Source organism: Eleginops maclovinus, chromosome 6 (assembly GCF_036324505.1).
Source record: "Eleginops maclovinus isolate JMC-PN-2008 ecotype Puerto Natales chromosome 6, JC_Emac_rtc_rv5, whole genome shotgun sequence".
NCBI lineage: Eukaryota > Metazoa > Chordata > Actinopteri > Perciformes > Eleginopidae > Eleginops > Eleginops maclovinus.
The window spans coordinates 7,393,854-7,538,032 of record NC_086354.1 but is presented as its reverse complement, the minus strand read 5'-3'; the positions used below and the strand labels follow the sequence as shown (position 1 = coordinate 7,538,032).

General features: G+C 41.8%; 1 protein-coding gene across 1 annotated transcript; it reads left to right on the top strand.

The window, feature by feature from the left end:
- The first annotated feature begins 57,558 nt into the window (after positions 1-57,558).
- LOC134866123 (cadherin-24) lies at positions 57,559-143,558 on the top strand. The gene is made up of 14 exons (XM_063886107.1): positions 57,559-57,976; positions 77,075-77,369; positions 85,418-85,537; positions 89,963-90,130; positions 112,833-113,014; positions 125,182-125,438; positions 126,448-126,584; positions 129,813-129,934; positions 132,503-132,620; positions 135,519-135,688; positions 135,746-135,839; positions 138,743-138,950; positions 140,212-140,701; positions 142,570-143,558. The coding sequence occupies exons 1-14, from the start codon at positions 57,788-57,790 to the stop codon at positions 143,533-143,535; spliced, it is 3,516 nt and encodes a 1,171-aa protein (XP_063742177.1). The 5' UTR covers positions 57,559-57,787; the 3' UTR covers positions 143,536-143,558.
- The last annotated feature ends 621 nt before the right edge of the window (positions 143,559-144,179 follow it).

The following is a 144,179-nucleotide window of genomic DNA, read 5'->3' as shown; positions in this document are numbered from 1 at the left end:
ATTTTATTGCATGGCATAAGTATTTGACACATCAGAAAAACAGAACTTTATTTGGTACAGAAACCTTTGTTTGCAATTACAGAGATCAGACGTTTCCTGTAGTTCTTGACCAGGTTTGCACACACTGCAGCAGGGATTTTGGCCAACTCCTCCATACAGATCTTCTCCAGATCCTTCAGGTTTCGGGGCTGTCACTGGGCAATACAGACTTTCAGCTCCCTCCAAAGATTTTCTATTGGGTTCAGGTCTGGAGACTGGCTAGGCCACTCCAGGACCTTGAGAAGCTTCTTACGGAGCCACTCCTTAGCTGCCCTGGCTGTGTGTTTCGGGTCGTTGTCATGCTGGAAGACCCAGCCACGACCCATCTTCAATGCTCTTACTGAGGGAAGGAGGTTGTTGGCCAAGATCTCGCGATACATGGCCCCATCCATCCTCCCCTCAATACGGTGCAGTCGTCCTGTCCCCTTTGCAGAAAAGCATCCCCAAAGAATGATGTTTCCACCCTCCATGCTTCACGGTTGGGATGATGTTCTTAGGGTTGTACTCATCCTTTGTCTTCCTCCAAACACGGCGAGTGGAGTTTAGACCAAAAAGCTCTATTTTTGTCTCATCAAACCACATGACCTTCTCCCATTCCTCCTCTGGATCAACCAGATAGTCATTGGCAAACTTCAGACGAGCCAGGACATGCGCTGGCTTGAGCAGGGGGACCTTGCGTGCGCTGCAGGATTTTAATCCATGATGGCGTAGTGTGTTACTTGTTTTCTTTGAGACTGTGGTCCCAGCTCTCTTCAGGTCATTGACCAGGTCCTGCCGTGTAGTTCTGGGCTGATCCCTCACCTTCCTCATGATCATTGATGCCCCACGAGGTGAGATCTTGCATGGAGCCCCAGACCGAGGGAGATTGACCGTCATCTTGAACTTCTTCCATTTTCTAATGATTGCGCCAGCACTTGTTGCCTTCTCACCAAGCTGCTTGCCTATTGTCCTGTAGCCCATCCCAGCCTTGTGCAGGTCTACAATTTTATCCCTGATGTCCTTACACAGCTCTCTGGTCTTGGCCATTGTAGGTGATCAAATACTTATGTCATGCAATAAAATGCAAATTAATTACTTAAAAATCATACAATGTGATCTTCTGGATTTTTGTTTTAGATTCCATCTCTCACATTTGAAGTGTACCTATGATAAACATTACAGACCTCTACATGCTTTGCAAGTGGGAAAACCTGCAAAATCGACAGTGTATCAAATACTTGTTCTCCCTACTGAATACATGGCTTGGCATGCGTGGCTTTTAAAAATTGTCCAATGTGACCTGTTGATTATCTAGAGCATAATGTGCTCTAGTACTGTTTCTGAAAATAATGGTTGGGTCACATAAGTGCCTAAAACTAAATTCCATTCACGTCCATTGTCTTGTGGTGGTAGAAACAAACTTGAGTATCTCAAAACCAGAGCAAAAAAAAACAACCACTACTAGATACCACAAAGGGTCAGTGAGGAAAAAAAGTGTGTTTGTGCTTTAGGATAACTCACCCTTTTAGTTAGACGAACACATTGTTTACAAGATCATAAATAGGAAAGCAAAGAAAGAACTGGCCTGCAAAGCTGAATTTAGGTTCTATGATGTTAAGAGGACACAATACACCCTCTAGCTTGTTGTGGCACCAGATGTCTCTGTACACACTGCCTAAAACTGTATTTTCTGGTGTTGTGTACTGTACATCCATCCGGATTCTGCTGCTTAGCCAACTGACTTCTCCTGCCAAACACATGTATGGCAGAATCAAGTCCCGGGGCTGCAGCAAAGAGTGGCACATCCAGGCAGAAGTGATCCCTGGCCCTGGGAAGAAATGAGGAAGAAGCATTTTTAGCTCACATACAAATGTATACGTTCAGTTTAATAATGCACACAGTATCAATAATAAAGAGAGCAAAATCTCTTTCTTTCTCCCTCTCTTCCTTACTCATGCACATACACAGAGTCTCTCCCTGGTGGATAAATCAGCCCTTTCATGCTCTGTCATCTAGCTGGCCCTGTTCTACTGTGTTTCTGTAATAGAGAAGGAGCAGTCCCTCTTTTTTTTTACTATTCACACATACATCTTCCTCTCCCCTCCCTTTCTCTAAACTTCAAAGGGCTCCTAGTAGTGGAGTCAATCTACAAGTACAGCATAGACCAATGATAAGGGACTTGCAGCTTGTGCAATGACTGAGCTGGATATATCAACGGTAATGAAATGTGTCTGTGTGTGTGTGTGCGTGTGTGGGTTGGGGGAGGTACGTGTGGGAAGATGGGAAGGTATAATTTGCTCTTAAGTGGTAAGGATGGAGGTAATGGCTTTTTGAAATAGGTCCTGGACGATGATAAAGGTGGCCTGATTAACACGAGTATAATAATGTTATCGTTGGCCTGTAATCACGAGATAGCTTAGTGATGATAATGATGTTAATGAAGATGATGGTATCCCCATTGAAATAGATCTGCAATTATTCTAAAGGCACACTTTTTAAAAAAGATTAGTATGCAGCAACTGAACTGCAAAAAAAAAAGAAGAATATTAGAGGAATGTGCACACAAGGTGCCCTGTGGAGTTTTGTTACAAAACAAACAAAGTTCATTAAATGTGATGTGTATTCTAGAGGCATAATGATGTTTCATCAATCTTCCTCCTACATCAAGCCAATTTAAAACATTCGTCTTTAGATCGCACAGCTTTACTATTCATGTAAATACTCATGTTGGACAGAGATAAGTCTATAAACATAAATATACAATTGGCACCAACTTGTAGTCAACCCCCTTTAGAATATGATTTATAATTTGTAAACTATGCCTCAAGTAATGGGAATGAATCATTTACTATTTTAGTCATTGGCCATTGATACTTGTATTTATTAATATTTATTATATAAGTAATAACTTTCTCCTCATCATACTGCTAGATTTTTAAAAACCATTCACTATTAGTAAATTATTAATGATAAAACCTTAGTTTTTGCCCTTATTTTGTTAAATATTTGTACCCAAACTTTTTTTTGCAACTTCTAATAGCAGCTGAAAGTACACTGCATGGTCCCAGTGCTTAGTATTAATCAGAGGTGTGAGGTATATCTTGTAGCGATGTTTGTGAAGATGATGAAGAAGTCCCCGGAGACACCAGCTTGTATATAATAAGGTTTATTACAACAGCATATCATACACCAACACGGGCGATACGGGGTTCCCAGTGCCAATTGTGGAAGTCCCCCCAAAATCTCATTTTTCATGCAATTTATAGGAGAAATGTGGGTGTGTGACAAAATGCGATGTTCTATAAGAATGTGTACCCAAAAAAGGTGATCTATACGTTCGTACACCATGTCTTGCGCGTACCCAAATAAGGTGAGATATACGTTGGTCTTTTTCTTACTCATACCTGGAGGCCTTCTGACATATTCCAGAGGTTTGTTATACAACATCCTGTTGTACCACATCACTCTCTGCACTCTCTATGACCTCAGAGAGTAACTAACTGTATATGAACAGATTTAATACACCACAGGTGTAAAGTAACTAAGTTCATTTACTCAAGTAGTGTAATTAAGTACAATTTTGAGGTACTTGTACTTGCTTGTGTATTTCCATTTTATGCTACTTTGAACCTACAATTCAGAGGTAAATCATGTACTTTTAATCCATTACATGTATTTAAAATACCTTTAGTTACTTTGCAGATTTGGATTAATGATGGGAAATATAATCAACCCTTTAATAGCTATCTGCACCTTTACCAGCTTTGATTACACTTTAATGCATCAATAATTATAATCAAAACATGTCATATAGAATTCTGAAATGAGCCAATCTGCATAATGAATACTTTTACTGACAAAACAGAGTTTTCCTACACTCTGGTACTTCTACTTTTACTCAAGAACAAGATCTGAGTAGTTTTTCCATCTCTGGTATTAATACCTTAATCATATGTCTCTTAATTTATAAATAGCTTGGAATCACAAAGCTGTCAATTTTTGTAATCTTAGTTATGTCCATAAAGTCAATCTGAAAAGCATCCTATTATTCATTATCAGTTGTTTACGTTGCTAGATACAACATATAAACCTTTTTTTAATAAATACAAAGTGGTACTAAACTTTGACCATTTAAGTCGAGCAAGAGAGGGAAGCTATTGGGAAATGACAGAGATACCTACAGCATACTTAATATTATGTAAGCGCGTATGCTGTATTGATTTTTGGATGTCTTGATGCTTATGATGCTTATGATGATGGTGGTGGTGTTGGTGGAGGACGTGGTGACTCTGAGTGATGATGGACATCATAGCAGTAATAATCACTTACGAGTGAGAGCAGTGATGAATACATCGAGAGGAAAAAAAGAGACGATATTAAAAACGTGCCGAGAGATTTTTCAAGAGTCACGTTTTAATAGAAGAGAGAGACGGGGGAGAGAGAGAGAGTAGGGGGGGAGAGAGAGAGGGAGAGAGGGAGGGAGAGAGGCGCGATAACTGCGTGTGTCCTTCTTGGACTCAGTTGTGTGACCGGCTGACGGGCTGAACGGGCAACGGACGAAGAAACTTGAGACAATCACAGCGAGATCCGACATTTAGAGGTAAATTCACCACCAATATGTCTGTGACCGTAACCCTGTGATTGTGAGCTTGTATTATTTGTTTAACGGCGGTCGGTCTGACTGGAGATCAGACCTAGTTTCCTCTCGCTTGGTATTTGGGGACTGCGTTTCCCTCTGCTCTTTGGCACCTCTGCTTGACATTTACCAGGGCTAACATTTTCAATTACGGTACGTGGCAGTTCAAATACTTGGATGTCGATGTGTGTCTTTCTTTAGTAGTGTCAGTGAAATGCATTGGTTTGATGCTACCGGTGGACCGACTCTGTGCGTATTTTTGCGAGACCCCGCAGGATTTTGCCGTCATAAAAGTATATCCCTCATGTGAAATAAGATGGTTGGAAAGATATTACAGCGGGACTTTTTAAAACAGTGGACGACATTGATCACAGACTATAGTCCTAATAGGGAGCTGTTGGTCAAAGAGATTGAGGACCTGTCCGCTGGCATTCACTCGTGTGCTTGTGGGGGAATTTCCTCGCCATAATAACTGTTGTATACACTGATTGATTCTCTTATTGATCTCTTTATCGACCCTACAAGATTTGTAGTGAATGTTTTATTCCGACTACAAGGTGAGGAGAAAGGGCTGACACTTTAGGTGCAAACTGGACCAGCGCAATATTTTTACGCGTCCGAGCTGATTCCTAACAGACGGCATGCGTGTGCGCTCTACCCCCTGTCCGTCTGTCTCTCTGGGCGCATCCGTTAACGAAGAACGGTTTGGGGAACCGACAGCCAGACTGTCACACACTGAGCACACACTCCCCGGGGCAAATATTTTACCTGTTCGCGGTCCGTATGCGCAATTTCTCCCTGGTTCAGCGCGTCTCTAATGAGGTTTATCCGCTCCGAGTCGCTCCAAAAAGCCGGCTTAATTGCGTCCATTTATTACGCGACCCTATAAGTCGGTGATAATAAGTATTTGGCATTATACGCAGGGGTGTTGGTGATGCGATTTATCAATTTGTATTCCCTTATCTCTGTGCACATATTGTCATAATGTTTGTGTGAAACCCTTTGCATCCATTCCCTTCTGGAAATACATTTGCTTAGATTTACGACCTGCATTCCCAGGTTATATCGATTACTGCAGCCAGCTGTGTACTATATCTTTGTAAAAAGAAAAGAAAAAAAGAAAAGTGGGTCTGCCATATCTATATATATAATTTACTGGGGTTGTAGAGAGCACTGCAAGCTTTTGATATGTGATCTGTGCAGCTGGGTCAATCCTTAAGTGGAAAATCTGTGCTCTTATAGCCCCCCCCCCCCCCCACACACACACACACAAACACACACAAACACACACACGATGGGCCTTAAGCAGCAGTAATGGCTGTGATCACTGTGAGACATGTTTATGTATGTATGTTGAAAGCTCATGTATTATACATAACTGTCCTACCAGTGTAAACGGGTACAATCAGTTGGATGTGTGAACGCCTTGACTATGTTTATTTATGTGTGTGTTTTGTGCACATGTTCATCTCTGAATATCATTGACTATGTGTTTGTTTGATTGCATGAGCACTTTTCTGCAATGTTTTCTGGACCATCCGTGCAATTGCAAGGTTCTGTTTTTTGTCAGAGAAAACAGGAGACTGACACTGCATTCTCCTCTTTATAATGTTGTTACGAGAAAGAGCACACCCCAATCTGTGTTTCAGCATTCAGTTAGCAATTGTTTACAGCGGATAACTCTTGCATTTTCCCAGATAGAGACCAAAGAGCTAAGGAGGGCCAAGAGAGGGGAGGTTAGGAGACATCAAGGGAGGAGAGGAGTGGTAGTTAGATGGAGAAAGGGGAAATAGATGAAAGGTGGACAAAGTAAGGGGTGGGTAGAACATGAGCAGTGATTAGAAAATGGGAAAATGAGTGGAGAGTATAGGTGGAAGAGGGAGAGATAGGTGGTGGTTGCGGTAGTGATGTTGGAACTGGACAGCCTGTACCGAGTACGTGACTAATCCTGGCGATAAAACTGCCTGAAGAATAGAAGCTGGACAGAAAGGTGCTGTAGTTGTGACAATCGAGGGACACACCGAATCCCATTAGCAGACATTACTCTGTGTTATGGCCGACGATAAGGAAGTGATTCCGGATAGATGGTGGGATACTCTGGGAGGATGAAACGGCGCTGGCAGACTAAGAAAAAGCCTCACCAAGGACAAATGATAAAGGGTGTATGTGTGTTCGAGGAAGAAACGAGAGGCGAGGATGTACTGGGGAATGGAATTTATATTCAAGTCTTGATTTTCTTCAACCCTTTTCCTTCACCAATCTTACATAACCTTGTTGCCTCTCCTGCCTGGAGTGCCTTGTAAAGTTTTGTTGGAAGACAGATTACTTACTAATTATGTTCCAGAGACTCCGCTGGCTGCCTTTTTTAAAGACTCAATCAAATTCCATCAATGATGTGCCTCTGAAGATGTTGGAGACGCTCCTAAACATGCTGATCAGCCTTCTAGGGTGAGAACTAATGGCTTCATGTAGAACCCCCCCTATGGGAAATACACACAGAGAACATGGTAAACGATCAACGAGCCTCTATGTCTTTCTGATTCTGTCCTAATGAGAATGGAAGAATCCCCCAGACGACCACCCATGGGGGCCTTTCTTTTTCCGACAGAGTGTGTGGCAATCAACGGACGCGTACCATTCATTAGCTGACAATTCAGTGAAATGAATCAGACAACAAGACCTCATAGGGATCCACATGAAGAACAAGGAAATAAATGGTTAGTGCTCAAGACATGAACATTCCCTAGGGCCCTGCACACAGAGATAATGTAATGGCAGAATTCCCTTTCCTATTGTTTAAGACAGGAAAGGAAACAAGGAGCTTCCAGGATCTAACATCGCCTAAGATCCCACTTGTACTTCAATATTCTAACTTTCCAGACATGGGACAATGGAATGAGCTATATAAAACCTTCGGCAGAGTACTTATCCTCCAGTGTCAGTCTTTTGAAGGGGAACAAAAAAAAAGCCTGTGACTGAGTCTGCAGTGACGTTATGCAGAACTGAATCTCAACTATATCATCTCCAATTACCTACTCAAGGCGAGTGACTGACGAGCAATATTTCATCCATACGTGATGCTCCCTTTAAACTCCGGATAGATGTGAGGGATGATGTACTATACTTTCCTTCAGTGCCCTTTGATGAGGATCATGCATCAAAGGCAGTAGAGACACATGATTGCTGATGCTAACTTTTTAAGACGAGATAGCCGCCAAGGGTTTTCACAGCATACATCTATCAGGAAAAGTGTGGGAATTAGCTCGCACATCCTTCACGCTTTTCCCCATTGTTGCCCCCATCATCCCCAGATGTACTGCTGTGTTCTCATATCCCCAGATAGGTGTTTTAATTGTCCCCAGACTAAGGTTAGAGCAGGACACGCTGACCTGAGTCTGAGCAGTTCTATGCCTAGACATGGAGCTCTTCTCTCCCTGGTGGTGATGGAAGGAAGAGAGGAGTGGAGGGCGGTCATTTAGAGGAAATGGCTATGTCTGGCAGTGCAGTGTTTTTCCTCGATGGAGGCCTGTGGGATGGTGCTGCAGAGTCTGTCACGGTCTGATTGCTCTCAGACCAACACTGCTGTTTACCCGCGTGTACGTGGTAATGCAGGCGGGTTGAGATGCATATATTCAAGCACCTATTCGAGAGAAGACACACACTTGTCTGCAACTTAAAAAACTCATACATAATCATTTTTTTCTCCCTTAGAGAAGAACTGAAAGTATGGAGGCGCCTTCTATTTCTGCTGTCAGCAGGGGGTCCGTATAACTGCTGGAGTGGACTGAATTTCAGAGCGAGGTGTTAGATTTGTGGTGGGAGGCAACTCCCAGCTCATGGTTGATGGCTGTTTGGATGGGTGGGTTAAAGGAGGACTCTAGTGAAAAAAGTGCAGCAGCTCGCTTCACCGGAGACAACATTATACAGAAAGACGGGAGGCTGCCCCGGGCTGGATGTGTGTTTTTTTTGTGTATTTACATTTATACCATGCTGTGTAAAAATGACGGAGGGAGAGGGCAAGAGAGTCAGACATTGATTGAACGAGAAAGCTTTAACTGACTTGGTTGGGTATGTGTAAGTGCCATCAGCTGAAGTATTGGAGTTGTGAGCGAATAAGGTAATCTTTTCTCTTGTTATTTCTGAGAAAAAGTTGAATTTTAGCCAAGAATCGACTGCTGTATAATGATACTGAACATTTCTGTCATATATTTCTGTCAAATCCTTTTGGAAGATTTCATCGTTGGCAAGCGACAAGTGTAAGCATACTGTTGGTTATGCAAGTATAGGATAACCTGTGTAAATCCTTAGATTCCGAGGATGTGTTTTCTTTTTTGAGTACTGTAAGTTGTTCCAATTATAAATTCAGTAATGATCCTCAAAATACATAGCATTTTTAACGGGGAGTTTGATGGAAGGATGATCAATATCTTGTTAGGAAAAGCTGCTGTCGGACACATTAGTTAGCCTCTAAAATAAGAGGAGAAATGTTACTTCTTGGTAGTGAATCTGTACTGACATGTTGTGTCTTTGCTTTGTGCGCATTTGGCTGGTTAACCTCCAGTAAGCATGTTTTAGCTTAGCCCCAGTGCTGCATGTATTCAGTCCTCAGGGCTGCTGCTAACGTTAGCTGTTGATGTAGCATAATAAGCTAATATCTCGTAAACTGGCTGCTTGATAAACCCCAACATCATGTTTCATTATTCTACATGTGATATTTATTGAATATGTAATTTAAATATTATAAATCACTTTTCCAATAGTTATATGTAAGAAACAAAATGTCACTATCTTTCTTCAGCAATTGCTTGAATACCCATGCATGTTAGCATCATTTTTTGCTCCATCAAAGCTGTTAACTTCTCAATACCTCTACCAAGGCAGAGGCAACATTTGCATATAGCTCAATTCAAGCTTAGAGATATTTTTTTGATATTTAAATTTAATATTTGTGGATTTTTGCCTTAATATCTACCAGGGGGATTTTTTTTCGCTCATAACGTTAAAACATGAGTCATGGTGGTGGGAGGACTAAGGTGTAAGATTGAAGAACATATCAATGGACCCACTGATCAGTCACACAGCCAGGCTTGAATTATTTACATCTACAAGGATAATGACGGTAGCATCCATAAAAGGGGGTCAAATCTCACTTGGCTACACTGACATGGAAGGATGCTCCAATAAGTGTTTCAGCACATGGGAAATAAAATCATAGTTTTCTTGTTAATTTAGATGCATGCAACACATTGTATTGGTTAGCATCAGCGCAAATCTTTATATCAAGTGGCACACAGCAATTTTCAATTTGATCACTATCATTGACTTTCCATTTGCTTGTTACTATTTCTCTATTTAGGAAGTTAACATGAAATTGAAAGCAGAAACTGTAGCAATGTAAATTATTTCACCATGGTGTAACGCAATTTAGGAAGAGATTAATAAACTTTGCGACAAAAGGTGCCAATGAGTGTAACCATTGGTTTGAGTTCAATTTATCATGCCCTGGAAATGAACAATTTTTCCAAAGAAAAAAAAAAACAGTCTTGGATTAAATGTGCTGGTGCAGAAGGTAGCAAATATTTTAGTGTTATTATGTACTCCTTCTGTATTTCGACTGATCTTTATTAAGGCTGACAATAATTCTTGGAAAGGTAGGAGTGGATGTGTAGGTGTTTGCTTGGGCTGGTGGTAATGTGCATCTGCCCGGCTGCATGAATCACTTTCACTGCAGGTGTGTGTGTGTGTGTGTGTGTGGCCATGGCCATTACAGAAAGAAACCTACAGTATAAGCTGCCACCCCTGACATAGGAGTCCTGTAGGAATTGTGTAAATCCTATTGTAAATTTGCCTTCTCTATGAAGATAATTGGCTTATTCCTGTGTTAAATAGCCGGTCCTACAGGACACTGACTGGGCTAAGCATGCTCCATGTAGACACTGTGTCTGCTTCTCTGCTTCTTAGGGATTTAGAGGCACATTACATACAGAATTACTGTATGACAATGATGAACTGATAGCCGTAGTGCGTAGCCCGCAGCTTCTGTACGGGGACTGGCATGCACAGGAGTCTGCAAGGGCATGAGTTCGATACCCATAGGGTTTCCCCTCTAATAGTGCAGGGTTCCTACTGTTTGATGTATGCAAAGCAGTTACACAGACAGGAACCATCTGTGCATCCAAGACCTCAGATCTACATTTCCCGCGCCTGATAAATCCCTCAATTTCTGGTTTTCAGTCAGAAGTCTACACAACCGTTCCAGGCTTCTATTGAGCTCGGAAATGAAGAAAGTGTTGCTTTGCCTCACCTTAATCATTATCCACACATCAAACGCCATCTGGGTTTCACTCCGTTACTTTGAAGATTCCTTCCTCATCAGTCCTGCGCCTAAAGGAAACACCGCAGATAAAGGCTGTGTGAGTGAGCACATGCAAACGAGCTTACATGTGGCATTTTTTTAAGCCTGTTTTAACCTCCGAGTGTCTCAGTAACCACACTAACAGCGGTTACCTCTCTGTTTCTTGGCCTCCAGGCGACTGCTTAGTAATGAACCCGGCCCCAGCTGATCCGGCAGCTCAGAAGGAGGGGGGGAAGCACCAAAATGCTCAAACCAGAAAATGAGAGATTCTGAGATGGATGAATTGTCAGCAGATGTGCAGCTGTTGGTGTGTGTGTGTGTGTGTGTGTGTGTGTGTGTGTGTGTGTGTGTGTGTGTGTGTGTGTGTGTGTGTGTGTGTGTGTGTGTGTTTGTGTGTGTGTGTGTGTGTGTGTGTGTGTGTGTGTGTGTGTGTGTGTGTGTGTGTGTGTGTGTGTGTGTGTGTGTGTGTGTGTGTGTGTGTGTGTGTGTGTGTGTGTGTGTGGGAATCTAGAGAGCTAGCACGAACAATTCTGGGACATGACCGAAAACTGTCTAGTTAGAGTGCATCAGGAAATGGATGAAAGGGAGAATTCCCCGCACGTGGCGAGAAGAGAGAAATGGAGCTTAAAATGATTCTTCTGTGTGTCCTGATGAGTGCTTAGTTGAACAAAGACAACCGAAAGACAGTGACTAGTACAATTCCTTTTCAAAAGCAGTGCTCCGTCACCGTCAGAACATGCCGGACCTGCTGTGTACACAAATGGAGGGAAGCATGATTTTAAAGGTTTGACTGATGATATTGAGCAGATGAAAAGGCTGCACCTCTGGGATAGTTTTTTGAAGCAAAAAATACAAAAAGAAAGAGAAATGTTTGTTTGTGCTTACCCAAGTGTCAAGTTATATTGTTAGGTACCATGATTTTTAGTTTGCGGTCATGCACTCTATCCTGTTAGAGAAAAATACCTTATCGGACAGCAATTTTCTGAGTGTGTCCAATTGTGTGTGCATCTGTGTGTTTATCCAGCGTCTCCAATGCCACAAGGGGGCGAGCTATGGAGCACGAAGTTCATCAGTAGTGTAATTAATGTAGTGCGGTTCAGTTATCATGTGTGATATTTCAGCGCTGTGATCTACTCAAGAAGGCTTTTTGATGAATGGCCAATTAGAAGCACACTCCTCAAGCCTGGTGGCTGACTGATCTCTTTTTAATGGCACTCCTGTTTCTTTGATAAAACGCAAAATGAATCATCGATACCCTGGCCCCGAGGAGCGCCCGGCACAGAATTACAGAATTGTAATTGGGTGTGAAGCAGCACTTTGGGTTGGAGGCTGTCCCTGTGTGTACATGTAAGAGTGTGTGAGAGCACTTTTGTGGTAATGGTGGTCAGGCCGAGTCATACTCTGATGCGCATGGTTGCTTTTCCGAAACATTATATATAATTCCCTGGTTATGTTCGTTCATTTTTATTCCTATCTTGATCTGCTAAGTGTTCATTTCATTGTCTGTGTCATCGGCCCAGCTGTGCCCAGACTCGTTGTCACTGATTTTTTTGTGTGTTTGATTGCTATTAAAGCACACTTCAATTAGCAAAGTTTTCCTTCTGAAAATCCATGTTTAAACTGCTCTGGTGTGTTTTGATGCCTTAATCAAAAAGTTTCATTTCATATGCATAATTAAGGCCACAGAAATGAAAAAGACTTGAGTGGAAAAACAGCCTTAAACTTTCAAAGAAAATACAAAGTCTCTTTTTAATTTGCCAACTCCTGAGAGAAATGGCCAAGATGTATTTGCCTTTTCTCTCTGGGGGTGTGTCATGGCAGGGGAGGGTGTTGTTTGAACTGAAGCTTTGAAAACTCACCATGCAACAATTTGAGCAAACAGCTAGCATCTTGAACTAAACATCCCATCAGGGTCTTTTGGACCACCCAATGGGCAGAGAAAATCGCTGCTTCCCCTTTTTATTTTTGGCAGCAATGTTTCCCTGGGGCTCAGCCACTGGAGACTTCTTCCCTTCCCTAAGCAAACGGAACAGGTTCAGAATGAGGTGATTAGTGTTGTCAAAATGCCACTGCGTCCCCTGTTGATGCTAGAGGCTTGGGACAATAATCTCATAATTCACAACATGAAACTGTAGCAATGTGACTCTTGTACCTGCCCGCCTGAAAATGGCACATACACTGCAAGCCCTCGGATTTTCCGGTTTATGTGTGCTTTCCTCAGCCGCCGTCTTCAGCTCCACCACACAATGTGATGCAGCTTCCAGCAGAAATTGCAAGCAGACCTTTCACACTTCTTCACAATGGAGGCGTGCTCGCAGGTAGGCACTTGGGAAGATACAGAGAGAATCTTATTTGTGGATTTAGACTTTATAAACATCATTATCATCTCCCCGACCTTGAGTTGCTGCGCCGTTCAGCGACAACCCCAATTTTGTCGGAAAAAACCTTGAATGGTTGATGCGTGCGGCCTCTCGGGCACATGGGTAGTCCTGTCAACAAAAAGGATGTTCCTTCAGTGAGTGGAGCGTACGGCATGTTTGTTATGTGTGTCTGAAGGCGGGTGCGCACATCTACGTACATGCGCTGACTCAGTAATATTTCAAGCTTGCTGCCTGGAACCGTCAGCATCTTTCCTCCGAGCAAAGTTTTCTGACTGTGCCTCTGCCAGATTTAAACTATGTCGAACATTAGTGTAACAGCCCACGCTCCTAGAATACAGATTTGTTCTTGAGTGCAGGCCAAATGGCCTCTATATTTTATGAGCCTTCTCTCTACCAACATACCGTCTTGAGACTAATTATCACGGTCGCACTCAAACACAAAGCTCGTTTATTACAGCATTGACATCACATTCGTTTGGCACGGCCTACAAGGCAGGGACTTCAATGCCCGGAATCATGTTTAGCACTCGACAGAGAGAGAATCTGTTCATTGTTGGTGTTGTTAGGCTGAAAAGGTTGTTTGTTCTTTTGCAGTCTTGTCACTCGTCTCTCTTCAAGTGGACTGTCATTTTTTTCTTTCTGTACGCAGAGGGCTGCTACACACAGTGAGCTGCTCACTGGGGAGTCATGCTCGATTCTTCGGAAGCAGTTTTCCTCCCTTGGCCTAGAAATGCCTTCATACTTATTTTATTATCATAATACTTTTCCCCCCAGCATATTGTTCCAGCTATTTTTATGCACACCGCAAGACTATTAATAAAAGTTTGAGTAATGTTGCTGTAAAAAATGGGTATAATACATGAAAGAGGGGGGAGCTTCTAGTAAATGATGCATAATTGATTTTTTTTCATGATCCTTTAGTATATTTCCATAATATGTGGAAATAAATCATATCACCTTATACTGTATTGTTAAGTCATACATAACAGATCCCATTTTCAAACAGCAGCAAATATTTGTACCGATCTATAAAAAAAGATGTGTTTAACATGCCAACTTATTCCTGTCTAGGGTCATAAATTTGCCAAAGCCTATCCCAGCATGCACTGGGCAGAAAGCAGGGAATAACCTGGGCTGGTTGCCAGGTGTATTGCACGGTGAGAACAGACAGACATCCTCAGATAGACACACTACAAACACTTGAATCCTCTAATAACGGAGTCAGAGTTTGAGCCATGGTGCTTTCAATGGACTCCCTAAAAAATGCAATTATTGTTTTATGACTACGAGTCAATCATTTTCACACGCAGGGCATAAAACAGATACAGTACATAGCATTGTAGTGAACACAATAACTAAATAGAGGATTGAATAGAGGCAAAAAGGCCTTGAATAAAAAATCACTGTGCACCTACATTATAGTCCCTATTCATGCACAGTTAACTTGCACAGGTGTTTCCACTTAATTAGCTGATTAGACCGGGTTCCCCTCAGGTTTCACACAGAATGACTGCAGTCATCTGCATAGCCTGTTTTCCAGAGCTTGGTGTTGTCTCCATCAACGTTTGTTCCTGTAGCAACATTAGACCTGAAGAAACACACAACCATCATTTTGATAAGGAAGGGGATTTCCTCCTTTTAAGATAGCTAAGTACCGAGCTACATTCATAAATCAGGGAAAAACTTGCTCCTAAATCTACACAGCTCTCATATTTGGTGGGAAAGATGACGGCTGCTGGCAATTTCAGCTTGGTACATTCACTGACCTGTTTTACGATTCGTTCTGTTACAAAAGCGGCTGTTTTACCGGCAGTAAATCTGTTAGCATGTCGCTAAGTTTTAACCTTTATACTAACCGACTAACCTTATGCCTCAGCTAACTTAATAAAAAAAGTAAAATGGAGGTTTAAAACAAAACAAAACAAATGTTCTTCATTTCCTTTTTATCGAAAAATAAATATATCTATATGTAAACATGATGGTAATTCGGGCCAAATATCCCTATCTACTTTTGAGCAAAACCATCCTTGCATATACTTGTGAAATACGTATATGTGTTATGCGGAAGGAAGTGGCTATAAAATGAATATGCCATTTGTCGTGTAGCTTCACACATTTTTTATTGACATTTCTGTACTGTTATTCTTGATGACGCCTGTTATAAACCTTTAAGATCCTTAGTTAGTGGAGTTGAGATCCCCTGACTCCAATCTAATTGGTCATTGTAAGTGAAAACACCTGAGTGGGTGTGTAGGGCAGAGTCTTATGTCGCTGTGCAATAAAGCTAAATATCAATGTTATTACTCAGTGCCACTATGAGTTGAATTAATACTTAATACACAATGACTGATCTATTTCTGGTAGAAGTAGGTTTGATTACCAAACACTAGTTCCCACTATTTAATCATTCTGTAAAAGTCATACAATGCAACTTACATTTGGGAATATTTAAAGGGTATGTACACCATTGATTTCTCCCTGTCCCAGACAGAATATTGGAAAAATTTACCGGGGACAATAATGGGCCAGAACATAATGGAGTTCCATCGTAATTAGAAATGGATAAAAGTCAATTTACACTTCTTAAGCTATTTTAGTATGAGGCACCTGGACTACAATCATGATATGGAATAAATCAGTTTGTTTTCCCGTTTTTTATTCATTGGCATTGAAACTGTTCAAACAAATTAGATATATACCTTCAGCAAGGACCAGTGTCAAATGTATGAGGATTTATTGGCAGAAATGGTATACAATAATTGTATAATTTAGTTGTATTAGTGTCTGATCAAATTAACTAACGATCATGTTTTCTTTATCTTTCTAAATGAGCCCTTCATATCTACTCCCGAGGCAGCTTATGGACTACCTTCATGTCTGTATGGTAGCTCAGAACAGACAAACTAATTACTAGATCTAGGAAGCTTATTTACATTAGGTGGGTTTAAAAATGCCATTTCAGATTTGTCCCCACGTCCTATTTCATGTGCAGAATTTACCGCCTCCTGTTTGAGAACTTTCTTTGTAAAAGTACACAATTGTTTTCCCACCAGCTAATAAGAACCAACTGGGTTTCTTTTTGGGTAGTTTCAGAGAGATGATAAATACTGGTTATTCAGAAAGTGTAAATATTCAAACTAAAGCTTGTTAAAATGTTCTACTATAAACCCAAAAATACAATTATGAACCTAAAAATATTCACAATACATCCCCTTTAACAGACATGAGGTTTCAAGCTAGTTTTTATCAGCAGAATTGGCAATATAGCATGTGACAAAACACTGCAAATTATGTGTTTGGTTGTAGCTCAATCTTCTGAAATAAATACATTTCTTAGTTTTATTGAAAAAGACCTTCATGGTAGTGCAGGTCCTTTTTCTTGCCTGTGGCTCTCCTTTGTTTAAACCACAAATGACACATCATTTGAAAGCCTGCAGCAAGCATAAATTCCAGTACAGCACAGCAGGAACAGATTGTTCTTATAGCTGCTTGACATTTTCTCCACCAGTGAATAAATAGTTGTACTCAAACACAGTAATTGCGTGTTATTGTGTACTTGATGACTGAGGTGTTTCTCACCTGTAGCCGTTGGTTACATTTGAGATGCTTTTCATTTTGCCAGCGTTGGCTCTATGTTTGTCATCTATGATCACAGGCTGTGATGGTGACTATTCTGCTGACATTCAACTGACTCACACAAATTGGCATATATATTTTATAGCTATTTAAAGTATGTCTGAAAACTTGCCAAATGTAATTTATTTTTTCTCAATCAGGCAGTTGAAATGCGTCTGAATGCTTTATAACCCAGAAATATATATTATAGGGAAAATGACTACCCTGATGCTCCCTGGATATTGGGTTCAACATTGCATGTATCAGCTGCTCCTTCTTTTCTTGTCTATGTTTGATGTGTTTTCCATGCGTCAAACTGACATGTTTACAGTTGTTGATTCGTTCCTGTGTCATCCCCGCACCACACACATTACCATATTCCACTGTTCTACTTTTGTCGCCTTCTCGTTGCATGCATCAATGCAGATATGCTGTGACGTATCCAATATAGCAAATGTCAACATGAACAGAAACTCAGCCGATCTGTAGGTGCGGGCATGTGCACAATCGCAAGCCTGAAGTGCAAACCCCTGCCCTCTACATATGCAATGGGAACAGCTGGAGAAAAAAGCACATGTGTAGTGTGTGTGTGTGTGTGTGTGTGTGTGTGTGTGTGTGTGTGTGTGTGTGTGTGTGTGTGTGTGTGTGTGTGTGTGTGTGTGTGTGTGTGTGTGTGTGTGTGTGTGTGTGTGTTCTGGTGTGACACATCTGGGTAAAACGACAGGAGGGGGTCCTGACAGATAGGGGCTGAATGAAAGCCTGTTTCTGTTGTGCTCTGTCACAGAGGCTTCTTCCACATGCCTGCCTTCCACCGTCTCCCTGACGTTCCCGCTAGCTATTAGGTAACCTGATTCTAGTGTGTGTGTGTGTGTGTGTGTGTGTGTGTGTGTGTGTGTGTGTGTGTGTGTGTGTGTGTGTGTGTGTGTGTGTGTGTGCGTGTTTTGATACGATGGTTAAAAGCGCCAGCGATAGTGCACGGTGGCCTTGAAAAAAAAAAAGCATTTGTGTCACATGACATTAGGTCCCATGAAGGATGGAGGTTTATAAGGACAGAACACAAGGGCGTGAGAAAAGAAGCTGTGATGCGAGCTGCTTTTTATCTGTGTGTGTGTGTAATGGACAGAAAGTTCCAATGATGAATGAGAGCATCAGCACCATCAGTGCATCAGTGTGTGACCATGAAGACGACAACGAAGGCCTCGGCGAGCACAAACCATTTCCATGTTGTGTTAAATCCCATTTCTCTGTTTCGTTTTCCACCATGAGCTTCAAGGTTAGCTCATAAGTTATGTTTTTTGTAGAATGTGTTGAAATCTGAATGTTGTTTTGAACACATGAGCTTGCGCATGTGTACGTGCGTCTGTAGTTGTGTGTGTGGGCTCCCAGTGGGGATTGTATTTCGGTCAGTCAAGCCTGACAGACAACAGCCCACTGCGCTCGTCACATCTATTATTGAGGGGACTGGAAATTGATCGGCTCTAACGGTGAATGTTACCCAACCTTCCTCAGCTCCTAAGTTCCTCTGTCGTCTCTATACCGCTGTGCTCATCGTGTTATTTGTCCTCCATCAATCCCTTCTCTCTGTCGGGGTTCCAACTGCCCTTGTTTCCAGTCACTCGGTTACTTTTTGTCTTCACTTTCATCTCTCCACCTCCATCTTTGTCCCACTCCCTTCCACTGTGTTCTCCTCTTGAATTTCTTTGTGTTGTATTTTTAAATTGAACCTCAAGATGTAGGCAGACACACTGTCTCATATTCTCAATTAGCAGCATGATTTGACTTCTGGTTTTCTGGCAAGCTCTTCTTCTGTTGAAGTTGTTGTTCCATAGTGTATCAACACAACTCTTCCCTCTTAAGCTTGCACATGTGAGTTTGAGCTCCCCCCTCCCTCCCTCTCTGTGCTCTAACCTCATCTCCCCTCTTCGTCGTCAGCTAGAAAATCACGACTCCGGCTCACCTTTGATCACACACCCTGGGAACTCTTCATCACGAAAAACGTCAAGTGTTTTATCTTTGTTGTGTGACAATTCAGCGCGGCTGTATGCACCCCGAATGTGTGGAGCAGAAGAAGAAAGCCCAATTTGAGCTCAATTCATCGTGGCAAAATTGCCCTGCATTTATTGATAATTGCTTTTTTCCGTTTAAAGGGACGGCGTATAAACTGTCAGTCGTGTAAACATGAGAGATGCAGCTGTTGCCGCAATTAACTTCTCACTTTCCCTAATGAAAGGATTAATCCGCCAGCAAATCTCTCAGCTTCCTTTTCAAATGCCAAACCTTCATTCAGCTCGCTGCCAGTGGAAGAAAGGCGGGCCGTGTCGAACTAAATGGGACTATCTATAACCAGAGCCAAACGTTGCATTCATTTGCTCAGCCTGGTGTCCCATCATCAGGGTCCCTTTACTGCTGTGGAACAAGAGAGACCCTTAACCAACTGCTGTTTGATGATTTCCTGGGCGGAGCCTCTGCGGGTGCCTGTTTCCCAAGTACTCATCTCCACAGCGCCCCCCTGCCTTTCCTTCCCTCCCTATCACATGCTCCAATCTCTTCGCTCAGTCCTTCTGAAAACACACCATCGCTTCCTGTCAGAAGCCGTCAGAATGGGCGACAGGGAAAGCTTTACTTTCCACAGACAGGTGAAAGCCAGAAAGTGAATAGCTGTCTCCTGTTGGAATAAGATGTGTTTGGGCAGCCAGGGGTAAATGACAGCCCGTTGACGACAGAGCAGAAGCTTAGGCTAAATCTTTGAAGAACATCGATCTGACGCATTGATCAGTAGTTTTTTTCTTTTGCAAGACGGAGACAGGGGACAGATGTGGAAAAGACCAGATAGATCAAATCCATAACTAATGCCAATCATCCTTGCCTTTTCTGAACATCTGGACAACGATTAATTGTCAATGTCAACATGTACTCAATGTCTGCTTTTAGATGCTAGTTTAGATTATGTGTTTTTTAGACCGTTTCGCGTTCACACCGACTTTTTACAAACAAACCAAAAGCCTTAAACATAAAGTGAAATGGACTGGCACTTGGCATAGTCAGAGCACTTAAATATTGCTTGTTTTAGATGATTGGAAGCAGCTGTTACATACAAACTTCACAATCACTCGCTTATTCATCAGCTGTTTGGCTCGCAGCTGAGAATTATATTCATCCAGGTGTACCACAGGGCATTTGTTATAACTTGGAGTAACTAAGAGATGTTGCTTAACCATTTGCTACAAATAGTCAACTCCTTGACATAAGTGTGTCAAATTAAATTGCTTCTCATGTCTGTATATAATGGTGTGACAAAGAGCATAAAGAAATAAGTCTTATGAGCACCGTTAATCGAGACTTATGTGTTATAAATATTTGAGGGAAACTGTAGGAATTCCACGTCTTATGTGTAAAGGTAATTTGGACCGAGTTCATGTTTGAATTCATATATCTGCTATGATTATAACTTTTGGTTGGTCGATTTATTTCTTTAACTACACAAAAACAGAGTGAGATTGGAAGCTGACTGAAAATGAAATGCTTTAATACTATGAAATACTTGTCCTGTGAGCTGTTAACTTCCTGTCTAGTCACTATACAAGATTATTTTTTACAGTAAGGCAAGGCAAGGTTATTTATGTAGCACCTTTCAACACAAGGCATGAAAAGTCTTCAGCCAGTACCAGGATTTTAGCTGATCAGTCAGACAGTGGGAAGGAGATGTGTGTTCAGCTTGTGTCCTCCATAATCAGCAGCTCCCTATTAAATTGATCGACCACATAGTCACTGTCACTGTTTGTATTTATGACGGTGTTCAGGCTGCAGTCAAGACCAATAATGCTTTTAATCCATTATTCCTAGGTGAGCTTATTCCAGAGTAATAACAAACACATTCTGACAAAACAACAGCATAGATTCACAATGCATAGAAGTCACAGCATGCGTGCAGCATTGACTGTTACTCACCTCACTATTAGGTTCAGGAAAATATGTCTTTGGTTCAAATAAGTATTTACGTGCATGTTGTATAACTTGATGTGGCTACGTTCATAACCCCAAAATAACGAATAACTTTTGGTTTCACATTGGACATGAACTCTAGTCTCGTGGATGAAAGAGAATGTTTGTTTCTTTTTTTATCCTTGTCCTGACCAAACGAATTGGACTGCAGGTGTTAAAGTAATCTGTTATTTAGCCCCAAGCAGAGTGTGATTGACAGCTTTCACATCAGCCTAAATTCACCCAGTCACATGGGCCAATGTTCGTTTGGTTAGGTGTGAAAATACCCCTTAAAGATCATGTTTGAAAGTTTGCCTCAAGCCTGATTTAATAGGTGGCTAAGATCTCTCCTGCTAATATACTTAAGTGAAGTAATTTATCAGGCTCTACCCAGCTCCATATCCCTGGTTATTAGTCCATCGATTGATAGTGAGAGCTCTGTCTTAAACTTCTGGCCGTTATGGGTTAGAAGAAGAGAGCTTGGTGTTAAGTGGCCGCCCTCTTGCTGCTATAATCGTCTCTGCGCCGGTTGGACCCATAACAATTTGAATTCATTATTCTGTCTTATTTGTTTTGCTATTTTAGGATCTGTAGCCTATTTTGCTCATTTCTATTCAATTTGCATACATCATTGGCACCGTCTGTGTAGTGTGTGTCGTTTACCGAGGTAAGTATTAGAGGTTACAACTTGGAGAGATTTTTATGCAGAAAGGCAGCTACAGAGAGAAGGAACATTTTCTCAGGCAAACACTGGGATTCTTATTTATGTATTTCTGTGAGTTTGTGTACACTGTGTACCGCCTGAGTTAAATGAAGTGATATTTGAAAGGGGATTAAGTATCAGCCGGCTTGCAGATTCGTAAACAGCTATTGTCTTGATCCTCGGCTTGCAGTGTCCTTTATCTTTGTCATTATTAGTATCTCCGTATCTTTGCCTATTTCTTCAGCAATCCCTCCATTATAATCTCAATTTAGAGCTCCTCCTTTGACCACAGCAGTAGCCAACTCATTTAAAACCCGAGATTACACAACTGCCCTTCTCCGTATCTCAACCTCTTCATCTCTCACTCAATCTCTCCTCACTAATCCAAGTATTTTATCTCTAAGCTTCGACTGTCTCCCAACTGTCCACCTAATTCTTCCCTCTCTCTGTCTGCCTCCTCCCTCCTCCCCTCGTCTTCCTTGACTTTGCCTCAGTGCTCTAAACCACCCGTCTCCCTCCCTCTTTTTACGTTTCGGGCCTCAGATTGAGTTTATTGGTATGACAGGCGATCATCAACAGAAGCAACACAGCGTAATGGCTGCTTGCACGCACTCACACACTAGCATCCGTGGCTCAACATATAGGCATGCACACACATACAGTCTCTTTCACAGCTGAATGAGCATTCACTCCCTGTGTGCCTGCTTCTCTGTGTCTGCGAAGGAAGAGAGAAGGAAAAAAAAAAAAAAAGTGGCCGTCTCGGACTTCAACAGATAGAAACTAATGACCGTCTGATTAATTCATTAGCCTGACACTTCATTGCAGGGCTGCTGGAGTCATTTCTGTTTACTTTTTCATTACAGACTGACCCCATGTACACACTGCCTTATCTCTTGCTCCTTCTTTTTCACTTCATCTCAACAGCCTTAGAACCTTAATATAAAAGATGATGATTTTAGCCGGCCAAAGCGAGATGATACTTATACTGTCTTATCTTGGAGTGCTCTTTTGCTGGGTCTGAGAGTCTTTATTTTTTTCATCTCCATCAAATCCTTTGACTTACGTACAATCTCTGTCTCAGCTCGCCAACCGCTATGGACTTTTAAAAGTCTTATTTGGCGTAGGACAAGATAAACCAGAAACCAACTCCCTTTGCAGCCCCTCGGTGAGATTCAGATCAATCCACGAGGCTGATTGGTGATTAGCCGGCAGCTCAATCCTATCTTTAGTCAAACCTGGAAAACAGAGTACTTTTTCGGAGCACTCCAGTTGGCCCAGGAGTTTGAAGAGGGCGAGATGAAAAAAAAAAAAGGCTTTCCGACGTGAGGTTAGCTAACTTATCACGCGGCAAAGAGAAGAGCAAATGGATTTGAAGAGCCGGAAAGCAGAGCAGAGAGAGCCTTCCTAAATGAGAACAGTCACCTGTGGGGAGCGATAAGAGCTGGCAGATGGGGTGAGCGATACATAGACAGATGGGTAGTTAGATAGATGGAGAGGGCTGATTCGCAGAGATGGAGAGGTTGAGCGAGATGATGGGCAGATGGGGTAAAGAGATACGAAAGAAGACAGGCGAAAACTTTCTCCCAGTGCAAGCGCTTTAAAGCCCACGGTTGTCTTTGGGTTTTGTTTCGCCAGTCAGTCAGCCGTCTCCCCCCCCCCCCTCCTCCCCTGTTTGGCCTCTGTCTCCCACCGTCACTCACACTCCTCCTCCTCTTCCTCCTCCTCTCATCTCTCCCCTTTCTCTTTCTCGCTGTCTTCGTCTCTGCACTCACAGGATATTTTTAATAGAATTAGGCTGCTTGTTATCAGTGGAGCGGGTAGCCACGCAGAGTGAGGCGAGATTGAAACACCGATTTCCAATTTGAGATTGTGTCACACGCATCTCCCCGCGCCCAGATACCATCAACGCATCACCGCAACCATCTCTCTCGCGCTCACTTTGTCCCTCTTTGCCTCCCTTTCAGACGTCTCTCGCCGGGTATTTTAGCCTCACATGCAAGCTAACATCTAAATGCATACATGCTCCCTTCTCTCTGTCGCCCCGGATCCACTGGCTTCTCCTGACAGTTTATCTCCTTGTCTCATTCGCTCTCATCCGGGACGCATAGAGAACACATCTCTCTTTCTCCCCCATGTCCTCAGAGTCACTTAGTACCTCCAAAAGTGGCTCCACTTTCACTCCTTTCCTCTCCTTTTTTTCAAAATTTGTGTTTCCCACTCCTCCCACACTCTTCATACCTCCACCTCTACGTCTCGCTGTTTCTCTCCTCTCGCTGTTTCTCTCCTCCCACACCACCTCTCCCTTCACCGGTTTCCGCCTCCCCTTCTCTTTTCATCTCGTCCGATGTCACTCTCTCTATCCCCCATGAATTTTTCTCGTCCCTTCATCCTTCATCCTTGGTCCCCCCCCCCTTGTCCTCCCCTCTCCGCTGCCTCGAGGTGTTGGATCCCTTTGACTTGTCTTGTCAGGTCTTTGCGTTTCTGCCTTACCTCTAGAGATATATTGTGTGTGTTCATGCAGTACAGTCTTCATTGCTTGTGGCCGTGTGTGTACTAGCCTGTGTTTGAGAGGCGAAAGTGATGCTGCTGCTACTCTGCTGTGTGTGTGTGTGTGTGTGTGTGTGTGTGTGTGTGTGTGTGTGTGTGTGTGTGTGTGTGTGTGTGTGTGTGTGTGTGTGTGTGTGTGTGTGTGTTTGCGAGGACCTTTATTGGTTCCCATGACCAGAGGGTCTTTTCTCTTCGGCACAATGCCACTATTCCTCCTTTTGAAACAGCTCAACAGAAGTGCTGCCTCAACACGCAGGCCTTCTTTAATATCCTCTTCCGTTAGCCAAGCCAGCTGGGTAAACTTGATTCTCGCACTCCATTTGAAAAGTTGATGCCAACGTCTCTCTCAACACAATAACGGCCATGTGTGATGTGAAAACGTTTTCTATTACACACCGTGTCAACTTCTTGCAGACATTTACCAGGACTTGCTGATATTTGAACCCTACAATACTGAAGTGTTTTTTTCCGATAGACTCCCACCTAATCCTTTCTTCCTTACTGTATGAATTGAATAAACTTAAAAAATGTGTTGACTTTTGTAGTGCTGCCTTATAGTAAGAAGGACGAAAATGTAACAGGACAGGTCTTAGGTCTGCGCTGTGGAGCGATTTTGTGGATAACTCGAGCGGCATATTGGAAAAAAACTTTAGGTTTTTAAAATATTCATGTTTCCGGGGTTAAAAGTTGAGGCACAGCTGAACATTTCCAAACTAACTTCGATAATGTATGCATTTGCATGCTTTGGACGCCCACGTGTAGGCATGGATGTACATGAGCACATGCATCTGTATACTAAGTGCTTTTGCTTTCTTTCATTTGTTACAGCTATACTTTAATGGTGTGTGCTGAAGGTCTCAGATAATCTCGTGTCTATACCAGTCCCCTAAAGCTTATCAGCGGAGAGTAAGCAGTGGAAAAAGTATTTCAATGTCAGCTGTCAAACGCCCACATGCACCTGCACAAGGGTCTTCCTTCAGCTAAATCCGTAATACTGTAATATGTTGGTCTTTTCTGGTAGGTTTAACTTTTGAGTTGTTTCACATTTCAGAGAATCAAGCTCCCCTTTGAGATAAAGAATATTTTTCAGTTAATTGCATCTGGATATCACTAGCTAAAGTAACTTTTCTCCCTAAAGATAGATGTAGGCGTTTCATCCTGTGGAGGGAGATACATGAAAGGGGGAGATGGGGATCTGGGCGGATAAAAAACAAATGCTTCAATCTCTGCTTCCTTTAAAGCGACTGTACTTTTATGTTTCTGATGTAGCTTGTGCATTGCTGTAATACAAAGTGATCCCTCTGACAGAACTTTTCAGTCGGACGGTACATATCCCAATTATTCATTTTGCTGTAGTTCTGAGGTTTAGGCTTAAGCTGAATGGCAAAAGAAAAAAAAAAGATTGCTTTGTGTTAAGAAATGTCCATGTGCAGTCTTAAAAATGTATGGTCCATGAACAAATCTGTAGCAACTTACCAATGGGACACTCATTTTTCCTGCATCCGTTTGTATTCCTTATTTGTTTAAGCAGGCTTTGATTGAATGTGAAAGAAAAAGCCAAAAACCTTTGTAATTTGTGGAAATACAATCTAGGATCCCATCTACTGGCTACTTGGGAAACAATCCAGCCTAGCCGTTGTCGCCTTGCCAATCCAAACTCCATTCTAGGGTCCCAAGTTGACAATTGAACTATAAACATTGAGCAGTTTTGGCTAATAGGATGATATTGGAGATATTGCCGGTTCCCCCTAGAGGATTACCATTGCGGATGTCTCCTGAAATAAAGGAATGAATCAACATTTTTAACAACAAGTCTAAAGTAATGTTGAAAATCTGAGTGATGCTCGTTATAAAAAAAATAAAAAAATTGCAAACAGAATGTCTGAAACAAATGGACCCCTTGGATGTGATGACAGATGGATTTTTCGCCCCTTCCTTCAGTCTTCAAAGTAAACAAGTCCTGGCTCCAACTCTGTAACATTACTTAACCCATTGACATTATATTGGTTTAATTCACATATTCCAACATTTTTACATGTAAATAGGAATGATTTTATCTCAATTCTAGAATTAATTTAAAGCTTTAGATCTGCAGCCTCTTGGCAGGTCACAATTAAAACATACAACAATAACTTACCACAGTACACAAACAGGATAGGACACTTGAAGTGATCACTCACAGTAGAATACCTCATACACACTAATATAGTGAAGTGGGCTTTAAAGTCATGAATGATGAGCTTGTGAGTGATTTGATTATGCTGTTGTTTTTCCTAGGATATCTTACCCTCTCCCTCCTCCTCTCCCTCCCACCACAGCAATCCATTCCCCTCTGAAAGTGACACTTTAAAAGGTTGATAGCTCTTTGGCCAAGACTCTGAGCCTCAGATCAATGTCTGGCGGAGAGCGGCTTGTGTCTTGCGTCGCCAGACACGGGAGTTGAAGTCCACACACCAGGTGAAGATGCTTTTTTCGATTTGTTGCCATCACATGATCGCCAAGGTCCCTGTGGATGGGGAAATAGATGGCTAGTGACATTGTTTGGCTTTTTTTCTGCCGCTGTCCTGAAACCAGCTGGAGGCACGCTGGTTTAGTTGAAGAGAAAGGGGTTGGAGTGGAGAAACATTGACAGAAAAAAGAATGAAAAACACGTGAAGATTTATAGTTCCTGAAACGTATGTATTGAATCATAGCACAGGATTTATGGGTAAAAAGAACACTTTTACTTTAATGCTTTTTTTGGCTAAGAAAGTTTCCTCTCCACCTTTTCTTTTTAATTGTTATCAAACTTTTCCCTGAAACATTATTTTGCAATCAGAGTGCTCATTCTGACTCCTATAATTACTCTACCTCTTGTGTTCAGCTCGCTGCTCCCTGCAAAGTTTCAAATGGAACCCATTTTTATTTCGACAATGGCTGCTGTGGTGTGATGAGGACTCCATGCAGGGGAACCAGCCAACTCCGTGGGTCTATACACACACACTCTACCTTGCTCCAGTTGAGCTCCCGCTGAGCCCACCCGAGGACGACCCCCAGCCCGGCTTTTCTGCTTCCCTCCCCCTAGAGCGGCCTGGTCTTGGCCCCTTTGTATGCAGCCAGCCCGGCCTTGAGGGAGCCAACAACTGTGCAGCACGGATGGATAACTATCCAGGGGGTAAAGCCCACCTTGAGGTGCAATGAGCAGCATGGGAGCTGGGTAGCACAAGCCCCCTGGAGGCGTGGAAAAGGGAAGCGTGGCCAGAACAGTCATCCAAGCCTGTTTCCACACCGGGTCTGTACACCTCGGGGCCTGACACACGATCAAACCACGGAATTAGGGACAAGAAGTAGAGGGGAAGAGAATGAATGACACATGCTTGTGTTTCCCCATTAGAGACACACATCTCCCACAGCTTTATGCTCACGTTCACATGTCGAGCATCACCAGCAGAGTAAAATGGCAGAGCTGAGATCAGGCTGTGTTGGAGTGTGAAATATAAATATTCATCAGTCAGTGAGCACTAGTGCAGAGGAGAGGCAGGGAAGGATCTCAGAGGGAAAACGGAGATCTTTTTTATATCCCTGCTGCTGCGACATGGGGTATTATTGTGTCAGAACATTTGCTCCACTCCGGTTAGAAATGTCATCCGTGTTACTATAGGTTAAATCTATAATCGTGTCATGTGGGGACTTTCCCTTGGACTCTTGGAAACCAGACTTTGTGAAGCTCCCTTTGTGCACTCAGGCTTTTAGTTCACTTTCATACAGCTGGCGGATGCTCAGCCTCCTGCTGGTGACCCCCCCATCGGCGCTGGATTGCGACCCAGCATGGCCGCCCTGGGGCATCTCCTCTCTTCTCCTTCCTCTGAGCGCTGCTTTCCTCGTATCGCTCCATCTCCCTGAGTCTTTATCGCAAAAACACAGCACACCACATTTTAATCATGCCCCCCGAATAGAAGACACTTTTCCAATTAGTGGAACTGCCGTCGTGATGCACTGTGACTCTTCGAAGCCGCACTGCGCAATCGGCCCAATAAGCCACCGCCGCCACTGCTTGATGTATGACCACCTCACAAGTTTTGAATGTGAACTAGATGCTTTTTTTGGAAATAAAGAAATCCGTAGTGAATGAAAGGCTATTGGAGAGGAAGAAGGGGTGGAAGTGAATGAGTAATGCTCCGGTGAAGGTGCTGAGTGGCCAACAGTGGATGACTGTGGTTGTACTGGGCAACTCTCATGCTTGAATGCGATCGTCTGAATGCAAAGCAGGATATTACTTAAAAAACAGCATGCACGCTCAGCAGAAAGCTACCCGGGATAAATAATAAAGGGTCAGAAATTGTTGTCATCAATCCTGATTGTGTCATCGAAAATCTGAATCTATTGATAGGTCATTCAGCCCCTGTTACCCTTCACAGGCAGGCAGTGAGTTCCCAACAAGTGAAATGATTTAAAGAGGGTTATAAGTCCCTACGCCTTGCACTATAAACCGTGAAAGGAAGTAACACAATAAAATGGAAGCATTGCAGAGAGCCACTTGCTCTTGAATTGGAGCTTTATTTCGGGGATATATTTCAGTGTATTTATAACTTTGGGTTCTCTCCAGCTTAGACAAGGGCCTATCACTTTTCCCAGAGGTACAGCACACAAACACATGGCCGTGGCTGGGGAGACATAGCGGTGTGTTCTCATGATTATATTTGGGTGAAAAGACCTCGCATACGAGTCATTTGTACTAAAGTTCCGGATGTATGTGTCGTAAAGAGAGGCATTCAATTTAATCTGCTGGTGTATGCCTTCGCACACCCACAAGAGCATGACATTTGAACGGCTTCAGCTCTTTATGCAACTTCGAAAACGTGCTTTTGGTATATTAACTCCCACTCCATCAATCAGCCTGACACCAATCAGCGTGAATCCGCCGCGCGTAATGTGTTTATGAAACGAAATAATTTCCTAATGCCTCACTAGTCTCGGAAATATGTTGAGCATTTTATACCTGGCTCTACTTGAGGACACACTCCTTCGAACAGAATTAAGAGGAAAATGGCTCCTCTGCCGCGCTGACAGGGAAGGTTGAACAGGCGTATTAAGCAGAGGTAATTGAATGTAGAAGTAACAGTGCACAGTTTAGTGCGAGGATTAACCCTCGCACCTCTGCTCTTTCAACCAAAGCTCCAGTAAAGAGGCTGGTGAAGTTCGGCCTCCCCCCACTTGCTAGGAGGAAGTTGTTGTGCCGGTCTGGAAATATTTAGAGTCTGGGGCTTGTGAGACCGCCATAGTTCAACCTAGCTCATAGCTATTTATCATGAGTGGCAGGTGGGGAGTGAAAAAACTCAACACCTTTCTGTGTGAGAAATGGAGCTGTCTTATTACCCACACTGGGTGCTTACTAGAGTTCCTTTCTGAAACAGTCAGAAACAAACGCTGGCAATTCCTTCCTCACTCCTCCAGAGAGATTTTATATTTTGAAGAAATCAGACGACAGAAAATGTGAAAAAAAAAGAAGTGTTTTATTGAATCTTTACGCATCCGTGATGATACATAGAGCTTGTTGAAATTTGGTGCAGCAGTATTGGAACCCATTTTACAACCGCTTTTTATTGTAACATTGAACCTGACAGCAAAGCAGAAACAACCTTTCATGCTAAGGTCAGGATCTATTCAGTATTCTGCACGCATTTTAAATCTTGATTTGTTTGAAACATTTCCTTTTATGTAGTTCCAAAACTTTGTGAACCTTAATGGCACCATGTGGCTCTGAGAAGGTCGTGCGTGTATACATGGGCGAATTGGCGACCCAATGGAGATGTCAGGGGAGGCCATACATTTTTACCAGTAATTGATTTTAGAGCATAATAAAAAGGAAGGTCACGATCCCATGAGTGGAGGTCAGCCAGTAAAAGGAGCTATACATAACCCGCCGAAGTCAGAGGATAGATACGAGGGTTCACATTTACACACTGCGAGGCTACGCACATCTGTGGGACTGAAATACAATAGAATAGAATAGAATAGAAGAGTTGGCAAAAGCAATGGTTGTGAATGAAGTACTCTAATTGCACCAAAGGGCTTACATCTTACACATGAGTAGGTACGACAATATATAAAGCAAGATGAGCAAATGGGAGGAGGGGCGAGTATATAGACAGAGGCGGAGACAAAGTAAGAGAGACGGAGAGTAAGAGGACAACTATGTCTCCATTTCCACGGAAGCTCAAACCGAAGTAGTTTCCACCAATTACATTCATGTCAGTGTGCGTCCTGGATTCAAAATGCAACAACAGCCTAGAGGGGCCTTCACTCTCCTGGTGCACACTCAACAACTCTCCCTGCCTGCCAATCCGGCTATCTTTTCCACACACACATACACTCACACACATCCACCCACACACGCAGACGCTGTGCATGCACATATCACCCTCGCTCACATAATAATCTCATCACTCCTTCTAGCTTTGTCTCTTTTTGTCACCCACACACACACACACACACACACACACACACACACACACACACACACACACACACACACACACACACACACACACACACACACACACACACACACACACACACACACACTCACACAACCACCTACAAACCGGCCAAACACATTCCTTACCAGCAACCACTAACACACACACACATACACACACACACACACACACACACACACACACACACACACACACACACACACACACACACACACACACACACACACACACACACACACACACTCACACAACCACCTACAAACCGGCCAAACACATTCCTTACCAGCAACCACTAACACACACACACACACACACACACACACACACACACACACACACACACACACACACACACACACACACACACACACACACACACACATACACACACACACACACACACACACACACACACACACACACACACACACTGTCACTTCCCTCCACTGTCTTCCAATTCTATTTCTCTCACTCTCTTTTCCTGAGGCTCTCCATCCATCCATCCACCCCCTACTTGTGTCATTCTGTCCACACACACACACACACACACACACACACACACACACACACACACACACACACACACACACACACACACACACACACACACACACACACACACACACACACACACACACACACATACACAGTGAGTCTCAGTGCATGTGTGCCCTCCTCCCATCCTCAGATGATAGTAATGAGGCCGGTGATTGCCGGAGATGGAGATGAGGTATGGTGCCTATTGATGATCATGCCTCTGACAGCCTGGCAGCAAGCTAGACGTAGGGCCTTCATTATTAGTGGTAACAATAACAGCAACACTCGGGACTTAATTGAATGAAAAAGGGCGCTGGCTGCCAGCCTTCACGATCTGGAGGGAGGCAGGGGAGTTGGAGGGAAATAAAAAAGGATGGACAGAGGATGGGAGTGATGGCGAGGTAGAAGGGAAGAAGAGGATCACAGAGTGCAGTAGAAAGTGCCTTTGAGGGAGACAGGGAGTGTAAATGCATAGAGAGGGAGATGGAGAAAGGGGAGGAAAAAAAAAAGGTGAAGTGGAAAGTGTGAAATGCAGTGGCCCAGTGAGTGCTCTGGAAGGAGCGTGACCAGGCAGGCAAGAGAAGCGTGGACAATTAGGACATTATTATTGAGTGGAGAGATTAATAAATAATTGAACACATTCTGTTTGAGTGGTGAAGAAAGGAGAAATGAGGGTTATAAAACCGGGACTGCCAAGAGAGAAAGGGAAAAATAGATTCATTTTCTCACTTACCATATAGATGGTTTCATTTTAAACACAGGTTTTGAAATGTTTCCATATTTCTGCTTTAATGCAAACACAATGGAGTTTAATGGCTTGTTTATGTGTGGTGCATTGTGCACTTAAATATATATATGTTGCTTTGTTTTTTATTTATTTTTCTTTCATGTCATTTAATACATATTTGGGATCTTTATTTAGCTTAGATCAGGGTGGGTATTTTAAAAAGGTGGGTGTAAATATATGCTGTTTACATTTTTCTCTGAAAGAAAAGAAAAATCCCATTGAAAAAACAATGCAACAACAGATACCAGTGACCCAGTTGCGGCCCTGTCACACCAGAAAGTAGCACAGCGCATTCATCCGTGCTTCCTAGCGAATATGTGATGATTGACTCTCTGTGATGTAGTGACTTATAGCAGGGCTGGTTTGCAAACAACTTAAAGTAGTAAGCTAATGGCTAAACAGTAGCAAGTTGGGAAGATGCTAGCACTTATCAGCAACATTAGCTCCTTAATTATTTTCTCTCTCTAGCTTGGTTGCTAACGAGACACTTAGCTTGTTAACTAAGTGTCTTTTAAATCTGTATACATTTTTCGCGGAGAGGAAATGGAGAGCTACTTTATTTCTCATTGTAGCTATTGGTTGTTAAAATGAGTTAAGTCTACTAGCTATGCGCCATACGGAGCTAAATAGGACACACCTACCATGTTGTAACATTTTTAGTTGAAATTGGTCGGTAAGTAAGCACATGTGATAATTTGCTTTAAGAGGTGGTTGAATTGTGATACAGAAATATGAGTTTATGAGTTTTTTGCTTACTTCTCTTTGCATATATTGTTATATGAGTGCAGAATATGACCAGGGTGTGATCTCAAAGGGTCAAAAGGCCGTTTTTTAAAGTTGAATCTTGACTTTAATAATGCTAAAACAGGGCTTTCTACTAATAATCCATTGTGATTATCCACATACAAGTGGCTGACACGTTGCTTTCTAATGCCCTGAGCACCACACACACACACAACTGTATTCAGCTGTGATGTTTTTTTAATTTTTGGCAGTAGAAAATCAGGAAAAGCACAGGTGTTACTGATAACGCTAACGACGCCTCCGTTCTGTTCATGTCTTCCTGTGGGATTGACAGTGAGCCAGCATGTAAGATACCAGGAGCCTTAAAATCAAAGAAGCTAAATGGAATGCAACTATCGTTAATTTTCATTATTTACACCTGTGCATTTTCTACTGTGACCATAGCTTTTGTGGTTTCTCCAAACTGCCACAAAAAACCAAAGCTATCTACAAACTAGAGGTCAGTAAGATATGTATTTTTTTGTAATATCAGTTGACGGTCCTTTAAAGAAAGCAGATAAATGTTTCAAGATATCTTCTTCGAGGGCACATCTTCGGCATAATGTGATAAGAGAGCCTTTTTTTGGTGTTTGTGCAGGTGGGGATCTGCGCCTCAGGTGTGTATATGTCTCTATTTATCTCAGTGAATTTGTGGGTCAACATAAGACGGTGGTAAATCTGCGCCTTGCCCTTTTGACTTGATTTAGCAGTGTAATGGCTCCACATCCATAGCTGCTAATCAAATTGTCACGGCGCACCGCAAACATGCCTACAACGCAATGAGACAGGTCCAGGGATCACGCTAACGACATCATCACTCATGTTAATAACGCAACGGGCTTTTCTGATGCCCTTTCTCTCTCTGCTGGCATTAAACAGGCTGAAAAAAATCATAACTGTGGAAAAATCCATTTTAGCATCTGCACCTTGATTCCGCTCCATTGTGGGAGAAGGAATGTATTAATCAGGGTCAAACCACGCTCTGTCTCACATGAAAAAAAAGTACACGAATGAGTGTAGGCAAGGAGGAAATGGAAATTAGGTAACGTAGTGTAAAGAAGGAGGAAAATGTTGCTCTGATGAAAGGAGCAGTGGTGTAAAGTAACTAAAGTAGTGTACTTAAGTAACATTTTTAAGTACTTGAACTTCGCTTGAGTATTATAATTGTTTCTACTTTGTACTTCTTCTCCACTACTATGCAGATTTAGATTAATCATGAACAATATAATGCACCAAAAAAAAACCACCTGGGATAAATTCACAAGCTACCCAGCAGTAAATTAAGTCATTAAAACTAGCGGCACTTTTACCAGCTTTGATAAGCACAAAACATCAATAATTATAATCAAAACGTATCATATATATTATTCTAAAATGTACTTTTGGTACTTTAACTATATTTTGATGCCAATACTTTAGTAACATATTAAATATATAGGACTCTTACTTGTAACAGAGTATTTCTACACTGTGGTACTTTTACTTAAGAAATAATCTGAGTACTTATTCCATCTCTGGAAAGGAGAAGGGATTAGACTGGAGGTAGAGGGGTTGATTTTCATTTAAAAAAAATTCTTGAACTGAATAATGGGAGAAGAAACGACATCGGCCTGTACCCGAGGTGGCTTAATCAGAGACTGATGGCTACAGTGGCAGCTTCCCTAAATTTTTCACTGCAGGCTTCACGGTGAGATGGCTGCGAAACACCGGAATATTTCTCTCCCATGTTCCTCTGAGAGCAGCCTTTCATTAGCCGCCCCCTGACCTGAGGTGAACGGAAGTGGGAGAGAAGAAGTCGGGAGGAACAAAATTGTTGTGCAAAAGCGTGCCAAAAAAAGAGTTAATATTGAGGAAGTTGTAAGTGTATACGGTCCTGAAATATAAAAGCATTCTGTCTTCTGGGAGCTATTATGATGGATCTTGGGTTATGGAGTTTTGATGGATGAGTTTAGTCTGGCCAGTGCTGGGGTCTGAAAACGACTGACTCCACTACATTGATATCTGGCCGCTCGAAGTTACAGCATCTCCTGCTTCTGGCGCTCTACACCCTGCGTATTTAATTCTCTAGCTAAATTGTATAGGTGTGTAATATTGAATATCCCATAACCTTTTATAAATGCAATAAAACGGATGGGAATCCTCTGAGACAAAACCACAGAGGAGCGTCTGAAAACCACTTTCCTTATGATCTCGAACATCCAGATATTCCCTTTCGGCACCCCCCCTCCCTCCCTCTTTTAAAGACTGCAATTAGGCGTGGTAAAATGATAATGTTTTCGACTTTAGCGTCCCATTGGTAAACATTGCCGTTAGGATCAATTAACCAGCGGCTAATGAGCAAAATGGGGGTCTGCCTCAATATTGCACCATTGTTCATTGGCGATTCTTAATTAATGGGTTTTGAAGTCAAAATCGCAAAAGTTTTTAATTTGTTTTTCTTTTTCGATTGAGGGGAGGGAGGAGGGGTGAGATCAGAGTGTTAATTATAAAGTAGGGGCTTTAAAGTGAGAAGGATTTAGACTTTTAATTAAAGAGGAATTTGATGCGACCAACAGACTGGGTTCTTTTGCACACACAATCCACCCCCCGTTATTCTAGCTCACCCCTCATCTTTCTACTTGCCTACCTTTCCTTCTGTTTTGCAGACTTCCATCTTTATGCCACGCATCTCGCTTCCCTCTCCCAGCCCCTGTATGGTGTTGATGTCTCCCTCCTTGCAGGGGTGTTGCTATCAGAAGCCGGATTAGGGACTTTGAGAGCTCGGAGAGAAATGGTGAAGATGAGAGGCCTTGGTGGAGGGGGGAGGAGGAAGGAGGAAGGAGGGCAAGGGGTTGGCTCAGTCACTCCATCGGGTTTCCAAGATTGAATTAGTGAGCTTTAGACAAATCAGAGCCCTTTTTGGATATGTTCACAATGTTCCCTTTCTCCATTTTCCCTCTTTTCTCCTCTAGCACAGCTTTGCGGCCTCCTCCCTCTGTCTCTCTGACTTCCCCCCCCCTCCTCCCCCTTGTCTGCTTGCCCTTAATAGAGCATAAGAATGTTTTCATAGCACTGGTAAATTAGGCTGAAGTGATTAGCGTGGTGTGAAACGTGATTACATACTCCAGCTCTGCTGATTTGTCGAACAGATGCCCTCCACCAGCTAGACTTTGGTAGGTTACGGTGTTAAACGCAGTCTCCCCCACAGCTGGAGATCCCTGCAGACGTATACAGGTTAATTGCCTTGATTGTGGATAAACCTCCATCGTACCACCGGGAATGCAACCTGCGGTCCATTTATAACTGTGGTTGCTCTTAGCAATCGCGCACACCATACACGCCTACAAACGCGTGCGTAGAAAAGCTTGTTTGCAATTCAGTCATTACATAAATAGTTGAATACTGAAAGGTAGTACCTGCCAGAAGGTAGTAAGTGGGATGCCTTAATGTGTTGACTCATTACACCGTCAACTTTGATTTCCAAAACTAGTGACAAAGTTGTCAAAATCAGATTACAGGAGCCCGATATTTGCCAGTCATCCTGATTAATGGGCTGTTGGCAGAACTTCCTCGAGCGGCAGTCAGATGTGCAACAAAGTGATGTTATTTTTTCCCGAGGATCCACATCAGCAGGGGTGGAATAACGGGAAAGAATAATAACGAGAGAAATGGCTGACCTCCTGTTGTCTCACCCCTCCTGCCCGCGTTGCTGTGATTACGCCAATCACTGTCATTAGCATTCCCTGCGATTAATGTGATTTCTCATGCTTTGTTTCATGCATGCTAATGAGTAGCACCTTCTCCTTTCAGCGGCACACACTATCCACAGATTAACCCGACTCCTCAAACTGTAGGCCTACTTTATTAATACGCGCCTTGCAGCAGGCAAATCCACTCCTGATTAAGGCGACAACCTGACCCAGCATTCATGTACGCCGTAATCAGCCCTTATCCATTTTAGCTTAGTGCGATTCTCATCTCTTCTTCATCTTTCCCTCTCATTAACTCATCTCACCTCCCCCCCACGAAAAAGGGTAGAAAACACCAGTGTAGATCAACTGCCAATCTCTCCCCTTATCCTTATCTTTTAACTTTGTTGCTTCCAATCGCGTGCATTCTCTCCTTATCTGTTTATCCCACTCTCGCTAATCTTTTTTTTTTCTTTTTTACCATTCCTTGCCCCTTGCATTAATGCCTTTTTTTGCCTTCATCTGAATCTTGACATCCTCCACTCTTATATGTTCCTTGACTCATGTTTTCTCTTTAACTAAACATGAATGATGTTCTGTACAGAGTAGATGAGTGCACAGTAACTACAGTAAGAGACACTATCAAGGGTCTCTGGAGACAACTTGTAACTCAAATAGGATTCAGAATATTTATCTCAAGTGGTGCTTGTATTGTCTGAGATTTGAATATGCTATAAAGATTATTTACAACAAGCACAAGTAGGGTGGCCATCCATCTGGTTTTAGGTCGGACAGTCTGGTTTTGAATTTCTGTGTCCGTCTGCCGGCGCAGCCTTGAGTCGGACGCTCATTTGTCCTCCTTTTGAGATCATCCCTATTTCATACTTTAAGGGTATAAAATAAAATAAATAAAGAAATAGACAATAATACAAAGAAATACAAAAAATAAGTTATGTGTAAGTATATATCCCCTTAAGACTTGTGGTCTTTTTTATTGGCTGAATGCGAACGTCAAATAAATATCTTATATTTTATTGGTTAATAAACGTAAACAATTAGCCTTGGCACTGGGGCACAGAATAGGTTAAACCGCAGAAATGCCGAAACGAAATGGTCGAAAGAGCATGTATTCCTCACAAAAAGCAGAATGGACGACTTCCATGCTTTTTGCAGTTGTGTCATTGCGATGTGGACGTAGGCAGCAAAGGAAAAGGTGCTGTCGACAGACATGCTAGCACAGACAAGCACAAAAGCAACGATCAAAGTGCAGGTGCCTCTTCACTTTTATTGTTTTTCCGAGAAGCTTCTTCTCCTCAAGATGACAAAATCTCCGCTGCAGAACTTTGTTAAGTCTATCATGCAGTCAATCGTCACCAGTCATAGAGGAGTGTAGACTATGGAACGAAAGTTGATCGCGCGATCTACAACGACTCATCAATAGCAAAATGGATGACCTGATGACTTTGTGCGAAAATGTCCTAGCACCGTACTCTGTCCAGACGCATGTGGATTTTATACAAGAAAATGAACTGCATTATGTGGCAACTGATGCATCAAACAAAGATACGATCAAGTGTTTCCCCATTGTACTGAGATATTTTCACTTTGAGGAGGGAGTGCCACATGCACTGTTGGATTTTTACAGTGATAGCAACGAAACGTCGGAAGCTATAACAAATCAGCTGCTAGCTAAACTGTCTGGATCTGGAGATGTCTGGACTAGATGTGACGAGATGGTTGTCTCTGCTGCCGTCTATTGACAGAATCCTGAAGTGTTGGAGACCCCTGACCAACTACTTTCAGAGTCTAGGTGAGGAGGAATGCGCCAAGATTTTGTGGAAATGCTTTGGAGAGGATAGCACGGAAGTATCTGAGATGTATTTTCTCTTCCTCAGTCACATTCTGAAAGTGTTCTCAGACATCATTGAAGCACTTGAGGCCAAATCATTCAGCATAACCTCTGTGTTTTAGGTAATGACTGAACTGAAAGGGAAACTTGAGAGAAGGTTAAAGGACATATTTTTTGGCTTTGCTGTGAACAACAAACTCAAGCAGCTAGCCTCTGAACTGGCTAAGAAATATGAGGCTGAATTTATTTTCTTCTATGAAAGAGCCAACAAATACGTGAGTGAAAGGTATGACTTCTCTGAGAACAACTTTCATGGTAAAGTGTCAAAGCTTGGCCTCACATAGGACACAGTGATGCAGTCCAGGCCTGCAGCCTGAAAGACATTGATATGGATAGACTCTTTGAAGAATATGGCTAGTGGAAGCTGTTCTCAGCTCTTCAGAAATGGAAGGTTGCCTCAGTGAAGAGCAGTATCTGAAACTGCTTTCCAAAGCAGAAGTCCCATTTGTGAATCTGAGGAAGGTCAGCACATCTTCTCCATCCCATGTAGCAATGCACATACAGAACGTGTGTTTTCAATGATGACCTCAGCATGGAGAAATTAGAGAAATCGTCTCGATGTGGACAGTGTCAAGGCAGAGCGTAGATTTTTCAACTTCTCATTTGAGTGCACATGTACCAGAGACTCCCTACAAACAAACAACTCTTGGAAGCATCCAGGAAAGGTAAACAGTTTTGAAAATAGACATTCAACTATGTGGTTAGTACACTACAGTCTTAATGTGTTTTGAGTTTGAAGAATTCAGCGAAAGCCAGGATCAAAACTAAAAGATAATCCCGAAGTGTCCTCCTTTTCGGTGTTATGGAAATGGCCACCCTGCGTTACGTTGACACTTTTTGTCACTTCTAAATAACTACTTTTAGGAAATATATTCCTTAGTTACATCTATCCCTCCTTAAAATCAGCATGTTAACATTGTGAGCATGTTAGCATGTTGACATTAGCAGTTAGATTAAAGTACACTGTAGCCTGGTAATTCAGCTAGCACTGCTTAAGGTTTAGAATGCGGCTCACAATTTGGCAATTATTGTAATTTCAATGCACTCTTAATTAAGTCCAGGACTGGAAAGCACTTTTTTCTCCTGCATTCCTTTCTGTTTATCTACCTTGACTAATTTTTCGATGCACAGTATTTCCAGCCTCTTTGTTTTTTCAATCCTTAAGGCTTACTCGAAGCAGGATAGCATTCATCATGATTATGCCGCCCCGATAATGAGAAAGAGTGGAATTAATATTCATTTGTCGCTCTCAATCCACTGGGATTCTAAAATGTAAATGGGTGTCCTCTGGTGTGGCACAGCGGCTTATGTGCAATCAAAGCATGATTCATAGTGAAAGTGTGTGGTGCTGCTTTAAAACTTAGTGAGTTAGTCAACTGCATAGCTTGAAAAATGTGGCCTTTATTTGAATGTAACCCGTTAGTTATCAGTAATATCTAGAAGTGAAATGATACAGCGCTGCAGAGAGGGTTCAGCGCAAGGAGGGTTTAATGCACAAGGATGTTATTTTCCCTCCATAGCACTTGTGGCCAAGGCGTTTCACTAATTAAGTGGAAGAGGGTTTTTTTGGGCCTCAAATGACATTTATTGGCACAACTATGAGGAAAAAAAGCCACATATTCGGATTTTATAAACTGCATCTAATTAAATTGGTGGTTGCTCATGCATTGCAGTTGATGCTATGCTTCTCCTGAGCTCGGTCTGTGCTTTAAAGTAGAATGTTCCACTGGAGGTTTGAAGTTGAAAATCACACGAGGTGCATATTTGACAAAAACTTTTTTCCCCCACAACACAGCTCTGACACAAAAATTAATTTGAATGTGTTTCTTATCGGAACAATGATTTTGGATCGGCCCCATCGGACTAAAGAAGGGAACAAATATACATTTTTGGATTTTTCAGCTGATGTACTGAAGGGGACAGTTTCTTCTCGTGGCCTTTAACTTTGCAGTTTATTAATTCCTCTCTGTGGTGCTGTAGCTTGCCAACAGTGTACCCTGGTGCCTCTGTTGATGGTTGTGATAAGTGCTTTCTGCGCTCTGAAGGGTAGCGAGGGAGTCTGAGTGCAATCGAATACAATCAGCAAAATTCATCATAACTTGAATCCTGAAAAGGTTAAACATGAAAAGCTGCTTTTTGAAAAAACAGGAACCCAATCTTACATGTAATAAAATGTGCTTTTTCAATAGCAAACATTTCAGATTTTATGCTGAATTGAATTTGACCTTAACTACTCGTGTTTTTTTTTGTTTGGTTCCAGGCGCTTTCAAGTGTTCTGTTGGTTTGCGGGTGTTAACATCTGCTTTGCCTTGGAGTTTTGTGTGTGCGACGGACACGGTGAACAGGTAAGGACACGGCTCAGGGTTAACAGGCTGAACTGAATGCGAAACCCCCTGAGCCTTTTGAAGTGAGAGCCAGAAAAAAAAAATCTAAGAGCGAGAGGTTGAAATTGAAAGAGAAAGAGAGACACGAGGGCAAATCATAAATGACCTCTGCGGTTTTGTTGATGACATGAGGCAGAATGAGAAGAGAGACGAGGGAGAAGAGGGGAGAAGAACTGAGCAAGACGGAGGATTAAGAAAGCAGCTGGCGAGGATGATCCGGAGGAGAGCCAGAGAGAGGGGTGAAGTGTGTGGGGGGGGGGGTGAGAGACGGTGGAGAAGGGGCCGGGGTGAGAGACGGTGGAGAAGGGAAGGAGGTGGAAGGAAAGGAGGTGCAAGAGATTGATGAGGGAGAGTGAGAAACTAATTCTCACTTCACTCTGGGCTGGGAGATTAAGGAAGATTAGAGAGATAGAGTGAGGAAGGGAGAGAGATGGGGTGATAACTTCTACCACATGCCACAGAAAGATGTTTGAATACCCACACACAGAGGGGGGAGATTAAGAAACAGACTGAGAGGTAAAAAAAAAAAACAACAACATACAGAGTGGATGTTCAGGGAAGAAGAAACGAGACAAAGGGGTTGAGTGACAAGAGGATGGATAGATAAGGACGGGGAATTCAGCCCCAGAGCTGTCCGAATAGAAGTGATCCTTGAGTGTATAAATGTCCTTTATATTAGAAGCCATTGCTAGAAGCAGGCTGTTATCCATGCCATGAGCCCGGGATACAAAATCCAGCTTCATCTACATACCTCTCCAGCAGTCAAATTCACTGCGACTTCGCATTGGGAATCATTCTCTTGTACTGTGCAAGTCTGTTTGACGGTATCTTTTACATTCTGTTCTTTCACTTGCAAAAAAAGGGGAAGCCTATTTTCCATTCCCTGCCACTGACATCTATTTATTCACTCTCTTGACTGTTGGTGCAATTTTTTTACCCAAATTCTAAAGTCTACCATATATTTTTTTTATAAAGAAAGAGGACGAAAAAAATGCAAAAGAAGCGCACAGACATACACGGCGCATTATGCGTACGTATTCTTACCCACGCGCACACCACGATATCTTTGACAAATATATACGTCCGCACTCCCGAGCTCGCGCCTGCTACCAGAAGTTTTTGTTGGAGGGAAAAAAGAAACGGGGGGAAAAAAAGCGAGGAAGAGTGCTGCAGTGGCAGACTCAATCCGTCATGCAGGATTACAGTGTAAGCTTCTGCACGGCCATAGATGTGGTTTTTATAGGAGAAACACAGGGCTTTTCTAAAATGCAGCGGCCCCTGCTATCCCTGCTCCATATTAGAGACAAAGGCAGATGGCGAAGGAGGGTGGAGAGGATTCTCCCCTGCGGTCCTCATCACTACTATCTACATCCCAGAATCAGGAAGAAAGGGGTTTCCTGGGGACAGGTTAGAGGGCAAACCTGCGCTCTTACCTTGTAGCCCTCCCTTGCCGAAGGTGGGAGTATTACTGCACCTACGCTGAGGAAAAGGTGACCTTGGAAGGCGACAAGAGACTCTGGTTCTTTTTGATGCTGGCATTGGTGGAAAGTGTCGTTGAAAGGATTTTTCTGCCTTTGTGTGTCTTGTAGTGTGTCGATCAGCTCCCTACGTCTTAAATAGCATTTATAGTCCAAGTCCTGGAGCGGAGCCAGAACATCCCAAACATTAAACAGCGTGGATGCACCCCGCAGAAAGAAAAAAAAAATCACCCTGAAAATACAACACTGCCAAACTTTGATCTCACTCGCTGCCCGGCAAAACACCACTGAGAGAGACAAACTCAGCTTGGAAATTTTCCTTCAAAATACACCCACAGCCTCGTTGTACTTGTTTGAACTTGCATGGAAGAATGTCCTCATAAAAACAACGCTGCCACAAATATGGTTGGAAAGCAAATAAAAAACAGCTTGCCCACGTTTCAGCTGATGAATGCTCTGCTGCAAAGTAAAGACCGGCTGCACCGTTGATGCTTCACTGGATAATGGACAATATCTTGTTGCACAAAGCACTCCGTTTTAATTTCCACATCCTTATCCGTTCCTCAACCAAGTTGGCCCCGCACCCAAACCTGCCAGAGATAGCGACTTAGACATGTCGCAATCTGCTCAGTCTCCTTGAGCCGCTGAAAATAAACAAAACAACAAACTGACCCAGATAGATAGAGACAAAAGCAAAATGAATTTGAGATTGGTGCCACCTCATTAGAATTACAAAAATATACAGCCATTTATGATGCAGGAGCAGGAGAAGTCCTAGGAGGTATGAAAGTCATACCGGGATGGGAGGGGGTTATATGCTAATATAGCTGGGATTTAGTGACTTCAACGAGGGGGATTAAAAGTTGTGACAGTATTTGCTTCCAGGCTCTCGTTTTCACAAATCGTTTACCCGGCGCAGCAGAGGTGTGAATACACCTACAGAAGCACAGCACGACATTTGGGATAGATGGTTCTAGAAAAACGCAGATTGGAAATCAGAAGAACAATCAAAGATTAAAGTTAAAGCAAGAGTATTTTCTTGTTCCTTTTTTTAATTTGGTACAGCAGCGTTTCCAGCCAGTGGGCCAGAGGCCTCCTTGGTATTAAATATGGTTCAACATGAGCAAAAATTATACTTTAATGAAGAATTATATGGATTATTATATTGGGTCTTCACAACTTTGTCGGAAGGTGACTTGGCAGCAACGCAATGTCTTATTACGATTATTATCTCAGGCTGCTTGTCTATGGGTTTTAAGCATATAATAAAAGGACGATCTCCCCTTTTTGTCCATTGTGTTTTAATACATGTGAGAGGTTTTCCGATTATCTGTAAAAGGTAAAATAGTTGTGCTTCAAAGGGGGAAGTGCTTCAACAGAAGCTTTCTGTTTTAGTTTTAGCTATTCTAGCAGCAGGGCGCAGGCAGGTCAGTTGTTTAGTTGGTCGCTTGTTGATCCATTTATTTGGTCAAAACCCAAAATATATGGACAAGTAATGATAGACAACCATTGAACTCTCCGTAGACATTTATGTTCCCCAGGGGATGAATCAATGACTTTTGATCTAGCATCACCGCAGGTTAATACAGTATGCCCGATTACCAGTATTTCCCTTCTTCTAGCATCTAAATGTAACACACTGGTTCCCAGAAGATTCATCCATGACTTTGGGGGTTCCTGACCTTTTGTTATAAAATGAAAAATCATGTTGCCATTTATGGTTCAGAATGAAAATTGTATCAAATAGACTGCCCTTAAATTGTAATCAGACATGCATGCTCCCCACAGGATTAAACCACAATAACTAAACTGAACTTTCATCCTGCAGAATCAATCGGTCAAAACCTTACACCTGCTAAAACATCACCATGCTAGATGGTCATTAAAACACATTGCAATGCTGCTGTTAACTTAAAGAATTCCTGGCATAAAGGGTTTGGTATGCTTGAAACGAACTAGTATAAAGGAAGTGCTGTCAGACCACATTCTTTTGAAAAAGTGTTTGTTTCTCTTCTGAATGGCCACCCTTGAAGAATTGGAAAAAGTCTGTCATCAAAGAAGAAGGATGAAGCACCCCACTAAGGGCAATAACAATGCTCTCTCTAAGGCATTCATGGTGTTGTTGTACTTAAGAGTTTAGATAGACTTTGAAATCCTGTCTACTTACTCACCTCTGCACACCTGGCAAATCGCTGCATGATGAGGACGTCCTTGTCTGATTTATGATGTCTGGAAGTAAAAGAAAAAAAAAGTTGGATTCAGCCCATCTCAATTCTGATGATGGAAAGTGGATTTTTTTACAAAGATTGATAGGGGACTTTAGTGAAAATATGTTTGCAGCTATAAAAATCTCAGATAAGAGGTATAGAGGTATATACCAAATATATATGTATTATTTTAAATAACATAAATCCACTAGATTTAGGGAGCAACCAAACACCTTTCAGGTTCAGAATGATGCCTCTGGTGCTACTTGTAAACTGAACACCCTTTCACCATCAACATATATACCTGTTTCAGCCCCACCAGGAAAAAGTAGTAGGACCCTAAACCTGTAACCTGTGGAGAACACATTCAGAGAAAGTTTTTGGCACACAGCAGGGTCTGCTCAATCTTGCCTATTTTCATTCTGCCCCTTCCTGGATGGGAGATAAACATGGAAACAACCCTTCCATTTAAATTGAAGATAATGGTGGAAAATTGAGTGTCATTACTCACTCTTGTTCTTGGCCAATAGCCTTGGATGCTATCCTCCAATGTGCCATATCCACCATGGCAATTCATCACATAACCACCAGCAACCTTGGATGTGATGTGTATTCATCTCTGAAACGACCCTCTCTCCCCTCCCCGTGTGCTCTCTACCTGCCACTTGTCCAACCTCTTGAAGGGAACACTCTTGAAAGGTAAACAGCACAGGTGGGGGGAGAAGGGCCTCATGAATCAAGAAAAACAAATCCTCAAGTGTTGTGCAGCAAAGCGCCTTCCACTCGAATAAAGAAATCCATCTATTAACCTGATCTACAGTATGTTGCTTTGTGGCTTATGGAAATGATAAGTGAGCGTGCTCTGAGCCGGAACGTTCTTTTAGTATGTTTATTTTTGGGGAATATTTCCCTGCCAGCTTGCATCATCAATTGCTTTCATTCTTTTCTTTTTCCTCACGCACACATCTTGATACACGTACAATGGACATTTCTATGGGTAGACGAGTCCATGAGCAACTCCCGAGGACTTTTGCTGAAATGCCAGCGAATGTGCTGAAAGGATCAGATAGCTTTTTGATGTTGCTCATGCAGTCAGGCGGAAGAGAAAGAGAAACAGGCTTGATAGGCATCAGGTGTAATTTTGGTAACTGCTTTGGCAGCTGATGACTCACCGTTCAGAAAACACAGGCTGAGCACCAATGCGGAAAGACATTCACTTAAACCAGACGGGCTGCCCGATACAAAAACATCCCCTGACCTTTGTGCATGAAGATCATTGGAGCTGATCAGCTCCGTCAACTCCTCAGCGGAGAGAGTGCATCGGGGCCTATAGGTGGAGAGATGACGTTGTAGCACAGTAACATAATTATGTTTTTGGTGGCCATATAGTGTAGTCAAAACCATGATCATCCACCGTGAAAAGAACATCATCTTTTCTTGATCTTATTTCAAAAAGGATATGAGATTTCATTTTAGCGCTGGTGTTCATACTCATATTTCACATTTATGATTGTATCATCACATCTAATTTAAAGATTAGGGACATCAGGGACATTGTATGTGTATTTTTTACCTAGCTAAAACAAAGCATCTTCCCCCATTTAATGCTATTTGTCATTCAAACGTTTTATTAGTTTACAGTGTGGTGTTCATGAATTATGTACAGTAACCTTTTCATGAAGTGGCTGCCAAGCAGTCTCATTAGGATTACATTAGACATATTTGATTATGACTTTAATTTCAACAGTTTAATCCATGTAGAGAGAGGAATTGGGAATATGGAAATATGATTCATTTGATTAGAATCAAATTACAAAATGCAGATCCTATTATAAAACTGGTGTCAGCAATATCCCGACCAATACACATTAAATAAAGTTTTAGTGCAGCAAAAATCCCTGGCCTCACATTAAGCTTGGATGTAAAACAATCCCTTGAGTTCCGCACAGTGAGTTCCAGGCGTTATTAAACTTTATGTAAGGCACTTTCAGCAATTGGCTATAGTTGGGAAAAGATTGATACTGTGGTTTATTACATAAAAGTTATCAATGACTTGCACCACAACACACATCGTAACAGTCGTTATTTCACCAAAACTACAATCTTTCCCCGAAACTTGACCTTGGGAAAAAAAGAGCACGGTATCCGGTCCTATCTTCAGATTGACTAAAATTTGTAATTGGTATTAAGAGAGAAAATGTTGGATTGGTGCATGCCTCAAAAGCAAATCAAAACAGTGCAATGCTGAGATTCACCAGCCTTTTTAGATACGTTATGATACGTTACGATACGATAAGATGTACCTTTATTAATCCCTGTGGGGAAATTCAAGTGTTTATGCAGCAGCAGAAGAAGAAAAACAGTACAGGTTCACACAGAGATATGAAACACAAATTAAAATTCAAAATTCTTAAAAATGAAAAAAAAATATATATACAGATAAGTAACAAAGCATTGTTCCAAATATACACATGTATGTGTGCAGAAAGAGAGTGCAGGTCAAAGTTATTGTTCAAAAGTGCAGGCTTTATGTGCAGTCCGGGTTATTGTCAGTGAGTCACATGGTTAACCCCTTGTTATGCAGCCTGATGGCTACAGGCACAAAGGAGTTTCCCAGGCGCTTAGTGCTGTGCCGAGGTGGGGTTGAGTCTGTGGCTGAACGTACTCCTTACCTTCACTAGCTCTGCATGGAGGGGGGGAGGGGTTATCCAGGATACTGTCCGGTTCCCTCCTCGTCCTCCCCTCGGCCACCTCCTCCAGATTGTCCAGTTTAACTCCAACAACAGAGCTAGCCTTCCTCACGAGCTCGTTCAGCCTGTCAGCATCCCTTTTGTTGGTGTTTCCCCTCCAGCACACTACGGCAAAGAAGAGCACACTGGCCACCAAAGACTGGTAGAACGTCTGCAGCAGCCTCGTGCACACGGTGAAGGACCTGAGCCTCCTCAGGAAGAACAGCTTCCAGTTTATTGTTCAAGTGCACTCCCAGGAACTTGTAGCTGTTCACCATCTCCACCTCCTCCCCCCTGATGGTGATGGCGGTTAGAGACCTCTTCGTGCTCCGCCTGAAGTCCACCACCAGCTCCTTAGTCCTGCTGATGTTTAGCTGGAGGTGATTGTTGTCACACCAGCCTACGAAGTTCCCCACCAGGGCCCTGTACTCCTCCTCGTTGTCACCCGTGGTGCAGTTGAAGATGGAGGAGTCATCGGAGAACTTCTGTAGGTGGCATGAGCCGGAGTTGAAGCTGAAGTCAGAGGTGTAGAGGGTGAACAGGAATGGTGACCGCACAGTTCCTTGGGGGGGGTACTTGCTCACCAGCACATCAGACACACTGCCCTGCAGTCTGACATACTGAGGTCTTCTGGTGAGGTAGTCAGTGATCCAGGCCACCAAGCTGCGATTTATTTAATAAATTACTTATTCTTAGTAAATCACATACCTAATATATTTATGAACCGGAACCATGATCTTTACCTAAACCACTTAGTTCTGTTTCCATTTACAACGTTAAACACATTTTAAGTGCTACGAACAACTGTCTGTAGCTGTTACTCTCCACCCGCCATGTATATCATTTTAGAAGAAGGCATTGTCAAACAATGTATTGCCATTATGTTATGAGGACATTTTGCATTATGTCCCTCCAAATATTTCTTTTTTAATTAGTCTTTTAGCTGAATTTGTTGTTACTTGTGAGGTAACTAGTCTTTTTAGGTTTCAATCAGTACTATAGTCTGTTTTCAGCTTAACTGTTTACCCTGCTATGGTAATATGTGAAAATAAAATTTACAGAAATAGGTCATTCTGTGTATAATTTGTATCATTGCTAAACCAAATCTTTGTGTGGTATTAATTTCTGCATTTCGACCATAATGCACATACCCTGCTACATTATTTATAATTTTAAAAGGCCTGAACGAAGCAGGATTTAGTGGTAAATCACAGGCTCTCAGTGGGTCAGTGCTGTCAATGTTGGTATATCCACACACTGTTAGCCAGCACTTTACTCTACGACCAGACAAATCAGACTGAGAACTACTTGAAGCCGTGCCAAGGCAGTAAAATATGGGCCACAAATGTTGTCCCTGTCGTGACCTACTGGCACGTCTCCTGGCATTGTGATTCCCCGGACTGTCTCCTGTCAAGATTTATTTGATCTTTATGGCACCTCTCACGGTTTATATACTGTAGCCGATTATAAAACAGCCACTTGCATTTGCAGTACACAGTAGAGCTGGAGCCAGTTTCACAGGTTGTTTGGTGCCGATTTATATGTTTGTACATGAACAAAACTCCAGTAAATCTATCCAACATTAACCAACATAGCATTAGCTTGATTGCTATAAGATATTTCCCATTCATGTTAAACTGTTTGATCACTTAACCCAAGGTTTGACTAGCCGAGACAAGTCTTAATGGGGAAACTCCAATTTTGGGGATAATTTGAAGTTAGATGGATTAAATGGAATATCATATTTTAATTTGTACTTTGACTTTAAAATGTTTACATGCTTTAATGTGCAAAAATTGCTTTATATTTCTCATACTGCCTGTGCTCCAGTACCTCTTTTCATCCTCTGTCTGAAACCAGAGCCCATTCTGCAGTGATGGTTAGCTGTCGGGTTCTGTTGTGATTGGTCAACCGCCTAGATATATCCCGCCCCTTAGCCTATTATGAACAATGTGTCGGAGCTTTAGCCAATAGAAGCGGGAGTACTTCCATAACATAGTGATGTCACTATGTTATGGAAGTAAACAAAGAAGTCAAATGGAACTGTTTTAGGCTTGGGGGGGAGTGTGTGGGAGATAAACTCTGGTATATTTGCCTTTACAGACCATTTACATGCATTAAAACATATAGAACACAGAGAAAACCCCAAAAGCCTTATAAGGCTTGAACAAATAGCTTGTGTAGCAAAATCCTGTGTCTTATTGTTAAAATGGTTTTTACCCAAAATGAACTCACATTTTCCCTGTTAGCTGTTTTTGGAGCACACATTGTTTGTTTGAAATGCAGTATTCTTTGTTGCTCTACAAGCCTGTGACTCTTGCCTTGTAACATAACCCTATTGATCTAGCAGAGAGCCAAGCAAATCCAAAGCCCGCTGTCACAGAGTCTTCTTAGTCTTAATCTCACCAATAGGCAAACAGCCACCCATAAGCGGGTTGAATTTCACAGCTCTTACACTATGCAACTCTGTAAATTCCTCCCACTGTCTTTTAGTGTAAAAGCCTGCGCTGGCACATTGTTTACCTGCTGTTGTTCCTCAACAACACTCCGGCCTCTGAGGAATACTCTTACTTCATGTCCATAGGCTGCACTCTCCCAAGGGAGGTTAGCACCTGCTGTCAGCATATCAGCGAGGCTACGACAGAGACAAGGCTGGGGACAGGAAGGTAGTCATACATTTACAGACCAAAGCCCCCGTTGCTTTCACCTCCTCACACACTGACAGGTCTGCTTTTATCTGCCAAGGTTCAAGGCAAGGACATGGCTGCTTTACGGCGCTTTGCACTTAAAACTAGCTGCTCGGTCTTCCGAAGAGCACCAGGACCCCTCCTGCTGCCGCCTCAGTACTCCTCCCCTCCTCTTCTCACACACACATCTGCAACCATTCCTCTGCTCTTCCTACCTTATCTTTTTCTGGAGCTCACCTTTGTTGCTCCATGCATAATTCCGTCAGGGTGGGTGTCTTTTCTCTCCTCTCCCACTGAGAGAGAGCTCTGCCTTTTTTCTCTTTGACTTCACTACGTCCAGCGAGGCAGTCCCCAGAGCTTTCTTTGGATATAAGGGGTAATATGAAGATTCTGTGTGTGTGCTGGGGAAATTCAGTGTGTCTTCTTGAATGTGTGTGTGAGAGGGTGGATGAATGGGGCTTTGTCCAGGATTTCTTTTTTTTTGTTGTGCAAAAGTATAAGTAGCTAGTTTTTTACCCAATAATGTGTTGTCAACGGGGTTCGAAGTCACCCAGCATGTGAGTGTTTTTTCGTTGTGGAGAGGTGGGGGGGGGGGTTGGGCTCGCTGCCGCTGTTTGGCTGTTCGACATGAGGGTTACCGAGAGATAAAGAAGACGGAGGTGACTCGTAATTAAAATTTTCAGTCTCGTTAAGTCGGTGACAGCTCGCGATCAATGGAAAGGATCTCCCTCCAATACTTACGATTCTTATGACCATTTGATTTGAGGTGGAATAGAATCAGTAAAGGGGAATACAGCAATCAATCAATCTTTCAATCATTCCAGTTTTATTTATTAAGCCCAATATCACATATATGACATCAGTCTCAATACAATTTGTACAGAATAGGACATTCAATGTCCTCCCAAAGGAAAACTTCCACAGAAACCAAGAAACCCCAAAATTGATGGGGGAAAAAAAATAATCTAGGAGGTATCCCTCTCCCAGGACGCACAGAAGAGCAGTAGGTGTCAATGTGTATACATTAAAAAGATAATACATTTACAACATAGACAGTCGGGATGTTAAAAAAAGATAATCGGTCTATATATAAAAAGAAAGAATGAAGATGGAACCAGATGAACATCAACAACACCCTTTATTCTACTTCGCTTAAGGATGCTTGATTCTGATTGACTGGGAGGAGGGCATTAACCCGGCAGGTTGCCCGCTGACTTGTCGGTTGTACTTGCTGCTGACTGAGCACAGCGTCATCAGATAGTAGATCAATACGCCGCTTGTATTTTTTTCTATCACAGAAATGTCAAACATGAGGTCCATTGTAAAAATAAACCTTGTTTAAAAAAGTGGTTAGGGTCAGTCGATACATAGTTTCGCAAGCGAGACACAATGTAGCAGCTACCTTATTAAAGTAGGGATCAGATGCAGCCTTGTGTGGTTGCTATAGAAACTAATTAGCTACAGCTGAGCTAACGTATTCACCGTAGCTCTAAACATTGCCGCGTTTTTAAAATGTGCAAATTCATTGTCAACTTTATTGTATTTGGAGTAGGAAAGACATTTGAGGACTGGTTAAAGAGCAACGAAGACGACGGAATGACAAAAGCAAAAGACGAGGCCCAGGGTACCCGTTTCCGAGATCTGACAGATGTGGAGCTGCGTACAATTAAAGACAGGCCCTTGAATCAAACACGAAAAAGGCAACTGACGTTGCTATCAAGGTTTTCCCTGAGTGGAAGAGCCACCAGAAGGATAGACTGACAGTGACAACTGACCCGGACACCTTCAGCGCCGAAGAACTAAAGGAATTGTTAAGACGTTTTTATGCTAGAGTTCAAAGCGCAGTAGGCAAGCCATACAGTGTGGTAATGATGACCAGCATCGGAGCGTCACTGAAACGTCATTTCTCAAGGTTCAATTTATATGTGGACAGTGAGTTTACCACCAGCAACAGGCGGTTCAAATCCATCATGAAAATCCATCGAAAGAATGGCCAAGACAAGGCGAAACACCATCCCCACGACCCCACGTCACCGAGGCTGAGCTGAAATTGCTGCGTGAATCCACAGCTTAATACACATAAATGAATCGCCTGAAGAATATTCATTTTCTTGTATAGCCTATAGGCTATTTATTCATTTGAGTTTGAGTGTATCAAACTAAAATAGCCCAAATAGAATGACTAAATAAGTTTGTTATACATTTATTGCAAATAAAAATGATTTGGAATAAGGAATGCATGTTTGATCGATCGTAATTAAAGGGGACTACTTTTTGAGGGAGATGAACTCAAACAGAGTATAAATTTAATAATTATTAAAGTATTTGAATTGTTTTATTATGTTGGCAAGCAAGAAGTATAATAAACGGGATAATCACCTCAAGGCAGAGCAATAAACAATTTGATATGCCTGGCTCGTGGAAGGTCGGGCATATCAAACTGTTTATTGCCCTGCCTCTCGGTGATTATCCCTTACCTGGGTGCTACCAGAAGTAGTTAGGTGGACGTCAGGCAGGCCAACAGCCAAGACTCATGATCAAAGCGTAACCAGAAAGTGCATCGGATGTAAATGCTAATTTTTCGTAGAGGCCAAACAGTTGTACTATAACTTCTGTATCAGTCTGTGACGTCATTGGGCCCACACATAATTTTTCCCATTGACTTACATTAAAAAAGAGACTTATTTAAATCAGCGGATGATTTTTTACTTCCTAGCATAAACAATGTCATTGCCCTTATTAAATCATTAAGATTTTGAAGTTGTAAAATGCACTAAAAGCCGTGAAAATATTGTTCTCCCTCCATTTATTTGACTGACCTCAGTTAGTAAGATGCATTTTCTGTGTGCGTGATAGAGAGAAAGTTAAGAGCAATGAAAGTCAAAGTTAAAAGTCCCCTGACCGACTAAGCCTAAAGCAGCATAAATGGGCACTGGGTCAAGGCAAGTCTGATCCAGCCCTAACTATTATCAAAAAGGAAAGTCTTAAGCCTGCTCCACAAACTACTAACTGGAAGCTGGTTCCACAAAAGAAAAGCTTGATAGCAAAAGGCTCTGGCTACTATTTGGCTTTAAGAGACTGTAGGAACAACTGCATCTTTAAGATAGGATGGAGCCTGACCATTAAGAGCTTTGTAGGCAAGAAGAAGAGTTTTAGATTCTATACTTTATTGTACATGGAGCCAGTGCAGTGCAGCCAATACAGGAGAAACATTATCTTTTTCTCTGGTTCTTGTCTATAAAGGAAGATATATTTTGAACCAAGTAATCAGGTCACTGAGAAACTTGCTGTACGTGTGTAGAATTTACAGAGAAATACAGTACAGTTTGAATCACATGGATTTAAAGTCTTTGAGAGTACACCACAGCTATACATTTTCTAAAACTCTAATTATGAAGAGAGAGATCCCTGGAGCTACCAACTGTATCACCCCATTATCTCAATTTATTCTACTAGAAAATCATAGTACCATATGTAAAAGGCTACAGGTGAAATCCACCTCCCGGTGGTCACCAGTTCCACAGGGATGAAAACAACAGTTTGTGCTGTAATACATTTTTATAAAACTGTAATGAGGAAATATGAGCTCCCTTGTGCTTCAAACCAGAGCACGTAATTATCTTCACTTACTGCTGCACAGACTGTTGCAACCAGGGTAATGGCATAACAATAGCTCTCCCCAAAGGTGCCCAGCACAGTGTGAAAGGCTGTGACACGGATCAATACTTTACAGAAATGCCTTGACTCTGCTCTGTGTTGAAAATTCTGCTCCTGAAATTGGTGTTAAAAGAAAAAAGTATCGAAGAATAAATGTGTTTTTTTTAAATTTGGTGCTCCAAAGAAAACCTTACATTGACAAAACGTCACTCCACCGCACTAAAAATGTTTTAAATTTGTGCTCAGCCTGCGCCGGGGCCATGTTGATATTCTGCCCTGCATCCAGCCACCTGCCCCAGGCTTGTTAACAAGGTGCCTGTGGCAATGATTGCCTGGCCATCAAACTCCCGGCTGATAAGTTCCTGTGGGAGGGAGAGGAGCTCTGTCATTGAATTCACCCCCGATCGCCTGGTCATGCTGTACATTGGAGATAAAACCCCGCCAAAACCTAGCCTCACATCGTCTGTATCTGCCTCCGTGTGACGTTTATTATACGCCTTAAGTCTGTACATTGCTGCCCAGCATGTTGCAGCTAGTCCCCTATATACTGGCTATATCCTGTTTGACGAGTAGATTTATATGGGGTTGTAGCCTGTCATAAAGATGGTGGCCAGCTCGACACCTGTCACTTCCAATGTAGCAAGGCCGAGGAAGGAGATCGGCTGATTGATTGAAGTGTCAGAGTGCACAGAGGGTGAGGGACACAGTGACAGGTTGGTGATTGACACAGATGAGAGAGAGGAAAAGAGGATAGGAGCGAGTGGCGGTTAGAGGACAGGATGCTAAAACAGTAGCCAGTCTAAGAGCAGGGATAGAGGGAGGTTTAGGGAGATAGATATACCGAGGAAGAGACAGGTGGTGAGTGGGAGAGGTGGGAATGCGGAGGATTGGTGGATAATCTTTTTTTTCTTCTTCTCCGTTTCTGTTCATCAAAAAGCTTTTCTTAGTTGGAGAGAGAGACAGGGAAAGGAGGTTAAGGAGAATATGAGAGGGAGAGGAAAAAAAGGGTGAAAAGTATTCCAGGAGGAACATCCTAACTTCAGTCATGCCCCAGTGAATGTGCTGACAGCGTCTGTCTGCGCCACGTTGGAGCAAGTGTCATACACTCTGACAAACCCCATCCAGCTGCACAGGACACGGTGAAACGCGAATGATTTAACACAAGTTTCCTCAAATATATATGTAGTAAAATTGTACAGATTATATATCGTCCATGGGTGCTTTTGACGGATTTTACATGAAGAACACTATGTAGAAACTGTTGCAATGTGTTTCTTGTGGCTTGTCGCTGAGTTTCCAAAAGAAAATATCACTGATACTGTCATTAGACTTCATCTTGGGCTTCTAGGAGCACTTCATCAACAAAATTGTTTCAATAAAAAATCCTTCAATAACTCACAAGGGCCATGTTTACCAACAACAAAAGTATAGCAATTAATTTCAGTTTGCCAACTCATTGTCATTTACCAAGTGTATGCTAACAACATCCCAAACAAAAGCATTTTCACTAGGCATGCGAAGAAAAATAAAGATTTCTACGGTGGCCGACAGGTGTAAATGCGCTACAACAGCCCAAAACATTTACATCAGGTGAAAAGCGGTGCAGTTTCAACAAACAGTGAGAAAAAAGTTGCAAATGTGCCAAAACACATGCAAATAAACATAGTTTCCCCAACTTGACGAAACACGCATTTCATGTGAGTAATTAATATACAATTGTTCATTTTGCAGATAAAGTATTCATTTAAACAAAAGCATGTGATACTCCCTTGTGACATGTGGGTAAATGCTATTGAGTTGAATTGTGGGAAATGTAAGCTGCTGTATATTTTTACAATGCATAGCACAAGCCATTCTTTTTTCTAAACACAGTAATAATGAACAGTGTTTTATGTTAATGCAATCTGGCAAATAGCCATATTATTGACTTGTCAGACGTGTAGGCTGATGTTACTGAAATACAACTAAAATATGTCCACTCTTATCAGGAAAACAAGCCCGCTGATTGATATCTGACATTTTGATTTGGCGTAGGAATTCCATCTGAGACTCGAGTGCACACGAGAAACATGAGAGCGTGAGTCAGATCCATGAGAGCCAAGGAACCTTTTAACATCGCTCAAGGCGCCATGTACAACAAAGTGCATCTGCGCCCACAGCTTGCACACTTTTATTGGGATGGTAGCTGACTAATCAAAGCACAGTATTAATCCAGCTAATTAATCATGCATCAAAGTGATAGGGAGCTCGCTGGTCCCTTTTTGCTCTGCAGTCCAAAATCCTTGACAGTTGTTCCCATTAATAGCTGCTCTGAGCGTTTTCTAATGGTGTTATCCTATCTTTTCCCATGTAGAATAGTAACTTGATAACTTTGTCTCTTTCTCTTATCTGAAAGATGTGAGAAAAAGACACTCGGGTCATTATGGAGGTATAAATGGATGTGTGTTCTGGGCCTAAAAAGCCCTCTGTGCTTCTGAAGATGTGATTGCTGCTTTGTTAAAAGGCTCCGTCCTGCCTGCTTGTCTCCTACCTGTCTATGCCGCTTCACTATTAATTAACGCCGTGCTATGATTAAAGTTTTAACTTAATTATCTTTATCTTTATTCTCAGGGTGTCCAAACCTCCGTGGGAAACTGGATGAGACGCTTCGCGAGAGGAGTGGGAAGAAAATCAGCAGAGAGGGGCTCGGCGAGATAGAGGAAGATATTAAGCGGTGTGAAAATAAAGGGGGAGAAGAGAGTGACTGACACCTGCCCTCCAGCTCAGTGTGAAGGACACAGAATGAAAGAGTGAGAGGAGGGGGATGAAAAGAGGGAAGACGGAGGAGAGAATGAAGACAACCGTAAAACAAGGCCTGCCTAACAGCAAACCTCGCTCAAATTAGGACATCTCGCCCCAAGACAAGATGATTACGAGGAATCTGCTCCTATTTGTTTCCTTGTGCCTGTGGGAGGGACTCGCCGGAGGTGCCTCGGCAAGTAAGATTTTACGGAGGAGAGGAGTGGGTGGATCGCACTCACTGAAGCTAGGGGAAAGCAGAGATATGGACCAATGGGATGCAAGCCTGGATGTGAATGCAATGCCCGTGGTGACTCTTAGAAACCTGATTAGTCACGAGCAGGCGGTTGACACTGGATCTTATTATCATTCCAAAATATTGCAGATTCATGGTGCTCCATCAGTAGTCAACAAGGAGAGAAAAGCGTTCAAGCCCAAGCGCGAGGTCGACTCTGTCAATAAAAGAGAAGTGACTCCGCACATATTAGCCTATAGCAAGGAGCTAAACCAAGATGCGAAGAGAGTCAAGAACAACACAAAGAATGCTGATACTTCTACAAAAACAGGAAGGTCAGAGAAGACATTCGCAATCCACCACAAGCCGGAGCTACACGCCAATAAAACTAGGTTTAAATCTGGCTCTAGAATCAGGAGCAGACCAGATTTGGGTATCCACACTACAGGTGTGCCAGGAAAAGGGTTCAGCATAGATTCAAACCGAAAGCTGAACCTCACTGGTAGTTACGGGGTTCTGAAGATGCTGTCGAAAGAGAACCTAGTCAGGATCGTCAATTCCCAAATGCAGAGCGTTCCCAGCCTGAGCTTTCCGAGCAAGGGCAGCCGGAGCAGGAAGAGAGATTTGATTGACGTTAATCACAGAGAGTTGGAGGCTCAGAAAGTGCCAAGACAAGATATGGCTGTCACTCAGCTCCACACTGGTTTTGATAATCAGACAGCGCTCCCTTATTTAAGCCCAGTCACCACCCCAGATATGAATCGTGAGCAGGGAGCGAACACTCGTGTTAATCCTATAAGTGAAGTCAACCCAGCATTGAGCAATGGGCAGGGCAGCATGGGAATGCAGAGTTCAGATGGTGGCGATAGCAAGAGCAAACGCATTGTCCGTTTACTGTCAACAGCCCACAGCGAGGTCAACATCACCCCTGAGAGAGAAGTACCCGTCACCCAAACGGAACCACCATTTACATCGACAAAACATCTCCCGCAGTATCTTCTCTCCGAAACAAATGATTCTCCGCCGTCTGTGCTGACAGCGCAACCCCAGGGAGAACGGCCAGGGATCGGAGCAGCAGATCCCCACAGAGACCCATTAAAAGAGTCAGTTCTCGCTGCTCAAACAGAACTCAGCACAGCTCAGTACCCTGCAGATGAAGACAATAAACTTGTCAACAGCAGTCATGTCCTGAGGCTCCACCCGGCTCCCGAATGGAGCCACGATACGAAAGACATGGGGACGCAAGCTGTCGATTCAGAAAACGGGATTGGCCTCGTGTTTGAGGAGGCAGAAGTGGAAGAGGAAGAGCGTGACAACATGGAGGGTCGGGGGCCGCGCTCCCGCAGTAGGAGGAGCTGGATCTGGAACCAGTTCTTTGTGATCGAAGAGTACGCCGGGCCAGAACCTGTGCTCATTGGACGGGTAAGGAAAACTTCATTCATCATTTAAGAGAGCTTTTATCTATTTAATGAGGGTTTTATGAATATTTAAAACACTGTTACAAGTCTCTTACATGGCTTATTTAACCTCCGGCCCTCCTCTCAGGTACACATCTCACACAAGAAGTGCTTAGCATAATTTAACCCCGCAGTCACGCTCCCGCTGTTTTTGTGCATTGTTATAAACCTGCAATTGGAATTGATTTACGTTGCTCCAGCGTGATATGGTGCCTTCCAGGTGGCAGTAAAAACTTCAATGAATCAATGGTGTACTGAGGCACAACAAAGACCCCAGATCTTGTATGCCCAAGGGGCCAGTCATGATCACTACCAACCTGCACCCGCCAATGGAAATTGACATATCCAGGAGAATTAATAGCTTTACTTTTTCCTTCCACCATTGATCCTCCCCCCAAGGCAGAAAGCAAGAGTAGTCCGAATGGTCCCTCATTTCCCTGTAGGTCAGACCTGTCAGATCTCCTCCCCCTCATGGTCAGAGGGGCTGAAAGGTCCCGCTAATGCTATTTCATTCAGACTGATTTACACTTGGTTTTGACAGGATTTATCATTTCATTCTCCCTCAGCACAACACACACAGGGCTGTGGTCCTATTGCTCGGCTCTGTAATTTATTAGAATCATCGACTGGGCCTGTTTTACCGCCAGCGCCCATAACACCCTCCCTCCCCTGAACCTGGCGAGCAGATGAACGTGGAGGAGGTCACGTGGACCGGACAGAAGGTGTCTCGGAACCCTGCTCTGTAATGGCCGCTACTCTCGGGCCCCTCAGCGTGCGCCAACTGTCTCAGTACCCAGCTGCAGTAGATGAGCTAATTTATAAGCCGGGGTGGCCAGTTTGCTGAGCAAATGAATAGTAATGATCCCTGTGCGACTGCTGCAGGCTGTTGGAAGCCACAGTTAGAAATCGGCGTACGTGTTTGTGTGTGTGCGGGTGCTCAAAGATGCGCCGGTGGTGAAGGGCTTTGACTCAGCGGGGGGTGTCTGGCACTCCATAGACGAAAGGGCCCAAATTGCTTTGCGGTTTTAGATCTGAATACCCAGGTGCCCACAGAAGGACAGGAGCCTGCAGTGTTATGCACAGCCTCCCTGAGTGCACTGATGATTATCCAACATTTAATTTGGCTTTTTTTTGCCTTTGTGCTATGACTGATGATGGTCCGAGCTACGAAACATTGTTACTGGCCGTGGAGAAAGATGCAAGAGTTCACGGTCCAGCTTACAGATGGCGCCGCGTGTAAAGCCATTAGTGCCAATCTGCTGTGTCAAGCAGGTATTTCTGCCAGCACATTGTATGGCACTCAAGGAGGGAACACTGCCAGGCCACACACACATGCCCATATGATAGTGCTGACACCTGGAGTACACCCAGAACGCTATTGTGACTGTGTGTTTGTGTGTGTGCGCGCCTGAGATGCGTATGATTAGTACCCCACTGTATTAGACAGGGACGGCACACATGCATAATGCTCTTATAGATCTTAATACGCTTATGAATTTTTAATCTCCCGCTCTGCTCCAGTGCATGCCACTGCTATAGGTAGAGAGATCCATGCTGACACGCTGCTGTGTTTTTTTCCCTACAAGGGACCTGATTGTGCCTTAATGAAGAGCGCTGTGATGGAGAGTGTGGAGAAACGGACTTTACAGGCCGGAGCAGCTCCACCTGCCAGATCTAACACACTCCAAATTCAGGCTCAATCACTTGCAAACACTCCCCGCCTGTGACTCACAACACGTGTCTCTCCTTCAGACGGCTTTACTGTGTCCAACACACAACTACGCATATCTGAAGGTGTGATTCTGTATTTAATTGTGGGCTATATTTAACAATCCGCCCTCTAACACTGATTCATGCTGTTTTTTTTCTGTGATCTCGGACATTTCAATCTGGATAAATCTCCACAAAGCTGCATACAAGAGCCAATACTCTAATCTGTGATGTCCATGGGAGACAAAGGGCTCTGCTGCTAAGGCGATAATGAGTGAGGGGCCAACTTTGTGGACACAGCCCAGTCAAATTTTTCCATGGATATTTGTAAGCAGTTTTGTTCAAAGCACCATACCACAAAAAAAAGCTCATTGCGTATTAAATCTAAAAGAATGACTCACCAAATGGCCATTAACTGATGCTGGAGTGGCCCTTGAAATCTGTCAATAGCATCAAAGATCTAAGTTGTTATTTGCCGTAGTGTATTCTTTTTGAAGAGGTTTGCAAGAATTCCCAAAAAAGGCCAAGAAAAAAATCTGAACCGTCTGACACAGTTTTCCTCTCTTTATCAACACTCTCTTTATCTCTACACACACAAGCACATATTAAGACATACACACACACACACGATGCCATGTAACTATATTTTTTCTCACAACGGAGTGTCTCTGCCCCGTGATAATTGTGAATTTAATTGATGCTGTCACATGTTCTGTAATGGGGTTTCAAGTGATTGCAGAGGCAGTGTGAAAGAATCACAGATTTTTCTTAAGGAGAAAAGGCGCCTCAGCAGAGCTGGGATTAAGAAAAAAAACCAACCGCTTTCTGATTAGCTTTTCTTCCTCTTTTTCCTCTCCTCTTGAAATGCAAACTCCCTAACACCTCGTGCGGGGAGACAACGTGACACTAAATATAGCATTTCCTTCCTCTCTAGAAAGAATTCCAACGTCTCCATCTTGCCCCAAAAATAAAATAATAATATTAATTATTTTGCAACACTTTTCCTACAAAAATGCACCACTAAATGCTTTTCTATTAAGGACAATACACCCAAAAGATAGTAATTTGTCTAGAAAGAAATTACAATGTCTCAGTCTTGCCCTTAAAAAAAGTAATAATTCAAATAACTAATAATAGACTTTATTTGTACAGCCCCTTTTTAATAAAAAAATCAGCACTGAATGGAGGAGAGTACTGCATACCCCAAAACAACACAGAAATTTAGGTTAAATAAATGTATTAATTAATTTTAAAAAATAATTAAAAAACAGAGACTAATTAAATATAATAAAATAGGGTCGTAAAGGATATACGGAATGCGTATCTTAAGTAAGAAAATAATCCTATTAAAAATATTACCAATATTTGCAGAATACACATAGCTCCAGTTTAAACACTGCAGCAACTCCATTTTCTCATACTATTTAATCTTATGTTTACAATAACTAAATATATTTGATTTACAAACATTAACCCCAAACATTTTACATATTCAACTACATTTATTTTCTGAGGCCAGAAGTGAAAACTCACCCTACCACATTCCCGACATATGCATGTAAAGTGTGTGAGCTACCTGGCATTTCTGCGAACATGCATATGTAATCACCAGTGTAACAGGAAATGGACCTAGGCGATCATCATCATTAGCATATCATTAACATCAGCATGGACATACATAATTCATAGTCAGTGAAATATGCCTGTATAACACAATTAACATTATTGTCTTAACGACACATGGCACTGCAGCACAGTTAAAACATCAAACGTGCAGACATCATTGTGAATGACTAATTAAATACTCTCAGATTCTGCCACATTAGACAATAGCAACCAATTCTCCAGGGTAGTAGTACTTTCTTTTAATGTTGAATCATTCATTAACAGTCACTGGTGAAGATTGCTCTGCAAAATGAAGTTAAGAGATTCCTCCAGCCTGAAGGCATCTAAAGATATATATATAAATTACATAGTTATGAGCGCTCTGGTATTGATAACTCCAGCGCCTCTGTGCATGGCCTCTGGGTGCAAAAGCGCACTCAGGACATTTTCCGAAAGCGCTCGTAGGAAGTTGGTGGTGTGATGCAAGGGCGTGAAGGAGGCTGTCAGAGGAAGTTCAGTGCCGGTGTTTGAGACCTTGTACGTTTGCATGCACATTATGTTATTTTCTCTGATGTTCACTCTAGCAAGAGCCCTTTTAGTCATTAGCCACAAGCCAGTGTGGGTAAAGTAACTAAGTACATTCCCTCACATGCAATTTTGAGGTAAAGTGCTTTTACTTAATGATTTATATTTTACTTTATACTTCTTCTCCAACAAATTTCCGAGCGAGATATTGCACCATTCAATTCACTTTCAGCTAGATGTTAAATGCAAAATGCATGTGTGATCATCACAGAGATATGATCGGTTCTGGAAATAAAGCTTTATTGAGTGATTACATTTGCTAAAACTTGGCCTCATATTTATATTTTTTCCCCTCTACTCTGACATGTCTCCATGCTTTAATGTGGAACAGGTTTTAGTTTTTTCCATACTGCCTGTGCGGCAGCAGCTCTTTTCACCCTCTGTCTGAAACCAGAGCCCAGTCTGCTCTGATTGGTCAACTGCTTAGCAATGTCCTGCCACTCCGTTTCATTGTAGTAACCCTTGTTGTGCCTTCTTTTTCTTGAATGTTCTCCAAACTCAGAGTGCATTTCCTGCCTACAGTTGACATCAAATATTTCATTTTGTACGAAACTCTAGACTTGTTAAAGGAGATCTATTATGCTAGTTGGGGTTTTCCCTTTCCTGTAGTGTGTTTATAAATGTTTTTGTGAATGTCAATGGTCTGCAAAGGCTAAAATCCCAAAGTTCCCTCCATGTGGATTTACTCTCACTCATTGTACGTGATAGCCTAAGGGGCAGGACATTTCCGAAACATCTCCAGGTGGTTGACCAATCACAACAGAGCTGTCCAGCTAACCAATTAGAGCAGACTGGGCTCTGGTTGCAGACAGAGGGTGAAAAGAGGTGATGCAGCAGGAGGAAAAAAAGAGCTGTTTGAACATTAAAGAATGGAAACATGTCAAAGTAGAGGCACAAAATACAAATATGACCCTGAAAATGAGCAAAATAGGGGCGCTTTAACATTACTTCCAGTTATAATATAAATTGACCAGAACTGAAATCAAAACATTCAAGTACTTTTTGCAGATAATACTATTTATACTCTCATTCAAGAAACATGGGATCATTTAAATACAGAATATTTTCTCAACACATACAGAGTATCTTTACACGGCGGTATTTCTACTGTGGAAACGCCACTGCTGCTCTGTGCACATCCCCCACAAATAAACACATAAAGACTTGAAGATTATAAACAAATATTTGTGTCACAAATGCATACACAATCCCAGAAGGCTTGTGAGACCTGCTTCAAAGTGATTCATAATAAAACTCGGGATAAAAAACCTTTTTGACGCTGAAAAAAAGGAGTAAGTCTAGGAGTCACGCGGCCAAAACAAAAGAAAAGTGTGTGATGGTGCCACCAGGAGGGCCTAACTGTAAACACACACATCTTCTGACAAGGAACTCATCAATAATTATTCTTTAAAAAGACGTCTCCTTGTTAGCATCTCTGTCTTTTTTCATGTGATTCCACTCGTGCACCCTCCCTGTAGAAATCATTTAGCCTCCGGGTCCGAGCACAGCAGGGGTGAGACAGCAATTAGAGAGTGACTACAGTGTCGGGAGGGAAGAGAGAGGAGGGGGAGATAACAAGACAGAGGAAAGCACGATTACCATGCAGGACAAAGAAAGGGGCGATGCGGAAGAAAGTGGGTAAAAGCGGAGAGAGTACAGAGAGGGAGGTCAAGGGAGAAAAAAAGCGATGTACAGCACATTAAGGGCAGCATTAATGGCATGTGGATACACAGAGTGGAAGGGGGGAGGGGAGGGAAGTAAGACTGGTGGAAAGTGAGGAAAGGTTAATAGCTTACAACTGGCAGAGGGGAAAAACGTGTGAGGCAGTTTAAGGGGAAAGAAAGGAACGGAAAAGGATGGAGCGAGAGATCACACACTTCTCTAAAACTGACCTACGAGGCCCGGAGCTAGACGAAGAGAGACAGACAAAAAAAAGAGAGGGTTATGGAAAGAGGCGGCGAGGAATCCGGGGTTGACACGGAGGGAAATACAAAAGAGAAACAGAGACAGTGAGAGAATGGAGGCAAGCAGTTTAACACTATTTTATTGCAAGCCCAAAATCTGTGTCTCTGTTGCCGAGTGGGTGCAAGATCACATAGAGGAAATAATGGATGGGATGAATGAGGGAACAAGGCTGAGATGAGGGAGAAAAGAGGAGAAACCGCAGAGTATATTAAAGATAGAATTCAAAGGAAACACAGACTGCCTTTCTCTTCTTTACTTCCAATCTCCCCTCTCCCTTTATAGCCTGTGTTTCATCTCGGGATAATGTCGAACAAATCAGCAACACGAGCATGTGAATTTAAAGCATCGCTCTCCCAGATGTGAAAATGTCAACACTTTGTCTCCAAGAGAATATGAACCCCTAAGACTTCATGTGCCGTAATATTAAAAAAGATAACCCTGGAAACGTCGGGTTAGGATGTTCCTAGTGTAAAAACACAAAACTGAACCACAGATTGGAGCTGGTTTTACTCGCCTGGGGGTAACCCGTCAAGGTTAGCTGTGTCAACGCTGAGCCACACATTTAGCAGTAGTGACATCAGGAATATGTGAAGTGTAGAGGTCCTGCAGGAGTAAAACTCATGATTATGCATAGCCCAGCGTGAGTTCTGTGACCTTGAGCTAATATTATGCGTTTGTCTGGACTGTGCACTGCATGCTCCCCCATGCCCCTAAAGGAGGCGTGAGTCAGGGAGTGGAGGGCAGCGAGAGAGAGGAGGGCAGTGGCAGTGTAGAAGAAAGAAAAGTCACACTACAGACTAGGAGTGAAGAAGAGTCATAAAGACACGAGCTGAAAGGTGACACATCACCCCCAGGCAGCCACAACGGAACAGCTAATCATTAGATCTGATCATTAAATAATCACTGTTGCTCAACACGTATAAATTGAACTTCAGCTTATAAATAATTACCAGTTATCGGTGAATAAGCTTTGCTGCTTGTTATGCTTTAATCAATATAAGCTTGATCTCATCAATATCCAATTATTAAACCAAAATATAAGTATTTGCTTTAATCAGGGGCCCCATGTTAACACTTCAAACTAATTAGGTTGTCGAGGTAGCCTCTGAGCCTTTTCTTGGTCTAGATTCCAGGCAGTAAAATTGGAAATCTAAATAAGCTCGCAAACCAAAACATGAATTTTAACTTATAAAATGTCTATGCTCTTAAAGTCACAAACCATGCCACATATTGATCGAAACTTAAAGGTCTCCTATTATGCTATATTTGAACAATATATTGTAGGGCAGTCTGTGAAGTACTTTGCTCAAAACATCAAACAGATCTCCCATTGTAGCATGCCTCATCCCCCTCTATTTCAGCTCTGTTCCTGAAGTGCTGATTTTGTGACTGTCGTTTTAAATTTGAGCTGAGCTGAAGCTGGCCACGCCCCTTTGCAGCGTCATGCAGCTCTCTCTGTGAAGAGAGAAGTTTCTAACAGAGATACTCAGCTAAACGCTGCCGTGATTAAACGCTATATTATGTTCCAAACCACATCAAGCATTATTTCTGAAACACTTCTCAGTGTTTACCACTAGAACAGAGACATTATATGTATTATATATACAACAACTCTAAGTCCCTCCTGCAGACATCCTGCTGAATACACAGACACACAGAGGTGCTGCGGAGGGGTTTCAGCTCGCAACTGTATATGGGGGATGATAGGTTGGGACATGTCACTTGGGCGGGACATTGCCAGGAGTTCAATGTAAAGCCAGCCAACATTTAAGTTATGACGTCATATCGACAGCAAATCTGGATCAGCTTGTTTGTACCCCCGTTTTTCGAGATGTGGGTAAGGAGGAAAAGAGAGAGGATTGCAAAAAGTACATTTTGCATAATAGGGGACCTTTAGCTTAACACTGCAATATGACACAGATATAGACATACATCTTAACTCAGATGATCAACAATTGAAATATTTTTTAAAATTAGCTTTGTTGAATTAAATTTAATAGGCTTGTGTCAACTAAATCTACAGCCATGCTATCTGTGTAATACTCAATGAAAAGAAACTCTCACAAAGGTGTTAAAACACCCTTTATGTAAATCATTAAAACTAAATTTCATGTAGTTTTAATTTGTGTCTTATTCTTTGTCTCAATTTGCATACATACACTTGCTATTTTGCGTTCTTTCACTCTGAGAAGTGCAGCACAATAAAGTACTTTATGAGAACAAGAATGGGGCTGAGCTCCAAGTTTTGCCCCTGGTGTAACCATAACACAGGTAAATTGTCTTTCCCAGTGGTTGTACATCAGCCGTTTGCCAGTTGAGAGAGAACATATGGTTGTTTTCAGGTTCATATTTATATAATATATATTTAGCACCTGTTTTCACCCTCTGTCTGAAACCAGAGCCCAATCTGCTCTGATTGGTTAGCTGTCCAGCTCTGTTGGGATTGGTCAACCGCTTATAGATGTCCCTCCCTTTAGCACATCAGGTGCAATGCGTTGGAGCGCTGGCCAACAGAAGAGCGAGTGTTACATAGTGATGTCACTATTTTACAGAAGTAACCAAAGGAGTCCAATAGAGAAAGTGTGTCTTAGAGGAGGGAACGCTGTTATTTTATCCTTTGCAGACCATTTACGTGAACAGAAAAATATTAATCATGGATGATGCCGAATTGAGACAAAGCACTTTTAAGTCTTGGGTCAAATGCACTTGTTTTCTAGTCAACCTCATTCTGTTTTCTTTAGATACCTTCGTTTTTTCCTGAAAACTGATGAGGTGTTAGAATATATCAAAAGATTACAGCATATTGAACATTTCTGTCAGTCTATTTTAGCCAAAATATCACCCTGTTTCCTTGTGTCCTTATTCCCTAATCATCGTCTCATTCAGGGAAGAAAAGTTTCTTATCGTAGTTTTCGTTAGCAAAATGAATAAAATAAATCCTTGCAAAACCAAATTAGCAAAACTATTTTGGCTTCTAACGCAAGATGCTATTTAAAATATTAGAATTTCTATGTTCCTATGGTGAAAGTGAAGGCACACACAAGTCGTGTTTCTGGCAAATGTAAATCCAATGTTCTCCATCTCCTTCTGTTTTTCGTCTGCACTAAATCCTGATCAGAATATCTGACTGTTTAACTGCTAAATACTCCCCTCCACTCCCCAGCTGGTCTGTCTGTCTACTGTTTGGGAATAGGCAGACATCTTACAGTGGGTTTATGAGAGCTTTTTTGTAGTTGAAAACAGCTGCCTGCTGAGTCTGAAAACAAGGTTGATAAAAAGCTATGAGAGAAACCAAACAGTAGAACAGTGAAGCCAAAATAATGAGCAAAACGATGCTGAAGTACCCTGTCAAACTGAGTTAATTCATTGTTGATACAAAAACTATGGATTAGAGCAGCTTATGTTGGCCAACAGCTGGTGTGAGTAGCCTAGCGGATAAAGGGGGAGGTGACGGGAGGTGGCACATGGTAAAGGAAGGTCAGAAGAAGAGAGCAGGAGGTCGTGGAAGGGGCAGAGGGAGCGGGTGAAAGGTGGCACCTGATGGGATGGGGGTGACAGAGGTGAAGCCGTAGGATAAAGACAGGTAGAAAGAAGAGGAGGGGTGAATCTTCTTTTCAGCTTGCTGACAGATGCAGGTTAATATTTTAATGCATGATGAGAGGCACTCCAGGGGAAACACACATGCTGGGATAATTGAAAGGTAGTGACACACTGTATAATTAAAGCATGTAATATATACTGTCCATAAATCTTATATATAAAGTGTGATTATGTGCTTCTCAAAACACTTGCTGTTGTGGGTCCCTCCAAAGAAGCTGTTTTAAGGAATGTTTATGGAGTTTATGTTCATATTTATAAGCAAACCTCTCCCTTTAGGCATTTCTGTCTCATTCTCCTCATATCTCAGGAAAATCTAGAATAGAAATGTTATCAAATACGGCACAAATGACCACATGAACTCAAGGATGAACTAATATGAAAATTGTGGTGAAAAGTCAAGGTCAATGTGACCCCACAAAACAGGATGAAATTATGAGGTATAAAATGTGTAAAATGCAACCCTACTGGTTGGAGGTTTTTGTGCATGTAAATGGTCCGCAAAGGGTAAAATCCCAAATCTCCTTCTAGAGGGAGTTTGTCTCCCACACCTATCTCCAATTTAGACCTTTATATGTTCTCAGTACAAGTCTGTAAAGATAAAAATAAAAATATGTCCACAGAGAAACGGGACAAATTATATACACTCGGCCAACAGCTCCTGTAGAAGATCCACCTACAGTATTTTTCTTCAGGAGCACATTTTGCCATGATGTCACAAACACAAAGACCCTCAACATGGAAACAATACTAGCGTAACGGGCTGTAACTGTAGCAACTAATATATTTGTAATTTAAATGTAGTAACTGTTTGTCTACCATGGTTGACACTGCATATTCTCTAACAAGCTGTACCTTTTTAGCCACAGAAAAAATCTATCTGGCCTTCTTCTCACAAAAACTCAATACTAATAACAAAGCAATGAAAGAAAAGATAATAAACAGCACTTGAAATTTCTTTTCATTATTACACAATCCCCTTGCCTTTCTACACACACACCGCACCAAACACACACACACGCACACGTTTTGGCTCACGATGGTTAAAGCCATTCCTCTTGGCAGTGGCACGCGGTGGCATATATGTGGGCGACTTGCCCTTTGAATGTACAGCAGTGAGTTAAGCCTCCAGTGGCCTTTTCCAAGCTCGTCTCCTTCGGCTAAAAATATGACGTGAAGTGTACACCACCAGAGTGGAGCATTGAAGCAATAAAACACAAACAATCACCCGAGGAGCCGCCACACACACACGGCCATGCACACCCACCCACATTCCCTCAAATACATCAGCTGATTATGATAATCAAAAGTGGGATTTGCATACTCGCAGGCTAAAAGCACAGTTTTGTACTGAATAATGGATTGCAGAGGAAGGGAACAGTTGCGAGATGCATTGAACAGCTTATTGTGCTAAAGGAAAAGGCTAATAATGATGAATAATGAATGTTCTATTAGGAAGTGTGCGAGTGGGAGGAAGTGAGTGTGGCAGAAAGGGGTTTTGCAGTTTGTGTGTTATGTGTTTGTGTGTGGAGGCCACACAGCGTGCCCTCTAGAGACGGACTGAATTAGATCAAACGAGAACATGGCAACATGTCCACGCGACAAGTGAATTAAGGAGGCGATCGACACTAACCAAACTTCAATGGCGGATCAATGGTGAATCAATGCTAAACAATTAGCGGCGGCTCCTCATGACCTATTTAAACCATGTCTCGCTGTAAGACAAACAGACAAGGAGCCGGAGGAGACTGTTTTCAATATCGTCTGACATTTCACTGTGAGCACAGAACAAAAGGGAATTTCCCCTCGTATTCGCCGCGAGAACGGGTTTGATTGAAAGTTCAGACGGAATTTAAAACTTGTCACAGTACAAAGGTCTGTCTTCTGAAGTCACAAGTGCTCCTCAGAGGCTGGCTGCTTTATGCTTCTGTGGGGGGTTTATGTTCAAGTGCCTCTGCATAATTGAAAGCATTTTATTTTTTTTGTTATGTGTGTCTCCGCATTGATTAGAGAGGAGTGCAGTCAAAGTAGAGCGAGCACATTTACATGCATGGCTGTGACACACACCTGTGAGTAACACCATTTGCATACCTTTTATGGATGTTTGGTGAGGTTTTTAATGGTTTGTTTGTTAGTTAAGTATAACGTGGTTATTATTCTCACAGTTTTGGCATCATTTCAATTTGTTGTGATAAAATTATAATCACCAAATTAATCTCTTCCAGTCTGTCTGAGCAAAAAAAAAAAAAATCATCCAGATGATCAGAAGGGATGTTATTAAGCCAACAGATTATAAATGATCCACTTTATTTGAAGATAAAATCGCAGGTGTGTCGACATTTAATGTTGGTAATGAATCTCTCAATACACTCTCAGAACACTATGGGAAAAGCAGTCAGTAAAAGTTGACTTCGATAACTCAAAGGGTAAAATGAAAACCAAACTACTCTGCCAAGCACAAAGAATGTTGGTGCCCCTTTTGATTTTGCACATGTGTAAACAAGATAGTATCATTGCCTGTGTACAGGAAGTGGACAAAGTCACTGTGATATTATCCCTTGGGTTGTTGACTGCCATTTTTAAGTCCCTATTTTGGCGTTTTGGCCTTAAGTAGCGATGCCATGAAGCCTACCATGTTTTATGATGTATTTCACTCTTTCACTCTTATATCACTATTAAAATGAACATCATGCTGTGTTAAAGAAGAGAGGAGACTAGATATTGAGACCATAAACTTGTTAGGAAACATTTGAAAAAGAACATAAATCAAGTTGGGTTTGGTAATTGTCTCATAGACTTCTAAACACATTGGTCTTCATTTTTGGAACCTAGTGTAGCTGAGCCATGCTGCTGGTCATTAAGACGAAGTTTGAGGCTGTTCCGCATTGGTTTCTCTTTGGCAGACCTGGATGTTTCTGTTTTGTTATGAATTTGGTGTGGAATTTGACCCTTTTTAATGCAAAAGAGCCTCATTGCAAAAGCAGTACACTTGTCAAAGATCAGCCCTTATAACCTCACAAAGTTACAGTGACATTTTTAGTATCCTCAGAGGGTTGAAGACAATTTAGACTGACAGACTGGGGTATTACATCCCAAGTTCACTTTCTCTCTGTACCTGTTAAATTCCTTGCCGGAAGTGTTGAGAAATGCCTCTGTACCTTGTCTGACTTGGAGCTCACAACTTTAATAACCTTAATTCCTTTTTCAAATAACTTTGATAGGTCTAACTTATTTTTAGCAAGTGTTTCTGGAACACAGCAAGGAAATTGATGAGTCTAATGTCATTGTCAGCAACAGAAATAATGCAAAACCGTGACAATAAAAACCCAAATTATATTTCTGCCCTTTTACATAATCAGTGACTTATTAGGCAGTGAATGCAAATTAAAAGTGCATTGTCTGCTTATTCAGTGACAGAGGTAATAAGCCTTGATTTAGCTGCTCTTGGTTAAAAAAACAACAACATTTGAGTGTATTACAGTTTGGGAAAAGCTAATTATCATAATAAAATGGTTACTTCATGGGTTATAATTTCTGTAAATGTACTAGTATTCCAAAGAATGTATTTAAATAAAAGCATATCTAATGATGAATAAGGCTTCAATGCACATTTTCTTTTCTTTTAATTAAGCATTTATTTAACAAAATTCATAATTTGCTGTGTCAAAACATACTTAAACTGAAGGGCTTAGCCTCTTCAGTTAAAGGGGTCCTATTTTGCTCATTTGTGGGTTTAATATTTGTATTTTGTGCCTCTACTGTGACAGGTTTACATGCTTCAATGTTCAAAAAGGTCTTTATTTTCAAGCTCTCCTTGGAGGGAACTTTGGGATTTTGGCCTTTACCAACCACCAGTTGAGGCCAAAATGATTAGCCCCCCAGGAATTATGGAACATTTTCCTAAAATTCTTCCCAATGTTTGCAGCATTGATAAAACTTGATATAATTAAACATTCACCAGTGCTATTTAGTAGCTTTTGGTACATTTTGGAATATAAAATACATTTTTAGACTTGCTTCATATCAAATATAGTGAAAAATGGGGTGGTCAAAAATATTAGCCCCCCATGTGAAATTTTGCTTTCAAAACACACCTAATTAACCAATCAGCTTTCAAACCACACCTGTGCATTCAATTGGCTTCCTAACAACACCTGAGCATTCAATCAGCATAAAAGGACTCAAAGGAACAGGGCACTTGAACACATTATTGAGAGGGACTGCTTTTACTCACCATGCCGAAGACAAAGGAAATCAGCTCAGAAAGAAGATAGTGGAGGCTCATGATAAGCGGGAAGGCTATACTGCCATTTCCAAGCGTTTCACAGTGTCTAGAACGTTGCATCATTGCACAAGTACAAGGAGACAAATTCTGTGTGATACAAACCTGGGCGTGGTTGTAAGCGCAAGATTTCAAGAACTCCAGAGAGGAAAAAAGTCAGAGATGTCAGCAAGAAGCCCCGGACATCTGCCAAGATGATTGCTGCTGACCTGTCCTCTTCTGGAGTTGATGTTTCAAGGAACGCAGTTGTGAGGGCTCTCCATCATGGTGGTCTTCAGGGCCATAGTCCCAGAAGAACCCCTTTACTCAAAGAGCGGCACATCAAAGCCAGACTGAGGTTTGCCCGTGAACATGTGAAAGGTAAAGATGAGTTTTGGAAGTCTGTGCTTTGGTCTGATGAGACTAAACTGGAACCGGTTGGGGACATGGATGTTGCTTATGTTTGCGAAGAAAGGGAAAGGCTTTCACAGTTCCCACAGTTAAACATGGTGGTGGGAGCATCATACTGTGGGGCTGTTTTCACAGGGAGCCTTATTCGGGTGCATGGCATCATGAAAAAAGATTGAGATTTTGAGGGATATTATGCAGAAATCTGTTCGTAGTCTAGCCTTAGGTCGTCGCTGGGTCTTCCAACAAGACAATGACCCAAAGCATACATCGAAATTGGTCCAACAGTTCCTGAAGTACACCAAAACCAAGTTCCTGGAGTGGCCCGCACAGAGCCCAGACCTCAATCCTATTGAGAATCTGTGGCGGCTGCTCAAAGTGAATGTCCATGCTCGGAAACCACGCAATTTGGACCAGCTGGAACAATTTGCAATGGGGGAATATACCAAAAAAGGACACAATCCTGCTATACCTGTGTCCAAACACTTGTTTGTGTTTGGATGTGCATGAGGCCCAGATGGGGATCCGTTGCTCTCCAGATGGGAGAGAAGGAGAAGACATGTGATGATGACAGAACTGATCACAGCCAGCCCAGAGAGTAGTTGACTTTAATTACTAGTCGCTGTGTAGATGTTGGCCTCAGCTTTGTGCTGTGCACTATTAACTGCCCCACACTTCCTGGCCTACTCTCAACTGTTTCTCCTCTGTCCAGGTCAGGCACACACAAACTACACACACACACACACACACACACACACACACACACACACACACACACACACACACACACACACACACACACACACACACACACACACACACACACACACACACACACACACACACAAATCCTTAGTCACGCCTTGGCTCCTTGTTATCTGTTTGCAATGACTGTGCCAAGTGGAGGTTCAGCCAGGGCCGAAGGAGACTCGGAGTCATTACACTTCCTTCTTTAAAGCTGCCACACACCTCAAAATACTTTCTTTAAAACAGTCACGTAAGATAGTGTAAGACACACATGCACACAAACACTTCCACACCCTCAGGCAAAGCTAACTACATCTCAGTGGAAGAGAGGCACACATTTATTTTCAACAAGACTCTCTGAACTCAAACAGGCAATGTCCCAAATTTATTTGCTGTTTTTTTCCCCGATCAGCCAGTTTCTTCTAACACCTTTCTGAATTAGTGGACCTGCTCCAAATCGATTGGCTGACCCTCTCCCCTCTGCCCTGCTTGACACCGCCTGGCTGATATAAAACGGCTAGCTTAGGCCCCGGCCCCCAGCGATACCACCACCAAGCCTTGTTGGGGAGTTTGACTGACTCTCGGTCGTCCAACAGGCCTGCGGTTCTTGTGAAGTCGCCCCACAGAAGATGAATAGCTTCCCTTTCCTCCTTGCAGATGAGATTGGGGGATATTCTCACACCTGCCTGCGTGCCCTTGCAAACTCTCCCTGATGTTTTCCGGGGGATTGAACCTTACTGCCAATCTCAGGGCTCAGCGGTGCCACTGTACGCCTATTCCAGTTTTTTCATCTGAGCCCATTCCCCAGATTTTTGTAATGTTTTTCCTGCTAGTGTAACCTCACCTCCCTCTCAGCCACACACATCACAGCGACCACACACACACACACACACACACACACACACACACACACACACACACACACACACACACACACACACACACACACACACACACACACACACACACACACACACACACACACACACACACACACTGAATTGGTAGGGAAAACATCCACATTCATTAGGCTAATGCACAGCTGTGGTGAAAAAAAACACATTTTCCTGGTGTTTTTATGATTTATCGCGCTGCAGAAATGTGAAATTGTGTATACGGTATATTAGTTATTTAAATGATTTAGAGGTCGGCACAGAGTACTTTTCCTCCTCGCTTCTTGATATATGGTTATTGCAAAAATGTGAAATTGAGTATATGAGTATAAGCATATTACCTTATGATAATATAAGTAATTGAAGAGATTTAGGAGTCTGGGGAGGCCGGGTGTTGCATACACAACTGGCGCCAGGGAAAATGGAAATGGCAGCTTATCAGGCTGAAATCACTCTCCAAGCAGGGCTGACACATCAGTAAATTTGGCTTTTGTGGCCGGTGCCTTCATATTGTTTGGCTCTTGATATATTTGATGGTGTATCACGGGGGCGATATGGAACGCAGGAGTTATGAGGTGTCATATCATTCAAGTTAAGCAGATGTGAAATATGGTGATATCCAGTTGTTGTTGTTAGAATATTGTTTGGGTATTCTCGCACGCTGACAGGTTGCTGAAAGATATTCCAAAGCTGTGCCAGCGCTGTAGCCGTAAAGTATCCCCGGCCGTTATATCTGCTTGAGTGCGTTATCCTTATTATACTTTCCTATTAATCTAGGAGGAACAGATAAGGGTGATAGGTCAGCCTTAAATGGATTTGGTTTCCTCTGGCTGGGCTCCCCTGCTCCTGAATGACTCTGAGCAGCGCCTTCAATCAGCGCCGCCACCGCTCACTGTGGTAATGATGGCCGGGGCTTCATTAAGAAGCTCGTTAAGTCCCCTCGTTAAGCTGCAGGGCCGTTAAGACTTTGATTGTTAATGGCTCTGCGTTAAAAAGAGTGATCCTCCCATGGTGGTCCCGACCGGCCTGCTGTTTTGGACAATTGGCCCCAGTTGGCCCCCTATATAAGACGGAGGGCAAGTCTAAACTCAGTGTAGGGTTTAAATGTAAGACCTTTCAGTGAACTTATTTGACCCTGCTTTCAACAATATCCAATTTGATAACCTCCCCAGTTGGCAGCAGTAACCTTTGGTTAAGTTTATACCTCTGACCTTTTAAAAAAAGAAGCAAAAACAGCAGACTAACATACAGTAGTTTTGACAGAAACCCGACCTAATAGCTTACCTTAATGGCCTATTGATGTCTCTGCATCCTGCCTTGTCTGTGGATGGTTATGAAATACGGTGTGTTTTTATTTTTTCTCCTCTCTGGTAATTTCAGGCAATTTAGCTCACACAGTTTTGCTCACCCGGCACTGATTGTTCACCATTTCCTTGTGTCATTTTGAAATATGGCGAAATTGAGGCTTACACCTGTTTGCCTGAACGTTTTGCTGCACATTTTCTGCCAGGAGGCTATTTGTTTACTTTACCTTAGCTACTCATGTTTAGATCGTGATGTAATTTAATTGAAAGAGCAGGTCACAATTTTGCAGTAAATATCAAACGTAGTCTGAATTGTAGTCGGTGGTTTTTGGGATAAATAACCCAAACATCCATCCTTTCATTGTGAAACTATTATCTAGATTTGGGTTGTGAGGGAAGCAATTCTAGCAGAGAAAAACCCATTTCTTCAGCTGGCAATTTCGTTCTTTCGGTCATGACCCACCCTTCAGGACCATAGGTGAGAGTATGAATAAAGATGGACCGGTAGATTTAGAGCTTTGCCTTCTGGCTCAGCTCTCTCTTAGTCACAACTGTTTAATGAATTCAGAAGGACAAGTACAATCAAGCAAGAACAAATATCTGAAGCTTAATAGTAAAAGCTAGTTCTATTTTAAGTGTATATTAGGTCTATTTCTAGTACAAGTACACACTGCTCACACACATCACCCATCATGTAGACTAGAGTGCTTTCATATTTCCCAATTTGCATTGCCATTTGAATAAAGGGATCTTTTGAAGGTGAATTGTTGTTTACCTTTTGACTTTGTGCCAAATTATTCACACCGTTCTACCTTTCAACTTTCAGACAGTGTGAACTTATGATTGCTTTTCTTAAACAACCTTGTCAACATCCATACTTCTCATTTACCCCCTGGGAATCCGGCATATCCACTGCTACAGCCCCCCCCGTGAACAAATACCGGTACTCAAAGTAGATGAACATTTCGATTCACAGTACCCATTCTCATTTCATTTAGCAAATGTGCTTTAGCTGTTGCCATGCAACAATGCTTTCCTGAGCCAACCCCGCCCCCACCCCCCTCACTCCCTGCGTAACTGTCTCTCCAATCTGCTCTCCTTTCTAAAGTCACAATGTCACACTTTCTTGTATGTGGGGGCTAATTTGGCACCTTTTTTTCTTTTTTGGGGGACTCAGTTACTATTCGATCCACGTAGGTGAGGGGTAATGAGATTGAATCTTGGTGTGCTGGGCGCATCCCGCTGCCCTGTCTCTCTTCAGGGACGGAGGACAGTGTGGAGCCTTCCCTGATATTACCTCTCGCTGCATGAGAGGACGCTGGGCGCTCCGCTGCTCTGCTATCACCCAGACCATGATCCAATAAAGCTCAACACGAGGCTGTGATCGATACAGCTTGTCCCGCTCCCATGCACTGCTATACTCTCCCTCATACACACCTATTAGTTAGGGAATAATTGATTGGCCTACTGTTCATTATTCCTTTGATTTGGTGCTTTCATTAAATTGCCACGGCACTGCATGTGCACAGACTAGTAAACTCCTGTCGTCCACAGCTGCTGGGAAGTGAATAGAGGCTTTAAGAGAGAGCAGGCGAAAAGTGATCTGGATATAATTGGATATCTAGAAATCCTGGTTTATAACTGCTCATAATGCAGGAATAGAGACATGAGACACAGCACAATTAGAGCAAATATGTTTATGTGCGAGGGAGGTATTGCGTGTATTTCTTTTGTCTGCGTCTGTTTAAATTCATCATATCCCGGAGGCATGCAGTGGATAATCTGCTTGTTTTGTCTTCAATGCCTTGTCTCGAAAAAACAAACTTAATTTTTTAACTGGTGTTTACTCTTGTCTTTCTCTCCCACCCTAATTTCCCCTTTCAACATCTTTCCACTTTCTATTTCCTCCTTCCTTGCTTCTATTTTGTCTCCCTCCCCCCCGCCCCCCTGCTCCTCACCCCCCACCCATTCAATCTTCTCTCACCTAGCTCCACACCGACATGGACAGGAATGATGGACGCACTAAGTACGTCCTGCGAGGCGAGGGGGCAGGCTCGGTCTTTGTGATTGACGAAAAGACCGGCAACATTCACGTCACCAAGCCACTGGACCGAGAGGAGAAGGACGAGTACCGTCTCGTTGCAACGGCCACCGACAGGCAGACGGACCGTGCCCTGGAGCCCTCGTCACAGTTCATAATTCGGGTGCAAGATATCAACGACAACCCACCAATCTTTGACGAAGGCCCCTACATCGCCACCGTGCCTGAAATGGCAAATATAGGTACAGAAAAAAGGGATGGGAAGTGGGGGGAGGAGGGTTTGGAGCTCAAAGTGTTCGGTGTGAAATTAATACATAAGACATTAGGCAAAAATGTATCAATATGAATAATTGAAGTACAATGTATAAATATCCCATAAATAGCGAAATAATTAAATAATTCAAGCTTAAGTGTTAAGTGACATTAATAAACAAAAGCATTTTATAAATATTCATATTTTTCAAATAAAAAAACATCAACAGGAAATACAAATTATAATATATATATTTTTATTTAATTTGCCTTTATTCTCATTTAATATTGAACCCTTTGAGAGAACACACTGTGCCCTTGTACCCACCAACAAATCAGTTCTTTTTTTATAATCTAATTACATTTACAAGTGAATCTGCTCAAAGCTGTCCCATAATATGATCATCTGAACTTTCTGCTGTGATCTGACATGCTCAGCAGCCCACAGAAACCCAATTTGTTGTATTACATGAATAAATTCCTACCACAACGCCATCTGCCATCCAGACAGCAGTGAAGAGTTACATTTTCCTCGAAAGATGATTACATTTAATCTTCGGACAAGAAGACAACATGGTACCACTATTATAGTCTGACCAAGCAACCTTTGTACAAAGCTCAACATGAGGCAACAGAATTATAATCCTGGATTTAAAGACAGGTTTTCCTGGTTCATCATTTGGCTGATCACAATTTGCCCTGGAACCTTTTTTTCACATACATTTCTTAATCTCATCCTTCATGTTCCTTCTCCGTTGTGATTGAGTAATGAGGACAAAAACGATAAAAATAATCATAATAGCTGGGAGAGGAACTTAGCTTGATTGAGTGGTTTATTGAAGTCTCATTCTGTACACAAAGTAAGGCTGTAGCATTTTATTGGTTGGCTGTTTAATCAGAATAAAGCACCAGTCAGTCACTGCTGTCGAGCTGCAGAATGATGAATGTCCCACTTGACCACAGCTAGACAGTGTGTTTTATTATTCCTATCTCAGAGGGCTGAACTGTCTGTAGGTATTTTATTCAACAGCTTTGAATACTCACAAGAACTGTGCTGGAGATAGTGAAATTTCCCCAAAATATCAATAGTTTTCAGCTAAATTAAATCAGTAATTGACTCAGCGCTGGAAACCTCTTTCAGATTAAGTGTTGCGTAAACACCTGTTATTAAAAGCAATTGAAGTGTGACATAAAATGATATTTGAAATACAATGAGGCTTTGACAGCTGCAGCAAGTCATCACTGTCATAACATTAGTGCCTGCTTGGATTTTACTTGCATTGTCTAAGTATTTTACCGTAAAGCACATTTCTTCCAAATACCTATAATGATGGTTGAACATTTTGTAATTGAAGTGTTTTCTGAAAATATAGAATTGTCCCCCTCCAACTTGACTTCATTTTCAGGCTTTAGAAAATCTAACCCGTGACTTTAGCGAACCACAAGCCTTTGTAGAGAGAGATGCTCCTATTGGCTGCTTTACAAATCGAGAGTCACATGCGCATCCCTTCAGACTATGACAGTATGTTGAACGCCAGGTGGTACGAAACCGTTAGAAAATCTCAAGCATATCCATTAGCAGAAACAAGCTGCAGTTTCAAAAACGTGTTTTTGCACTTTTTTTTTTTTTTTTTGCATCGTTTTTGAAAGCTAGCTTGGGCTATGGTTATAAAAACTAAACTATTAGCAACTTGACTCTCTAAAACATTTTGCCAATGGTTTTGCTAACAAGAGATGTCAATATTAAAGTGTACAGGGCTTTGTTGACTATGAGATGTCATGTTCTTCTCTGCACCAATCAGAGGTTAGGACAATTTGAGTCAGAATCTGATCACAGTCATTTGGTTTGGTCATCCTCACTTAACTGTAATCCAACTACACCCACTACTCTAATTTAAAGAGATAAGCTGAGCTTTGATGTGTTAAATAAATAATACTTATTAAGATATATATTTTTTTTAACTTCGGTGGTGCTTTTAAAGTCATTAATCTTCAAAGTTATCTAAAAACACTTCAATCTTTTTTCGAAGTGCAACAAACACACATAAATGGAACGATATGATCATTCATAAAAAAAATATATAACAGGAAATTATTTAAGGCTACTTTAAAAATACTAATGTATTATCCAATTATTAAAGTGTTTGGTGAATTAAGATGTAGCATCAAGTTGATTTTCATTAACTCGATAGCTCGATGGCTTATATTAAAGGTTAAGTTCCACACACAAGGTGAGAATGAATGTGTTAAATGAAATGCTATGTATTTAGCAGTGTTGACAGTTTAATTTTACGAAGCCAAACTGATATGGTATTCAAAACAAGCAATACTGTATCCCTCGAGCGATTTCCAAATTATAGCACTTAATTTACTGAAATATAATTAAGTAATAACAGAGATTAACCTGCTCTGGGTCTAATGAACGAACAGCTCGGTGTTGCATGTCCATATGATATTTTAATAAGAGGCCTCTTTGATCTTTGCAGTGTTTCACTTTAGGCTTGCAGACTTTTGCAAAGTCAAACGCACTCGGAGAGCAACTGTGCAAACATTTACTAATGTAGGATATCTGGCTGGCAGGTGCAGAGAGGAAAGTGAAATATTCCCCTCAGTATAGATTCAACACAGTTTCGTGTCTATGTAGCACAAGTCAAAATGCAAGGATCTGCCCTTTCCAGATTGTGACACCTAGATATTGCTTCTAAAGGACTTTCAGTGCAGATATAAACTAAAAGCAGCAAAACGTAAAGGGCATTTCCACTGTATTGTTTCTTTATATATAGGCCACATGCTTTAGCTCCCTTTTACAAATCTCCAGTTTCAAATGATTTGATACCATACGATAAGATATGTCATGGTGCAACAATATATGAAAATACTTTGTTTTCACATCAGTTTTTTCTTGCTCAACATCAGTGGCATTAAAAACATCAACAAAGCCAACTATTGAACAAAGATACAAGGAGCAGACATTCAACATAGCCTTTCATTCACTGGGGACAACATGCTCAAGTTTCTTCAACATATTTTTCCCTGGGATTTAACTCTGCATTTAATTTGAGGGTTGTCTGGTCTCCAAAAGAGTGCTTGAGTCTATCTTTATTAAATATCATGGGACCCTGTATCTCTGATGAGCTCGTAACAATTCATTTTCGTTGGGGTCAGACTCAGTGTTATTGGTATGTTCGTTCATACTTTCCCTAACAATTCAGAAAATATCAGTCTCATACAAATGTCTTTTTATTGAGAAGGACATATCGTCTTCAGGTTTCCGCTTTTATGTTGTGCCTCTTTTGTGATATGTCTCCATGCTTTAATGTTGACAAAGCTCTTTATTTTCGTCATACTGCCTGTGCTGCAGCACCTCTTTTAGGCCTCTGCCTGAGACCAGAGTCCAGTCTGCTCTGATTGGTTAGCTGGCTTGCTTTTTTTGTGATTGGTTGACCGCTTAGAGATGTCACCTAACACGTACAATGTGTCGGAGTGCTAGCCAATAGAAGCGCAAGTTATTGTTACTTACTGATTTCATTATGTTACGGAAGTGAACAAAGGAGTCCAATGGAATCGTTTCAAGAAGTGGGGGGGGTGGAAAAGAAACTTCCTCTGCCCTGAACGTTGGGATTTTAGCCTTTGAAGACCATTCGCATGCACAAAAAACACAATACAGGATAGGCAAACACCCCCCCCCCCCGCCCCAAGAAAGCATTATAAGGCCTCTTTAAAGTTTGATAAAGAGTTTTTCGAATCCTATGGTGGAAATGTATCTTATAAGTTCATGTAAGTTGAACATCTTACATCATGCAGTTCATTTATTTTTGTAGAAGTTTTATGCCAGTACTCAAATGCACTTTTTGTTGGTCAGGCGGTGCCGTTCAATTTTATTACTCTGTTGGCATGAAATTGCATCTCTGTTTCCGCCTGCTCAGACCAGACGGAGTAAATTTCATGGCTAGAGCTGGCGGATGTGCACACACGGACCTCGGTTAAACCCAAAAAATCAAATGCAAATTGGAATACAATTTAAATGCAATGCAGGCAGAATCTGTAATGCGTTAGATAAATGGGTGATTTTTTAATAACACTGTCACCACAGCTGCTCGCAGGATGTATGAGATATTTTCCCCTTTTGTTGATTAAATACCTGTAGACACCATACAGCAGTGGGAATGATTCAGTGCACACCCTCCATCTGCACTCTCCATTTAAGAGATGTGGAGCTTGTAATTATGCAAAAGCTTGTGTTAATCATATGCTTGTTATTATTATTATTATTATTATTATTATTATTAATATTATTATTATAATAGGGAGCTCCAAGGTTATGTAATTATGCCCTCAACAGAGTATTGTTTTCATTGCAGTATTTGCAATTTCATTGTAAATGTGTAGTGTATAACTAACTGAATATATTTAATCATTTGAGCAAAACATTTACAATTGGTATAAATAGAAACAGCTTGTGTTGTACTCCATAAAAAGAAGACATAATCTGCTTATTAGTGATGCCGTCTATTCATATTCGAGCCATGTTTCGCTGCTCTGGGATCGTTTCTTTTCCAGAGAAGAGCAGTTTTTTCTCGGCTCATTAGGAAACAGTTGGCCATGTTTAAACGGGACACGGAGCTGACGGGATTGGCCAAATCTGCAACCAACCCTGGCTCCACCTGCGAGTAATAAGCCTCTTTTACACGTTGCAAATTCAAGAATTAGTTGGTCACACCCACCTGCACTTGAACCCCATGTTTGTGCTTGCAGCCACTTTCAGGAAAATGGAGCACTCCGTATTTGAAGTAATACACTCTGAAATCCTTTTACTGTAGCAGGATTTGTGGATACTGTGAAAATGAATAAATTGAGCCACTACTGCAGCGAGAAAAAAAAAATTAAGTAGGTTTCCGGGGCAAACACCTTAAAATCAATCAAAACTTGATTACAGATGCCTCAGGTGTACCGTACATTTTCATGTTCCACCACCTGAGGGTGAGGGTTAGGAATTCCTGTTAAAACACTGTCCTGTTTCCTGTTGACATTGATATATGGCGGTGTCTTCGTATCAGATAATGTTTATCCCCAAAAACCACATTACAGTTAATCAGGTATATTCATGAGAACAGAGCGAGGTCATTCCTTGAAAAGCAGAGAAACTGTGGTTGGATTGCTTACAAATTCATCAAATGACCCGCTTCCAAATTTAATCAGAAATTATAAAAGATTATATATTCATCTTCCCCTTTCAAAGAAATCATTTTCGCTTGAAAAGCTGTGACAGAGCATGTCACAGCCGCAGTGACCTGATAATATTTCCTTGACTGAAGAAAGATCATGTACAGTGCGACAGGAGTGCTTGGAATAGGAATGAAATGAGAGGTAAGGGCAGAGACGGGGGAGGCTTTTTGCACTCATATTGCAGTGAGATGTTGGAGTGACAATAACTGTCTGAGATTGCAATTCAGGCCATGACTGCAGAGTGCCTGTAGGAAATAGCTTGTATGTACAAAAAGTACTCTTAATCTACATTTAAACCCTGCTTTGCCCCTTGAAAATGGCTTGCACTCTTGCCTTTTTAAAAGCTAGCAGAATTGCTTTCAGGAACACTTTACAATTTCCCTGCAAAGGGGGGTTTCATTTTAAATAATTCACCCCTAAACAGGTTAGTCCAGTAAACGTGGCCCTGTCATTTACCTCTGAAATTATAAACCTCTTGTTTCCGAACATAAAGGTCCCTGCCGCACTCAATTGTTTAATTCAGATCAGATTAATGAACTCGCCAGGGAGCCTGCCGATGAAGACGAGCACTATTGAGTAATGTTATCAGCTTCCTCACGAGCGTCTGCTCCTCATCGCGGCTCAGTCTTCAGATTGAGATGTTCAGTCAATCATGGATTCAATATTTACTTGACGATTCAATATTTACCAATGCGCTTTGCAGCACGCGCGACTGAGTAGATAGCGCTGCCGTGACGATCCTATCAAACACCCGTTACATGAGACATTTAAGGGCGAAGGTGGGGGGTGTTGGCATCTCATCTACGGAAGTGAGACACTGATGCAAGGTGCGCTGGAACTGAGCCAGCTCCCAGCTTGAAATTCGTGCCTGCAAAGTGTTTTGTGTCTGTTTCACTCGGCTGGGTGTAAACGTCTTGCCAGATGTGTATCTGTATTCTGTGAGAATGACTCGCATGTAAAAGTTGAGAGTAAAGATTATGTTTGTGTGAGGACAAACTAGGGAATGACCCTTTTTTCCCGATGAGGACAGATGCCTTGTGCTGTGCGTTCCAGATGGATGCATGGCACTGTGGGTATTTGATCCTTGTGCAGTGTGGCTGGCAGTATACTGTAGCACGGCTGGCAGGCTGCATACCAATCGGTTTGCCTCCTCCTTGCACTTGTTGCGTCAACCTCAAAGCCAAACTGTTTGATCCTTAAGTCTGATTACTTTTCTCAGCTGTCAGAAGAAACATTTCTATCTACTTATCCACTTAAGCCCCCCCCCCCCCTGCACTAATCTACAATGTCTATAGTGAAACATAAAGGGATTCAAGAGCAGACGATTTGTGTGTCAGTCTATGAGCTTAGCAGGTGTGGTGAAGGAGTCCTTTGAAATAACAAAATAAATGCTGTGATTTTTTTTAGCTGGTTAAAAAATTTATCAAATGAAGAAAGAAATCATAACTGAGCAAGGATTAAAAATAATATCCGAACATCTGAAAACACACATAAAGAATGATGAGGTGCCAGCTCTTGTGTCTTGGTTCTTTATACTAATTGTTGTAAAAATGTGTTTTGCAATTAGTAAACAAGAATTCTAAATCTAGATTTATGACCAACTTTATACTACAGGTGTGCTCACGTTGCCATAAAACATAGTTTGGATGATTATTGTTTACTGGCTTTTTTGCAACATTATGTAAGACCTCCTTTTCGTATTTCATTGCATTGTTGTTGTTGTGCACAAAGATCTAAAAACAATACAATATGTTATCACAAACTATGGGTAACAGTCATTACACACAAAATATGTCTACTGTGTGGAAGAAGTATTCACATCTGTTTTACAAATGATCACATTGCAAGTTAAAGATTTAAAAGTTTATACATTCAACTTGAATACGCATTATAAGGCAATACAAAAACTCAATGAGTCATGTTGTCACTGTCTTACACACACACACACACACACACACACACACACACACACACACACACACACACACACACACACACACACACACACACACACTCTCCCGTTCTCCTTCTGGAACTCTCTCTGGTGTAATATTTGCCGATTTCACATCTGCCATCTGTCAATAACCAATCTGATTCTTGACTACCCGTAGTGGATCCCCAAGCAGATGATCTTATACCCCGCTCCCGGCTTTCTGTACACACACATACACAAACACACATAAACACACACACTCAGACACACACTCCACCTATCTTCCCCGTAGTGATACTGTCATGGCTTTGATTAGAAATAAAGTAGCAGCTGCTCCCACAGATCCCCTTCTTCCTCCTATCTCGTCTGGCTGGTGTCCCACTGGGGAAATGTCTCCCTTCCCTTGCATAAATATAGACATACTATATGAATACACGACATATGAAATGTGTTTACAGTTATTATTTTTTTTGCCAACAATTTCAAAAAATGTTCCTGCCAAATTGACACTCCATGAGCTGTAGAAGAAAGATTTCAGGGAGAAGAAGTCCGTCCTAGAGACAGACGGTCCTATTGAGAGAGGCAGCCTGAAAGGAATTGGAGACGGAGATGAAGAAAAATGAAGTGAGACTGAGGGAATCGTGGGGGGTGGGCGCCAGGGAGAGGATGCGCGGGGGGTCGAGGGTGAATAAAGTATTTGTCACACTTGCCATCGGAGGGAGATTGAAAGAGAAGGAGGGTGGAAGTTGTATTCAGAAAAAAAGCGTTCTTATGCTCAGAAAATTCTGTCCACTTAGCTCAAAGTCTGCCATGTTTTAACTCCATCTTTCCTTTCCTCCTTCCTTGCTTCCTTCCCCCTCCCCGCTCTTCTCCCCGCAGGCACGTCTATAATCCAGGTGACAGCGACAGATGCTGATGACCCAACTTACGGGAACAGCGCCAAGCTAGTGTACACACTGGTGCAGGGCCAACAGCACTTCTCTGTCGATCCCCAGACAGGTGAGTTTGTTTATACATCTGTGTGTGTGTGTGTGTGTGTGTGTGTGTGTGTGTGTGTGTGTGTGTGTGTGTGTGTGTGTGTGTGTGTGTGTGTGTGTGTGTGTGTGTGTGTGTTGGTTCCCAGTGTGGAATAAAAAAGGCATGAAAAAATGTAAAAGACGCACAGATGTCAGAAAGCAAAATTTGCACCCACAGCAGAAAACCAAATATAGTCAAGATGTCGAAGTGCAAACACGCGCTGTGTGTGCAAACAAGCGAACTCAAGGCCTCAGTTGTGAACACACGCGCGTTGATGATCTATGAGAATGGGGAGGGTAGGGTAACACACACAAACACACACATGCAGGTGTGAATTAGCTTGCCAACACAGGTTGAGCTAAGTTTCCAATGTGTGGAGTTGCATGCATAACCAAAACACATCTTTCCTGGTTTTTTTTCTTTAACACGATTACTCTGAAACACACAAAACACACACATTCAAACTAATACTTTTCCCCCTTGTGCGTCCCTCGTTCTCTTGTCACACTTAGTCATCCATCTTCCCCACTTCTCTTCTCCCACCCTGGTCTCAAATGCACACACACAGACACACACACACACTGTTTCGCACACACACATATCTCCCCTCTGCCAGTGTTTCCCCCCCTATCTGGTTCCCTCCAGTATGAGTAGGCAGAAATGTATTCATGTTGCCAGGGCCTGTGTGAACGCGACAAAACACAACAGCAGCAGCAGCAGCAGTCTAATGTTATTATTTCTGGATGAGGCAAAAACAAAAAGACATGTGTTCAAAGACAGATGTCAGCGAAGGTTTGTGAACTCTTCCTATTAGACGAGATTACAGGAGGCTCAAAGAACCTGTGTGCTGCGCGCCTGTCTCGATGTGCCTCTGCGTACCAGCGAGTCACCCAAGGGCAAAAAGTTTTAAAGGGCGCTTTTACTTATTTTTTTATTTTATTTTATTATGATTACTTTTTTTAGCACCGTACCTTAGAGGGAAATCATGGCTCTCTTGCCTCAGAAATGGAGCTCTAACTGTCTGACGCTTCAGATACCACTTTGATTGACAGCTCAAGTCTAAACACTTAGCATTTAGCTCACGTCGAGGCAGCTGGAGTAGTTTTTTTGTCTGAATGTTGGAGTGCGAGCCTGCATGTGAGCATTTATTTTGAACCAGCACTGGTCACAGGTGGCTGATACTTGTGTTCTGCTCATTGAATGTCAATGTTTAGTAACTGATTGCTTTGACACGTGAGGACCTCTGCGACAAGCCAGGAGAGCCGCGGCTGCTTTTTGAAATGCTAATTGGGCAATATAAACCTAATTCCGTCAAGTGTGTATTAGCCGTGACACTGTGCTTTAGTATTCTGATCGTGTCCGCTCTCTTCTTTTTAGCTCTCCATCTCCCTTTTTCGATAACCCTGATCCCCGTCGGCTTCATCACCAAAGCCTACCCTCCGAGCACATTTGCCCGTATATCCAGTTTGTTTGCTCACAAATTCCGCCCTGAATCTACATATACTCCTGATGTTTATTAGCATTCAAAAACGCCCACGTTGAATATGATTCACCTTGAGCTGCCGAGTCATCCAGGCCAGTGTTTTTTCGGCAGGTTGTTAGGTGAGAGAAGCCAGCACTTGATGTGGGACATCCAATCATATGTAGCTGAATGAGGTCATTTACACAGAGTAGGTGATCGATGTTGAATGTATTGATGTGTCTCGGTGTGCTGTTGTGAGATGTAGAACGAGATTTTACGCTCAGTCAGCATGTCTGCTGTCAGCGATGGGTGATTTATCTTTCCCATATGGGCTTCTTCACATATCTGTGTTTATATGTGTGTGTGTGTTTCCGTGTGCCTTTAACGGTACATTAAGTAATGTATTGTAGCTGTCAAATGGAAGCTGGGTGTCTCAGAAAAGCTGTCAGATTTTCATGAAAAGCGTTTATGTCTTCAGCCTGATGACAAGGTGCTTTGACATCGTCAAATAGGTTGGAAAGGGCTTGAATAGCCCAAGAGGTCCAAGAAGAACTTGATCTTTCAATTAGAGTGAAAGCATTTTAATTTCTATATCTGAAGCTATTGGTTCTTTACGTATCATTTTAATGGCTTTATTACCATTGATAATTATTTAGGAACTAACAACACTGACAGGTTTGTTGCACATCTTAGTTGTTTAATCATGAGGCATAGTTTGGAAAGGGTTACAAGTTGTGACAATGGATTTACACATGGCTACTAAATGATTTATTGTTGCTTCATATGAGTAATTATAATATGAGTAAAATGGTATTTTTGAGGCAGATACAACATTAATATTTGGAAGTTTAAACAGAAAATATCATTTAGAAAACCTAACTTTTTAAGTTCTTAAATCACGGGTATCTTGAGTGCATGCCGATCCAATAACTGTGAAAGGTTTTTTCTCGTGCTCAATAGAACCATATTGGGTTCCATCTGAAACCCATGTAGAGTGTTCTACCTAGAATCTAAGATAAAATGGTTATACCGTGAATGATCTGTTTGACCCAGAACTTCCTTTGAGGTCTCAAACCAGAACCGTTCCGGTAAAAAAGGTAAAATACCTTTATTCTCAAAGGGTTTCATCAAGATAGGGTTTCAAAGTTTTAACAATCAACCTATATGAGGGTTCTATGGATATTGTATTCTACGGATAAATATTCAACCCCACATATTCTACATGAGGGTGACCTCAACCCTCTTACATTGGTTTTGCTTAGCATGTTACCTTGGGGCCACAAGAGCCATATCCAGCAGCCGTGGGTTTGAAAAGCTCCTTAAAGGAAAACAGAGCATTCTTGGCTTTTTCTTAATGGGGCCTAAAGACAGGTCAATGCGGTATAATAAAGAATGTAAACATGTTCTAAGAGAAACCGCAAATACAAGTATGAACCTGAAAACTACAGACATTTTCCCTTTAAACCTTTGGATTGCCTGTTTGAAAGAAACTCCATTTTGCTGCAGTCGTCTTGTACGACTTTCATCATCCGAGAGCCCTCAAATTAATTGTTTTACAAGTTACCCTTTCCAGAAGAGCTGCAGAGCATCTGGACCAACCTCCATGAAATAACAAGTTATTACATTTTTCATTTCAAACTGCAGGCTAAATGGCTTTATTGTAAAGCAAGAAACCTGTGACCTTTTATTGATGACTTACTCATATAACTGTAGTCTCAATAAAGCCTCTAATAGGGGTCATGGCTTTCTTAGTTCACAATAAGCAATCATATGCTGTTATACATGTTAATAAGCCATTAATAAAAGGTCACTGTCTGTTAAGACTCCAGTCCCCCATTTCATAGGTCATCTACTGTAGTTGAAGTCAGCTGGGTTTGCTGTTTCAGGACTGGAACACAGTTTATCCAGGTGCCTCTGAAAAAGGTCAGGTGTTCGTCACAGTACTTAAGCCATCAAGTCTACAGGTTCACATGTTAGCAGGTCATTAATAAAAGCACTGTACACTACATTGTTAAATAGTCAAAGAGCTGTATTGAGAGACAACCCAAAGGCATGCTGGATTTAAAGTTATTAATACAAATGATACAAAAGCATCTATGAGGGCATATGGCGCTCCTTTTCAGGTTCATAATTGTATTTTGTGCCTCTACTGGGACATGTGTCCATGCTTTAATGTTCAAAAAGCTCTTTATTGTTCTCATACTGCCTCTTTTCACCCTCTGTCAGAAACCAGAACTCAATCTGCTCTGATTGGTTAGCTGGCCAGCTCTGTTGTGAATAGTAAACTGCTTAGAGATGTCCTGCCCCCTAGCCAATCACACACAATGTGTTGGAGCTCTAGCCAATAGAAGCGCGATTGTTATATACTGATGTCACTTTGTCCAAGGCAAATCTGGGGGTGGGGTGGGGGGGGTTTGATTTAAGCCTTTGTAGACCATATACATGCACAAATCCTATATAACACAATAGAGTAAAGGGAAACCCCCAAAAGCACAATATGGCCCCTTTTTTTTCTCTTAATATGATTTATCAACCATAAATAAGGTCATTAGTTTCAAATTAAAGCTATTATTAAGAATGCTTGATTAGAAAGTGATACCTACAAAGGCTTAGACGAGAGATAATCATGATACAAAATATGTGGTGTTCTTGCTACCGTAGAGGATATTCCATCATAAAATGTGAGTAGAGCTGGATGAAATCCCAATGTGCAGCTTTTGTTCCAAAACAGAGCACAGGCCACAGAGTGTACATTGGAAGCCAGCAGGTTCAGCGCCTGATTATCATAGAGTCATAAATATTGATCCAAAAAAACATTTTGTCTCCCACAGATATATTATGGTCATTTGGGGGCCGTTTCGCAAGAGTAAAGCGTTCATTTCCCTTTTCTCGAAATGCTTCATCATGGTCACCCTGATTCTCACGTTTGTGTGTTCTTCCACCAGGCATCCTGCGCACGGCAGTACCGGACATGGACAGGGAGACCCAGGACCAGTACCTGGTTTTGCTCCAGGCCAAAGACATGGGGGGCCACCTGGGTGGATTATCTGGGACCACCACCGTCACTGTCAGGCTCACTGACGTCAACGACAACCCACCACGCTTCACACAGAGTGAGTTACTCAGCAGCCACCCACGGCGAATGAATGAGAACCGATAATAGACAGGCAGCACAACACAATAGAAGAAGATGACTGTATGTTGACAGCCTGCTCTTTCTGTATGCACACAAATCCACAGTGATTGTGTGTTTTACCTCCCACCCCGGCTGCAATCACACATTTATACACTCACCATGTTGCAGTTTACCAAATTATAATCTCTGTTTGTTTAACCCAGCTTGGAGTACCAGATTGGTATGGCTTTTGCTCATTAGACGTATGCACTATCAACTTAAAAGTAGTTCTGCTTGTGTTAACTTTCTAGTACTCATTATATGTAGAACGCTATGCGAAAACAAACACCAGGCTGCAGAAGAGCATAAACACAGTGAGGTTTTGCGCCAGGCAGCAGAAGACTTCTCTGACCTTTTTGACCTGCAGACTCCTACAGGGCTGCAAAATGCCTCATCAAACATTCACTCATGGATTCCTCTCGCCTCTGCGATGATAAATCTTATTTTTCCAAATCCAGCTTGTATTTTCACATCTCTAGGAATATATTTTGACAGCAACTCCATTCAGGCCAAACTGATTGGCTTCTCAAATGACTCTTTGATAGCATTTAACTTAATTTCACTGTTTGTGATCATGAAGTCAATGTGTGGAAAAGATCTATGAAAAAGGTCTTCCTCCTGTGTTGCTGCGTGAATTTAGTGTTGATTAACTAAATTGAATTATTTCTGAACCCAGTGTAATGATGCATTAGAGTCAACACAATTTGAACCAAATTAGTAATTTAGATAATGGACGCTGGTCTCCATGAAGATTCTGTAATCGAGTTGAATTATTGGACATAATTGTCCTCATTGAACATTAAATTGTAAATCATTCTTTTAGTGGTTCAGAAAGAGGCTGGTGAGCAGCTCGGGCCTCTCTGCTGTTGGATACACTGATGTGTCTCATAGGCCAATACCTTTTTGTTAAATCATCCTAATTGGTCCTTTATTACCTTGAAAAGGACATGCCAGTTAGCCCTCCTGTGAATGAATGGAGAAAAGAAAACGGCCTTGACGGCCAGTGTCATCCTTTATTTAATGTCATCTTTTCTGCCATTTCTCATCTTAGCAAGCTACGTCTCTCTACCAAGATAATTGCTGACCTTATTCCAATTAAAGTGAAAAGAGTTTACGCTATATTGCTTTTGTACAATTACATTTCGGTCGGATTTTTAGAAGGGCTGACCGGAAAGATAACTTTTTTTTTCCATTATTGAAATTAAGATAACAAGAGATATATCACGTCTTTACGGGAGAAGTAATAATTATTGAAAGGAGCTGAACGATGAGAGGGAAAGATCTCATTGTGGGTTTTTTTTGGAGCAGCAAATCATTGCAAATTAAAATTGTTCATTTATTTTCAATAAATCAAACTCAAGGGTTGTTGTTGTGGTCTTAATAGTCTTTTAATAAGACAGGTTTTTTCCACATGAGTTAAACAAGATACGATAATGCAGTTGCTTGATGTTAACACCATTGGTCAGAATAGTCAACTTTCTTTCGAAAAGAGTGACGGTTAGGTTTAGGGTTAGTTCGATCAATTGTCACCCTTATAGTAGTAGTTTACCAAGAATTACTTGAAGATATTTGGATATAATCAATTAAAAGTGTGTTTTATTTGTTATTAACATATCGTGTTATCTGAACTTTACATATACTTGTTTTATGATGGAATAGAACTAACTAATCTTTGACAATGGAAGATGATCATCTTAGAAATAATTCTCGAGCAGGTTCTGCAGCAATAAGCAGCGTCTTAATTCAATGATTTCTAAGTGACATTTATTGGAGATGGACATTGTAGATAATGGTATCCCGGGAGATTGTAAGTCACACTGAAAACTGTGTGTCTAAGGTCTATGTGTTCAGATGTGACTGAGTTATAACTGTGAGAAGTGTGAGTTATGACGCAAATTGCGGCAATGGGGCGCTAATGGTTCTGAAGTACCTTAATAGCCTCCATGATCAGTGTGTCACAGCAGATTGAACTGCTGACTGTGTGGATAAGCCGGCCAAGTCAAGAGCCAACCTACAATAACTAAGTTCAGGTCGGTTTCAGAAAAAAATATGTGAACCTGTCCCTTTCAGCTCATGCCGTATCTTTGCCTCACAGCTCTCCCGTCTGCATATATAAAACCAGGCAACCCGAGAATTTCCTCCAGTTGTTAGGCCAACTCCGAATGAATGTTAATCATCCGGGTTGGCAACAGTTGTCATTCTAGCCGGCCAAATCAATGCTTGGTGACGGAGACGTTCACCTCCTACAGCTTGTTAAGACACTGTTAATTATGTAAATTAGAGTTTAATGTTGCAGTTTGAAAATCACACTCTTTAAAATGCAGTGAGGGTATCAAAAGAATTACAGAATAAGTCAGTATACATTTACATATATCTGTAATCAAGATAGACTGTAAAATGAACTTTTTTGTGAAAAACGTAGAGTAGTTTTACTGCAAAACACTCTGAGAACACTTTTTACTTTACTTGAGTACATTTACTTGGATAATTGTCCGATAAAGTGCACTACCAGGTCAATTTAAGGGTGTGGGTTAGGGTTTAGAAAGAACAAATACCTTTAAATCAAGTACAATTTAATTTTACTCTACCCATCACTGGATATTAAAAGATCTTATCTAAGTGTTTCGATCTAGGGTTTTCAGGAGTAGGTAAACATAACATAGTAAAGCAGAGTACACGTTGATGCAAGAAAAGAGCAGTCAGGACCTTGATAGGCTTGCAATGAGAGTTTAATCCAATACACTGGCTCTATTACCCAAATTGAACTAATGGTGGCCTGGGGTGGGAGGTTTGTTGGTCGGGTTGAAGCCCTATCAAAGCTTGGGGTTTTGGACCGGGCAGCTTTGAGGACTGGGCTTCTTGGCGGGAGAACTAGGCTCATTCTGATCTGCCTTGGTAGCGGGGAGCCTAGTGGCGCCAACGCCTGCTCTGAAGTTGTCTGGCTGATGACTCCCTGCATGCATGTACGATGCATTGATGAAAGGCTAGCCCACCGTTTGTGTGTTGTACTTTATCCTCTCCTTCCCCTTTTTTTTTGCATTCCCCTTTGCTTGCTCGAACACAATTACCATCAAAGCGAGCCACTACTCAATTACACACCAAGGCTTTTCAAAAGACACCCCCAAATCCGGTCTCTTCGTTTCACAAAGTCAACACTGATTATAACTTGTGGCAGAGGGAGATGATCAGCATAGTGTACCAACCAGGTATCGATTTCACATTTCAGCTTGAACAAGAAGATAAAGCATGTCTTGCTTTGTGGGGTTCTCTTTTTACGGCATTGTCGAATTTCTCCCTATCCAAAATATGATGCCAGCAACTAAGTGGGTTTGTTATGTGTACGATTTTGAATGCCGTCAGGGGACATTTCATGCCCTGAGGAGGTATTATAGCAGAGGGAAAGTAGGCTACCATACAGATTTTACTTGTTGTTTGGTTAAGTGATAAATGGAACAGGTGGGATATTTTCAGACGCTTCATTGGCAAAACACACCGCTCTAACCACACTTTCCTTTGGGTCTCATTATCAAGTGGCATACACAGTGCTCCAAAAGATTTTGGACAGCAACACCTTATTTTGATGTTGTAGCTCAGCAATCATTGGAGTGAAAAAATGCTTTAAATGTTATGTTTCCTCTATATCAAATGATGTTTCTAAAGGCAGAGTCACTTATTGAACATTTCATGGTGACAAATATTTCAAAACACCGTCGACAAAGTAATCACTTTCAGGATCTTGATGGAAAGGATTCAAGGTTTATTTGACTACTACACATATATTTGCAAGTTATTTCCCTGCTGTATTCACATTATAAATAGACTGTACTGGACAACACGCTTTGCAGTAGGCATGTTTTCCATAAGAAATATATCAGATTGTGAACATATTTTTTGTTTGTTTCCTGCTATTCTTAGACCCTTCACAAGGCAGACGGTTGTAAAAATGTTGCTAAAGGGGAGTGTCTATTACCGTCTCATTCCACATCAACTCCTCGCCTGATTAAGCTCCTAATTATGGCAGTGCTCTGTGGAACACATGGCTGAATAATTTTCTGAGAGTAAACAAGGCTGTTGGGTATCAACTTCCTTTTACAAAGCCTTAGGATATAGGCGTAGTGGACTTTTTACTCCTCTTGTAATCCATAGGGAAATTAAGATGATGGGCCTTCCACAACATCGTATAGCTTTGTTGTCGGGAATAATGTTGTTGTTAGGAAATTTCATCCTCTTGTTTCATGTAGTCATTTATTTAGACATGTTTTTGCATGTTTACCGTAGATGAATAATTTATTGCTGTGTGTATATACTCCACTGTGGGATTCTCCTAAGGATACATTGAAAGGCTGTGGCATCCACTGGAAGCATACCAAAAACAAGATGAACTTAATACAAAGAACATCACCTTTATAATTAGCACTCTGATTGCATTGGATTTACCATTTTTCCATTATATTTTCCATTTAGTATCATATCAACCAAAGCAGCAAACATGGCCTCCTCCATCCAAACACTATGATGTAATACATTGTACCTTGCACTGGAAAAACTGAAACGTTGACTTTATTTAAATGTTTTATATCAACACATTTCACACAACTGTATTAGGTTAGTTGAATGCAATACTATTAAGTATATGTGAAGTATTTTAGGTTCAACCGAATGTTATTGCATTTAACTAACCTCATACAGTTCTGTGAAATTTGTTGACATAATACATTTAATTAAATTCAATGTTTTTTAGTCTGGGAAGTTAATTTACTTTTTTTTCAAGTCAATATAAACATAGAGTAACAGTATGTTTTACTTGAGTACTGTTTCTTTATTGGTATGATTAAATAAAACAAATAGTATTGTCATGATGAAGTCTAATTTGTAGTTCTTGAAGTCTTTTTTAAAGAGGATTTTCCATTCTGCCACACATCTTATCTTCCATTAAGTATCAAATCAACCAAAGCAGCAAACATGGCAGCCACCATTAACAAATATACTTTTTATTCCTTATGTCCTTACCTCTGGTATGCAGTACGAAAATTCAATCCAAACATTGCTTCGTAGTTTCAGCAGTGTCTACATCGGATCCTGAAGGAAAAGATGTGCAAGAAAGATTCTCAAACCAAAAAAGAAACAAAAGGGGAAACACATTACTCACATCTAAAAAAAAAAATCCTTAAATAAACATGACCCAGTTCTTTCTGTTGCCTGGGAACATTTCCAATATTTCAAAGTATCAGAAAAAAGTGCCACTAGCTAAAATATTGAGTTTGTTTAGTTCCTCCAGTTGCTTTGCTACAATTACACTGTATAATAACCCAGATACGATCAGGTGAGTACAGATCGGCTGTGCGCACACATTTAAAATAAACTGTACGGCAGCAGAAAGATAACAAGTGCAACCATCTTTAAGTGTTCCAGTTATTTCTTGCTTATCTTACAGGCCTTTTTCAATTATCTGGCTTTTTCAAATCATTTATTTTTGAATAACCTAATCAGTATTTTTACATTGTGAAAGACATTCCCATGTTCCCCGAGCTTATTTACAAAATGTCTTCTTTAGGGTTTCTTATTGATGTTGCCTTAAATTTATGCATGAAAGTGCTTTCTTGACCTTGAAAAACTACTGTGCTTCCTAATCCAAAGATCCATTTACTAGCCTTTTCAAAAAGCTTTCAACCACATCACACAGTGGCCCTAAAAGTATTATGAATTGAATCATACCAGCTACTGCGCTCATAAGAATTACATCTCCATGACAACTCAACAAAAAAAGAAGCTTTGAGATACTGTTGAAAAGATTTTAAAAAAGTGAATAAATAGAACATAAGCTCGGGTCGCTTGTACGAGTTGCTATTCACTTCACAAAACGTTTTGAAAAAACATCCTCCAAAACACTATGGGGACTGTCCTTGAAACTTCTGCATTTCCGCTGTTTTATTCTTATCAAACCTTTTCAAAAGTTCAAGTAGTTAAAAAGATTGTGTCGTACTCGTTGTTGATCCAACTGCTTCCAACAATTTGAAGAGCAGTGCTGTAAAGAAGAAGAATTCCAAATATTCACATTATTATTCACAAAGTATAAGGAGAATAATTAAATACACATGACCTTCAAAACATTACAGCATTTCCCTTCCTGTAGTGTGATACACAGGTTTTGATGCCTGTAAATGATCTGCAAAGGCTAAAATCCGAAAGTTCCCCTCCAGAGGGAGTTTCTCTCCCACACACACCCCCCCCCCCCCCCCCCCCTCCCCCCTTGCATGAAACACCTCCGTTGGACTCTGGACTTTATTTTTACTGTAAGATCACTATCGCAATTCTAGGGGCTAGAGCTCAAACACATTCTACGTGATAGGCTAAGGGGCCGGACATTTCCGACACATCTTTTGGCAGTAAAACAATCACAACAGAGATGGCCAGCAACCGGTTTCAGACAGAGGGGGGAAAGAGGTACGGCAGAGGCAGTATGAGGAAAATAAAGAGCTTTTTGAACATTAAAGCGTTAAAAAATATCACAGTAGAGGCACAAAATACAATTATGAACCGGAACATAGGCTGTCCTCCTGAATATTTGCAAGACGATCCTCATTTTAATCGAAGTCCTCTAAATTAAAAAACATTCAATTCCATCCATTCTTTGATGGGAAATACCAGAAAGTGAAAATGTCACTCTTCATATGCCTCTCCTCAGTAAAATGTCAACATTTGACAAGTGATTCTGACCCAATCCCTTATATCCGTACACCAACTGCACCGCCTTTCTAGAGCTCAAATGAATCCATAGGCTGCCACAGGCCAATCTATCACTCATTTCATTCTGACAGTTGGAGCAGCACTTTGTTATAGTTTAACTACACACACAGAAACTCCCAGACGCATCCGGAGACTCATAACTTCTTCTCCCGGAACACTTTTGCGTCTACTGCACCGCCTGCGAGAACTGTTTGAACAGCTACAACTCTGCCGGGTGACAAGTCCGCAGACGGAGACGCAGGTGCTGCTTCCTGTTTTTATGTGGTTTCCAAACAACCTTGGCTTGCCAACGGTGCCACATAAAAACGTTGAGGGAGCCATCACTCTCCCAGCGGTTTGATGGATTGAAAGATAGATGGGATGACAGATGACTACATAGGTAGCGCCGATAAGATCAGTGTCATTTTTATACACCGGGGAAATGAAACAGAGAGGGGGGAGCAATGAGGGAATAGTTCAGAGAGGGCTTCATCATAAATATTAAATATATAATACTAATTCATTTTCCCCAAGAGTGAGGCTGTAATAGAGAGTGTCAAAGGGAGGAGGGAGAAAGAAGAAGTGTGTGCATGTTTTCCTATGTGTGTGTGTGTGTGTTCCCGAAAGAGGGAAGATGGAGTTGCTGAGAAAAGTACGATAAAGTTGTCAAGAGTAGAGTGAGACGAAAAAGGGAGTGGGTGAGAAGAGGCTCCGAGAACATAAGGAAAAGCCGGAGACAGAGGAGACAAACGTACAAGAAAGGGAGCGGGGGAGTGAATGAAATGAAAGAAGTCAGGGGTGATAATCCGGGTATTATGTCTTTTAGTGAGCATGAGATGCAAAAAAAGGGTGAAGAGGAGTACATACAACAAAGAGGGATAAGTGTGTGAGCTAAAAGAGTACTCACAGTTTGGCATAATGAACTCACCTTTTGTTATTTCTGTGTGGGTTACACAAGCTTTCTCTGCATCCATTGGGAATGTACCTTTGTGTGTTGTTCCATAGGCATTTGGGTCATTTGTGCATTATCAGTCCAAGGTGAGAAGGAAACAAGGAGACAGAAAGGTGACAGTCTTTCTCATCTTCTGTCAGGCCCAGCTTTTTTTTCTCCAACACATTCCTGACTCCCACTCGCTCAGCGTGCTCTCCCCACACACCCGGTACCCTCGTGTCCCTTATCACGTTCGCTCCCATCTGTTTCTGTTTTAAAACACCCTCAGTGCACAATCATTTTTACTCAGTGTGGCAGAAAGCGAGAAATCCCATTTGTCTAAACGTCCACACTCGCAAATCCCACTATGAACTACTGTAGCTATTGTTAATGAACATTAGCGCTCACTACCAAGCGAAAAGCTCTCATTCCTGAGGAAAATATCGGCCATAGAAGTTTCTGCAAATACTATTTTATTCAATAATGGATAATGGGTTATACAATATTAAAGTTGATAAAACACGAGGGACGTACTGAAAGTTGGCAGGGTTTTTTTTCATAGTTCTTTCTACAAAACAATGGCACACTTAGCCAACACAGAGAATGAAAGTGGAATAAAATAGACAAAGCACCCACCGATTCTCCCATCAGCCTATCATTGTCTGTTATATCCTATTTAGCAGTCCCATCGCATTCAATAACATCTAATGCACATCGAAAATATCTTGTGTGCGCTTCAATAGGGCATCGATAATGAATTTGTTAAATGGCATGACTAACGTGCATTTGTGGACCAGTAATGGGCTCATCGGAGATACGGGTAAGGCTCTTTGGCCAATCCGGTCCAACCCGGACGCCCACATCCTGTTGTTGTGTCCAATGATCGCCAACCACGCTCTGACGTCTGCCATTGTTTGGACTGGCACAATAAAGACGTGGATCTCTTTAGAATGCATGAAAGCGAGTCCTGGGGCAAGTTCACCAATGCGTGAAGGAGGGAGGCGGGTTGAAGGGAAAGAGATGAGAAGGGGGGGAAGCAAGGAGAGGAGCAAAGCTAATGGTTTTATAGCGACAGTGATAATCAGACTAGCTGAAAATCACTTCATCTCACACAGAGCTGACGGGGCAGCCGGGGAAGGGAGCATGTTGTTGTGTTAGAGCCCATGACGCAGGCGGATATATGTCATCATCTGTTTATACATGCATGCATATTTCTCTACATGTATACTTGAAAGGGCATAAAACGAGGGGCTGGTTTGACTGCATGTGAGTTATTACCACCAAAGTTTTTTCGTTCTGTATGTTTAAGGACACCCTTGGAGCTTTCACTCCCGCAATAACACTTACACTCTTACATACATAAAATATATATGCAAAATCCTTATATGCAGGGCGGGAGATAGCACTGAGGCATATTAAAAGCCTGAAATAGCTCCCTCATATCACACCACACAATTAGGCCTGCCATTGAAGTCAAGAGCTCTGTTTGGATAGATTCCTCGAGGCTTTTACCCTGTGTCCGTCTGAATTCAGCAGCCAACTACCTACGTGTGTGTGTGTGTGTGTGTGTGTGTGTGTGTGTGTGTGTGTGTGTGTGTGTGTGTGTGTGTGTGTGTGTGTGTGTGTGTGTGTGTGTGTGTGTGTGTGTGTGTGTGTGTGTGTGTGTGTTGTGTCCAAGAATTTCCAAGAAGCAGGGTCAGTCGGCCTCATTCGCCGTGGGTTTTTTGTTCGCTCTCTCTTGTTCCCGCGCACATAAACAAACAAACGAGGCTTTACGCTGACAGTCATGCCGCACCATATTGGCATTGACTCTGAGAAATCCGCGGGCAACGCTTCCCCCTGATGGGCTTTTCTTCCACAATCCTGTGCAAAACAGCTTGGAAGGAGAGATTCATTGCGAGGTAATCGCCCTATACAACACAATGTTTCGTATAGACCTACACGCAGGCAATCCAGTTTTATGGAAACCCTAGAGGGTGTTAAATTCTCCACATTACCCATTCTTGCAACTTTACCTGCCATCACAGAGGAAAAAAAGGGACATTTAAAACTTCATTAAACTTCCTAAATAGAGTCATTTCCGTCCCTGTTTTTTTTACACTTTTCCCGATGTAAAAGCCCGGGCTCCTGCGGAAATTGGGTGAATCCATCACACTTTCTGTTCTGATGCCAAGGGTCCCTTTCTCATAGACGACCCAGGAAATTTTTTACTTTTTTGGTGTGTTACTTTCTCATCTGACCTGGCAGTGTGCCCCCTCACGCAGAATAATAGGAGCTAAAGCCATTCTCTTTTTGCCGAGCCATCAGTGAGCCATGGAGAGCCGGGGAAGAGAAAGTGATTTCCATGTTAATGGAAACCTTCCCAGCAACATCTAAACCTCTCTCTCCTTCCTTTCCTCATTTCCGTTCCTTGCTTCCTGCCTTTTTGGTGGATACCTGCCTTTACCTGAGGTAGTCCCCGACCACTCAATCCCTCTGCTGTTGTCTTGCAAAGTTACCTCTCAGCTCTCAGCCTCTGTTTACTTCTCCCTCCTCTCTCTCGCTCTTTCTTTTTCTCTCTGTCTAGCTTGATGAATGGAGTCGCTGGACTGTGAGCAGCACATCCTCAACGGGGTGTGGCGGGCCATTGCTAGCTGTCTCGCATCACTTTTTTCTCCCTTTCAACGGGGCTGCCTCCCGTGTTGGTATACACGGGTGAAAATCCTGTTTCTCGAGTTCATCAAAAGGGTCCTCAGGAAGGAGTTTGACAGCAAAGAACACTCTTTTAGACTCTCACCCTTATCCCCTGCCAGTGAGGAACTACACCGATGTCCACTCGGCTGAACATGTACAATCCCCACCTAGCCCTCCGAGGAACCCTGAGCAGCCAACTGAACAAGCTCCCAGCGGTCTTGGCCATCCCCTCCTGCCCTCTCCGCACTCTTGACCCTTTTCTCTCTCAAAACAGGGCTGGAAGTAGGCCAGCCTGCATCTCCTCTGAGTAGCGCCATCCACTTTGCGCTCTCTGTCAGACAAGCGGCGGTGGGTAAACTACCCTGCTGCAGGGGTGCAAAATGAATCGCCTCACCCGCTTTCTCTCATCCCTTATGGCACATAAAGGCCGGCAGGAGCAAACTGTCTTGTGCTGCTCGGAAAGTTTACGACATTATTATGAACCGCAGTGTAACACATTGGGTAAACAAATGATTATTCTGTCAGCCCAACCGGCATAAAGTAAACTTTTGGTAGATGCCAAGAGTGATGAGCCCCCGCAGGGCCTTGAGGGAGTCTGTGTGGCTTCCAGCTGTTTTATAATAAGTAACAAATAAGCAGAAGTGGCTTGGTGTGTTTGATGTAAGCAAAATGAGAACGGCAAGAGCGAGGACAGGTGATGGCAGAGAAAAGAAGGGGTATATACCGGATGCCTGTCCTGAATAAAACCTTATATTTGAGAAGCAAACTAATTGTTGCATCCACTTTAAAGTTAGGAGAAACATCCGCACTTCAAATGAAAATGTCAGTCTAGTTTTTTTCCTCCCCGTTAACATAGTCGCAAAAGCTTTGCACCTGCACTGTCATTGTTTTTTCCGGGAGCCGTTCTGAAGGCTCCCGTGTGGTTTAGCACGTTGTAACTGCTGCAGTTGCAATTATGTGTTCGACTCTCACCAGGCTCATTTTGCTACAGTGCATGAATTCGGAGTGCAGCTGCTTTGCATAAAAACACGCTGAAACGGCTGAGAGGGGGGTTTCAAAAAGTAATCTGTTACACATAAACTGCTCTAAATCGCTTAATCTACATCAATGCAAATGATGTATTTATTCAGCTGGCAATCTGTGCATTTATATTCATAGTGTTATCCGCCACCATTATCTGGTGTTAGTTTAAAATGTATGAAATTATGATAATGGAAATAAAAACAGTTTGACTTCATTCCTCTTGGTAGGGCAATAACTAAATTATCTTATAGTACTACTATTATTTATCTGAAGATCCTATCAATCTATTGCAGCTACTATCTTATTAAAATCAGTCATCTCAATCATGCTTCTAGATTCATACATTTTATTCTCTGATCATATCATTTTCTGTTCTGTCATTCTTCTCTGACAAATTATGGAAATACCACAAATGTATCAAGCTTTCTTAGAGACTGAAATAAGTTGTAACGGGCTAAAATACATTTTTGGCCCTACTTTTACAAACTGGAGCAAAGCTCTTTCCTCCATCGGAGAGATCCACGATTTATTAGAGATATTCAGGACACTTCAGTGGGAATAGGGACATCAGTGTTTTGTTGTTTTGACAGATTTTAAAGGAATGCATAAGAAAACACACATGAAAAAAATCATACAAAATCTCAAAATAATAGTGACAGGAAATTGTGGCTTTGTAAAACTCAACAACAACCAGCAATTTCTGCAGAATAAAAAAGAAAGCAAACTTTGATCGCTCATGCAGCTCCTCAGATAATGATTCATCATTTCCCCTCTACTCAGTGTGACGCTATTAGACATGAATCATTTATAAGGACCACCTGTAAAGGTCACATAACAGGTGGTAATTTAATTGCTGAAAGTGTGATATGACACAGTACTCGCAAATGTGCCTTGAATAAAGGCATAAAACAATAATAAAAAAAAAAGCGAAATCAGGTTGCTAATGTAATTCTCATACATCCCACAGAGTCAGTTATGTATTCAAGTATCAAGACTCTATGCATGTACCTAGTGGAAATTTACATTTATTTGTAAAAAAACTGCATTAAAATTGGCTTTCCCAAATGGACATGGTCAAATGTATTTGTATATAGTTGTTTGCTGATATTAGATGTAAACACAGCAAACTAACTCCTTTGGCATTGTTAAAGTTAGTTAGCTAGAGCGTTCACAAATGTTGGTTGATGTTAGCTTAAACATTAGCGCTATGTTAGCATATTTTCTGAGGGTTTGTTTTGAAACTGGCAAATCAGACAAATCAGTGACACAGTTCATTTTGTCCTGATTTGTCCGTCTGAAAAAACAGTTTTAGTGTCAGAATGTTTGGCTTTTGAAAATAAGTTCCAAATGTACTTTCTGTTAGTTGATGTTCGCCTAAATGTTAGTGTGCTATGCTAGCATGTTTTGATAGTTGTTGCCCAAACAGACAAATCAATCTCAAACATAATGGGTTTTCTCCTGATTTGTCTGTTTTAAATAATGCAATTTTAGTTTCAAAATGTTTGAAAGATCTGTGGCTTTTAAAAAAATGGCCCAATATTTACTTTGGTTACCATGGGGATAAAGAATCATCCATAATCTGTGTTCACAGATGCAGGAAATTGTCTCTCAGTGTGGGGTGTCTATTATAAAACAACTTTGGTGTTACTGGACATTCGTAGGAACACATGAGAAATAACCTTTTATAAAATATGATACAAACACGTTATTCAATGCAGGTATGCAGTCGCAGGTAAAGGAAATGAAGATTTAACCTCGATAACTTGCACTACTTTACATTTCTTTAGTTTTTTCCTGCATTTTATTTTATTCCTCCAATGTTTAATAAGATAATAATTACTTTATTAATCCCAAACTGGGACATTTTTGATATCTCTCAATACAACTGTTTTCATGTCATAATACACTGCCTGGCCAAAAAAAAGGTCACACACTCTAATACTCGGTGGACCACCTTTAGCTTTGATTAGGCACACATTCGCTGTGGCATCTTTTCCACAAGCTTCTGCAATGTCACAAAATGTATTTCTGTCCAGAGTTGCATTCATTTTTCACCAAGATCTTGTATTGATGACGGGAGATTCGGACCACTGTGCAAAGTATTCTCCAGCACATCCCAAAGACTCTCAATCGGGTTCAGGTCTGGACTCTGTGGTGGCCAATCCATGTGTGAAAATGATGTCTCGTGCTCCCTGAACCACTCTTTCACAATTTGAGCCCGATGGATCCTGGCATTGTCATCTTGGAACATGCCTGTCCCATCAGGGAAGAAAAAAAGGAATAACCTGGTCATATATATTCAGGTAGTCAGCTGACCTCATTCTTTGGGCACATAACGTTGCTGAACCTAGACCAGACCAACTGCAGCAACCCCAGATCATAGCACTGCCCCCACAGGCTTGTGACCTTTTTTTTGGCCAGAGCAGTGTATATTCTATTGTACAGCTCAGAGTTTCGCCCTTAGAGAATAAGGCTTCTTTTCTGAAAGTAAGTGCTGGAAGCTTCATAAATAACTCAATCCTCCTCTTGCGGAAGTGTTTTGAGTGCTAGGTTAAATTTCAGCGCGGCACCTGGGACTGATTCTGAGACGCTTGATAAATACAGGCCCTGATTGCATTTTCCTACCCCGCTGACATCCCATAATCTTATAATTTATTCAATCAGTGTAAATCCTGTTACTCAAACAAGCCAGTAAGAATATTACATTTAAGTCTTGTTGAGTTCTTTGTTGGTTCTTCTCTTGCAGCTCTCCTGCTTTAAAGTATCATAAATTAATGATTTTTGTCTTAAGACTAAGCATTTCTCAAATCTTCAAACCAATGTTCAGATCTTCTTCTGCCTTTAGGCTGGGATAACACCTCATGTTAATTAAACCCGACCTTCTGGATCGGCCCGCTCTGCAACTGCAACTGGGGGAAAATTGAGCGTTTGATTCCCTAAAACAGTTTGACTAATTCCGTCTTGCTCCAATGCTCTGTTGTGGAGGCAAAGAGCAATAACGATGAAGGTGATAACTTTAACAATTAGGTAAAAGCCAATAATTTCCAATAATTGTTATTTTCTAATTACGTTTTCACATCTTCGGAGCCCAAAGAAGAGATGAAGGAAATGAAATGAAAGGAGTGACTTAATTAAAACGGAGGTGGCTAATACCAGCAATGGTTTTTATCCTTTTATTTTCACTATCCCTCTGTTCCCTTGCTCTGTATTAATATTTCATCTAAAGTTTAGTGCTTTCTGCTTCAATAGACAGTAAAATCACTGCTGGAAACATTGCTCTCAGTCACATCTCTCTTTCTTTTTCTCTCTTTCACTCACAATCCTCCTCCTTTCTCCCAGTGTCGTATTTCTCCCATTTTTTCGCTCGTCTTTTTCCCTTGAGCTGTCCATTTCTCTCTCAAAATATCTCGCAGAATGTCAGCGATGAGTCTAACTGGTTCGAGCCAAACTTTACTTTCACTTCCCTTAGTCACACCAGTCAGTCATTCAGCCACTTTGTCATTTTATCTCTTTGTCCGTCCCCCTCTAGAGTCCGGCCGTGTAAAGCTTTTTAGCTACCTAATATCACGGAAAGGCTGGAGCATTCTCTTCATAACCTTGGATGTAATTTAAATTCAGAATGTGGTTGTAAGAATATTTCAATGAAGCCCTCGCTGAAAGCTCTATTGTATAAGTTACCATTACATGTCTGTCCTTTTTAGGTTGATTAAGGATTTACGCAGGCTGGCCATCTCCACATTGTTTAGCAGTGTTTGCACTTTAGGCACCTGAGTGCGCCCACACCAGCATGCAAGAAGAGGCATTCACATACTAATGGACTAATGGACATACACACACATACACACACAGACTCGGGCATCCTCCTACTCGTTATAGCATTAGAACAGTGCTCAGTAACTGCTAATGGCCTGCTCAAGTTCAACAGCAGCATGCAGTGTTTTAAACCGCTTGCCCTGGAGCCTGTGAAGAAAAGGATCTACACTGTTTCATTATTAACCCTATTAGCACTGAGGAAGAAGGCACAGCTTCATCGCAAGCAGTCTAAGTTAACCCCGTAGTGACAGGGAAGAATAAAAATGTTGCCTATACAGCAAATGCTCTTTTTCCGCATCTCCATCCCTGCCTCTCTGTGTCTCGAACAATCGTTATGATGCCTAAATCCTCCCTTGCCTTGATCCTGCCTTCCGTCTCTCTGGCCTTTTCCCTTAAGCCCTCTTGAGTATGAGTGCCTGTGTGATGGACTCCCCCTAAGCGGATGCAGATTTTATTCAGGCTATTTTCAAACCCACTGCCTGCGCTTTAGCCAAGTAGACATTTTTTTAATGACTCCCCTAACCCTGGTGCTTTCCACCGCCACCACAACGAGAGACATTACGCCTCAGATAAGACGCGGTGGAGTCGCACGCTCTTTATTTTTTATTCCCACTCCTGTCCCCTCCCCTCTCAGAACCACAGGTACACTGTTTGTTCTCCCCTTCTTCTTCATTCCTCGCTCTCCCTTCCTTTCCTTCATTTAACATTTATCTGTCCACCTCTTCTTTTAGATCATCCCCCCTTTTCCTCCCCATGCAGCATTTTGTCAATTTAAGCTTATTTGCTGCACTTTTAAACCTGTATTAAACTCCACCCTGCATAATTAACACTCACCACCTGTCATTTCACTGCATTTCCAACTAATCCCCTCGCTAGCGTCGCACTGTTCATCCCTGTCAGTGCAAAAAAAAATAATAAAACTGGCAGCGCCTGGGCCAATTGTTCAAATAAAAACCCTTCTGAGTTTGTCACGCAGGAATGAGTGCAGGCCGATATGAACTAGGTTAGAACGACACATGTGGAAAGTGACGTCTCATCTGTGAAGTAGTGTTCAAATACGGCAAACGTAGGGCTTTCGATCTTCCCTCTCCGTGGCACAATTACGGCCGGCTCAACGGGGAGCGCATTAGTGAGACAAGAAACATCGAACTGGAGCACCCATGCTGTTCCCTCACCGCCCGCTCTAATGGCTTTACCTGTGCGAACAAAGGCGGGGGACAGAACCGTGGTGCGCTCTATTTTCATCCAATGTGTGATTTTATCAGCGACCCCCAGGTGCTTTCTGAGCCTCTTTATGAACTGAATGAGCTTGAAATCTCTTTCGGTCACTTACCTTTTCACCAGCTTCCCCCCCTTCTACCTCCTTTTTCTTTTCCGAGTCCATCACAGGTGGAAATGATGTATGACTCGTGTTGCCAGCTGCTCTACTGTGTGAGCTGAAAACTGATAATGACTAAGTCTAGCCTATACTTTGCCAGTATCACACCCCCTTATTCACTCTCCTCCTGAGCGCTCTCTGTGTGTGACAAGTGAGTATGAGCGAGAGTGAGGCTGGAGCTTTGTGTGTGCGTGTGATTGTGGTAGGGAGAGACTATGACAGGAAGTGCTGTGCCGGCGTAGGCGTGCCCATATTCAACACAATGGCACATATCAATAGAAACAGCAGTCTTGTAAATAACTTTCCTAATTTGCCGTCTCATTAGCAACATTCCTGTTTATGTTCGAGTTGTCTTCGCCTCAGCCTTCTGCTGCTGTCAGTCCCAGATGGTAGGCATGGTAGTCACACAACATAAACTGGCATTTAGTGTTGATTCATTGGCACATGCTGTCCCTTTCCACTGGGCAGACCCCTGCAGGGGCCATGGGGGCGTTTGCATCGTCATTGTGTGACTTATCAATGTCATATGAACTATGTGATTAATTGCTCACATTTGGCCAAAATATGTTTCCTTCTTGTAGATATTATAACCGATAGACACACGAACAGCTAGTGTCAGATTTTGGATCTATGATTTTGGAATCGTGCTGCAGGGATCTAGCCAAACTAACAACAGTAACATAGGTGTTGGGTGAAAAGGCCTGGCCTGCAGTCTGTTTTTCTAATTCATTACAAAGGTGTTGTATGGAGATGTGGCCGTAGCTCAAACTGTAAAAATGATTTCTTTATGGAGTTTGTTTTGCGCACAAGGCATTGTCATGTTGACTCAGGAAAAAAAAAACACACTGTTGCCACAAAGTTGGAAGCACACATCAGCGAACATTATTGTATGATCATGTAGCAACCTATTATGGGTATTTTAAGGTTTCATTTTTGTATTTTGTGCCTCTGTGACCTGTTTCCATGCTTTAATGTTCAAAAAGGTCTTTATTTTTCCCATACTGCCTGTGCTGTAGCACCTCTTTTCACCCTCGGTCCGAGGAGCTGGCCGGCTCTGTTGTGATTGGTCAACCGCTTAGCAATATGTCAGAAATGTCCCGCCCCTTAGTATTTAACAATGTGTTGGACCAATAGCCAATAGAAGCGCGAGTGTTACATAATGATGGCTTTATGTCACGGAAATAAACACAGAGTTTAACACACAACAGGAAAGGGAAAACCCCGAAAAGCATAACAGGGCGCCTTTAAGATTTCCTTTTTTATTGAAATGTATGGCATACACTATACTACCTGTTTCGCCACTTATGTTTTTGCAGGAAACCTACTTGGATTATGTAACATGATTGCTAGTGTAGGAAGTGTGAAATGACATTCTCTAGGAGGCTTTATTTTTTTATCCAAAACATGTCAATGTTCAGATGACTTGCAAACAAAAATATCTTAGTGGCGTTCAAAAGATTTGCACTTCAGTTTGCATCAAGGTGAAGAAACGTGCTTTTTGTGAACACTTAAGAACTGAAAACCACCAGTCTAAGTGACTTGAAGCGAAAATAATAAATAAAAGGTAAGAACATATTCACAAAGAGTAATAATGACAAATTACCTTAATAGTAGGACGTCAGAGGAGGTGAATAATGTGTAAAACTAGCAGCACTTTTCAAGAAGTAGACATGACGTGCACTGAATCCCATCGTTACTTCCCGTAGATTACACTTTAGGCAGTGGGAAACACGCTGGAGAGCATGTTTCTTAACACCTTGGGTAAATAGCAGAGGCGGGAAAGGAGGAGGAGGAAACAGTTGTTCACCAGGAGGTAAATGAAATAAAGCACAAAAGAACAAGTGGGTAAAGAGCAGCCTGGAGAGCAGCATGGCCCCCGATTCACGACCCTTTAGAGCCATAAGGCCAGCAGTGAGCGTAATGCTTCTGTCACTCTCACTGCTTGTTATGTGTGCAGAGATGCTGCAGCGCTAGCTAGCACCTAACCAGCGAGCATATTTAACAATGAAGAACAAATCCCATTCAAGTGTCAGTGGTGAATTTGTGTCGTTTGTGCTGTTATGTAATCTCTATTGAGAATTTAGGAAATCTCTATTACAGCCACAGAGGGAACACCACCATAAACACATTTGATTCATGTTGTATTTTTTAAAGAGGAGAATTTCTCTCTGACAATAAAACCACATTTAATAAAGACCAATCAGGTAAACATGGAGATCATAGCAGGCAAACAGCATAGTGGGCAGGTTATTAAAGAACGGCTATTAGATTCACTGTGGTTTCCTCTTGATCTAGAGGGAATGTGTGCTCATCCCCTCAAATCCATCTTGGCTGTTTGTATTTCTACAGAGTCGTCCATGCAAATATACCCGTATCACCACAGCAATAACATGCTGGTTTTGGTTTTGATAATTATTTTTTCACTTGGGATGTTACAGGGTTACTGATTTTCTGACTGATCTTTACAGCTATGGTGTTGGATGTTTAATAGTTTATCAAAAAAGCCTTTGGATCCTGTTTGGTATTAAATACTAATCTCACAATTGGATGTCCTTATTGCCAGGGTTACACTTTGTCTCTTCAGTGGGAATGTGCATTGTTGATCAGTAATTGTTAATGTGCCTTCCATTTACAAATGTTATACTGTGCAGCACATTCTAAAACCCAAAGGCTGTAGTTTACTTTCCCTCTGATATTTGTTGTAATTTAACTGTTAACCTTTATAAGAAAAGCACTGTTGATTATACTTTGATGACTAGCGACCTCTTAAGGTCATGTAAATGGCTCTGTGTTGTTGTATCGCTGCAGAAGCTGTCCACACTGGTGGTGTTGCCTAGGCTGTGTGTGAGCAGCAGCTTCAGCTCTTTGTCACTGCGTTCACACGGTATGTTAAGGCATGGTACTGAGAGCAGGTCACCTGTTTTTAGCAGCACTTAGAGCCCACAGCCGCTGAAGCAGTGCAATTTAAGCAGGAGAAAAAGACTTGGCAGGTGTGAACATATGTTTTGGGTAATAGGTATGCTTGTTAAAATGTGATGTAAATGTGAGATAAAGTAACACATAAGTAAACCATGAGTAAAATGTGATTCAAAGTATCATAACATGAGTATAAACATAAGTCAAATGTAAAAGGTAAAAGGTGAGGTTACACGTGAACGTGTGTAAGTTGGAGTAACACAAGAGTGAAAGATCCGATTATGTGATTAACATGTGAGTACAAATGAGCATAACATGTTAGAAACATGTAATACGTGAGTAAAAAGTAAATATGAGAATCATGCGCGAGAAATCAGTGTAACAAATGAAACGCATAATTAAGGCATGAGTAAAATATAAGCAATGCATTAGTACAACTCAAAAAACATGATTGGCACATGAAAAAAATACACGAGAAAATCCTAATTTTTTTTTTTAGATAGGCCTATACAAGTAAATGCATGTGTAGGCATGAGTAAACACATAGGTAAAACGCAAATTAAGGGGTGAGGTATCTAGTAACAGGAGAGTAAAACATGTGAAAAACATGTGTATTACATGAGTGACATCTGAGTATAGTATAAGTAAAATACAAGTTAAACGTGACTAACTCATAATCAAAACATGTGAAAAACCTGTGGCTTAAATGAGTTTCACATAAGCAAAGAAAGAATAAAATGTAAGTAACACATCAGCGCTACTTAATCATGGCTAAATCTCAAACGCGTTTAAATTAAGGTAAGACATCTATAGGGGTTGAAATAACACGAGTGAGTTAAATGTTCGTAAAACGTGTGAAACTTAGTACAAAAATGAGTAAAACGCAAGTATTAACTCAGGTAAAACATCAATAAGACATCAGTGAAACAAAGGAAAACACAACCCTTCATGTAGAAGCTGTATTGATTGAAGCGGAGCTCTTCCTACAGATCCCGTGCAGACAAGCCTTTAGGGAATCATTGGGCAGACTTTGACACTGAATACCTCTGCTGCTGTTTGCATCCTGTTTCCTTGTTTAACCATGACAATGATTTTTTCCTGACCTTCATCTAGCAGTTCCAATCGGTGCCGCTGCCACCGCAGAGAACATTTGTATTGACTCCCCCGTGTGTTCGAATGCATCCCAGTGTCTCATCCTCAGTAATTGTTCAGGGAATTTAAGCAACCTGTGGGCAGTTAACACTCTACAAGTTTGTTTGCTGTCTCCAATATGTAGTACTCAATGAAGGAAAAAATATAAATAAATAAGGAATTCAACATTTCTAACAATTTTTGAAATGGGAAGAAATGTACAAAAAATACAAGAAAATGTAATGAATAGAACCAAACAATAGTAATAATAATGGTTCATAATAAAAATCTTATTTTAACATTTGAACTTTTAACATGAAAGTAAAGAAAATATAATGAAAGTAAAAAAATAACAGAATAATCCAGATGTGTTTTTCTGCCTGAGAGGTTACGATGGCATGGGGCAGACACAACATTTTCCCCAGTATTATAGGAATTCTGCGACTTTTGTGCAGTTGACAGATCTGAAAAAAGGAAATTGGTGTTTTGAAAGACACGGACAAATGTCAGCAGTGTGATGGAAACTCTTGTAGAAACAGAGCAGCACTTACTCACAGTTACCAAAATTCAAACCTCTCCGGAAACAATTCTTCCTTCTATAAAAACTATCCTCAATTACTGAATTGATTTTCAGTTGTCCTGCAATTCTTTATACTGTATATAATTATGGTCATGCCATGAAGGTATTTTGACTGTAAGAATTTGAAAAAATGACCTGTTTGTCCTCAGGTAGAGAACTTGTTAGAACCTCCTGTGTGCTTTAAAAAAAATGATCAAGACTTTTAAAAGACGACAATCAAACACCCCGCCTGATAACCGACACCGCTATGATGAGTGAACTGTTATCCCGATCCTCAAAGTGAAATAACCTCACATTTGGTGTCGCTGTGATGTTGTCAGATTTACAGCTGACTGTGTGCCCGCCTCTGATACTGCTCTGCCGAAGTGCTGGCTATCTTTTATTCTGTCAGCCCAATGTGTTTGTACGATGTTGTTCACCGCTCGCGTTTACAGGTCTATCTGATTCCCTTAGCTTTAGCTGTGCCGATAACAGCTCTGTTTGAATGAGCCTGTCTGTCCTGTGTGTGCGTGCCAAATAGTGATATCTCACCCTTTCCCTCGCTCAATTTCTATCTTTCCTACCACACTTAGTCTTGTCAGTGCAGCTGGTGGACTGTGTGTGTGTGTGTGTGTGTGTGTGTGTGTGTGTGTGTGTGTGTGTGTGTGTGTGTGTGTGTGTGTATGTGTGTGTGTGTGTGTGTGTGTGTGTGTGTGTGTGTGTGTGTGTGTGTGTGTGTGTGTGTGTGTGTGTGTGTGTGTGTGTGTGTGTGTTGAAATAAAGTGCTAGGTGGAATTAGGGTACATTTTATGCAACGATGCACAGATGTATTCTATATTTTCATCAGATAAAGGCAGCGGGTGAAGCATAAAAGACGTGTAGCGTACTGTACTGTAGTGTACTGTAAACTGCAACGCCAGCAGAAGCACTGTGATAATGTGCTGCTTTAATGGGCCCAGCACTAAAAGTAAAACCGCCATGTTTAAACATGACGGCCCTGCACATGAAAGAGCTTTACCTTGATTCATTCTTGTTAGCTGGACGAAGAAATGGACTAAAAAAAAGCAGTTAGCTCATGTCATGGAGTTCAAATGTTTTTCAAGGCATAGAGAGAGCAGCTTCACTTACCTGTACTCGTTGCCTCACTTTAATCTCCTCTGTCCATTCTGTTTTTATTTAATCCTTTTAATTTCGTTATTTTTTTACAGCAGGTTTTCTGGCCATATTTACCAGGCTTTTAATAACACCTCAATGTGAAAGCATTCAAGCGTTGCCTTTTCTCTCTTCTTTTTTTATCTCCCTCCTTCATCCTCTGTTCTGTTAAATTAAATGCTGTGTTATCTGAAAATTGCAAATATTGGCTCAGCGCAGGTAGGGGAACAGCAATGTGGAAACAGTTTAAAAGACAAAAATGAAATGTTTAATGTTTACATAAAGTGTACCTGGGCTACCGAACACGGCTAATATGTGCTGTCATGTTTATCTTGCAGGCATGTGGTCCTTCTCTGTTTCCGAGCTGGCCATCCCGGGCGCTGAGATTGGACGTATTTCGGCAGCGGACGCCGACCTCGGTGAGAACGCCAAGCTGGAGTACACCATCCTGGAGGGGGAGACCGGTGAGACGTTCAACATCACCGGAGTGAACCAAGAGGCGGTCATCACGCTCAACAAGGTGAGACGACAGAGAAAAGGAGAGAAGTGTCATGTACGGAAACGTTTTTAAAGGGTAGTTAGAGTAAGGAAGAACAACGGCAGATGAGGAGGAGAGGAGGTGATGACACAGGTAATGTGGGCAGAGGAATTGTGCTCTGCCTGTGAGTCAAAGCATAGCAAATAAAACATGTTGTCTAAGCCCATTAACCTAGAATTACCCGGATATGCACAAAGACACCAGATAAGCCTATAAGACTGTAAATGATCCACCCCTCAGGAGTCTTTTTAGTGAGGTTTTTTAAACAGGTGATCTATATTCATCTCACCTTTTTCTCTTTATTCGACTCGCATCAGATGAGAGCGGTTTGATGGTTTTCTGACAAACGGATTTGCTGCTCGATTCACTGTGAACCAGCCTCCTCCTTTTTATCAATATTTCCATCTGTGTACAGAGGACTTAATGAAGCGGCTTCCCGAAACTCAGTCCAAGCATGAGGCACCCAGATGCAAATGTTTGCGGCAGCTTAGTTGGGTGTGGTTTGCAGGGAGAGTGTTTGGACCAGCAGAGAGGTTTGACCGCTTTCCATAAGGTTTCTCCCATGCATATTGTTTGCATGCACTGACGGACAGTGTTGGGGAGTAACGGAATACATGTACCGGCGTTACGTATTCAGAATACAAATTATGAGTAACTGTATTCCGTTACAGTTACAGCTTATATAGTGTATTCAGATAACAGCTTACAATGTGAAATCATTGGATTACATGACTTACTTCTCTTTTTCATGAGTTTATTCACTCTTCATTAAATTAAGGCATCTGATGCATTTTCACCGTGGAACGCCAATCATGGAAAACGTTTAAAAGACAAAAATGAATTGTTATGTTTACATAAATGGAGTACCGAAAGGCAGTGCGCTAAGTTATGAGGCAGGTGCCTTTCTTTAGCTTGGGGAATTGAACGCATTTCAGCATCAAGACAGAGACTGGGAGAACGCCAAGGAGTACAACTGGAGGGAGACTCTGGCGTTCACAGTCAGCCAACAAGACTCACACGCTCAACAGGAGCGACAGAGAAAGGAGACATTCAAGTATTTTTTATGTTTTAATAGCAAGGCAGTAGGAGGAGGAGGTTTGATGACACAGGTAATGTGCTAGAGGTATTGTGCTTGCTGTAATGAGACGCTGCCTTCCCATCCTGAGTTCAACTGGAATAATAGTTCCCTTTAGTGTGATAGTAGATGATTTCAATTTCAAACATTCCCTAAGCTGCCTGTCCTCTCCAATAATCACATTCATATGAATTTGTGTGTGCACAGTGGGGAGGGGGGGCCTGACACCCACTCATTACCAGTATGGCTAGTAAGAGTTCCTACCTGTCTGTCTCCGGAGAAGCCCTCCCTTGTAATGTCGACTTAATGGGGAGAGGGGCCCAGTGTGTGGGAGGCATGTCTGAGATATGATGCTTTCATTTCTAATAAGCCTTACACAAGTGACTCACACACTTCAATGAAAAATACATGTGTGTGTCTAATAATGCTGTCAGAAACCTCTTTCATCAATGGAAGTCTGTCAGTAAGTGCTTAAACAGGATGCACTGCACAGGGTGCATTGGATATGCATTGGAGTGCAAGAGCAGAATGTTTTGATGCCCTTGTATGCTTGTCCAGAACATGTTGGTGTATTAAAAATAGTAGCCATGGAACTATATGAGTATTTAATTCATCATGCAAGTACCTTTTATTAGCTCGATAATCATCAAAAATATGGTTTACATTTTTTAAATGTAACCAAAATATGCAAGAAACAATTGATTTTCCATGGGTTCCAGGATGTTTAATCTGCATATTATACATAGTATTCTTGCAGCTGAATTTATCCAGTTGCATTTAGGCAACTTTAATATATTGCATTTTTTGTTAAAATGAGTTCTTGAGAATTCAGATGCATTGATTGAATGCATAATTATTAGATGCTATAAATTCAATGGCTTTTTAATTTCAAAATCAGAGAGAACAGCTTTACTTCCACAGGAACCACCTTAAACTACATTTAAAAAAAATAGAAATATAATTGAGACACACATTTTTTTGTGCAATAGCAACAATCAAACCATTTCAAATCAGATAATCATACATTCTTACTCACAAAAAGGAAGACGTAAAACTAATACATATAAAATTGCCCACATCTGATACATAAGATAGAGTTTTGTGATACCAGAAATAAAATAATTGCAAAAAATAAAAAAGGCACATTACATTAGTGAGTGAATGATGAAGGGATTGATGGGTGGAGGTGTGAAGGGATGTGGATGAGGATGAGGGGATGACATAAGAGGGATTTAGGGCTGAAGGGGTAAATGGGTGCGGGCATGAAGGGATTTGTGGGAGGATGAAGGGATGAGGAGAGTGAGGGATTAAAAGATGAGGGAATATAGGGATGAGGAGGGTGAGGGATGAAAAGATGAGGGAATGAAGGGATGAAGAGCATTGGGGATGAAGGGATGAGGAAGGTGAGGGATGAAGAGGTGAGTGAATGAAGGGACGAGGTTTGTTTGGGATGAGGGATGAGGAGAGTGAGGATAAAGGGATGAGGAGGGTGAGGGATGAAGAGATGAGGGGCATTGGGGATGAAGGGATGTGGGTGAAGATGAAGGGATGAGCGGAGTGTCGGATTAAGAGATGAGGGAATGAAGGGATGAGGGGCGCTGGGGATGAAGGGATGACAGTAGTGAGGGAAGCAGGGCTAAAGGGGTTAATGGGTGGAGGCGTGAAAGAAGGGATGATGTGGATGAGGTTGAAGGGATGACAGGTAGGCTCATTAAAACCAGACATCAGGGTTGTGGTTTTTCTATTGATGGTTTTGTACAACTCAGATTCCAAAACTTTACCAAATTACATTTACAGTATAATAACAGAGAAAATGGCAATTCCTTGCATGTGAGACACTTGAATCACATTTCTCCTTGATGAATGACTTTGATTGACATTGATTGTGATAAACGAAGATTCCCTCCAGAGATGTTTCAGGTGTTTTAAGATATTCTGCTTTTAATAGTAAATTGTGTCTCATGTGATATTTCCAAATAAAAGGGTTGGGATTAAAAAAATATTCCATAAGAAGTTCTTTAAAACATTACTTTGTTGAGGTATTTTTTAACAATAACAGCTACTCCTCTTTCATTTAAGAATTCAGAATCTATCAATGCAAATGTTGCTCCTTAAAAAGGTAAAATAAATGTTCTCAAAAGTCCCTTTTTCTCTGGAGGCTTCAAATTGCCAACTCACATTAAATATTGGATTGTGATTGTTCAGATTCGAGGTGATTTCAGTAAAAAGAAATGTCCCAACATCTGGGGAAGGTAACAAAAGGCAAACACACTTCAGGGAAGCAAGACTTTAAAGGTCCCCTATTATACTATTTTTCAACAATATATTATAGGTCTCAGATATATACAAAACATGTCTCGGAAGTTTTTTGCTCGAAATAACAAACAGATCATTGTAGCATGCCATAAACCCTTCTGTTTCAGCCCTCTTTCAAAAGTGCTGATTCTGTGTCTGTAGATTTAGATGCTAATGAGCTGCTGCTGGCCACGTCCCTCTGAGAGATGTTTGGTTTAAGAATACACAATAGTGCTCTAGGAGGAGATGAAGTGTGTTACCTTGGTTGGTTATTGCCTTACGGTAGCACAACCCAAAAAAACATTGTGACATCACAAAGTGGCCCAAATCTGATCAGCAAATTTTCCGACAGGTTTTTATATAATTGGACAAAAAGAGAGAGAAGATTTTTTTCCTAAGATTTACAGAATCTCTTAACACAGTGGGGAGACTATATAATGTATAAAAGAAATGAAAAGGTTGATTTTGCATAATAGGTGACCTTTAAAACTCAATAGTAGATAAACTTAAGATCTTTGCAACACCAAATGTTGCATTTTTAGTGAATTGACAGTCAGTCATAGTGTCTTATAGACATCATAGAATTCTATATCTCACCGCTGTACAGTGAAAACTTTATCTCTAAAGAGTTGGTCTTTACATTATTAAGATAACTCGAAGTTGTACAAAAGGTTCCAAACTCTTAGGCCCATAAGTTTCTCATATATTTCCATTTTGTAGTGGCATTGTTTCAGAGAATGGAGACCATCTGCACAAAATAACAGTGATTTGTAAAAACTGGCATTTGTATTCTGAAGACCATGTTACGAAAGCTATGATTTTGGGGTCTTTTTACTGGTGAGCGTCTCCGTGAAAAAGTACTTGTGTGAGTCAGGTAGCTTTGCATACAGAGAGTGTGTTTGAATTCATCACGGTGTCAGTTCTCAGCCTTGGGTTTGTAGGATTCGTTAAAAACAATCTGCACCTGGAGGTGGTGTGTAAAGCAGAAATTCCAATCCTTTGAAGAGAAGAAGCAGAGAGGCAGGGAGAGGACTGGATATGGTGAGAGATACAAGAAGAAAGAAATAGAACGCAAGGTACCCAGGAAAAACGAGAAAAGAGAAAGGATGGAGAAGATGGAAGCACTGAGGGGGGAGAGTTAAAAGGAGGTCCTGCAGAGCCAGTGACAGCAGAGAGTGCAACAAGAGAGTAAGAGTATTAAAGGAACCAGAAAGAGAGTTGCAGAGACAGCAAGAGCTGCACAATCAGTGACAGCCTCAGAGAGAAATTAGCACAGCGAGTGACTGAGAGGCACAGGGAGGTAGAAATAACCATCCATTAAGACAAGCAGGTGAAGAAAAAATCATAAAAATGAGAGCTCAAATGAAGAGTGAAACTTGGAGGGATGCAGCATGGCAACAACAAGACGGAGCCAAGATCTAAGCACCGGGTGGTAAGAGAGAGAAGAAAAAAGAACATGCTGCGTCGATCAATTCAACATGCGCTGGGAGACCGGCAGAAAATTATATGTAAACAAATACAGTAAACACCTCCAACCCACAGTCCTCCTCCCACTGGATTCATCCACAGCGATCTCAGAGACAGAAACAAATTCTACAATTAGTTTTTCAACACGGAATCCTTCATGCAGTTTTGTGTTGTTTTAATCCCTTCACAAAAGCTCTAAGAGAGGCAGAGACATAGACAAGAACAGCAATGCTATGAGTAAAATGTTAATTAGCACTGATGACTCATATGTTACATGTGGATGCTTATTAAATGCATAAAAGCTTAGCTGAACATATACTGAGAAATGTACAGATAGATTAGATTAGCTAGATTTGGATGGGATAGATTTGGCAGAGGCAAGGTAGAAACGTATGAGTCAATATTACGAAGACAAACAGTGGTCGGCAGATATTAGTTGCCTTAGAGGCCATTTGACTTGGGGGTTTAAACGTTGACATGCTCCAGAAACTAAGATAAGTAATAACTTAATTTAGCCTCGCAGGGAATCCACGCACAACTAATGAAAAGCATGTTAAATCGGCAAAAACTAATAGAATTAAAAAATGAGCAGTTGAGTTGAGTTTCCACCTCGTTCAAGAAGCGAAACACAAATGAATAAATAAATGAATACAATACATCGAAACCTAAATAAATACATTAAAAAAAGGGGAAAAAAAGCAATTTTTTTTACTTCATTCATGCAATTGTTAAGGGTGTGTTAATTATGAATCTGCCAATATGTTCATATTTTCTTCGGGACAAAGCAAGCTTTTCGAAGTGTGAAGAATTTTAACACGGGAAGAGATGATCCGAGTGCCCCCAGAGAAGGAAGGAATTTCTGAGCGTAACAATTTGTGTTGCCACAGAGTTGGCCTTGACCTTGCTGGTCATCTCGCTGCTGTGGGCTGAATCTCTTTAACCGTTGATCTGAGATTACACACACACACACACACACACATACACACATAGACATGAAGAAATACACAGAACGGAGACACACACCTACACAAGCAGCAATAAACCACAGAGAGAGATATATACTGTGGCACACATCAATATAACACACTTGACCTTGCGGCTCAGCGTTTAAACTGTGGGGAATGAAGGAAAAGGAGCTGCAAAGGAACGCGGTTGCTCATTTCGAGACGAGGAAAAAGAATGCTGCGGTGCTCGTCCTCACCTCGGAACGATGTGTCAGATGGGAGGTGGGTGGGAGTCTGAGTCGAGCAGAGGGGGTTTAACAGCAGATTAGGAAGAAAGAGAGTCAATAGAGGGAGCTGCGAGGAAGGAGTTAGGACTTTAAATGAGACTGAGGGAGAATATGTGATGACAAGATGGAGGGGAAGGCAGACAGAGAGAATCAGACAGATGAAGACGAGGAAGACGTGCCTATGAGAGGGCGGGGAGAAAAAAGGGTAAGGTGCAAGAGGGAAGCTGGGTCATTAACAGCCTGCAAGTCAGGGCGCCGAGTGAAGCTGCCTGCTGCTTATCACTGCTTATTTACTGTCAGTCCCGTGGAGACCCCCAGCAATAAAAAGATTTCTTTCCCTCTCCCAGTCTCCGTCTATCGCCCCCACCATCCCCACCCTCACCCCCACTTCTCATCATCAGCTGCTGTCTCTCTGCATTTCATTACTCTCTCTCTCTTTCCCCCTCTGATCTCCCCACACATGTCCAAAGATGCAGGGCTATGGGAAATGCAAACACACATACACACACACACACACACACACACACACGACACGTACAGCCTCCCCGCTGCATAGCTTCTTCGCCTCGTCCTCGCTCTTGTTTGTATCTTGAGGCCATGTCAGACCATGTGTGTTGTTTGTTTTGTGCCTCTGACTCAGGTCTGCCTTATTCCAATTCACACACACACACATTTCAACATGCATACAGACAAACATATCCCTAAAGATATCCACATACAGAAAATCTGCCACATAGTAACACACATTGACTAGTCTTCCATGCATTAATAAATTAACCTCTTCCGTGTAGTTGCTCTTCCATGTTATGTTTTTCCCCCTTGTGCCCGGTTAGCTCAGTTATTTACATATTGCTGATAATGATTGTACATATTGCTGCTAATAGATTTTTGATACAGCATGTGAGCAAGGCCACAGTGTAAGTAGCAGGTAATTGAAGAATTTGCATAACGCTCTCCACTGCTGCAGATCCCTAAACAGGGCTCTGCAGCAGTGCCCCCTAATGGCCAGAGGCTCGCACTTATGAAGACTCATGGTGGCTGATGGTTGAGGAAAATCAATTGACTAATCAGAAGCTAATCAGCGGCTACAATGAGCGGCAATTAGAAGAAAGGGGAAAGACGCACAAAGGCTGATAGACGTAGATATTCAACATGCAAATCAGACATGTGATGATTTCATAATAAAGGCTCAGTGTGTTTTGATTGCGAGAAGAAACTTTAAAAGCCAAGTACGACAAAGCCCCGATTTCACAACAACTCATTACACATGTGTCGAGAATTTAAAAGCATGAATGTAACAAAGTCGGATCACTAGACTCAACACAAGGCATGTCACAACATCATTAATACAAATGCTGTGGTATCCGGATTCAGGAGGTTCCCTTTTGAGGTTGTTTTCTTTTTTCTATTGGGGATGCTGTGAGCTGTGTAAGCCAGCTATTTGTGCGCCTTTCATTCCTCTTACCTGGGGGACAAGCTAGCTCGTGCATGTGTCAGTTTGCCGTTATTATTATTTCCATATGCTCTCACTTAAAACGCCTGGCTAATCCTCGGTCACACGCCAGCAGCGCGCCCAGGATTATCTGTGTTTGTTTTCTCACGCGGAGGAGAGATTGCGTTAATCTCCTCAGAGGGGAAAAAAAGCAGAGAGAGAGAGAGGAAGAGGAAAAGAGAGACCAATGTCTTGCTCCTAAATTGAAAAAAAAAAAGGAAGACATGGGACATCTGAGAGTGAAATAAGACAAGAGACAAGTGACAGAGGGAAGGGCGGCAGAGGAAGAACAAAGTCAAAAGGGAGATTTAAAGAGTCTTTGTTCCGTCAACTCTGCCGTGGTGCTTGTTGGCAGAAATGTCCAAAGCTGCGTCTGTCATCAGACAAATGTGATGTATGATCTTGATTTAGAATGCAAAAAATCTAGAAAGAACTCAAGCTGTCAAGGACAGCAGGGTGCTGAGCACACACACACACACACACACACACACACACACACACACACACACACACACACACACACACACACTTCGGTGAGAACAATGTGCAATCTTCTCATTTTACATCATTTATTAAAAGTCAGGGAGAGGCACCACCTCCGTGATTTGAAGCCTCCCCCTGCAGTAATGTACGTTCACTGTAATGCATGCATACATTCACACGCACCCATAGAGCATGCATGCCTATGGGTCGTCCTCCTTGAGAAGAGAGAGATGTATTATGTATCTCCAGTCTACCATGCACGTTAGCTAATTAATTTCTGCTAACTGTGAAGAGAAAAGGGAAACTGTATAGAGAAATTTGAATTTCAAAACGGACTCTGGGAGCATTGCAGGACAGGAGAAGGTTATACTTGGAGAGCGTGTGGGTGGCAACATTAGCTACAGATAAGAAGGTTTGTTACTACTCTTTGTGCAAGGTCTGCTTCATCAGGGATAATATGTGATTGTTTGTTGCTGAAAATAGAATGCCCATCACAAAAGAGAGAGAACCCTACAAGTCTGTAAAACACCAAGTTCTAAACAGCTATCTGTTGAATATACAATGATATGCAGGAAATCTTCAGATTAGGGGCTGTATTTAGTGATTTTCCGGCATATGACACATACAGCATATTTCGCATTTGTTCATTTAAAAATAGGTAAAAGGGAGGTTGAAGTGACGTCACTAGAGAGTGTGTTTAAATAGTAACATTGCAGATTTATTACACCATCTTTCCATTTTCTGGTCCTGTTTTACAGTGCTGTCAGCACTTTGGACACTGTGGAGTGTTAATGATTGAGAACTCAAACTGCAGAACAGCAGTAGACTAGAGTAGAGGAAATACTGCCTCTATGTCATGTGAACTAGTTTTGACCAGGGGTGGGATGGTGTCAGGAATGAGGTCACTATCCAACATTCAATCCGGCTAGTGAACAACACACTTATAAAACGTGAGCCATCTCTGGATTGTATAGAAGTTAATATGAGAAATACATATGTATCCACCAGGGCTGTCACAATATATGATTCTTACTACATGGATCTTGTGGCCAAAATAATTCAGGATATCACTCAAAGCTGTCTTTAACTGTTGAACATGCTTTGTATCACTTTTTTAGCTTATGGTTCGCCCAAATCATGTTCTGTCTCTGTGTTTCCAGTTTCTCCAGCTGTGTGTTGTCCATGTGATAAGTCCCGTTTGTATTTAAGTCCTTGTCTTCTGTACGTCTTTTTTAGATCCTCGTATGTCGTCTCTTGGTAAATTCTGCATTTACTCAAGTTCTGTACTTAAGTACAATTTGAGATACTTGTATTTCAATTGTATGCTAGTTTCGTACTTCTAATCCCCTTAATTTCAGAGGTAAATGGTTTACTTCTACTTCTACTAACTTTTATTTGTAACAGTATTCCTACACTCTGGTACTTTTACTTTTACTCAAGTACAAGATTTGAGTACTTCTCCTACCTCTGCTGTTAAGTCTGAGGGGTTTACCTGTCCTGCATTTGAGTCTACCCATCCAATATCCATCACAGCAAGGTAACTGTAGAAAAACGTGTAATTATAATCCTTATTTGCGTCATATCATCACATATGTATTATTAACATTATATCAATGTTTCTTTTTAAATACGGCGACACTTACATATCCCTAGTATCCACTGTTGCATTTCTTGACAGCTTGATGTATTAATCTAGGCACTACAATGGCTGAAAATGGCTGGAACTCATCGGTAAGACAGCGGGAGAGAGCAACGATATGTCAGTGATCACAGGGTAATGAGGGCGATGGTGCATGTCAGGATTCAAATGCATTTGTGCAGAGGTCCTGTTTGAGCTAAAACAGGGTGTTAAGTTGCTCTTTAAGGTGTACTTGTGCAAAATCCACCAGAGCTCTGTGGGTGAAAACATCGGTGAGGAACGTTCACATCTGTTCCCAGACATGTAGCAGACAAAAAAACATAAAAGTAACAGTCGAGTCGCTGTGTGATAAGTGCTTCCTGTACGAGCGAATGAGCGGGTTTGTCAGAGCTGGTCCCAACCACACACACACAAGGGGGAGAAAAAGATGGGTTGGGGTTTGGTGATGGAGTGTTTGAGGTGGCAAAGAAGGGGGGGGAGCAGTGATGGAGTGCTGGATGAGGGGAAGGTGGGGGGGTGATGAGTGTGTGCTCACAGTGTAAGTGACACCTCTCCTCCTCAGACAGATTGTCTCTCTCTCCTTGTAATGGGGTCCCCGTTAGAGATCCCTTTCCCTCCGTCTACCAACCTAAACCCCTCGTGTACACACACACTCTCTCATCCCCTCAGACAATTCCACTTGTTTATTTATCTTTTCTGCAGAGATATGACCCAAATTGCCCACATTTCGATGTCATTTAACTCGCCCTTTTCTCCGCGTAATCTTTAATCAATCTTCACCACTTTCTGAAACCAATGATTTTCTGTAACGCAGTTTTACGGCTCAGAATAATGAAAGAAATAGAAAAAGAAAGATCAGAATAGAAGTAGAGGGCTCGGGTAGAAATATATCAATATTCCCACTGCTGTTGGATTCCTCAAAATGATTTTTCCGTGTTTGAATCCGACAGTCAAATATTCCGCATAGCCAGGGAGCCTATTTATCCTCTGTCCAACATGGTTCTCCGTGCCAATCACACTGAGAGGATTCATATGCACACTTACTTAAGGACACACACACACTGACAGTGGATTTGAGGACACCCGGGCTCAAAACAACCACTTGTACTTGCACACAAGCCCACACACAGACACTTCAAACAGATATTTCTGACCCAGACCGAAACATGTTGCATTTCTGAAATATAATCAACAGCAGGTGTATTTCAGGGTGTGTGAGACAGTATGTGATTACTCAAGTGTGCCTCTGCCTTACTATCATCTCAGCGAACCCGATCAGAGGCAATCTATTCGCTTCAGGGGCGTCCCGCTGGTGGGATTGCGGGGCGGCAATCACACGGACACCTCAGACAAATAGGCTTCATAACTTCTCTGTAACTAACAATCTCTGGAGCCAGAGCCTTAATCCCAAATGAAATCTCTTCAACCTGTGAAGATGCTGGGATACAAAGGAATTTTTAGGTACATGTCTCTATTGTTATCGAAGAGTTGCCATGGAGATTGAGATGGTTTTAAAAAGGGTTTTTTTTATGCAGAAACGTGTGGTTCTGTTTCTATTTCTATGTAGGAAAGGGTATTGCTTTTCCATCCAACTATGTGTAGACAATGCACCACTTCTGAAAGTCAATTCCTAAATCCCTTCTGTATCTTCAGAAAAGCAGAATTTCACTCCCACATGTTTCACAAGTTCTGAAAGAACTCCTACCAACATGTTTGTAACATAGAACAAACTACTCACTACCTGCCAGGTAACCACCAACGCAATTCCAAGAGTGTTGCCAACACTGAGGCACCACACAATGCTCAATGTAAATATCACATGCTTCCATCCATCTGTGCTGCATGAAGATAGCAGCACTAATCTTACACAGCTCCTATGAATACAGCCTCTTCATTCAACACGCTGACAATGAAGCCTAAAGCTATATATCCTCTAGTCTTAACATGTCAAGAAGATCCCGACATGAACAGCAATATCAAACCCATATCCAAACATGTAGTCACTTCATTGTCGTGGCTCTCAAGAATCCTCTCAAACTCTTTGAGCATCAAGAATCTCATTTGAAATGCTGTAACATCAACACCTCCCGAATGTCTTTTGCCACTTCACACAGACCAAACATCTAAAGCATCCACCCCCATCAGCCTTCAAAGTAACACTTCAAAATTCCAAACGCTGCACCATGCAAGGTAGCCATGGTATTATTTCCAAATCATTTTAGATGTTACCATTTTCTAACCTCCGGAGCTGTTGGGATAATTCTTTATTTTCCATCTCTCTGCTTTTGAACTCAACTGTGGCACATTTTCTGTGAAACTTTGAAGCAAAAACGGGACAATTGCATTATTTGCCTTTTAAAATGTGTCAACAATTTCCTATTTCACGATACCCTTCTAAACCTCAGACAAGTAGATGCTTCTACATCAACATTTTTTAACCCATCCAACTAAATGTTTTTCTCCCCAGCCGGTCGACTATGAGAGCCGGAGCTCCTACTCCTTCTCTGTGGAGGTCCTCAACCCCATAGTGGATCCTCGGTTCTTGCGTCGAGGACCCTTCAAGGACCGGGCCTCCATCAGAGTAGCAGTGCTGGACGCAGACGAGCCTCCGAGGTTCTCCAGAGCCAGATACCATATGGACGTTTCTGAAAACTGCCCGCCAGCCTGCACTGTTGGCCGGGTCAGCGCTGTAGACCCAGACACTGGTCTTACCAATAATATCAGGTACAGTAATATCCATCTGTCCTCACATATTGGATAAAACTTTAGAACCACTTGTATATATGCTTGTTTTTAATATGCTTGTTCTTGCTGGAGGTTAGCTAGCCAACTAACTTAGCTGTTTTTGTACTTGTTAAAACAACTTACTACAACTTACGTACTTTTGGACAGAGACGGGCTGGCAATTTCCCTCAGTTTCCAATCTCTGTGCAAAGCTAAGCTAACAGGCTATTCGCTTTAGCTTCATTAAGTGTATCTCATCCAACTCTCAGGGAAAAAAGGAAAAAGCACAGATCCCAAAGCACTCCTTCCAGTATTCAAATTTTCAATTCCTTTTTTTATCGACAACAAAACTGCAGAATGAAAAATCAAAGACAAAATGTTGTTAAGAGTTTAATTTTCTCCTGTTTATTTGAGGTTTTTGAGGAGAGGACTTGTTTTGTATTTTAATATTGAACGTTTGAAGCGAGGGAACTAGAGTTTCTGAGTGTCTGCTTTTCAACTAAAAGAAATAAAACACAACAGTAACAGCTCAACAAATGAATATAACAAAATGCATACTTACTGTTCCCTTGATCTGAAAGTAGCCACACAGTTTTTGAGGTCCAATCCTCTCTTTTCTGTTTGTAGTAGGTTTTGTCTGGGAGGGCGATAGATTTGCCTATAAAGCCGTGTCCCAATTAGCACGGGCAACAGAGCTGAGAGTGAGAGTGTGGGGAGGAATGATAGTTGGTATATCATAGAGATATTTAGATAATCGGTGCCACTTCAAAAGAGCTCCTATCAGATGCGATAATCTCCCTATATTAATTCTTTGGCCATTTGAAAGCAGACTTCCTTATCGCTCCCTCACACACTTGCCCTGTGTGCTTCTTTCCCTCTGCACCGCACTGCCATCTCGGCTTTCTTCTTTCCCTCACTTCTTCTTTCTATACCTCGTTCTGCCCCTTCCTCATTTCCCTTTTCTCAACACAACTATCTTTTAACTCCCACCCTACTTTCTCTCCTCCAGGTTCTCTATTGATCCTCAGTCAGACCCAGAGGCTCTGTTTCGTATCACCCCAGACACAGGCCTCATCACCACAGCCACGGAACTGGACCGCGAACGTGACCATTGGCACAACATTACTGTCATCGCTACGCAAAGAGGTCAGAGGTCGCTCTCACGTAAAGCTTAGATATCCTTAGAGCTTGTCAATTGGATTGTTTCTGTTATTTGGAGGTAAAACTCTTCAATGAAACCTATTTTGTTTCTACGACTGATACCTGCACTCACTGATGAGCATAAGGGTTTAAGAGATTTAAGGAAGTGTAAATTGTACAGAAAACTGAAAAGCACAGTATCTGCAGTGAGATGAAGTCCACTAAGCGGCTTAGCATTCTATTCATCAAGCCATGTGAGGAATGCTGTTTGGCGCTACAAGTAGTTTGTTACAGCTTGCCTGAGGATCAATTGATCTATTCTGTGTGATATTGAATGCTGCGATAGATCTCTTCTCGTAAGGATTCAACTGGAAACAAAGAATTAAAGCGACAAATCGATCACTTCCAGTTCTTTACAGGCTGCAACAGAGAACAGCAAACACCTTTCAGTTAAAAGGCACGGTCTTTCTACAAACCCTGAGGCCCTCCAAAGGTTATGTTTCAATCAGTAAAGACACAACAAATGAACAAAAGGGGACAGATTAAAGGACATTCACATGGTCTATTTACTAGATACTCTCAAGCTTTCAATCACCGTTAAGTTGCTTTGTCAACTGCTGTTTCCAAGATCAAGACTTTGAAACAAAGACATTCTGTCGGTTAATAAACCAACACATTTTGGTTTGGTCCTATCAAGTACATCAATTTAAAATGGTAAAAACCCTAGAAACAATTTGTAGATCCCCTGGGAGAACTTTGGTTGTTGCCGCTGCTGTCACAACAGAAGAGTGACAGCATGAGAAACAAAACACTTAATGTGTTTTGGTTTAAAGAGGAATGCCGACAATTTTGTGTATATTTGTTGTTGAAGACAAATGCGAAGAAAAAGCTAAACTAGCCTTTCTGAATGCTTTTCGATTTCCATAACGTGGCACTCATTCCCAGGCCCATTGTTTCCCTAAAAGGTCATGAATATATAGTTTCCTTATTTTAAATGGCTGAATAATCTTATTTAACAGCTGGGAAATATAGCTTTTTGTAAACCTCACTCAAGCAACAGAAAATAGTGCATTTGTTGGGGAATGTTTTCAGACACGGAATAATTTCAGTAAAGAATATTTTTACACAGGTTACAAACATTATGAAAAAACAAATGTTACCTATTACACCAGATGTTTTACAGAAGAATATGTGACAATTACGTTCAAACAAGTTGTATTTTAACATTGGATGACCCTGTGATTGGCCTCTCCTGTCCAGTGGCCTCTGTGGGGCAGGACTAGCAGATTGTCTTGTTATCTTTATCAGGTTCCTACTTTGACACCCTAATATCAGCCATTGTCTTGTTGGTCTACTTTCTGTTTCGTTATTCGAGCAATCTGACTCTTGCTCCCCTGTTCTGCTCTGCTCTCTTACATTTGATGAAGCTGGGCTCCTTGTAGAAAATGAACCAAATAGGTTTTATTTCTTTAGAAAAAGGAACTCTACGGTAGGGGTGATTGGCAAGTAGTGGAATCCTGGTATGCCTGAATGCCCAATAACACCGGTAACACCCGCTAACGCTGCAGACCTAATGTGGACTGACTCAAAATACACTTTAAGATCAATGTTCACGACATGGACAAAAACATATCAACCGATCACAAAGGGTGGTCTCATTGAATGGATCTCTGTGGTACAAAAAAGAAAATATATTAGACTTTGAATACAATGACAATATGGTATGATGATCAATTGGATTTTGTTGTTTCGATCAGATTTGTTGACACAATCAAATATAGCACATCAGCAGATCAAATGGGATTATCATTGGTTGACAATGCTACTTGTTCAGGTTCTGTGTCAGATTGTGTACCAATAACCAAATCTGAGGTTTTTGTGCAGAAGCCAATGGTGTTGGATGATTAGAAAACATCCAATGCTTCTTAGAAATCACAGAAAATGACTGCCTTCTACTGAAAAGGGTGCCAGATCACAAAATGCTGATACATGCGGGGGCATGGCATCATCAACCCTCATTTTTCCAGTCAGGATGTCTTTTAATTAACACAAGTCTCCTGGCACATTCTAATAGTCATTCTTGGCAGGTCCCAAGCCATTATTAGGGATCCCTGTCTCAGCCCTTTGAAAACTCAATCTAAGCAGTTGGTGTAAAAGTGTGAATATTGATGGAGAATGCCGACCGGTGGCTGCTGTGTGCAAGGAGAGGAAGTTGTTTTCCTGCCAAGTCTTGTGCTGGACAGACTTAATCTTTGCTTAAATCTACTCAGGGCTTCTTGTGGCGGCAGTGCCGGTAAGACTGGAACGGCAGCACAGCGAGTACCTGTCTTGAATAATGAGCTCTATCTAATAAACAGACTGTGTTGACACAAACCACAGTAGGAGTCCTGCCATGGCCACGGGCATGCCAGAGCACCCAGAAGCATTACAGCAAGAGCTCATTTTCAGCTTTTCCGGGGCTTGAAGCAGTCGCTGTCATCCGTGACACCGTGTTACTGCTCTAGGTTTGAGAACATGGTGTGGGAGGGTTTCTGTGTGTGTGAGTCTTAATTTAAAGTGTGGCCCAGTGTGTTGCAGGCTCAGCTGCTTAAATAAATGACTGGATGTGTGTGCTTGTTAGCCAGGTTACTGCCTGAGCCCTACGCAAGAGCAGCCTAAAATGTAATGGTGAATGTTCAGCTCAAAGTGCGTTTCAAGCGTGGCTGTGAGAACTTCATGTTCAAGTGTGTGTAGATATCCAAGTGAATTGGGTGTGGGACACCCTCTGCCAATCCGTTTAAACTTCACTCTTGTGTGAGTGCATGCAGATAGACTGCTTTCTATATCTTCCCTCGGCTCGCTCTCTAATTTTTCTTCGAAACACACACTTGACGCTGTGAGATGCTTTGTCTAAGAATGGAACAGTTTGATGTGGAAAAATGTGACTGCTGTGGGAGCAGCAGTGGTACTCCAGCTGGGAGCCTGTGAGCTGTAACACCATCCAAATGAAAATAAATTCTCTGCTGCGGTGTATTTCGCCAATTTTGTTCTCGCTAATGTGATATGAGTGCTGTTGAAGTTTCCGGCCAACGACCAAAAAGCTTGATCCCACCTATGAGGTCAATTGAATGGATCTAATGGAGTGCATACATGGCCCATCTGTGTTGAAATACTAGTGATTGTTGCATTGGGGAAATGTATTCATACATTTTATGCTGTATTGTAAACTGCTTGCTTCTGATTTGGCTCTTTCAGACAATCCCAGCCAGGTGTCAAGAGTTATGGTTGCAATAGAGACACTGGACCTGAATGACAACGCACCCGAGCTTGACCGGCAATACACAACAGCCATGTGCGACTCGTCCTCCATTGGACAGGTCAGTATGTGTTCAAGTCTTATGTCAATGTATCAGCCTGCATGTTACAATACAAAGATGTTGAGACACTACGTCCATAAAATAACTCCTGGAACAAGCTTTTGTGTGTATGAAAATGGGACAATCCCAGTGGAAATAGGTGTGGTATATCATCCTTTTTCTCCTGCAGGAACATGATAAAATATAATTGGATGTATAGTCGTTGTAACAGGTTCTGTTTTGGTCTCGCGCTTCTCCAACCGCCCTGGGAATAATTCCCTGGGACTATATTTTTGCACTCCCGTGGTTATACTAAACGCAGGTTCCAGTTTCTCTAAATTGCAGAACATTGTGATTCGTCAAGAAGGTATAAAAGAAGCTAGTGCCAAAACCTTACAACGTGTTTTAAAAAGTTCAGGTTAAGGGAAGTCCCAGGTTGTCAAGTTCCTGTATTGGAAAAGGTTTGTCGTGTTCATGTTAGTGTTCCAGGTTGTATCCAGGGTTGTGTTGGTGAATCAATAAATCTACTGCAGCGTCTTTCATAATATATAAAGAAATGTTCAAGTCCTGCACGTCTGGGCTTGATACCTTATTGTATTTATGTTTGAGTGAAACGCTGGGGATATCGGTTTGCTACTTTCATCCAGGCTGAGATATATTCAGAATTATTGGATGGATTGTTATGAAATTGTGTACAAACATTCATAGTCCCCTTAAGATGAACCTTTTGTGATCCCTTAGCTTTTTATTTAGCGCCATCATTGTGTACTTACTTTAATCTATGATATGATACATGTAAACAGGTGAAAATCCTTTAAGGGAGCTTATAGTTTGTCTTTACTGCTAATACATTTTAACATGCTAAAATGCTATGCAAAATACTAATCCACATGTAAGCGTAATCTTTGTAAACAGTCTTTGTTCTCAAACAACATTTTTTGTCTATAAAAAAACACAACGAAATGATGATATCATTTGTGACAACTCAGAATGAATATAACGACGTACAGTTTAATGTCACAAGCCAAAAATACGTAAAACGTTTCCGAACATAAAGGAGTTTTACAAAAGAAGGCCCTTGGTTTGAAAGGCAAAAATGCATAAAAAAACCTTTATCAAAATACTTGTGTTTGTGTGGACTAGGCATAAGAAGAGGAGTCTGGTAAACATTGTACCATCTAAACATCAGTTTGCTAATTCAAAACATGCCCTAACCCTAACTCTTACCCAACATGGCCAATGTGTAAACTTACACAGCCAAGCCTCCTAAAAAGAAACACGCAGTACTTCAAAGCTGTTTACCTTCAAACGTAAGTAAGCTCCATCTTCGCCATGCCTTTTCATGCATAGGAGCATATACAGTTTAGCAGTACCAAGCGGTATCTATTCAGATATGGCAGCATGAAGCTACAGTGTGCCAATTCACCATCGAGGTGAACCCTCCCTGGCCTCTTATCGTAACAGAGCAGCTATTCACATTGTAATTAAACTCGCTCAGACTGTCTCCATCCGTTTTGCTTTATTTGTGTTTCTACATTTTTTTGTCTTACTTACTGGATCCTTTCTCAATTATAGAAATTATCTATGTTAGTACTCCTCAATCTCTCCCCAGAAACCTTGTTTGCTCTCTCTCTTCCTCTCGTCAATCTTCAGTGTTCCACGCTGGCTCCATTCGCCTTGATTTGGTGTCTTGGCCCATCTGTTGTTTTTGCTGGTGTTTTTCATTGCTCCACTTGTGTCTTTGTTGTTTTCGCCACTAAAACTGTGATTCTATGGCAGCGACGTTGATTTGTTTTCCTTCTGTGATGTTCACATTTGTGTTTGTGCACACTGCGAGTGGGGGGACAGTTCAAGGAAGAAAGATTATGATATCGCCGAATGTGTTAGGACTGTGCGTGCACGTCTATGTATGACAAGTCATTAGCGCCAGAGCGGGGTTTGAATATTCACACCCAGCAACGAATAACATAATGCCACTGTACAAAACAAATGTTCTCAAGGCTTAGAGACAGTGACTAACTCAGAGAGCATGCGGCACCCTTCATCTCGGCGTTCAGTCTGGTAACAAGCACTCGAAAGCATTTTTTGAAATACATCTTGCATAATGACGCCCAGAGTTTTTCATTAAAAATAAATTACCCATCAGCTTAGGCTGCGAGAGATTTGTTTCCTGATTAATTTTCGTTACGATTGCCACTGTAGGCTCGGTGCAGATGCTTTTACTAAATTGAAAGCCACACCGCATTGTATCTTTGAAAGGCGATTCACGTCAAACACGGTTATTTATTGGGTGTGAGCATCAGACACAGTTCGCCCGTGTCTCCATACTAATTGTTTGGCTTGTTTTCCTGCTGACGTTGGCTAATGGTTTGTAGCTAAAAGCACTCTGTGTAACTGTTTCTGCCATTACCTTATTTCTCTCTGCTTCCAACTTACACACATACACATGTACACACACACACACACACACACACACACACACACACACACACACACACACACACACACACACACACACACACATATATATATATTCCCCTACCCTCCCCTCACCCAATCTCCTCTGCTCTCTCTATCTCCTGGTTTCAGGTGGTGCAGGTGTTGCGGGCGATTGATAGAGATGAGGGAGGGAATGACAGCACTGTGTATTTCAGCATCCCTCCGGAGTCCAGTGCTGCCCTCAACTTCAGCGTCAGGGACAGCGGTGGTAGGCACTCAATCTTTCCCTATCTCTGTATATCTCTTTAATTCCTTTTTCTGTGTTCCCTTGGCGGACATACTATTTTTTTACCCCCCACTTTTTTAAGGCTCTTAATCCCACGTTTTCTTTCCGCCTTTCTCTTTCCATCTTCGTCCTCTCTGTTATTTTTTTTTCTTATTCTCTCCCCTCAGATCCTCTTCTCTCCACCTCCCCCTTCCCCTTTTTTTTTCTGTCTCTGCCTCTCTTTTCCGCCATCCATCTCCCGACTCCGGTGGCCCCATTGTTTTGCTTTGTTATCCTCCTCTCTTTCAATCGTCCCCCTTGTTTGTTTTCCCCTTATCCTCTGCGTCCATCCTGTCCTCCCAACAACCACGTATACTTACTGTTTACAATAAAAAGGTTTTGAAGAAATCAGAGATGCCTCACTTGATTTACATCAACTCTATTCAATTTAGATACTTAGTATTTGTTTCTTGCGCACTCTCTGCTGTCTTACGGCCATTTTCCTGCACAAACACACAAGGATAGAGTGCAAAGCACACATTTTCATAGACACATGCAGAACAGCACAAATGCGGATACATACACTTTAAATTCAAGGATGTTCTGCTCATTATTTGCTAAAGTTCATAGACATTAGGGTATTATTGTCGAATACTCATTTCAATAAATAATAAAAACTAAATTCTGCATTCACCCACAAATATATACGCTGCTACATTCATAACCCTGTTGGTTTTGCCCAATTTTTTTTTGTTGCAATTCCATATAACCTGTGGAGTTTTTGTTGTTAGCACACGCAGGTATGTTTTCAGTCAGTGTCTCAAACCAAAACACATTTTTTGTATTCCTAAGCCTAACCAACATGCTGAATAATACATTAAACATTGGCCAAGCTGACATTTTTGAATTTTTTTGAAACCTGCATCATTTGCTGCCAATTACATAAGCCAGCATTCCTCTTCTTTATTCACCTCTCACTGTTTTGCTACATTACTTGATACATTTCAGGACTATCAATCAGTACAATGTGGATTGTTGTGTAAATATACCACTTATAAAAATGTTCCAAACTTTATTTTCGATTTCTTGAGAACCTTGGAGGGGCAAAAAAATCATTAGGCCGTCCAATTCTGGTGAATATTACAGAAGAATCTTGAAAGAATTTCAGTAAACTTTATAAAATGTCTCCCCGGACTCAACGATAGAAGTATTTGTATTTACACAAGGTCAGAAAGAATTCAAAAAACATGTTTTGGGAAATAACAATCATTAATATGCTAATGATTGCATTTTACCACAAAGGTCTAGAATTCAATGATAGAGATGACATTTTCGACTGAAATGCATTTGAACTTCAACCTGACGGCAAGGTGTTAGATCTATTTGATTTAAATCTGATATCTACCATCTGATAGCAATGTTACAAACAACAGCATGATCTTTAATCACAGTAGCTCATGAGCAAATAACTTATTTGCTATAATTTTCAAGTCAAAAGGTTTATTTTCAGATGCAGAATAGCTTCATAGTAGTTTTGGCAATAAAAATCCTAAGCCCATTTGACCGTGCAAAATAAATAGAAATAAAACAGCAAAACAAGTGGAGTAGGAACAATAAACCAACCACAATAAAAGAGAAAGTGACCAATGTGTAATTAAATGCAGCAAAAGTAAGTTAAAATAAAAGCAGAATCCCAAATGAAATACTGTACAGTACAAACAAACACTGCTTATTGTAATAATAATGGAGCTGTAAACAGATGGAGATGAAGGCCTTTCCCATTGCAACATTGGCCTGCACATCTTTCCTTAACTTGGATAACAACGAGCAAACCTACTTTATTAAACTGTGAATCTGGAGGACAGACTCGCTGACATGTTAAATCAAAGGCCTCTTTGATGTGTCACCCAACAGTAGAACAGAGACAAAGGAGAACATGTTCTGTTCTCATATGGACAGCTTGTTTGACAAAAGCACGCTTCATTATTTGCTTTGTTGGAAAACGTCACCGATTTGATCTGGGATTCGGATCAGAGACGGTAGTGTTGATGATCCAGTTATGTTAATACGCCTATCATGCTTTTAAATATTTCCCAAACTATGTTTTTGTGCCAAGTCATTCTGGGCAGAACTTTTTGGGGCCTTTTACATTTAATTTAAATCTAAAAGCATGACCCCGCAGAGACCCTTCACAGCTAATATGCCCAACAGTAAGAGAAATCAGACCAATAGAACTCTCTGTCCTTTTAATTCAGAAAACATTCTTTATACGTTTCACAGCGGGAACATTGACAGTATTACAGGAAAAGGGTCTGTGTAGATACAGAGGCAAAAATACAATTATTACATTAACACTAAATGAAAAGGCCGCATTAAATCAAAAAAGTAAGCTAACTTATAAAACTGTTGAAGTAGCAGCCAGTAATAACATTGATAAATTGTAGAAATGGTTCATATTGCACATAACAGTGATTATCTCTTCAACAAAACAACCTGAGGTAGTGAGGAAACAGCCAGTACTAACAAAACTAAATTGTAAAATAGTAATTATTCATGCTTTTTTGGGTTGTCCCTTTACCGTAGTGTGTTTTATTACCTCTGTAGAGCGGCTTTGGGCACCTGTAAAAGCGCTTATAAAGTACATTTATTATTATTATTATTATTATATAGATTTTTGTGGATGTTAATGTTCCGCAAAGGCTAAAATCCCAGATGGAGGTTCTCTCCAGACAGAGGGTCAAAAGAGGTGCTGCAGCTCAGGCAGTATGACAAAAATAAAGAGCTTTTTGAACATTAAAGCATGGAGACATGTCCCGGTAGAGGCACTAAGTACAGTTATAAACTTGAAAATAAGCAGAATATGTCCTCAATAATAACAAATTACTTGTGTTCCTTCTTCAGGCCCCACAGCCAGCCTAGTGCTGCTGTCCCAGCTCCAGCCGCTGTCCCGCTCCGCGTCCTCCACCCTGACGTTCCATGTGCCACTGGTCCTGAGGGACGGCACGTCGGGCCTCACCAGCACGGGGACAGTCACCGTGTCCGTCTGTCCCTGCCTGAGAGGAGGGGCACGGGCCGGAGAGAAAGACAAGGACAAACAGAGCGAGGGCGAGTGGGACTGGGAAAGAGAGGCGGTGTGTCTCCCTCAGCAGTCTTCACTTCCCTCCCCTGGGCTCAGCACCGCCGCCCTGCTGGCCATCCTGGCCTGTGTCGCTACACTACTGGGTAAATACTTTAATAAGTATATTATACTATTAAATAATAGTGGTTTCAATTAGTTAACATTTTGAGTGTGATAATCAAAGAAATAATCTGCGATAAATCATACTTTATCACAAATTTAATTACTAGTATTTACATCTATTCCGGGGAAGATCAAATAAATACCGTTGGGGTGTTGTACTGATATAAGAAATGACAAATTGGTGAGAGAACTCTGAGGGTTTTACTTTATTAAAAATGTCTGAAATGATTGGCATGAAGTACAACAATTTCCCATACTTGGCTAAAGCATTGACAAAGCTGCTTTCACCGAGAGCTGCTGTGATCACCCTCTGTATAATGTCTTGCACTGAGGGTCTATTACATCTGCTTCTGTGATATTGCAAACACCACCTGTTCCTACAGTAGGTACCTTGTCTGCTATCTCCACCTCCTGTGCAACAACAAACTGCTGCATGCTTCAGCACACCGTAAGGGAGCGAGTGCTGTTGCCCTTTGTCATGGATTAGATGTTCCGTTCCTCCGAGGTAGTGATGGTTCTTACTGATGTCCACTGGCCTCCATTCAGTTCAATACATTTAGCTTGTCCCTATTTTCCCACTTACTTTGCTTTTTCACTAAGTTTATGAAAAGCAGTTGAGGTAAAATTTGGTATTGCGATTCTTTTGCATTCATTTTCATTTCAGGGTTTCCAGATTAGTCGAGAGCGTTAACGCGATACAGCAACTAATAAATAAACATACGAATAAAACACAACGGTGAAAATATTGTTTTATGTATAATGTTTTGTCCCTGCATTATTTATGAAGTTGTATCATAAAATGTCCTGCTTGAAAAGGAGTTTAATGCTTATCTCCAAATAAAAAAAAGATGAGTAAATAGTGTTTAGGGCTGTTTACCCTCCACTACATCCCTGGATGCTATAATCTGCATATGAAAATAATGGAAGGCAGCAGCGTAAATATTTTTCTTAGTCACAGCTGCTCAACAGCAGGGTTTACTTATCCTCGCAATTTCGGTCCAGTTATCTCCTCTGGCAAGGTCAGCACTAATCACTGCTAAAATAACAATTCTGAGTGATTATCCGGGGCCTCCGCTTTTTGATAGTGGCATAATAAAATGTTGCTGCCACCTTCGCTGAGACTCTCAAATGCTCAATTGGATAATGTCTTGGTGCTGAGAAGGCTTTGGCTCCTGGCCAGCATCATTGTCATTTCTATTCAGTCCATTGGAGTCATGCCTTGTTGATGGCGGCATTATCATTCTGGAAGTGAACAGTTCTATCAAGGAGGAAACCTAACATGGCGTGAAGGTGATCATGCAGAGTGGCTTTTGGTTAAGTTCGGAATTATGTCCTCTAAGTGACAAGGGCATAAACCGAGCCAAGAAATACATTCAAACTTTATAGCATTAGCATTTTGCCGCTTCTGGTTTCCTCGTCTCAAAGTCAAAGGTCTTGTGTTCGTGTTTGTGGTTGGATGTTTGAAACAAGATCTGAAGTTACTAAACAGCTGTTGCTAACATGTGACTAAGTGAGAACACTCAACGTCATCACAGCAAATATTATCCATCTTTAGCTTAGCGGTGGTGACGTGAAGTTGTGCGACTGTGATGTTGTTAGATTACAGCCTAAACTTAGTATAATATTATAAACGGTAGTTCTCCACAGAGTTTGCTTAAGCAATATTCCAAAATCCAATGGAAAAATCGTATTGCTTTTTATTAAGGGAAGTCTTGGTCAGCCTACAAACATACGCCTTCACTGCCCTACTCTATAAACCTTAGGTTTTGTGCCAGGATAGTTTTGTTTGTCTTGTCTACAAGAGGTTCAAGCTAATCCAATAATAGCATAACTGGGCCCTTCACCAAATGCCAAATGTTCTGACAGAAGCAGGGAAACAGCTCCATCAGGGTCCCATCTGTTTATTAACATGGGGCTTGGCATAAATAAAGTGAATATCAAGCCACTCTCCATGGCTCCTGTGAGGAGAGAAATAAATGTTAATCATGGCATGAAGGTGATCCCTCAAATTCTTATGAAAGATTAGAGGTTTCCCACTCCTTCCAAGAATCATTAGATGAGTTTCATGGAAATCAAATAAATCAAACTCAAGCGATATTAAGGCTGTTCTATCCTGCAGCACCGTAACCACCTGCGGTACATCCATTGAAATAGAGGTCTTTTCAAACTGGGTCCAGTGAAATTGACTTTTGTTCAACCCTGTAACCGTGACCAGGCACAGTCAAAGCTTCTATGGGAAATTAAAGACCCATTGATAAAAAATGACTGCTAATTCTGTATTTTTAGGGTGTAATGAGACTAAGGAAACAGAAGTTATTATAGGATCTTTTTTTTAAATATGTCCTGAGGGTTCCTTTTTGATCACATCTTTATAGAAAAATCTCAATGGGTAAAAGTATAATATTTCCCAAAACGTATTAAGGTTATCAAAAAACTTGTCAAATAGTGCATGACTTTAGCAGAACAAATCCATATTTCTAGGTGGATTTTATCACAGGTTCTAGGACGACTGTCAAAAGAGGTTAGATAGTTTGGTTCTTTGCCCACAGCTGTGGGTCGAATGTAGCTCTCTGCCCTGGGAATATGTAATAAGGTTTCATGGGAGAATAAAGCGTCCATTTGCCTGACTGGAGCTCAAAGTCAATTACACAGCTGAGGCATGCGGTGCTGCTGATATGGTTTACCAGCACTTTAGCCCAATGCCTCTTCTGTGTTTGTTTTGTCTACCTCTTTGTCTGCCTGAATATTTTGCCCTCCTTTGCCTGTTCCTCCTTCCCTTTATTTCCCCTGTGACTTCTGCCCCCTCCCACCTTGTTAATCATTATCTTTCCAATTTCTCTCCCATGCCTCAATATCCTCTATTCCCACCGCCGCCCCTCTGCAGCGGTGAGTGCCCTGTCGCTGTCGCTGCGCCGGCAGAAACGTGACTCCCTATCGCCGCTGGAGGAGGACGACGTACGTGAGAACATCATAACGTATGACGACGAGGGCGGTGGCGAGGCCGACACGGCCGCTTTTGACATCGCCGCACTTCAGAGTGCACCGCACAGCTCTCGCTCACGCGGCTATCGCACACTGGACAGCAGGAATGTGTAAGTAGGCATAATAGTGTGTTAATGTGTGTGTATTGGAGTCTATTTACATGTACACATATATAACTCTTTGTTATTTAATTGCTTCCAACACACATTGCTGGCCTCGTGTTATCTGCTAAAAGGAAGTGGAGGGAGGAAACCAATTTAGCCCTTCAGAGTAAAAGCTTTCATCTTGGTCCAGCACTTAATTGAACCTCTTAAGTAACTGATCGAGTCTTTATTCCCTGATCATAATCAGTCACAGATCAAACTGCCGAGACAGAAGGCTATCAAGCTCTTCAGTCCTTAGAGACCACTTTGTTGTGCTCCTTTGTTAAAGCCCGTTTATGGTCTCCTACATCACAGAGTTGTTTGCACCCACTTTGATGTTTCAGTGGAACATTGTTATTGCCTTTGGACTAATAATTAGCTCAGATGAATTCATGCAAGCCACGTATAAAGGGGCCATAAACAAGTACAAAGGCTGAATTTAGTTGATCGAAAATTGCTTCTCGCAATTTATGGAGGTGGACAAAACAACATGAAAAACCTTTGGATCTATTTGCCATCCATTGCAATATCCATGCAATAAACAATACCTTTGTGAGGTTTTATGTATCAGTTTTTTACTGTGTGTCGCAGAACAGTGGTTAGTTAAACTTTATGGGAACTATGAAGCTGTACTTTATGGTTCTGTTGTAATGCGCCGGTAAGATACAGAGGCTCTTCCACACATTTCCACATACATTTCTATTCCTGTTGTCATGGCTGTAGCAGCAGCTCCATATTGCCTTCTGTTGTTCTGAGAAAGTAACTCTGATCACTTGGATTTGGCTTGGTGACTACGATTCACTAGAACTGCAATACGACAGTTTTACTTTGGTCTTAGAGGGTAAATGTTTGGATAACTTGGCCTTTGTTGGACAAATTTTGCATTTTTGAGGAGAATTTTTTTATCTGCAGAAGTTCCCTAGATGTATGCAAGGTAAACTAAATCTCTGCAAAACCCTTTTATTATTTTTTTCCCACATGAATATGTTTCCTAAAATCTGAATATAATGCAATACGGTACAACACCACAAACAACACTCGAAATTAGCGAAAGTGCGTCTTGTTATACTTATACAGTATACTAGTCTATACTGTATACTAGTCTTCTACACAACAAACCTTTATATCTTTTCAATTGATATTGTTCATTGTCAGATAGTAAAAGATATCCCAAAAACTGACCTGATTTACCAAAGTTGAATTACATGTTTTTCCTTGTGTCTTACAGACGTTATGCCCAACATAACCAAGAAAAAGCTCGCACCTATAGCTGGGCACAGAATCCGGGCATTGAACACAACTACTCAGGACCCGGAGGACCTCTCTATGGCCGCCTCTGTTACAGCAGCCACACGTTACCTGTTCTCCGCCGCACACCAGGTGGAACATTTGAACCGGCCCTGGCCGAGCTGGGATACCGCTTTCCAGGGGGCCAGCCAGACCACTCTCTGGTCATCCAAAACCAGGGGGCCATGGTAGGGGCGATGGATTCCGGGGCGGTGTACATCACTCCAACAGAACTCAGCACGGGAAGCCGAACGGGGAGTCGCACAGGAAGCCGTGACGGAACTGCACCCCAAAGTGGGGTTAGCACGTCGGATGGGGGGACGCCAAGGACCAGTGACAGTCGCGAGAGAGGTGGAGGGACTGGAACTGCGAGCAACTGCACAGAGGGGAGCAGTGAGGACAAAGTGAACAGCAGTCAAGATATGGACTGGGTAAGAAACAATCTGACCTATTTCACACCAAATGCACAATATGGGAGCATAATTCAGCTAATCTAATTTGACCCCAAATATGCTATGACAAGTGTACAATGGCCTTCTGGCATATTTTGTAGAAGAAAGTTAATTAGGCGATTGACAGATGGATTTGGAAGGATGGGTGGATGGATGGATGGATGGATGGATGGATGGATGGATGGGTGGGTGGATGGATGGATGGATGGATGGATGGATGGATGGATGGATGGATGGATGGATGGATGGATGGATGGGTGGATGGATGGATGGATGGATGGATGGATGGATGGATGGATGATGGATGGCTGGGTAGGGTTGGGTATCAGTTGGGTTTTATCCGATACCGGTGCCTACTAATTTTTGAAACGGTTCCGGTGCCGAAACGGTTCTCGAACCGGTACTTAAAAAAGCGAAAACGCACACACGTTGTCAAAAAACAATACCCTTTTATTTCCAGGGCCAAATTGAACACAGTATTAACTTGAATCTTTAAACAATATAAATACAAGTAACATATAGTAATAGATAAACCAATGTGGAGAGTCCCAGCCTGGGACTCTCTTCTATTTGTCCGACACTGGCTGCTGCCGTTGAAGTGCTTGGCCTTTCGTCACGTAATTTATCAAACACGGTGCATTGATCGGCTTTTAAATAAACTCCATGCACTGTCAGATGTTTCATTAAATTAGAAGTGATACCTCCCTTGCATGCTATTGCCTTGGACCTTGGAGCGTTATACTTTCGGCATCTTTATTGATCCTCTCACTCAGTTCTGATCAACAAGTGTGCTGAGTAGCGGCACTGGCGTCAGGTTCAACAACCTTAAGTTGACGCCGGAACACCAGGGGGCAGTATAAAAAGAAAGTCTGGCACCGAAATGAGGCACCGAAATGTTCGTTCTTTTTCGGTCTCGTTACTACCGTTTATGTCGGAACCGGTGCCCTATTGGCACCGCGTTTCGGTGCCCAACCCTGTGGGTGGGTAGAGGCATTGATTGATGGAAGGATGGAAAGATGGATGTATGGGTTTCAATGGATGGGTGGCTGAATGTATGGGTTTGGATTGATGGACGGATGGATGGATTGGATGGATGAATGGATGGGTAAATGCTTAGATGGATGGATGGACGGACGAATGGATGTTTCCGCTAGAATGTGATAGACGTTGCACCTCATGAATTAAAATGAATGATTGACTTTATTAATGATTGATTACTGCATGGGAAAGAGGCATTAAAGATGAATGAAGGACTCAATTATTAAACAAGTGAGTTTGAAAGTAATTAAGCAAATGTAAAATAATAATTACGTTTGCGACCATCCAGATATGCTTTATTATTAAAGTGATTGCAACGCTATAATATCTTTCATCACAACGCCACTGTCCTATAGTGGCAGAAAAGTCTAATGCTGTATAATGCTGGAGGATGGTAATGATTCAGACATGTCAGCTCATTTATATCCTGCTGTTCATTATCTTTTTCTTGGTTTTGTTTTATTTATTAGGCCATATAAAATCTGTCTGGCCCTTCCTTTATTTAATTTCTCAAATATTTTATCTCTCGATCACTTCCCTATCCATCTCCCTCTCACAGTGCAGTGTTAGCTCATTTTAGTGTTCAATTAATATCTACGGCTTCTTCCAACTCTGCCTTTCTTCCACTCTCTCCTTCTGTCTCCCAATCATGTTTTTTTGTCATCATATGTTTCCCCTGCTTCCCACTGTTTGTGTTTTTATTAATTTATCCCAAATTCATCCCATTTTATCTCAACCAAACCTAACAGTACCACACTCTACCCCAACTCCGAACTGAAACCACTCGTGCTCGCCTACGTTCCCTCCAGGTGCAGTCGGAGACCTTACCCAGGGAGCATCACCTCGTCATGACCAGATCCGGCTCCATGGTGGGCCAAGGTCATGCCGCAGGAGGCTGGGTGTGCGACTCGGCTACCCTCCCCCTGGCGGGACGCAGGACCTCCCGAGGGGGTTTATCCCCAAAACAAATGGGCTCCGGTCAGGCTGAATCTGACTCCAGCGGAGGGGGAAATGGAAATGGAAGTGGGGGAACAAACACAGATGGACAGCATCCTGCGAGTGCACGGAACTACGTCACCGTCATACAGGGGGAAATGAATGGACAGAGGGAATACCCCGGCAGCTTGGGGAGAGGAGGACTAGAAATGGGGAGCAACTTTGTGGTGGCTAGGCCAGACAGGGATGGCGGAGGGATATCATCCGTTTACCCAGAAGCAGCTGGGATGATCGGGGACTGGCGTGATCGGATGGGTTTAGGCGGGTATGTTTTAGGAAGGAGGGATATGACCCCTCAGATTTTCCCCTTCCCAGGGCAGCATCGTGGAGCATACGGAGGGGTGATGGGCTTCGGCTCCGGCTGGGTTCCGGGAATGGATGCTGGCCGAGGAGCTCCGGGGCCGGGGGGTCCCTCCCTGGCACTGAGGGTGGGCGAGTTCCTACGCCTGCGTCTCGCCCAGGTCACTTTTGACCCATCTCAGCCACCGTACGACTCTGTGCAGGTGTACGGCCTGGAGGGCACAGGGTCCCGGGCCGGATCCCTCAGCTCCCTGGAGAGCGAAGGAGAGAAGGATGCAGAGAAGGAAGAGTGGGGGGCCGGGTTGGAGGAGTGGGGACCCCAGTTCCATAAATTATCTCAACTCTTTAAAGACAGGGAGAAAGAAAAAGAGGAGAATGAAAAAGATGAAGAAGTTGGTGCCAAAACAGTGAAGGAAAAGAGAGATGAGCCGGAGAACAAAGAGGAAGGAGAGCAGTATGGAGAAAAGGGAAAAAACTGAGGAAACGATAGAAACGAAACAAATAAGGGGCAAAGGGGGTAAGAGAGTGAGGGAGGGGATGGGGGGATGATGAAAAGGCAACCAGAGCTAGAATAATGTGAAGAGAAGTTAAAGGAGAGAAAGATGAAGAGGCAAAGTAATAAAAAGAGACAGAGAAAAATGAGCCTAGGGAGGGAGGAGAGTGCGAGGGCAGGAGAGGGAGTGATTGATGTAATTTAAAGCAATAAGTGTTGAAACGCTGATATGGTTGAGCACAGATACTGAGACAATGCAGAGGCTGCTTCTGCTCGGGGCAGCAACAATTTGTTAAACGCTTTGGACAAAGAAAAACAACCAATACATCTAAGACTCGATTTAATTCAACTCTCACGTATACGGAATTATCAAACAGCAGGAAACAACAAGTGTTGTCGCCGTGCAGGCCTGCTGTTTGTGTGTTTGTGTGTGGAAAAGTCTGGAAGGGAGTACGGATGTGCTAGCAAATAGTGCACAACACTTCTATGTGTGCATATTTAACAAAGAAGGAGGAATCATGATACCCTGGGACGATATCAAGATGGGACTGATGACTGATGATACGTTAGCTGCAACATTAGTTTTCGGGACAATGTGCAAGAGTGAACAAATACAAAGTGAGTTTATAA

Coding starts and splice junctions, on each gene's coding strand:
- LOC134866123 (XM_063886107.1), top strand. CDS start 57,788: ATGGGGACGCAAGCTGTCGATTCAGAAAACGGGATTGGCCTCGTGTTT. Junction 113,015..125,181: donor CGGTCATCACGCTCAACAAG/GTGAGACGACAG, acceptor TTTTCTCCCCAG/CCGGTCGACTATGAGAGCCG. Junction 135,840..138,742: donor CTGTGTCGCTACACTACTGG/GTAAATACTTTA, acceptor GCCCCTCTGCAG/CGGTGAGTGCCCTGTCGCTG.